At 45.7% G+C, this 144179-nt stretch overlaps 1 protein-coding gene across 1 annotated transcript; it reads right to left on the bottom strand.

Annotated features, from left to right (window-relative positions):
• Positions 1 to 29871: 29871 nt before the first annotated feature.
• Positions 29872 to 93517, bottom strand: EHF (ETS homologous factor). The gene is made up of 9 exons (XM_073658129.1): positions 93324 to 93517; positions 48831 to 48930; positions 46602 to 46838; positions 43489 to 43548; positions 42978 to 43037; positions 42344 to 42412; positions 41544 to 41609; positions 37266 to 37461; positions 29872 to 34113 (listed from the first exon to the last, which is right to left on the bottom strand). Exons 2-9 carry the CDS (start codon positions 48925 to 48927, stop codon positions 34014 to 34016), a joined length of 885 nt encoding a protein of 294 aa, XP_073514230.1. The 5' UTR covers positions 48928 to 48930; positions 93324 to 93517; the 3' UTR covers positions 29872 to 34013.
• Positions 93518 to 144179: the final 50662 nt, after the last annotated feature.

The following is a 144179-nucleotide window of genomic DNA, read 5'->3' as shown; positions in this document are numbered from 1 at the left end:
AGTAGGCCTAGCATTGGGAGAGACGATGTTGCCATCTTATTAATGCAGTGCGCTAAGCTGGTGTTTTTTGTTATGAAGCGTATATTTTTGTAAGCCAGGAGCGCGCCCCATATTTCTATTGCTACCACTATTGGGAAGAAAAATTATTTTCAGGGCTAGATGCAGCGAAAAATTATTATTAATTGAAAAGCTGGTGGAGCTTGGTATAGATGGCCTAATACAATGAGACCCACACACTGCTAGAAGGCCAAATATTTTTTCAGAGTTAGATGCAGAAAAAAATTATATTCAGTTTGCAACCTGATGGAGGTCAGTATAGATGGACTAATAGAACAAGTCCCACACACTGCTAGAAGGCCAAATATTTTTTCAGAGGTAGATGCAGACAAAAAATTATTTTGAATTTGCAACCTGATGGAGGTCAGTATAGATGACTAATGGAACAAGTCCCACACACTGCTAGAAGGCCAAATATTTTTTCAGTGCTAGATGCAGAAAAAAATTATATTCAGTTTGCAACCTGATGGAGGTCAGTATAGATGGACTAATAGAACAAGTCCCACACACAGCTAGAAGCCCAAATATTTTTTCAGAGGTAGATGCAGAAAAAAATTATATTCAGTTTGCAACCTGATGGAGGTCTGTATAGATGGATTAATAGAACAAGTCCCACACACAGCTAGAAGCCCAAATATTTTTTCAGAGGTAGATGCAGAAAAAAATATATTCAGTTTGCAACCTGATGGAGGTCTGTATAGATGGATTAATAGAACAAGTCCCACACACAGCTAGAAGCCCAATATTTTTTCAGAGGTAGATGCAGAAAAAAATATATTCAGTTTGCAACCTGATGGAGGTCTGTATAGATGGATTAATAGAACAAGTCCCACACACAGCTAGAAGCCCAATATTTTTTCAGAAGTAGATGCAGAAAAAAATATATTCAGTTTGCAACCTGATGGAGGTCTGTATAGATGGATTAATAGAACAAGTCCCACACACAGCTAGAAGCCCAATATTTTTTTCAGAGCTAGATGCAGAAAAAAATTATATTCAATTTGCAACCTGATGGAGGTCAGTATAGATGGACTAATACAACAAGTCCCACACACAGCTAGAAGCCCAATATTTTTTCAGAGGTAGATGCAGAAAAAAATATATTCAGTTTGCAACCTGATGGAGGTCAGTATAGATAGACTAATAGAATGATGCTATGCCCAAAAGATTTTACTTCACTAGGTGCAGTAAAAAAATTGGTATTCTATACACAGGTGGTATATCTTGCAACATAGATAGGCTACTCCACTGACTAACACACTCTGCAATAGGCCAAAAAGGATTAGCTTTGCTAGATTCAGCCAAATGCTGTGAAAAAAACTTGCACAGCACTGGCACAGACCTGCCTGGCAAAAACTGATAGGAACTGATGTAACCTAGTCCTGAAAAGGACTCCAATTACAATTAGTCTTTACTCCCACAATCTATCTATTTAAGAGCACAGACCTGCCTGATAAAAGTCGTAGGAAATGCTGTAACCTAGTCCTTAAAAGGATTGCAATCACAACTATTCCCTACTCCCAAGCTATCTGTAGATTTGTGCGAAAATTGGCTTGAAATTAACAAGGTATAGCGCACACAGCAACAGCGGTGCCGTCTAACACGCAGCTGCAGCAGTGAGAAAATGGTGGCGACGGGGAAAATGGCTTGGTCTTATAGGGCAAGGACATGTGACATACACTGCCAATGACACATGCCCTTGCTTGTGTGAAAAAAAGCACTTCGCTCCGTGTGTGCGCTGCTGATAGGCTGACAGATTGCACCTCCCCACTGCAAATGCGGGAAAGAGAAAAAAAAATGGAGATCTTCATTGTTCCTGCAGAGATCCATCCCCTGCCCCTCCCCCCACCCCGCTGTACACTCAAACTGCGTATTAACATTAATTTTCATCATTACTGAGAAAAAATCCAGTTATGATTTTGGTGCACGAACAGTTATCGAACATAACCTCGAACAGCCGAATTTTTCTCAAATTGTTCGTGTTCGCCGAACGGCTCGAACACCGCCCAAAACAGCTCGAATTTGAGATTGGCGAACAGTTCGAGTAGAACAACGCTCATCTCTAGTCCTAAGGAGGACCCACCACGTGTCATAAATTTGTAATTATTTTATCCGGTGTAAATGCCGCTGTTCTCCTGAATCCGGCGAGGTTTTTCTTTTCTTCCTGCGCCTCTCCGTTCCTGAGATATGCCCTCTTATTTCCTGTATATAAATCTAGTTTTGTTAGCCAAGTGGGCATGGTCACAATGATAACCACGCCCACTTAGTAACAAGACCAGATTTATAAACAGGGAAGAAGGGGCCATATCTCAGGAACGGAGAGGCGCAGGAACAAAAGAAAAACATCTCCGGATTCAGGAGAACAGCGGCATTTGCACTAAGCAATAAATTACTTATTTATGCCAGGTCATCTTTAAAGGGATTGTCCAGGACTAAGATGTTAATGATCATCCAATCAGTGTGCTTCGGTGTGAACCCCGACCAATTAGCTAATACTTTAGAAGTGTATGGAGTCGGAACGTTACAGCGCAAATTACGAAGTAGTGGCCATTCTCGGTACTGCAGCTCAGTTCTTGCTAATGTGAATATGATCTTAGCTACAATACCAAGAACGGTATATAGTACGTAGTGTACGGAGCTGTGCTGTTTCATCTGTGGCTCATGGTATTACCAGATGGCAATGCGTTCATTTAAACCAGCGCCACCCGGTGTCTGAACCCCAGATCATCGCCAATATCGATAGCTCGCAGTCGCACTGTTTGTATTTGATTTTGTCCCTGTATACTTCCACTGATACCTACTCATTGTTTAGCACTATAGGTAGGCACTGTGGCATTATAGGCATCGACTGCCAGAATTAATAAAATACACACCCCGTGGTTACAGTCCAATGCTTCTTAAGGCGACAGGGGTAGAGAGCAGCCAAATTTTGTTCTTGTCCTTGGGATATACAGTTATATGAAAAAGTTTGGGCACCCCTATTAATCTTAAGCTTAATGTTTTATAAAAATTGGTGTTTTTGCAACAGCTATTTCAGTTTGATATATGTAATAACTGTTGGACACAGTAATGTTTCTGCCTTGAAATGAGGTTTATTGTACTAACAGAAAATGTGCAATCTGCATTCAAACAAAATTTGACAGGTGCATAAGTATGGGCACCCTTATCATTTTCTTATTTTAAATACTCCTACCTACTTTTTACTGACTTACTAAAGCACTTTTTTTGGTTTTGTAACCTCATTGAGCTTTGAACTTCATAGCCAGGTGTATGCAATCATGAGAAAAGCTACTTAAAGTGGCCACTTGCAAGTTGTTCTCCTGTTTGAATCTCCTCTGAAGAGTGGCATCATGGGCTCCTCAAAACAACTGTCAAATGATCTGAAAACAAAGATTATTCAACATAGTTGTTCAGGGGAAGGATACAAAAAGCTGTCTCAGAGATTTAACCTGTCAGTTTCCACTGTGAGGAACATAGTAAGGAAATGGAAGAACACAGGGACAGTTCTTGTTAAGGCCAGAAGTGGCAGGCCAAGAAAAACATCAGAAAGGCAGAGAAGAAGAATGGTGAGATCAGTCAAGGACAATCCTCAGACCACCTCCAGAGAGCTGCAGCATCAACTTGCTGCAGATGGTGTCACTGTGCATCAGTCAACTATACAACGCACTTTGCACAAGGAGAAGCTGTATGGGAGAGTGATGCGAAAGAAGCCGTTTCTGCAAGCACGCCACAAACAGAGTCAGCTGAGGTATGCAAAAGCAGATTTGGAGAAACCAATTTCTTTTTGGAAGAAGGTCCTGTGGACTGATGAAACCAAGATTGAGTTGTTTGGTCATACAAAAAGGCGTTATGCATGGTGGCAAAAAAACACAGCATTCCAAGAAAACACTTGCTACCCACAGTAAAATTTGGTGGAGGTTCCATCATGCTTTGGGGCTGTGTGGCCAATGCCGACACCGGGAATCTTGTTAAAATTGAGGGACGCATGGATTCCACTCAGTATCAGCAGATTCTTGACAATAATGTTCAAGAATCAGTGACAAAGTTGAAGTTACGCAGGGGATGGGTCTTCCAGCAAGACAATGATCCAAAACACCGCTCCAAATCTACTCAGGCATTCATGCAGAGGAACAATTACAATGTTCTGGAATGGCCATCCCAGTCCCCAGACCTGGATATCATTGAACATCTGTGGGATCATTTGAAGAGGGCTGTCCATGCTCGGGGACCATCAAACTTAACTGAACTGGAATTGTTTTGTAAAGATGAATGGTCAAAAATACCTTCATCCAGGATCCAGGAAATCATTAAAAGCTACAGGAAGCGACTAGAGGCTGTTATTTTTGCAAAAGGAGGATCTACTAAATATTAATGTCACTTTTCTGGTGAGGTGCCCATACTTATGCACCTGTCAAATTTTGTTTGAATGCAGATTGCACATTTTCTGTTAGTACAATAAACCTCATTTCAAGGCAGACACATTACTATGTCCAACAGTTATTACATATATCAAACTGAAATAGCTGTTGCAAAAACACCAATTTTTATAAAACATTAAGCTTAAGATTAATAGGGGTGCCCAAACTTTTTCATATAACTGTAAGTCATATCCTAATGCATTTTGCAGGTGCACGGAAAAAAAAAGTGTCCGTCAATTGATTAATGAGACTTCAATGCTGGGATGATGATGAATTTAAAGGCATACACACGCATTTGGAGTCGATCAATGTGACGTTTCACAATATCCTCTGTGTGATACGACGTATAAGACGTCTCGCCTTCCCCTTTCGCTCTGTGTTTATAGAATATTATCATTTCGGAGCGCGGTCATTACATTTCTAATTAGTAGAGAATTTAGCTAATCCTCAGTAGTTCAAACAAAGCAGCACGGAGAGAAAATGGAGGTGGCGATAGCGATTTTGCAGAACCCTGAGCACTTCGGCAAACACACAGGGACATTACATGTGAATTACCTGTGAAATAAACAATTAGTCATAGAGAGAATAGAGGAACTTGCGGCCTCATGGGAAGAGCTGGTTATTTCAGAAGATCACTGTCCCAATTATTATAAAGTCCACTTGCTTTTCCCCCCGATACCAAGGTCCAAAATCCCCTCATCAGCATGGATCTAAAGTGCATCCGTCATTTCAGATGACTTCTCCAGCATTAGCATATGTGTGTACATGAGGAATAACATAATTTCTGACCATTATATAACTTGTATCCTGTATTTATCTCCAGTTTTCCCCTTGACAGGCTCTATGTATAATTTTCAGTTGTCTCTGAGCTGGTGAGTGTAGACGAGCTGCTAGGATGTCTCCCATATACAACACACACAGACATGAGCGATTACTGCTCTCCTGTCTCTATTTAGTACATGATCAGAAGTAGCGGCAGCCTAAAGGGCATTATACAGTAGTAGTGAGCAGTGTAGCTGTGAATACAGCTCTGGGGGATAAACACTTACTTGAAAACAGCAACATGGAGAATATTTTATTATACAATAGTTCTAAGCAGTCTAGCTGCAAGTCCAGCCCTGGGGTAAGATAAAAAATACTTACTAGAAGAACAGCAGCAAAGTGGAGGATATTGTTCCGCAGTACTGAGCAGTGTAGCTGTGAATCCAACTTTGGTGAGATAAAATACTTATTAGAAAAGCAGCAGTGGCATGGATGACATTACACAACACGGATAAGTATAGCTATGAAACCAGTTCTGGGGTGAGATAAAACATTTATTATAAAAAACAGCAGTAGTATGGAGGACATTATTCAGCACTATTGAGCAGTGTAGTCGTGAATCCATCACTGGGGTGAGATAAAACTCTTACTAGAAAAACAGCATTATGGAGGACGTTATAAAGCAATACTGAGTAGAGTAGCTGTGAATCCAGCTTTGGGGTAAGATAAATAATACTTTCTAGAGAAGCAGCAGCAGTCATGATATTATTTATTAGTGCTGATGAGTGTAGTTGTGAATCCAGTACTAGCATAAGAGGAAACGCTTGATTAAAAAAATCACACAGCAGCAGTATGTAGGACATTATATAGCTGTACTGAGTAGAGTAGCTGTGAATCCAGCTCTGGGGTGAGGTAATGAGATAAAACACTCACTAAAATAAGCGACATATATACAAGCTTCCTACACAAATAACATTGCGACCTGACAGGTCCCAGATGCTTTTTCATGTATGTTACTCCAATCAATTAATTAGACGCCAACTGGAACACTACAGATTTTCTTGACGAAGGCATTGTAGCTGAAACGTCGGATTTATTATCTGTATGTCATATGTTGGATTGAACTTTATCCATGATGAAAGATAAAAAATTATTTTTGGATTCATAAACACGTGAAATAGATCCCTCTGTGTGTAATGACTCTATATAATATAGGAGTTTCACTTTTTGTATTGAAGAACTGAAATAAATTAACTTTTTGATGATATTCTAATTTTGTGAGAAGCACCTGTATCTGCTATAGTGGGAATTCCCTGGGAAATGCGATTTCACATATAGTATTTATAAGTGATCAACAGAATATTGGTAAGGGTATCTCCAAGAGAGAATTTCCCTCTAAAAAGCAGGTACTAATGTGTCAAACATTGCCTCTGTTTCCTGTATGTTAACATTTAAAGGGATTGGCCGGGTTTCACAATCCTATAAATCAGTCGATCGCCGAGGTCTCCAGTGATCAGCAACAAGTATTTAATCTTCCTGCAGCGCCACCACAGGAGAAATGAAGCATTACATGGTGCCAAATCAAATCAATGGGCTCTCTGGACTTTCCGGGTCTTTTAGAGAGAGAGACCCTTTTGATAGATCTTCCCTGTTCTTGAAAATGATTGGAAGTCCGAAAAGAGGGATTTTCCTCTACACTGTGTTCCAAATTATTATACAAATAATATTTTCTCAGATTTTCCCAAATTACCTATATGAATTGCAGTCATTGTAATTTTCCAGTCAAATAACTATTAGAGTACAATTGAAAGGTTTTTGTACAAACTGCCTATGATAACAGTATATTTAAAAAAAAAAATAAAACACTCAAACTGCACTCAAAATTCATGTTCTAAATTATTATGCACAGCAGAGTTTTCAACCTTTTCATTTTAATAAAGAACAAAAAAATGGTCATTTTTGAAATTATAAGCATTAGCAGGTTATTACAAACTGAAATCAAACAGTTTTCAACTCAAAACTTTATTGTAGGTGATGTTACATTTGCACATAGGACCCCTTGTTCGAAAGGAGCTTCTGAACTCTCTCGTCCATTGAATTTGTCAGGTTTTGGATGGTTTCTGCTTTCATTGTTTTGCATGAGGACAGAATACCCTCCCAGAGCTGTTGCTTAGATGTGAACTGCCTCCCGCCATCATAGACACTCCTTTTGATGATGCTCCAGAGGTTCTCAATGGGGTTGAGGTCAGGGGAGCATGGCTGCCACACCATAAGTTTGTCCCCTTTTATGCCCATAGCAGGCATTGATGCAGATGTGTTATGTGCAGCATGAGACGGGGCATTATCATGCATGAAATGATCTCGATGGTCCAGGTGGATGGAGTGGAGGATGGCTGGTTGATGGACACCCCATGCAAACACGGCTACGGCGCTAACAAGGAGGAGGTGGAGTAATGTTTTGGTCTGGAATCATGGGGAGAGAGATTGTCGGCCCTTTTAGGATCCCTGAAGGGGTAAAGATGAACTCCATAATGTATGTTGAGTTTCTCAAACAGCACTTCCTTCCATGGTTCAAGAAGAAGAACCGTGCATTCCGCAGCAAGATCATTTTCATGCATGATAATGCCCCGTCTCATGCTGCACATAACACATCTGCATCTCTGGCTGCTATGGGCATAAAAGGGGACAAACTTATGGTGTGGCAGCCATGCTCCCCTGACCTCAACCCCATTGAGAACCTCTGGAGCATCATCAAAAGGAGTGTCTATGATGGCGGGAGGCAGTTCACATCTAAGCAACAGCTCTGGGAGGGTATTCTGTCCTCATGCAAAACAATTGAAGCAGAAACCATCCAAAACCTGACAAATTCAATGGACGAGAGAGTTCAGAAGCTCCTTTCGAACAAGGGGTCCTATGTGCAAATGTAACATCACCTAGAATAAAGTTTTGAGTTGAAAACTGTTTGATTTCAGTTTGTAATAACCTGCTAATGCTTATAATTTCAAAAATGACCATTTTTTTGTTCTTTATTAAAATGAAAAGGTTGAAAACTCTGCTGTGCATAATAATTTGGAACATGCATTTTGAGTGAGTTTTTTATTTTTTTTAAAAATATACTGTTATCATAGGCAGTTTGTACAAAAACCTTTCAATTGTACTCTAATAGTTATTTGACTGGAAAATTACAATGACTGCAATTCATTCAGGTAATTTGGGAAAATCTGAGAAAATATTATTTGTATAATAATTTGGAACACAGTGTATTACCGCAGACAGTTGTATTAATCTCTTACCACCTCGTGATGTATTATTATTACAGAACCAGCAGTTCAAGCCAATGATGGTTTTTCCACCATCTGTAATTCATCTTCCCATTTTTCAGCACATTATGTGGTAAAGTGAATGGTGTCATTGAAAACTAGAACTTGTCCTGCAACTACCAAGCCTTCATACGTAGACAGAAAAATAAAAAAGCTATGGCTTTTAAAAGGATGGGGGGAAAAAAAGCCCCCCAAAAAGTAAAACGGCAGTGTCATTAAGGGGTTAATATTGTATTTATTAAATGTATAAAATGTGTTTTCCAACCTGACACCCCCAATAAAGTGTAGAAAATGCACTCAATAAAGACTGGCGTAGTAGAGGGGGCAACCCCGAACTCAAATACAAAGAAGGTACCGCCTAATTTCACCATACACCACATAGTAAATCAGTACCTTTATACATTACTGCAAATGTGACCACGTTTTGGGCATAAATCCAGAAAATCATTCAGTCCCACTCAATTTGCCTTACATAATGATTTTTTTTTTTGCCAGCGATCAGACAAGCAAAATAATCAACTAGTACTGGCCTTAAAGGACTTGTCACTTGTCATAAAGATAAGATTTCTTTTTAACCTGGTGTAAATGCCGCTGTTCTACTGAATCCGGTGTTGCTTTTCTTTTGTTCCTGCGTCTCTCCGTTCCTGAGATATGGCCTCCTCTTTCCTGTATATAAATCTAGTCTATTTAGCCAACAAGGCATAGCACTCAACTCTTCTCTGTGGGTGTCTTCTGGAAGACCACGCCCCTTTAGCTAAGAAGGCTAGATTAATGTACAGGGAAGAAAGGGCCATATCTCAGGAACAGAGAGGCGCAGAAACAAAAGAAACGCAACGCCGGATTCAGGAGAACAGCGGCGTTTACAGTAGGTAAAAAAAATCCATATTTATGAAAAGTGACAGGTCCTCTAAGTTGCTCATAGGCATGCCTCAATAAAGGGATAATTGACTACTAGATATCGTTGGCTCTGATCTACTGGAAGATCCAAAAAATCCATGATCAAGACATGATCAACCATTCTTAACGGCATAATTGAAGGATCCCTTAGTGGGGGGGTGGGGGGAGCTGGGAAGATCAATCTGTTATATTGTCCTTATCCCCAGGTGGTGGCTTCTGCTGTCACTGAGGCTATTTTGGCATACGCACATAGCTGTCATGGCCTTATTGTCATTTTCAGTTGTGAGGTTGTGCAACCTGTGGTTTGGACCGGAGCCATGGAAAGCTCACTTCATATAGCCAAGGGACAGCGTGTACTGTACACAGCCGAGGATAAGTAAACAGGAGGAGTCACGGGAAGCGTCTGCTTTACGTTGGCTTCTTATAGATGTTCTCATACTTTGGCTCTCGTGGGTAATGTCACTCAGCTTTTCTACAGCTCTGACTGCAAAATCAGGACTCTAGAAACATCTTCTGCTTCTATATTGGTGCACAACTAGGTAGATTTGCTGTTAAGGAGACATGAAAATGCATAGGTCTGCATAAGAGCTGTATGCACAAAACGATAGGAGACTTGATCCAGGCATTTTACCAAGTTACTTCAATATTTATTGTAAATGCACTGGAGCAAATTGTTTGCAAAAGTATATATATATAAAGTATACATGCTATAGATCAGAGGTCCCCAACCTTTTTTGCACCAAGGACCGGCTTTAAGCAAGACCAGTTTTCCATGGCCCGGTGGGGGTGGGGGCGGGGCTTTGGTCATATGGGGGTGGGGTTATGGAGGGGTGGAGCTGTATGGGGAGGATGCTGGCGGGACCTCGGTGTACAGCGCTGCTAAGTAGCAGCATTGTACATTGAGCGTCAGTGTATACAGCGCTGCTGCTTAGCAGCGCTACACACTGAACACCGGTACCGGGAGCCGCGTCACTGAAGCCAGTCTGCTGCCCCAGCACGCCCCACATAACATGTTCTGCCGGGGGCGTGTCAGTGAGGAGAGCCTGCCGCCCCACCCCGTCAGGAACACACCATGCTGTGCAGGAGGGCCGCGTCACTAAGACCCGCCCCGTGACGTACAACAGGTACCATGCTGTGCTGTGGAGGGCTGCATCACTAAGACCCGCCCGACGCCCCACCCCGTCCTGCATAATGTTGTCTGCCGGGAGCTGCGAGCTGTCACGGCTATGGCAGAAAACATTATAAATCCACACAGAGCGAGCTCTGACCAGGCGCAGGGCCGCGGAGCTAGCTGTCAGCGGCGCCGCGGACCGGCTGAAAAACCCCAACGGCCCGGTCCTGGTCCGCGGACCGGCGGTTGGGGACCTCTGCTATAGATGAGCGAATCAATTTGAGGCGCTTGAAATTTGCCTTTGAATTTTTTTCCCCAAAAAAATTTATTTGCTAAAACCTAAAAAAAAATTTGTGATTCACTGTGGACAAATCCAGATAGTTTTGCTACATTATAGAGGGCTGGGAAGGGATTTAAACAAATCTTATAGCCATCTCTCTTTGGGCCTCCTCACACCCTCCCATCACTGGTCCTATAATTGGCTCTTCTTATAGTCTTTTCAGACCTCTGCCCATTTTCGGCTGGGTCTTTTGTTGACTAAGCCCCATGACGTGACATGGTCAGTGACTTGTATCGCACTCTATGTGACGTCCTAGGGTCTAGTTGTGGCGCCCCTGAGGGTTCAGTCGCCACAGAGGAACTGCATCTCACCCAGAGGTGTGGTATCTCACTCTCAGGTAAGGATGGAGTACTGCCCGGGACCCAAACACCTGCATCCAACACTACACTACTCCAGACCAGCAGGAGGGGCAAGATGCACTGCTGCGTTGCTGAGCCCTGTCCATGGCTGGAGTGGGGGGAACCAAGAGAGAGGGAACCATGTAGTGGGTGTGGGTGGAGGAAACAGTTCAGGGGAGCACTTGAGAAGAAGGATATAAAAAGGGGAAGCCATCTTGGGTGTGTGTTCAGTTCAATTCAGTCAGAGGAGGAGAGTGAAAGGAGCAGGAGCCCTGCAGGAGCTTTGCTCAGGAAGAAGAGAGACTGAAGGGAAGAGAGGAGCAGGGAGAAAGGCTCCAGAAGGAAAGCGTGTATCCTAGGGGTACGGGAAGTGCTGGAGGCCACCAGTATGCCCGAATCTACCAGGAGTGGAAGGATCAGGCCCCTAACTAGTGAGAATTGCTATATTCAACTAGAAACCGGAGGCTTCTACATTTCCAGGGTGTAGTTGCCACAGCCGCAATTAATCGCCAAAAAAAGTAGCCACACAAGATCCTGGGAACTCCAGGTTGCCCGCCAAGATCTGCGGTTACCGGCTTGGGACACTGTTTGCGAGGCGCAGGGCAGGAGGGTGAGAGCCAGCTCAGGAAGACGACCAGAAGGGACACACAGAAAGGGGTCCCGCTAAGAGCTCTTCAATTACCTGAGGGTTTGCTGAGCCCCCTCCCTCAGTAGACACCGAACGAAGTGGGTGGTTATGAACTGCAGTTGTTACCAGGAGCAACGTGAAAATCGTGAGTAAAACCCTGAAGACTGCACCCCACTGTCTCTTTGAATCATTGCTGCGCCATCATCCCCATTCTTGCCCATTCCTCCTAATAAACACAACTACGGTTATTCACTAGAAAACAGAAATAACTTAAAGGTAATTAACCTTAGTTTACATTCTTTTTCTCAGATGGAGATTTCCTTGCTAAATAAAGGCTTGATGTTTGTTTTGTCCTACTGCCCAGTTCGATAGATTTACGGCTATCAAAGACCTCCATTTTTTTCCAAGGAAGTTATTATTTAAGCGATACTTTCATGATGAGACTACTCTCCGTTTATTTTCTACAGAGACGGAACAGGAGGCGTTAGTCCATCTGGAAGAACTGGCGGAGGAACACAACAACCCAATAGGGGGTAAGATCCCTCCCTCCATTAAATCACGATCCCAGAAATTTCCGCCCCTATCTACCTGCCCCACAATTGACATTTTTGTCAAAATGGTGAGTAAGGACTTTGAAAAAATTCCCCAATATCCAACTTTGGATAATTTCACCAGGGAGGAGAGACAATGTCTCCAGCGATTACGGAAGTTGTCAGATGTGGTTTTTAAGCCTGCCGATAAGGGTGACTGAATTATGTTCCATTTTAAAAACAGCCAGGGACAATGACGTCATTTCTAAAGAACTACGTTCAGCACTACAGGTCAGTGAACCCTCCATTCCCACCCTATATCTGCTGCCAAAGGTACACAAGAATTGGCAAGTACCACCAGGTAGACCGATTATATCGGGGAGAGGAAACTATTTAGAAAATGTCAATCGGTTCATCGACTCGGAATTACAACTCCTTGTGGAATTACTGCCATCCTTTATGAAAGATACATCTGAATTTTTTTTAAAAATTGATGGTCTCCACATTGACACTGACACTCTTTTAGTCACGTGTGATGTGGAGTCCCTATACACCAATATTCGGCATTCAGATGGTGTACGGGCATCCCAATTTTTCTTACATTCTTCATCTATAACATCCAGTAGGGGCAGTTTTATTATCCAACTGCTACAATTCACATTATCTCATGATTTATTTTTGTTTAAGGGGTCCTTCTACCTACAGCTCCAGGGCACTGCCATGGGCGCATCCTTTCTCCGCCGGCGTATGTCAACTTGTTCCTGGGGCTGTGGGAGATGGACCTCTTCCTGTCTGATCTTTATCCATCGATGGACCGCGTCCTATTTTGGACGCGGTACATCGATGACATATTTTTGATCTGGCAGGGGTCTACTGATGAATTACATCAATTCATACGTAATTTAAATCAGAATCAGTCTAACATTCATCTTACTTATCAGTTTGATGTGAATTCTATTGATTTTCTGGATGTCAATATTTATAGAGACGCCCAAAATTGTCTACAAACTTCTCTCTATCGCAAAGATACAGCAGTTAATTCCTTGTTGTTGGCTTCATCATCACATCCTCCCACAATGATTCGGTCTATACCTGTGGGTCAATTCCTCCGTTTGTGGAGAATCTGCTCTACTGATGCGGATTTTATACAACAAGCTGAAATTTTGAAGATGAGGTTTTTGGAAAGAGGATATAGCCATCGATCTTTAAAAAGGGCCTTTAATAGAGACAAAAATACTTCGAGGCACATGGCACTTTATTCAACAAGGACACCAACAATGAATAAAATTGTGAGATTTATTACACAACACCATGGCTAAATTAATCTGATGCGCCATTTGTTGGATAAATCTTGGCACATTCTACAATCTGACCTGGTGCTTTCAAATTATTTGAGCCCAAAACCAAACATCACGTTCCGTCGGTCACGTAATTTACGTGACGACTTAGTGAGAAGCCACTATACGAATGAATCAACATCCTTTTTGTCTAAATTGAGGTTGTCTAAAGGCTGTAGACCGTGTGGTAAATGTGTGACCTGCCCCAATGTGGGTCGGTCTCACACATTTCAGAGTTCAGACGGACAAAATGTATTTAATATCCAACATCATATCACATGCACCACAACGGCAGTGGTTTATTATGCCACTTGTCCATGTTCATTGATTTATGTCGGGCTAACGACCCGTCAAGTGAAAGTTTGGATATGTGAGCATGTGTTGGGCATTACGGCAGCGAAGGAAATCAATGATCTATCTCTTTTGAAAACACTACCTAGGCATTTCAAATTGTTGCATCGGTGTGATGCTTCCCTACTAAAAGTAATTGGCATTGATATGATTCCACCGAACATCAGGGGTGGTAAGATTAGTAAATCCTTAGCCCAATTAGAAACAAGATGGATTTGGACACTTAAGACTTTTTGTCCTTTAGGGCTTAATGAAAATTTTAGTTATGTCCCGTTCCTGTGAACCAATCCAGTCCTTGAACTTGCAATTGTTTTTAGGTGTGTGTGTTTTTAACCACTTTTTATCATTCATTTATTTTTTAGTATCTCTGATGTGGCTTTTTTGATGAATTTTCCCGGATCCTGGGTCCCATCGTCTTCACATACATTCAAGTCGTAGAAAGGAGGATATTGACTTTCCTCTGGTTCTCGTTTTCCTGCCTTTTCTTTTCCCCTTCCCCCTTTTTTCTCCCTTCCTCCATTTCTGGCATATTTTAGAATCTGGTTGTACCACAATGACATTATGTACATATGATGTGATCATTATTGAATGGTAATCGAATTGATTTATACCGTCAGTCTGATAGGAGACACATAATGTTCTTTTATGAGGTTCTTGACATTTCTTCCTTCTTAATCCCCTTTTCCATTTTCCTCCCTTTTTCCTTCTTTCAAATTTACATTCTTTCAAATTTATTAGATGTGAATTGCATTTTCCAAGTGAATTGAGTGAATCTTCCCTAATCAAACTTCAGGAGATTGGCTCAGCCCTATACACACCCGTTGCCTGCATACTTGCTCTAACATTTTTACTAATAGGACTTCCTTTCTGTTAGAGTTTAGTATTTTTTCTAGATTTAGCCGGGGCTCGTAGAATGTTAAATACTAGGCTCCCAACAGTAGTGCCTCCTGTCCCTCGCCCTCCGCCCCATATACCCTCCACATGGGTAAGGTGGCACAAGTCACATCTACTTATAGACAATAACAACATTTAATTAGAGAATTGATTTAGGAACTCAGAGATATTCCTCGAATGTGTTCTATCGGCCACGCATTGCCGCGTGGGTCTGATTATATTAGTGCCATCTGTCACTGTTTGATATGGACTTAGCGTTTCAATATGAGAGCTCAATAACAGCCCTTTGTCTTACAAGGTGCCGGACTCTGTGACAATCCACAGAATACATTTATTTAGTGGATCGATACAACACCGGACTTTATCGTACCTGAGCCTTTCTTTTATTATTTTAATATCTAACTATGCTTTTTTAATTGTTACGACCTGTCAGCTAATTAGTTTTTTTATGAATTTTCCTCTGGTTACAGTCAGTAGGATTGGCTCCGGTCCAGATCACCTTCAATGGAGACGTTATACACGATGTTACCTTTGTGCTAACACTGGAACAGAAGTGATCTAACAATACAGTCATTTTGGCCCTAAAATATTTATATTTAAGCTATTTTTGTAGAATTGTCCTTTCATTTTGACTGCAGAAAAGATAACATGATGGTTTTAGAACTGTCTGGAATTTTGAATACAAAAAATGGTTGGTTATGGTCACGATTTTGCCTTGATTGAGAAGACTCTAAAAAAAAAAAATTTGGTCATTTTTTTGGTAGAATTTTTCTGATTCTTGGACTAGGTTTTTGGCAGTGTTAACATGATTGAATCAGGATAATACTGCCAAACACTTGGAAATAGCCATATCTGATGACAAGAATCAAGATACTACCAAAAAAAATCAACATTGACCATGTTTGGTTACAAGAACTGGGACAATGACCTTTTAAATAACCAACTTAAACCATTCTTATGCTATGAGGAGACCGGTGATCATAACCATCGATTGTGTCAGAAATTAGGTCATTCACACCTGTTCCGGGTTCAGGCTCTGCTCCCTTCACCCAGGTCCGCTAAACTCTCTTGTGCTCCTCATTGAGCTTTGCAAGTTGCCCAGAGTGCTCCCATGTGATCATCTGCCTGGGCCTATATAATGCTCCCCAAGACACACACCTGTGTCTTGGTGTTACGACTCTTAGTTTATCTGGGTTCCACAATCTGTCTCTAGTCTTCCAGGACCTTTGCTACCTATTCCAGGTCTTCCAGGACTTCAGCTACCTGTTCCCAGTCTTCCAGGACCTCTGCTACATGTTCCCCGTCTTCTACCTGTTCCCGATCTCCCGTCCGCCTGCGGCTTCCAAGATATCTTCTGTTCACTTGTGGCTTCCAGGACCTCTGCTACCTGTTCCCGATCTCCTGTCTACCTGTGGCTTCCAGGAAGTCTCCCGTCCGCCTGCGGCTTCTAAGATATCTTCTGTCCACTTGTGGCTTCCAGGACCTCTGCTACCTGTTCCCGATCTCCTGTCTGCCTGTGGCTTCCAGGAAGTCTCCCGTCCGCCTGCGGCTTCCAAGATATCTTCTGTCCACTTGTGGCTTCCAGGACCTCTGCTACCTGTTCCCGATCTCCTGTCTGCCTGTGGCTTCCAGGAAGTCTCCCGTCCGCCTGCGGCTTCCAAGATATCTTCCGTCCACTTGTGGCTTCCAGGACCTCTGCTACCTGTTCCCGATCTCCTGTCTACCCGTGGCTTCCAGGAAGTCTCCTGTCCGCCTGCGGCTTCCAAGATATCTTCTGTCCACTTGTGGCTTCCAGGACCTCTGCTACCTGTTCCTGATCTCCTGTCTGCCTGTGGCTTCCAGGAAGTCTCCCGTCTGCCTGCGGCTTCCAAGATATCTTCTGTCCACTTGTGGCTTCCAGGACCTCTGCTACATGTTCCCGATCTCCTGTCTGCCTGTGGCTTCCAGGAAGTCTCCTGTCCGCCTGCGGCTTCCAAGATATCTTCTGTCCACTTGTGGCTTCCAGGACCTCTGCTACCTGTTCCCGATCTCCTGTCTACCTGTGGCTTCCAGGATGTCTCCCGTCCACCTGCAGTTTCCAGGGCCTCTGCTACCTGTTCCTGGTTTTGCAGGAGCTATGCTACCTGTTCTCAGTCTCCTGTCCACCTGCAGTTTCCAGGACCTCTGCTACCTGTTCCCTGTCTTCCAGAACCTTTGCTACCTGTTCTCGATCTTCCATGACCTCTGCTACCTGTTCCTTGTCTTCCAGGATCTCTACTACCTGTTCTCTGTCTTTCAGGATCTCTGCTACCTGTTCCTGGTCATCCAGGACCTCTGCTATGTTTTCCCCATCTTCCAGCATCTCTGCTACCTGCTCCTGGTCTCCTATTCACCTTTGGCATCCGAGATGTCTTCTTTCCACCTATGGCTTCCAGGAACTCTGCTTCCTGTTCCCCATCTCCTGTCTGCCTGCGGCTACCAGGATTTCTCCCGTCCACCTGTGGCTTCCTGTTCCTGATCTTTCCAAGACCTTTGATACCTGTTCTCAGTCTCCTGTCTACCTGCGGCTTCCAGGACCTATGCTACCTGTTCCCTGTTTCCCAGGACCTCTGCTACCTGTTCCCGGTCTTCTAGGACCTCTGCTACCTGTTTCTGGTATTCCAGGACCTCAGTTACATGTTCCCGGTCTTCCAGGACCTCTGCTACCTGTTCCTGGTCTTCCAGGACTTCTGTTACCTGTTCCTAGTCTCCAGGACCTGTGCTACCTCTTACCAGTCTCCTGTCCGTCTGCGGCTTCTAGGACATCTCCTAGCTGCCTGCGGCTTGCCAGGACCTCTGCTACCTGTTCCCAGTCTGCAAGACCTCTGCTACCTGTTTCCCGTCTGCTTCAGCTGCCTGCTGCGCCAACACGTGTGGCCAATGTGCCCATCCGGACTTTGAGGATCCACCTCACCTAGTGAGCCTAACATTAGGATAATTATAAAACATGACCATAACGAATTCTAGAGCCAAAAGTTGACATAAACAATATTTGCTAACAAGAATCAGGCTAATAGTACCAAAAACTTGATAATAACCCTGTATTGTATCTGGTGACAAGAATCACATCGTTTTTTACCACCATATAGGAAAGAAGATGATTGCCAAGTTTTGGTTAATATTATCCAGATTCTTGGCTCTAGAATTGGTAGGATTTTTGGTAACATTGTACTGAGTCCGAACCCCATAACCAGTTATGGTCATCACCACGTAACAGAACTGTCCTGATTCTTAAAAAAAATGAAAATGTATTCATGCTTTGTCCACAAAAGTGTTGTCTGGGTTGTTGGCTTGGATTATAGTCAAGGCTTAGTGCGATGTATGTTGTTGGTGGATCCGGCCAAAGTTTCCACAGTTTGATTGAAGCATTTTGGATTAGGGGCAGATAGGAGGCGAAGAGCCGCCCTCTGTCTAACCTCTTAGATACAAAAGTTTCTGTTGCCCACTACATCTATGGGGGTTAAGCTACCAAAATCGTGATTATCTCTGCCCCTGGCAGTTGCATTTGGGAGTCAACTATATATCAAAGATCCCCCGTGTGTGCAGGGGGCTCATCTCAGCCCACTCAATACAACTCCTTCCAAACAGCAGAAAAAAGGTTAAAGAGCTTCTCAGTTTTGGACAATATTTAATTGTTAGAAAGATCACTGGACAATTGTGAAAATCAAAAAGTTTCCCTCTGTTAGCGATAAACTGCATACTGTCTGGAAACCTGACGGTAAAGTGTTCAATTTCCCTGCAGCGCCTCCAGAGGAGAAATGAAGCATTACACAGTATCCATTCAATCAATTTGCTCTCTATGCCTTGAAGAACCAATGTCCCAAAGAAAGAGAAACGCTCTCAATGTAGCCAAGAAATGAGAATCCTGAACTGAGGACCCTCACATATTGAGCCAGAGCCCCCTAATAGGGTATATTAAATGGGTTTTCTAAACCCAGATAACCCCCTTTAAGGAGCTTTACATGTTAGTTCAATGCAGAGCAGTCTGTAATGTTTTTGCTAACCGTCAACAATTTTTTACATATTTTTTTATTTACTTATTTTAAGTTTGCCATTTTGGGGCGCTGGTTTCTTTTTATTCTCCTCCTCTGGGGGGCGCCCTTTCTATATGTTTTTAGTCAATTTTATCATAGTCAGTGACCTTGAGAAGCACTTACTGAATTTTATTTCTTGAAACTAATTTTACTTTGGCCAATGGCGAGTGTTTGCACAGTCATGCACATGACTCAGTAAAGTTTCACCATGTCATCGAGCGCTCAGCTTCAGCTTTTGGGGATGTTTGTCAGCAACCACAATATTAATTCATTTATTTTATAGCAATTTAAAGGGGTTGCCTGGAGTCAAGTAAAAGGGTTTCTGTTTTTTTTTTGCTGTTTTTTTTTTTGCAGAAACAGCGCCTCTTTCGTTCATTGGCTGTGACCGGTACTGCAGCCCAATTTTAGAAAGGGGCAAAGCTGCAATATCAGACTCAGCCCATGGTCTTATTTATTGTGAATTGTATCAGATCAGTCAGTATTGGACTTTCCTGGAGGATACCCCCTTAAAATGAGTTGGTGCCAGTGGATTCAGATGGAAATGAGAAAAGAAGTAGTCCATAAAGTGTCTGTCCAGACTTTGGAAAACATGTCTACTTTCTTCCAGAAACGGCACCACCTTGACCATGGGTTATGTCTGGAATTACAGCTCATCTCTGTTAATTAAAATTGGTCTGAATTGCAGTACCACAAACACCCACTGGATATGGGTGGCGCTGTTTTTGTCTTTCTAATCTTACAGGACAACTTTAAAGGCAAAGTTATTTATAACTAAAGGTTGATTGTTGTCTTTTTCCAAAATACAAGAATGTCTTGAGGGAACTTCACCACCAATGGGGCCAAAATAATCTTCCAAAGGGTGATTGCTATGAAAAATAATAAGTAGTCAATGTCATCGCCGCAACCTCTTACCATAATAATATCATTCACAGCTTTATAATAGAAACCACCGTGGTGATCTCATGAAAGAAAAAAAACTGATGTGCCAACATGATGGGCACTCTTACCCACCCAGCCGGTTTGGTAAGTCATGCATAACTCTCAGGATTACAACATGCTCATCCAGGTTTCATGGGTTTAGAGAATACAATGGGTAAGTGTGAAAAGATTAACCATCCCATAAATGTGTCAAAAAAAAGTAGCTGAATAGTCATCCGATCACAAATATGTGAATGAGAACGTTCTCCGAGTCCCGGGAACTTCAATGCCATTATCCATCAGCTCTAGTCCTCTGGATGAACCTTCTGTCTTTCCAAAATATCTCACCAAAATATGGAATTTTGGACTGTTGATTGTCAACTGACAATCAAGTGATTAGGGTTTCTCCAGAACATTTTTCTCCAAAAGGGACCTCCATACTTCCATGCGAGGTATTCATGATCTCTATGTTTCTATCCATCCATCTTGACATTAGTTGTCCTCCTATTCACCTTCTCCACGATCATTCTGAGCATAAATGACCCTTCTATTGAATGAAGTCTTCTGTGTTGGGTCTTTCGGGCTTCAAGTGGAAGGTTCATTAACTCAATGATCTACAAGAGAAGAATACGGGATAGTCAATGGTGGCCTAGTGGGTTCTTTGGGTCCATCAACATTGTTGCCAAGAATCCTGATTTAGCCAGGATTGTCCAGAAAATTTGGAAACCATCCTGGCATTTACAAGAAGTCCATGGCCAAAAATATGGAATTTTGGACAGTTGTGATAATTGATGGCTCTTTGCAAAGTTAAGGGTATGCATTCCATAAGGTCCACTGATAACCATGTGATTAGGGCTTCTCCAGAACATCCTTCTCCAGAAGGGGCCTCCAGGCTTCCATATGAGGTTTTCATGATCTCTATTTTCTATCCATCCATCTTGACATTAGTTGTCCTCCTCTTCACCTTCACCACGATCCTTCTGAGCATAAATGACCCTTCTACTGAATGAAGTCTTCTGTGTTGGGTCTTTCAGTCTTCAAGTAGAAGTTTCATTTACTCAATGATCTACATGAGAAGAATACGGGTTAGTCAATGGTGGCCTAGTGGGTTCTTTGGGTCCATCGACATAGTTACCAAGAGTCATGATTTTGCCAGGGCTGTCCAGAATTTTTGGAAACCAGCCCGGCATTTTCAAGGAGTTCAGAGCCAAAAGATTGTGGGGTTTACTTAAATTTCACCAAAACAAGAGCATTTTGTTGTCCGGTCTGGGGCACAACTTGGTGCAGCGCTCAAAGAGTAACCGTCATTTTAATTTTTATTTCATAGATCAATCATACACATGAAAATAAGAAACTTTGTAATATATATTGTCAGAAAAATCCGCTTCTTTCTCCTACATGACTGATTCTTCACTCTCAATTTATGGGTGAAATTTGTATTCAGCAAAAATAGATTTCCACATTACCGAGATAGGAGATGACAATTTTACATTTTATAGAGGGAGGAGCTAGATATTCCACTGCTAGTTCATAGAACTTTATGAGCACCAACTGACATCTGGAGGAGCTAGATATTCCGCTGCTAGTTCCATAGAACTTTATGAGCACCAACTGTCATCTGGAGTAGCTAGATATTCCGCTGCTAGTTCCATAGAACTTTATGAGCACCAACTGTCATCTGGAGGAGCTAGATATTCCGCTGCTAGTTCCACAGAACTTTATGAGCACCAACTGTCATCTGGAGGAGCTAGATATTCCGCTGCTAGTTCCATAGAACTTTATGAGCACCAACTGACATCTCCTGTCTGAGTAATGAGAAAAAGTCTGAATTCACTGGAGAAGACGGTTGGTGCTCATAAAGTTCTATTGAGAACGGTAACTGCCGTTTCAGGAGAACTTGCCGCAGAATGTCAGTGTCGGCCTCTAGCTCCTAACATCTCCGTAGAATTTTAAAAGCACCAACTGTCATCCTGATCTCATTAATGTGAAAACCTGACTTCACTCGATGCAGATTTTACAGAATCCATCAATTGAAATTGAAAGATCAGTCCAGGAGGAGAAAGAAGTGGATTTCTCTGATAAGATATGTCACAGATTTTCTTATTCCCAATTGTACTACTGATTTATGAAAAAAAATTGGGTTATTCTTTAAATAGAGGAAATGATTGTGAGATCTAACTCTCTATCCATCCAGACCTTGGAAGCGTCTTCTTTTAACTTCATTGCAAACTTTGCTTTAAGAGTTGGGGTCCGCCCCTGAGGATTCTCTGGTACAACAGGGATCCGGTTCTCCCTCCCTAAAAAAGTAGCTGATGCATTTTAGACCCATTTTACCCCATGAGGCGACCTGGAACTTTTTAAGAGCCTGTTAATAGAAGGGCCATGTTGTCCCTTTTCTCTTTATCATCGCAGTTGGTTATTTGTGAAGGTTCCACCACTGACAATGTCGGCATCAGTCACAAAGTTGAAGGGAAATGGGACTAAGAATCTTTCTCTTCTGCAATGGGATGTGAAAGGCACAAATAATCTCTGGTCCATTTTGCCTAAACTTGAGTCTTTTATCAAGAGTTTTTGGGCATAGAGTCACTGATAACAAAAAAAACCCCACAAAGGTTAAATGTGAAGGGTCTAAGCCCTAATACAAAATCCGTAACGGCCCTACTTATAATTCTAATGGGGACCAGGGGCATTTGGACTCCTCGGGGGCAGGGCCTGGGTGCGGCTGCAGCCCCTATAGCGATATCTCTGAATTTCCACCTCTCCGGCCTCAATCCTATATACAGAGTATTGCAGACACCGCCTGCGCCCTCAGACACCTTCTTCTTTTTGGAAAGAGATGACAACATGAATTTCTCATTAAATATTTGCTCCGTTCCCTCTGTGTTTGTCAGCCTTGAGTCTCAGGTTGGCATTTTACAAAGTCAACAGATTTTGAAAGAAACCGGAGCAGATGGCACGCCATATCCTGGGGCTTTTCTGCGTCAAAGAAAAGACATTCTGGATTATTCAGTTTAAAAAGTTTGACAAAATAAGGATAAAATTATTTACTAAGACTGCCCTTAAAGGGAAACTGCACACAACAAGGACATTTGGTCCGTCATATGTTACAGTATGGCTTCTATATAGTAGCAGCCTGTGGCTGTTGGGAAGGATTTCACGGACGTGATTTTCCTGATCGCTCCGGTCAGGGGCCCCACCGGCCGCTCCACGCACCAGACCACGAAGTACGGATGCATGAATCCGACCAAACCAGCAAATGTCTGTGTCAGATTCCATATCTTCAGTGTCATTTGGCCGGTGCACTTACTTAAAGAGGACTTGTCACAAGTACAAAAGTCTCTGGATTTTGCTCTTATTTTATTCCCGCTGTTTCTTTGAATTTTTCCTTTATTTTGTTTGTTTTTCTTCATCTTCCATTCGGTTCCAGAGATAGAGACCTTTTTACTCATTGACAATTTTGATGATTCCGAGGAGGGGGCGGTGCTCTCAGGATCCTCGTGGGCATGTCTTCATACTGCACGGGTGGGTCAGAGGTGACAGACAGTCGCCCTGCAGTTGGTTGCAGGAGATCTCTTCGTTTGGCATTACGGACACCTTCTTAGATCTGTCTCACTCTAGGACCCAGCGGCTACCTCCCTCCTGCTAATTGACACCCAGGCCTGGGTGTTTAAATACTTTCTGTTTGCTACAGGGAGGTGCCGGTGATATTCACATCTTTCCTTGTGACGGCTTGGAGCTATTCCAGTCAGCTTACTTCCTCTCAGGTGCTAGGAGGTCGTGTGGTGTAATCTCTCTGAAGTCGGCGCAAGTTAAGTTACTTTCCCTCATGTTTGTCACCTTTGTTGTGTTTAGTTGTTAGTGGGGACTGACTAGTGCTCATCCCCCCTTCCCTAGCCAGGGCCAAGCTCTAGGGAAAAACAGAGTTTAGGTTCCTGTGTGGCGATTGGTGAGGAACAAATATAGGGAACGTTAGGGGAGACAGGGTGATATCAGATCAGCCTAGGAGCTCTCCACTTCCCCCTTTCCCTAGAGTCTGGGCTCCTTTCCCTCTTCCCTTCGTGTTGCACTTAGTCTTTCCTACACCTTGCATGACACCTGTGTGCCAGGCCTCCTTGCTTAAAAAAAAAGATAAAAATTAACGCTAAATAAAAAGTCTAATATCTCTGGAACCATTTGTTGGATTTTTGCCCAGTTGTGACATTGTGATGGGTGCTCTTTAAAGGGAATCTCTCATGATTTATTTTAGCTTCTAAAGTTAGATATTAGCCAGATATTGGTGCAGATTTACCAAATTTGCCTAAAAAAAATGGTCTCAGTGGGGATTGTGCGCTTTACAGCAGCTGCAATGATTAGGAGTCAATTGATAGAAGAATATAGATTATTTCAGCCTACCAGGGAGTGACAGGGGAGCTGTATACAGAGCCTTCTGTGTGTAGTATTACTATCCCGACTTCTCTAGACCACCAGCAGAGCTATCATTAGCTCCCCCACTTTAATACTGATGAGATGACTCCGCTCATCATGTCCTGGGCTATACAGCAAAGCTGACAATTGAACTGCAGGAAATGAAAAAGTCAGCCTATTGTAACTGTGTAACTTTAGGGAGTAGTGTAAAAATGGATACAGAAAAGCATAAAATAAAATAATACCACTCATTTTCTTTACAATATATTCTTAGAATAACCATCCCCACGTTTTTTCGCGTGGCGGTGGTAGTTCGAAATGATGCATCATGGGAACTAATGCAAATAAAGAACCATTTACCCAAAACCTACTGTACAGTTTTTGAGCCATATCATCATTTTCATCCTTCACGGGGGGCCATCATTGTATCTTAGGGTCTTGGGTGGTGACTTTGCTAATAGCGCCACCAGCAGGTCAGGTCAGAAAAAGGACAATGATGTCTTATAGGGTAAGGAATGAGCATTTATCAGGGCTGTTTATGACGGGTTTTGTGCATCTCTGTGTAACCTCATCCGTCGTAGCCTTGAAACCTGATACAAATATTATCTCTTTGTGAGATTTTCATTTGTTGGCGGTTTCTTCTCCGCGATACGGAGGATGAGATCAGAGTCGGCCCGGATGTTTGTATCAGATAATTATCTGATCAGTGTAATAAAGAAAGTAAATTGCATGAAAACCATTGAGTGGACTTTACCCATCACACTCTCTGTGAGTAGTCTTAAAGGGAAAGCATCATTGGGGTATTTTTCACATAGCAGATGGAACCTAGAGGGCTCTATTGCACCCAAATTGCCTTTAAGGTGTTGGAAAAACTCTCCCATTGGCTCTTCAGAACAAGCTCACTGACAGATTCTCAGTTAACTCATTCTGTAACCAGCAATAAACAAGCGCAACACCAAGGCAATAGAAGGTGCCAAGTTATTAATTAAATACTATTACAAAAATGATTTTTAGCCAAAAATACAAGTATATAAGTAAGAAAAAAAATAGGTGGACAATATCTTTTTTTTTCTCAGTGGAGTTGAACATTTTTAAAAACAATATTGGGGGGTATAAATGTCGCTGTTCTCCTTAATCCGACATTGTTTTTCTTTTCTTCCTTCGCCTCTCCGCTCCTGAGATATGGCCTCCTCTTCCTTGTGTATAAATCCAGTCTTATTAGCCAAGTAGGTGTGGTCTTCAAAAAAAAATACGCCCACACAGATGAGTGGAGAATCACACCCACTTGGCCAAGAAGACTAGATTTTCATAAAGAAAAATCAGGGTTATATCTCAGGAACGGAGAGGCGTAGAAACGAAATAAAAATAACGCCGGATTCAGGAGAACAGCGGCATTCACACCAGGTAAAGAAAATGTATTTATGGAAAGTGACCTTTTTAATAGCATTGTTTTTAGGTTATTTTATGTAATGTTATTTGGTCACCGTATGTTAGTAGTATTAGTTGGGCACTGTATGACGGTATTTTTTATTAAATCATTTTTATTATGACAAATTGTATGGTGCTACTATAAGACACTATATAGTACTGTATATTATTTTTGCAGTCTATGGTGGTGGCAGCATTGTACAGAACTGTAATTCAGGGAACTATATGGCAGTATTATTTGTCCAACATGTGGCATTGTTATGTAGGTACCATACCATATAGTGCTTATAATTAGGCACTGTGTGATATGGTTATTTGTATACTGTGCCAAAAAAACACCATATGAGGGGAACCTGTGCTAAGAGAAAGGAGCGGACGGGGCACGCTCCGACAGAAGACCGCAGATACAAGCACAGCAACAAGGGCTTTAGGACCCTGGTCGTACAGGTGTCCGTCCATAGGAAAGCAACAAGACTCATAATGTGCAAAGTTCATAAGCCAAGGTGGTGAAAGCTAAAATGATGACATTTTTCAGATGAGAATTCCTCGTTTACACTTCTCTCTGAATATATCCGGAGATTTTCATCCGTCACAGTCAGATTGGCCTGGAATTGGCTGATACCTTGTGTCTATGTCTTAATCTAACAAGAAGTAACATAAATCCTAAACAGATACATTCATCCCCTCAAGAATGGAATTATTGATGCACAGTTACAAGGAGTTTGTAGTGATGTAATAACAGGTAGAAGAAAATGTCAGGGTAATTAAAGAGTGAACGTCATTATTTTCCATAAATCAATAGTGCACATGAAAAAAAAGTAACTGTAAAATATCTTATTAGAGAAATCCTTCTTTTTCCTCTCATTCACAAAATTCTCAATTCAGGGGTAAAATCTTCAGGCTTCAGTGAATACAGACTTTCCCATTACTGAGATAGGAGATGGCAGTTGGGGCTCATAAGATTCTATGCAGAGGGAGGAGGGAGAAAATAGAGACATTCTGCTGCAAAGTTCTCCTGAAATGACAGGTAGCATTCTCTATAGAACATTATGAGCACTAACTGTCATCTCCTATCTCAGTAGTGGGGAAATCTGTCTCTATGAATAAAGATTTTATAGTCTTCTTTACCCATGAATTCAGAGAGAAATATCAGCAGATTTCTATGATATGATATCATATTTACATATATAATATATACATATATATAATAAAAAATAAATAAAAAGTAAAATAAAAATGAAAAAAATATATACATATATATATCTGTATATTTTTTTACTTTTTATTTTACTTTTTATTTTTTATTATATATATATATATATATATATATTATAGTTACATAGGTTGAATAAAGACCTAGGTCCATCAAGTTCAACCTGCCTCCACCAATTGTAATGTAAGGCTATGTTTATTTATATTATAGTTATGTTTATTTATTTATTTACCTTTTTTATTTATTTATTTTTTTGCAGGGAAGAACACAGTGGGACATTTTGATGATGTGCAAAATAGAGTTACATTTTATAATTTAGAGCAAAACAATAGTTGCAATGGTGGACATGTGTTTTAAAGTGAGTAAAATACCACCCTATAGGGCAAATGCCACCCTATTTGGGGCAAACGCTCATTTGGCCGAAATCTATTTATCCCACGTGTCACACATTCATGTTTTTTGGACCACGATGCACAATCTGGCCGTGATTTTTTTGACCTGATCTTGACAGCTTCGGTCAGTAGCCCCCCGGCCGCTCCTTCCAATGGACCACAAAACCCAAATGCATGAATCAATCTGAAAATCAACTCTTGTCACAATTAAAAACAATGGAAAAGAAGCAGAAGATTCCGATGAACAATGTAATTCCAGACTTCTTCTTCCAGATCCCGAATTTATCTTGTGACCTGATACTGATTAGCAAGTGACCGTCTATCTGGGGGCTTTAATGACCCCCCGTGAGATGCGGATGAATGTGAACAATGTTTGCCACGGATGAGTAATATATTCCAGGCGTATGTGCGGTGTTACTACATTTCACGTGCCCTCACCACTTTTTCTATGGCTCACGTGTGTCACAATACTTGTCAAGTGACTGATTTTCAGTTCTACCCAGATGAGGCAATATGGAAACTACTTCCTCATGACGAGCCTGAGATTTTTATTTTTGTTTTCAAAATTACACCTCAATGAATTGCATAGTAATTGTGATGACTTGTGGGTGTCAAAGAGTCAAAAGGTGGCGAATATCCACAAGTGTCACCGAACCTGGGTGAGACGACTGCACAAAACCTATGAGTAGTTCTCTAATGTTCTTCCTTCTTATTACTCCAGCGTGTCTGGATGTTGGCAGAGTCCTTCAAAATGGCAAAAGGGGCTTGAAAGGTGACAACAACCGATTTCCTAAGCCAGGAATTTGTTCAAGGCAGTTGTCACCTCTCTTCTTCCAATCCTTATGAACCCCAGCGAAGGAACAATGACTTGAATATGGGAGTAATGAAGGACAGAAGCTTTCTTGGTGCCGAAACATAGGAATCTTATGGGCATTTCCCACTCTTGGTCCCTGAATATCCAACTATGTTGTTGTTGGATGGACTTTTTTTTATGGGGACCCTCTCCCTCGCAGACAGGTGACGTTCTCTCATAAATAAGCGCTTTTTTGGTTCTCTGGAATAGCAGAAGGTTGGACTCAATGTCCAATTGGTTATACAAAGGGATTCAGCAGAGCATTTTTTGGTGCAGTCGTGCCCCATTTTTTTGCCTTCTCTGTCAACCCCTCTTTCTGGCCCTGGGAATAATATAGACTCGGCCATCAGACATGGAAAATGAAGGAGAAGAGGGAGCGATGGGATATAATAATATAAAGGAGAGTGACTGGATGACCAAAAGACTATGTAACTCCACAACGTCCCTAGTTATGATTGGAAGATCAGCTCTGGAGATCAAACTGCTGCTCTTGCCATTGATATACTGGGCACAGTGATCAGGAGAGTTTGTAACCATTGGCCAGATTATTGGAAGAACAAGATAGTTGGGGGGCGAGGGGAGACGTAGACCGCAATGCTCTCAATTGGGACTTAGGGAAACCGATCCCAAAATGGGAGATCAGACAATTTGTATAGCGCGAAAACCCTTTAAAGAGGCGGTCCAAAGTCCAAAGTTTTCATCCTAAATCCCAATCTATTTAATGCCATGAAAGAAACTATTTTCTAATAACCTTGAATTAAAAATTCCTTATCCTTCCCTAACTACAATATCTAACTACTTTTCTTACTTCTTTTACTACTTCCTTTTTTGGATAATGCTTCGTTTGAGGATCCCAGTGCAAGTTGGGATGCGCAAACGAAGTGCCACCAGGGGGCAGAGGCTGTGGTCACTGCCAAAGCCCCTGCACCCTCCCTGAAATGAAGAGTCATCAACAGTGCTCATTTCATGGGCTGGGCTAGTCCCTGGGCCATGTGCACTGTGCACAGTGACAGTGCACTCTCTCGCCAGATCAGCAGTAGTGAGCCAGCAACAGAGTACGTTGTCAGAATACCCTTAGTGCAGAGACCAGTGACATCACTTGTGGGGGCGGTGCTGATCTCTGCATGCCGAGTATTCTGACAACGCACTCTGTTGCTGGCTCATTACTGCTGATCTGGTGATAGAGCGCACTGTCACTGTGCAGTTTGCGCAAGGACTAGCCCAACCCCTGAAAGGAGCATTACTGATGACTCTTAGTTTCATAAAGGGGGCAAGGGCTGCGGCAGTGACCGCAGCCTCTGCCTCCTGATGATGCGACGTTTGAGTATCACAGTATGCACTGGGATTCTCAAATGGAGCGTCATCAAAAAAGGAAGTAGTAAAAAAATTTAAAAAAGCAGTTAGTGTAGTCAGGGAAGAATAGGGCATTTTTAATTCAAGTATATTAGAAAATAGCTTAGATTATGGCATAAAATAGATAGGGATTGGGGATGAAAATTACTTTGGACTTCGGACCACCCCATTAAAGTCTCTATATGATTCACAGACATTCTGTGATGATATATATGACGTAAATGTTGTACACCTATCCCAAACTTATAACACTCCATACAGACAAATAACAGAGATTAATCTAAAAGTTCATTTTATTAATAAACAATACAGTACAAACTAGACATTTCTCCATAATCATGAGCTACATCAGAAAAAAGTGTGAAATTCAATTTTGACTTTTTTTTTTAATGTTGACAGAGTTCTTCTTGTCTTGTTAGAGGTGTGATGGCGTCATCTCATACTAGTCTACCTCTACTACCAAAAGACTGAAATTTATAGAAAAAGCCCTTGGAGAACGGAGACACTTCCAGGTTGGTCTCGTCCCCAGTGAAATGGGTAGAGGACGCCCCGCAATGTTTGCAAATGAAAATTGGAAAATGTACCCAATTTCTAAAAATATGATGAGAACATCAGGACCTTCTACCCAAGATTGATAAGGCTGTGATGGTGTCAGGAAGAAGCTGAAAGGTGCCTCATTTTTATCTTTGCTATGGTGGTCGCGAGAGATGAGCAAATCGATTTGATGCAAATAAAATTTGCGTTGAATTTTCAGGTATTTGATGAACCCGGAAAGTTCAAACAATTTGCAATTCACGGACTAAAATCAGCCAGAGACGGCTGACATGACGTCGGCAGGTTTCCTCATAATCATAGCCTGTATAAAAGCCGAGGCAGGGAATGCAGCAGCCGTATTGTGATGAATCTGGATAGTGAGACGACGTCACAGTTCTGCCATAGAAATAAGGATAGAAAGCCATAAAATACTGAAGAAACTGTACAGATAGTGTGAGACAGCACAACAGTAAAGAAGATTTCCAGGACATTTGAGTCTTTTCGTTTCACAGCGTAATTTCTTAGGAAAATTCCACAAAAGGTTCACTCATTTCTAGCGCTCCCTGTTCTCTATGAATCTTGCATATTTAGTGTCACAGACTCTGTGTTCTCTCTGAAGACCCTTCCATACTCAACTCTTCTGTCTCGAGAAAAAAGTTCTGAAGGACAGGAAATAGCGATAAGTCAGCCGAGCATCAGCTGTAAGGAAAATGTATCTCAGCAGAACATCAGATAATAAGTGCGTGCTCTTCATAGTTATGGCTTAGTCTGAAATAATTTATAGATATTTTTGGTAAAGAATGAGCTTCTATTTCGGTAGTGCCTGCACTCCAAAAAAACTCAGTGTGAACATAGCCTTGGGAACCAGTCAGATCTTTGTGAGGACCGCCTTTGGAAGAGCTCCTCCACCTATGGCCAGCTTGGCCAGGTATCATGTTACTACTAGCATTCACCCTGTGTCACATTACTTTGTCCTTAGCTTAGGGCCAAATTTTCACTTAAATGAGGATAACATAGCGGCAATGCTCAATCTCTATATTTTAATGCTCCATTAATCAGGTTTTTGTAAAATTTCATTTCGATGGAAACTCAATTTAAGGAAACTATAGAATAGAAACACGTCTGCTTTCCTCCAGACACAGCACCACCTCTGTCCATGAGCTCCATCTGGTATTGCAGTTCAGCTCTGTAACAATTTGTAGACAGGTATGGCGCTGTTTTTAGGAAAAAGCAGCCATGTTTTCCAAATTTCGGACTACCCCTTTAACAACTCTTCATTTAAAGGTGTATTACTATCATCAATGCAATAAGTCCCACCACCACAAATGCCCCAGGAAAAGGGGATTGATCACTGTAGATTTTAGATTATGCTACTATAAGCCACCCATGTAGCCCAATCTGCACCCCAGCAGCCAAGTCTGAATATACCCCACAGCCTTAACCCATACGAGAGGAATATGCTTTGATTATTACGACTGTATGCAGGAGAGGATACAGTTAGGTCCATATATATTTGGACAGAGACAACATTTTTCTAATTTTGGTTCTAGACATTACCACAATGAATTTTAAACAAAACAATTCAGATGCAGTTGAAGTTCAGACTTTCAGCTTTCATTTGAGGGTATCCACATTAAAATTGGATGAAGGGTTTAGGAGTTTCAGCTCCTTAACATGTGCCACCCTGTTTTAAAGGGACCAAAAGTAATTGGACAATTGACTCCAAGGCTATTTCATGGACAGGTGTGGGCAATCCCTTCGTTATGTCATTCTCAATTAAGCAGATAAAAGGCCTGGAGTTGATTTGAGGTGTGGTGCTTGCATTTGGAAGGTTTTGCTGTGAAGTAAACATGCGGTCAAAGGAGCTCTCCATGCAAGTGAAACAAGCCACCCTTAAGCTGCAAAAACAGAAAAAACCCATCCGAGAAATTGCTACAATATTAGGAGTGGCAAAATCTACAGTTTGGTACATCCTGAGAAAGAAAGAAAGCACTGGTGAACTCATCAATGCAAAAAGAGCTGGGCGCCCACGGAAGACAACAGTGGTGGATGATCGCAGAATAATCTCCATGGTGAAGAAAATCCCTTCACAACAGCCAACCAAGTGAACCACACTCTCCAGGAGGTAGGCGTATCAATATCCAAATCTACCATAAAGAGAAGACTGCATGAAAGTAAATACAGAGGGTTCACTGTACGGTGCAAGCCACTCATAAGCATCAAGAATAAAAAGGCTAGACTGGACTTTGCTAAAAAACATCTAAAAAAGCCAGCACAGTTCTGGAAGAACATTCTTTGGACAGATGAAACCAAGATCAACCTCTACCAGAATGATGGAAAGAGAAAAGTATGGCGAAGGCGTGGTACAGCTCTTGATCCAAAGCATACCACATCATCTGTAAAACACGGTGGAGGCAGTGTGATGGCTTGGGCATGCATGGCTGCCAGTGGCACTGGGTCACTAGTGTTTATTGATAATGTGACACAGGACAGAAGCAGCCGAATGAATTCTGATGTATTCAGAGCCATACTGTGTGCTCAGATCCAGCCAAATGCAGCCAAACTGATTGGTCGTCGTTTCATACTACAGATGGACAATGACCAAAAACATAAAGCCAAAGCAACCCAGGAGTTTATTAAAGCAAAGAAGTGGAATATTCTTGAATGGCCAAGTCAGTCACCTGATCTCAACCCAATTGAGCATGCATTTCACTTGTTAAAGACTAAACTTCAGACAGAAAGGCCCACAAACAAACAGCAACTGAAAACCACCGCAGTGAAGGCCTGGCAGAGCATCAAAAAGGAGGAAACACAGCGTCTGGTGATGTCCATGAGTTCAAGACTTCAGGCAGTCATTAACAACAAAGGGTTTTCAACCAAGTACTAGAAATGAACATTTTATTTACAATTATTTAATCTGTCCAATTACTTTTGGTCCCTTTAAAAACAGGGTGGCACATGTTGTCTCTGTCCAAATATATATGGACCTAACTGTAGATAAGGTAGAAATAATCTATTATGTTCTCCCATTTCTATTGACCACCAATAGTGGAGGAAGAAAACCCCAGAATTCTTCCCACCGATATTAGACATAAAGCTTGTAATGCCCAAAAGTAGCAGCTTCCACCTCCATCCAGTAACAGGTAAAATAAGAAGATTCACAGTCAGATAATTATACAGTTATTGAGACATCATTATAAGGACGCAGATACGTTTTTGGTATATGTTACCATCCATATATTTTTTTGGGAAAAAAAGTAAGATAAAAAGTGACAAAAATCAAAAAAGATTTGCGCTGTTCTGGTCCGGCGTCTAGTCTCCATTTCTGCAGCTGGTGTCCTGGGCGACTCTTGCATTCACTACATCGCTAAGATGTCACGACTTGTAGCGGGGGCTTAGTAATCGCAAGGATCCCGGCTGCAGAAGCGAAAACTGCCCTGACCCATGACAGCAAGCAGAGCTCTTGGAAACAAAGTATAATAGATCAGTATACAATCAATACGTTTTTCTTTTTTTTTTTGAATACCCCTTAAAGATGCAGCTGCCTTTAATTACATTGCAAAATCTGCCCCCAGTAAAAAAAAAAAGAACTTTACACAAAGTATATACAAGACCAAAACAATTACAAGAACATAATCCGGCGTCCCCGATCTCACGTTATTACATCCAATTAACCCTATAAATCCCCCGAGAGCTCAGAATACAATGCAGCCGAATCCCAGAAAAGCTGCGAATCACAGAAAACTGTGTACAAGGCCGTCCTCCCGAGTGTAGAGAAAAGGCACTAGAGGCGCAGAGTCCGTCCTCCTCTTCTTCTCCTTCTGCTGCCCCCATATAAATAAATTAGTCAGTGTTTGCAGTCAGTGGTGGGCTTCAGTGGGCTTCAGCTGTCGTTCTCCTTCCATCCCCGAGCATTCTTCCCAAACTTATAAACCAGACGCCTCCCGTCCACGCGCTCCAGGATCTCTCGCTTGTAGTAGTATCTGGTGTAAAAAAAAAAGCCAAAATGTATTAGTTTATCCCAAATATCTCATGCCGTAAAACCTTGCTGCGTCTTAAAGGGGGATTCTACCCATTGTTACACCGGGTGCGTTACCTGTGTGCTCTCTATGGGCCCTATGGATGAACGAGCATTTATGGCTTCTCACCACACAGAATTTTTATATTAATTATATAGCGGTATTATTTATGCATCGTATAGTGCTGCTATTACGTTACTGTAATAGGGCTGTTCCTTGTGCGGTAGTATTATTTCAGTACAATATGGTGGCATTATTTGAACATTGTATGTTTGCATTATCTGGTCACTCCAGGTTTGGATTATTTGAGCACTGTATATTGGAACTATTTCAGCTCTTCGTGGTGGTATTATTAAGTCACAGTATGGTGGTATTATTTGGTCCCTTAATGTAAATATTATTTGATCACTATATGCTGGTATTATTTGGTCAAGGTACTTTGACATTATTTGAGTACTGTATGTCGGTATTATTTGAGCACCGCATGGTGGTATTATTTGGTCTCTGTATGCAAGTTTTTTCGAGCAATAAATGTAGGTATTATTTAACACTGCATAGTAATTTTATTTAGGCTCAGTATGTAAGTGTTATTTTAGCAGCCCATGGTTTTATTATTGGTCATTTTATGGTGGTATTATTTGAGCACTGTATGGTGATATTATTTGGTCTCTGTATGCAAGTTTTATTCAAGCAATATATATAGCTATTATTTAAGCACTGCATGGTGATATTATTTAGTCTCTGTATGTAAGTATTATTTGAGTAGACTATGGTTGTATTTTTGGTCACTTTATGGTGACATTATTTCAGCTCTGCATGTAGGTATTATTTGAGCACCGCAGGTTGATATTATTTGGTCTCTGTATGCAAGTTTTATTCAAGCAATATAGGTAAGTATTATTTAAGCACTGAATGGTGATATTATGTGGTCTCTGTATGCAATTATTTGAGCAGTCTATGATTGCAAAATTGGTCACTTTATGGTGGTGTTATTTGAGCACTGTATGTAGGTATTATTTGAGCACTCTATTGTGATATTGGTCTTTGAATGTTGATATGATTTCATCACCATATGCTGGTATTATATATTCAGTATATTTTGTGGTTATTTGAGCACTCTATGGTGATATTATTTGGTCACTGTATGTTGCTGTTATCTGAGCATTTTATGGTGGTATTATTGGCTACTTTATGTTGGCATTATTTGATATTATTTCAGAATTGCATGGTGGCATTTATTTCACACTATGTGGCACTGCGACACTCTTTGATGTATTATTTGTACGGTATATAGTTATTTGAGCATTGTACTGTATGACATTGATATATAAGTACAATATGGTGTCCTATTTGTACACTGATGCTACAACTTGTATAGGTGGGGTCTAAAGTTAATCAAATGTATGTTCTCACAATAGCAAACAGTGTGGGATCAACTAGGCCTTTCTCCAAGGACCCCGTGGCAGCTGCCTGGTCTGCCTCTGTGTGCCCATGATTACTGGGGCTACTTAGAAGTGGAGACACAGGACTTCTTTAAAAGAGATGGAATTTTTTAGATATATTAGCAATTTTGAAAATGAAACACAGTTGTCCTCTATGTTTCTTTTTCAGAATTGTGTTTTCTTCAGGTGGAGTAGACTTCATTGCGGCACAGCAAATTCCTCCTGATACAATGTAAAAACTATGCAGATGAACGAGATTGTAGAGGCTAAAGGAGGAATAACATGAAATAAATGTTGCAATAAAGGCTACTGCATCTGCGTGTGTCATCGGATCAGATATAGTCACCTACTACGATGCCAAGAGGAGATCATTGCAAGGATCGTTCATCTTTCTTATGTAATAGTGACTCAGAATACAACAAATATCCACCTGCTTCTCATGACAACACTTCCTGTCTCCAAATCACCGTCCACATCAATGTTCACATATACACAAAGATAACCACAACTATTCAAACCAGAGGCAGAATTGATGTCAATGTTAATTAATTTAAATTTAATCCATGTAATGTCCCTATGACCAGACTAAAAAAAACAGATAAGAAGTGTTGTCATAGGGAAAATTATTTTTTTTTCCAACTGAATCATGTGTTTCTGGCCCTTTAAATACCTGCCTAACTTTTTTTTCATTTTTTGTAGACTAGGTGGTCATACGATCTACGCCTTAAAGGCACAGTAGCAGTGTGAATTCCCATTACTTTGGCCACGTGTACATATTTGCCAACATCTCTGGGGATGTTTAAGCCCCACCTCCAACCACACCCACCAGGGAAAAACCAACCAGTGTTGGAAATGCTTCTAATCCCCCAGGAACGCCCACTACACATAAACCACACCCTTTTGTCCCAGCAAATCCAGGACAGATGGCATTTATGCATGAAGATAATGTGGTCTTAAAGGGGTTGTCTGGTGACAACTTAAAGATCTGTGGGGGCCCCGAATCCTGGGATACGTGATAACTTCTTTTCCACCGGAGAACCCCTTTAAAGGAAAACTTCCACTTGTAGCCGTCTATTTGGCGAAGAACTTCCTTTGAGGGGCATCACTAGGCTCAGTGTGACATCACTAATCCCATATTATTTTGGAACCTCCAAGATTTATAAAGTTTACAAAAGTGATTTTTTTTTTGTTAAATGTCTTAGTCCCACCCATAATGGGTGGGATTCAACAGTCATGTGACTACACACATCTGCCAATTGGAAAGGATATTAGAAAAAGAGGAGGAGCCTGCACAAAGAAATAATGATCCTGGGTTGTTACAATTTAGACACCATAGTGTAATGATGGCTTCTGGCAGGTAGAGGGGGACACATACAGACCAAACGATAAGAGATTTTCATTAATTTCAGAGTGCCTTTTTTGCATATATTACTCCAGGGCCGGCCCTAGAGGAGCATCTAGTTTATTGATTGGCCAGTGTTCATTAGGCAATGTTATTTATCACTGTATTCTTTTAGCACTCTATAGTAAACCATAAGGGTAAAGGTTAGATTTAGGTGGTGTCAAGGTAGCAGTCGCATGTGGCCCCTGGTGTCAGATGGGGCCCTAAGGTCTTTCTACCACATTGTAAAAGTTAGTTGAGTCCTGATAAAGTAATAAAGGTCCTTCTGTCACCTCATAGCGCGGCTCAGCTTCTCGTAGGTCATGCTGCTGTTGTTCTTCTTCTTTCCCCATAGCTGTGCCACCGCCTCGGACTTGAGGAATCGGAACACCCCCTCGGAGCGGTCTTCCCATCTTATTAAGCCCGGGTTCTTCTCGGGTGTGAGCAGAATATCTCGAATAAACTCCCACAGATGCGTCCCGCGTGGGTCTGAAGAGAAGAAATCATGGTCAATTACGACAAACTACGCTCCTTCCAGGAGTCGTTCCATTATATTTTATATTCTAATTCAGCCCCCTCTTCTATTTAGGTGGCAGAGAAGGGGGCTGGCTTAGCCATTGAAAAATAAGCCAGCCCCCATAATACACAGCTCTGGTCACATGCTGACCGAAAAAAATACTGTCCAGTATTGAGCACAACAGAGACCCGAAACTGGAGGCTACCAGCAGATCGTGCCATAAAGTCGTTCATAGACAGAGCCGGTAAGATTAATTTAACTGGATCAGGGAACATGGAGCGAAGAGAAAATATCCATATCCAGGAGTTCTCTACCGGCATCACCACAGCCAAATAATTTCCTCTTAATATCGCTGCTGCTCCGCAACCCCAACCTAACCAGTTCCGGAGCCAAAAGAAACTAAATCCCTGGCACCACGGGCCACTTCTATTAATAAAGCCATGCCCCGCAAGCACCATTCCGAGTCAATCTTTAAGGACAACCCCTATAAAAATGCATCTGAGAAGGAGATGGTTACCGATCCCGCTCCCAACATGCAGCCACTCAGAATTTGTTGGACGGCAGTGTCGATTCGACCCCCCCGATGACAGGGTGATTTTCCGTTTTTGCGTTTTCATGCGTTCATTGTTCGCCTATTTCGAGAGCAGTAATATTTATATTTTTCTGTTCACATCTCCTTATGAGGGGCTTGTTGTTTGCGGGACGAGTTGTAGCTTTGAATGACACCATTCATTTTACCATATAAGCTTACTGAAAAAAAAAAGTAGGGTGAAACGTTGCCATTGTTTTTTAGGAATGTGTCACGGGTGTGTCAGGTTTGACAGACAGTCATTCTGGATCCGGCTGTAGAAGGTCACTGCGCTTGGCCTTGCAGACACCTTCTTGATCCTTTCATCATCCCTCCCTCTCTAGGACCCAGTGGTGATCTCCACCTTCTGCTGCTAATTGACACACCCTTGCTGAATCTTTACATACACTCAGTTTCTCCATTTTGTTGCTGGTGATAGAGTTAATTCCTCTGTTCAGATCTGGAATTCTAGCAGTCAGCTAGATTCTCCTTGGAGTTCCTTTGTGGATTTTAGTCATTATCGCTCTGGTATCTTTTCAAAGCTAAGTGTATCCCCTTGTATGTTTCACTTGTTTTGTATTTAGTTGCAGCGGGGCTGACTAATGCTCACCCCTCCCCCTCCCTACCTAGGGCCTAGCTCTAGGGTCAGCGAGGGCTAAGGTATCCTGCTCAGTGATAGATGAGAAACCTATTTAGGGATGATAGGGGAGTCAGGGTGTTGTTAGATCTGCTTAGGGGTCTCCACTCCCCTTTCCCTAGTTGCTGGGCTTCCCCCCTTTTCCCATTGTCGTACGCTGGTTTCTTCCCATACCTAGCATGACAGAATGTTTTTTTTACGGTATTCATTGTGCAGTAGCAATGACCTGGCGACATGTATTTGCATTAAAATTTTGGTGTGCTACAATGTTTTGATCGTGCTTTATGGCTTTTTTTTTTTGCGGAGGGCATGATGTTTGAAAAACTGTAGTTCTAGCATTTAAATTAGTTTTCTGGAGTTTACCATACGGGTTGTATAATTTTATTGCAGCACATAAGGAAAATGATGGTTGATGGTGATGGTTGCGCTGTGCAGGAGAGCCTAGATAGCAGCAATGGCCACTTTCAGGAGGGAACCCATCGGCACCCCGTGATCAAGTGGTGGAGGGTATGAAACCATCACCAGCATGGCGAATCCTAAATGCTGTAGCTGTCAGAGTAGTCAGGTACAGCAGCATTTCAGGGCTCAGCAGCGTTTAAGGGCTCAAACAGCAGCAGTGGTCGGAACGGGCTCAGGTCCCTGCTTTGGCTGTATAATACAAATGAAACCCGCCTGGGAATCAGTTTTATCATAGTAGTTCATGGGCTTGCTGTTTTCCTTTTAGCAGGAATAGCACCATTCCTGTCCACTGGATAGGTGTAAAGCTCGAATTAGGTGCAATACCAAACATGACAGGAGGTGGTGTTGTCCTATTTTTCCTAGCCTCTTACAATTGTCATAACTTTATGGCTCTTGTTTAAAAAAATAAAATAAAACAAACATTGTATAAAATACAGTACAGACCAAAAGTTTGGACACTCCTTCTCATTTAAAGATTTTTCTGTATATTCATGACTACGAAAATTGTACATTCACACTGAAGGCATCAAAACTATGAATTAACACACGTGGAATTATATACTTAACAAAAAATTGTGAAACAACTGAAAATATGTCTTATATTCTAGGTTCTTCAAAGTAGCCACCTTTTGCTTTGATGACTGCTTTGCACACTCTTGGCATTCTCTTGATGAGCTTCAAGAGGTAGTCACCGGAAATGGTCTTCCAACAATCTTGATGGAGTTCCCAGAGATGCTTAGCACTTGTTGGCCCTTTTGCCTTCACTCTGCGGTCCAGCTCACCCCAAACCATCTCGATTGGGTTCAGGTTTGGTGACTGTGGAGGCCAGGTCATCTGGCTTAGCACCCAATCACTCTCCTTCTTGGTCAAATAGCCCTTACACAGCCTGGAGGTGTGTTTGGGGTCATTGTCCTGTTGAAAAATAAATGATGGTCCAACTATACGCAAACCGGATGGAATAGCATGCCGCTGCAAGATGCTGTGGTAGCCATGCTGGTTCAGTATGCGTTCAATTTTGAATAAATCCCCAACAGTGTCACCACCAAAGCACCCCCACACCATCACACCTCCTCCTCCATGCTTCACGGTGGGAACCAGGCATGTAGAGTTCATCCGTTCACCTTTTCTGCGTTGCACAAAGACACGGTGGTTGGAACCAAAGATCTCAAATTTGGCCTCATCAGACCAAAGCACAGATTTCCACTGGTCTAATGTCCATTCCTTGTGTTCTTTAGCCCAAACTAGTCTCTTCTGCTTGTTGCCTGTTCTTAGCTGTGGTTTCCTAGCAGCTATTTTACCATGAAGGCCTGCTGCACAAAGTCTCCTCTTAACAGTTGTTGTAGAGATGTGTCTGCTGCTAGAACTCTGTGTGGCATTAACCTGGTCTCTAATCTGAGCTGCTGTTAACTTGCGATTTCAGAGGCTGGTGACTTGGATAAACTTATCCTCAGAAGCAGAGGTGACTCTTGGTCTTCCTTTCCTGGGGTGGTCCTCATGTGAGCCAGTTTCTTTGTAGCGCTTGATGGTTTTTGCAACTGCACTTGGGGACACTTTCAAAGTTTGCCCAATTTTTTGGACTGACTGACCTTCATTTCTTAAAGTAATGATGGTCACTCGTTTTTCTTTACTTAGCTGCTTTTTTCTTGCGATAATACAAATTCTAACAGTCTATTCAATAGGACTATCAGCTGTGTATCCACCTGACTTCTGCACAACACAACTGATTGTCCCAACCCGATTTATAAGGCAAGAAATCCCACTTATTAAACCTGACAGGGCACACCTGTGAAGTGAAAACCATTTCCGGTGACTACCTCTTGAAGCTCATCAAGAGAATGCCAAGAGTGTGCAAAGCAGTCATCAAAGCAAAAGGTGGCTACTTTGAAGAACCTAGAATATAAGACATACTTTCAGTTGTTTCACACTTTTTTGTTAAGTATATAATTCCACATGTGTTAATTCATAGTTTTGATGCCTTCAGTGTGAATGTACAATTTTCAAAGTCATGAAAATACAGAAAAATCTTTAAATGAGAAGGTGTGTCCAAACTTTTGGTCTGTACTGTATAAACACCCAATGAGTCACAGCTCTGCCAGGAAATTCCCGGGAACCGTATTAGTGTTTCCTTCCTAAGAAGAGTCGTTGCGTTATACAATGTGTGCTATGTAACCGCTAATGTGGTCCAACCTGTTAAAATTCGTTGGAATTCACCTGTTTACTGAAGACTCTGAGTTATCTCTCTACCTTACTGCAAATGGAAAAAAAATCTAGAAAAAAAAATGCCGTGCAAAGTTGCGATCTCTTGAGCTGGGTGCAAGGTTCGGTTTTTCCTGCCCCCCCCCCCCCGTGACTCCTGATAACCTACTGATTGGCAGATTAACAATACTTACTGTGTTTCTTCACGCTGGCTCTCTGAGGATGGTCCTGAGACTTCTTCACGTCAGATTCTGCATAGGCTGCGCAAACAAAAAACAGTATTGTTGTGCTCTGGGGTCGGTTTGTGCCAGAAATGGTGTAATACCGACTGTTGAAATTTTCATATACGAGACAAAGGGTCATTTCATGCGTGTGCCAATACAGTGCACCAAAACCTGTGCTGTTCTCATGCACCTTGTAGGGGCAGTATTGTTTTGGGTGTCAACTGCTACTTTAAAATAATAAGACTATGATGGGAAAGTTGTGATGTCCCTTAAAGGGAATGTCTGCTACTTACAGAACACTATAAAAATGGGCTCATTACAGTTCTAAAATAAAAAATACACACACTCACATACCAGACCCCCACCAATAATCCGTACGGCTGCCGGTGCTCTCCACTGGTCTCCTGGCTTCCTCTTCTGGTGGGAGGAGTCAGGTGATCACTGCAGCCAATCAGCAGCTACTGATTAGCTGCAGTGGTCACACTCTGTCTGAGCTGGAAGAAAGAGCTTGGGGGCGCCGGAAGCTGTACGGAATCTTTGTTCTGCGAAGTAGAGGGGATTCCAATCAGAGACACCCCCCCCCTTCATTGTAAAGTCCGGACATGGAATATAGACAGGGGTGTAAGAATGGCAAAAAGTTGAAGGGAAAATAACAAAAAGATGGATGGATATGCTAGAAAGTCTCAAGAAGGAGACAGGACAATGTGGAGAAACATTACTTATGGTGCGATAAGTCAACGACGCCATATGATAATGTGGCAGACAGCTACCTGTATTGTAGTGATTGGCTGCAGCTGTGGACAGCTGACTCCGGCTGAAGGCTTTACCATCATACAAGTCTAAAAGACATAATCAAGAACAATCATGGCTTCACAATGGCACAGATATTACATAACAATGTAAATCTAATGTGTATTGGTGCCGCCAACTCTACTCCAACAGAATATTTGGGGGAGATAAGGATCTGGCGTGTTTGATTTCGGACTAGCAATCGTTTTGTTCTCAGCTAGAAAAGTCGCCGCCGGAGGAGTCTGGCAGTGGCTCTCTCATAGAGAACACAGGAACTCAGCTGAGTATGGAAAAGTCGGGGGACACAGTTCGGCCAAGAGTTTTCTATTGGTTATGGGGCCCCTGACTAGAGGCCATCATTACATATTGATGGGGATCCGACTCCCGGTACAACCACTGATCAGCTGATTGAGAGGATTGTTGAGATCTGTTGAGTGTCACGTTACTTTTCACAGTGCCGTACACCTTTTAGTGGCCGTGCGTGGTACTGCAATCCCTTCAATCAGCTGATCAATTAGGGTTCTGAGTCTAATTCCCACCCGATCTGATATTGATGGCCTATCCTCAATCTCAGAGGTCTCCTTTAAGGCTGAAAATGCAGCAATACAAACTTACCATCATAGCTGCTTTCATATAAAAATGTATCTTCTTTCCAGGGCGTGATCGGACCAGGATCTAGGGTAGAAAACATTTACTTTATTGACAGTCAATCAATCATTGTAGCATTTATTCTAAGAAGTAAATCATTTTTTTTTACATTTGCGGTACAAAAAAATCCATAGTCACGTTGGGTAATGGATCAACCTGGAGGAATCTCACTGAGGGATCAGGTTACATTGTAATTCTAAGTGTAGCAAGGACATACATCTGGCATGATGCAATACCACATTTGTCCTTTAGTGGCCACTGCAGGGGAAATGCATGGCTAGCGGCAGCCTCCCTTGATCACAGCAGGCGATCACGTGGGATTTCAGAGGCCAGATCCACTGAGAGCAGCCGATTAATAAGTCTCCATGAATGATCGACTTTTCTATGACAATTTTTAAAAATCATTACTTATATTTCTGACTTCACTTCCTCAGAAGGACATGAAAATTTACGTTAATATGAAAAATATTAATTATACCTGTTTGCTCTGTTTTAATAACGACATTGAGCGACTGTAGAACTTGGCTTCCATATTGACCTGTAGGAAAGAGATAACAGCCACATTGACATCAATGACAGATCCATGTAATAAATGGATTTAATAATAATAATAATTGTTATTTTTATAGCGCCAACATATTCCGCAGCACTTTACAATAATAGGATTTAATTTAATATAATTTGTGCATTATTCCTGTATTTTTATTTCGAGATCTCTGCTTGCTGTCAGTGAATAAAAACATTTTTTGTTAACATGTCTTAGTGCTATTATTGGGGGATCACATGTTGCCCGAACCCTCAGTGATCAACTATGATCTGTACATGGTAGTGAGTGCTCAATTCTCCTGCAGCGCCACCACAGGTGAAATGAACTATTACATCATTCACAAAGAATGGAATAGGCTGCCTGTATAATGCATGTATGTGCTGGGTCTGCTATTTGTAGTCCGCTTTGGCTGATAGTTGAGGGTCCTGCATGGGGGATCCCCTCTAATAACTCCGAATAGTGAAATTAAATTGGGTTTTCGAACCCAGAATTTCCCTGGTTATCCCTACAAAGGACTGGATAACCCCTTCTCAATTCCCCTGATAGCCTAAAAGCCATATACTGATATAAATCACCTGTCATGGGGGAACTCTGGGACGTGTTCGGCTTCTCCTGTCATTTTGCATAAGAGTATTTGTTATATCACATATCGCAAAGGAGGAAGTTTTACAAAACAGAGTAGGAGTAATGCCAAGATATAAGACCGAGCAAAGTGGAGGAATAAGGAAATGCAAAATATCCAGACATTAACCCCTTATGGACCAAGCCTATAAAGGCACCAAGGACCGCGTTAAATTTTCAGTTTTTGCATCTCTGCATTAGGAGACACCACTTTTTTTTAAAATAACTTTGATGATTTGTTTCTGTTTTTCTTTTTTTTTTTTCGATTTTACCATTTTGAGATATGATTTTTTAACAACTTTTAAAATTATTATTATTATTTTTTTTTTAGAAAATAAAGAGCAATCCTACTGTTTTTTTTTGCATTTTATTCTTGTACGAATTATATGAATAATCTGTTATCTTTATTCTATGAGTTGGTCCAATTCTAGGCAATATAATACACGATATTGGCAAAATTCATATCGAAATATAGTTTTTATGTCACTGCGTTCCATGAACAACTTTTTTTTATATTTCCAATAACGTAGCTGTATGTGGGTCTGATTTCTGAGAGTCTATTCATTTTTTTTAATAGACCTATTCTGCGGTATACCTAAATTATTAATTAACTTTATAATTCTTTTTTTGGGAGGGTGGAGAGAAACAAACAAAAAAAAACTGTTCTGTAAATAATTGTTATGCTGTTCTTCATGGGGTTTAAATAAAGTGTTAACTTTTTTTACAATTGTGGTGATGATCCAATATATGTTTGTTTCTGGAAAATGTAAAAAAGTGGGTTTTTTTTTGTTTTTTTTAATAGTTTTAAGATGACATATGAACAAATAAAAATATCAAATGCTTGTGACAGGTTACAAAATATTGCAATACCCAAAGAAAATTGCACAAATTACAGGAGCTGGAAGCTTTGCTGTCTAACCATGTCACATTAAATAGAGGAGGATATACAGTATGAGGATTAGGAAAGAGTCGGACGGTCGTATAACTCTGAGGATCGCAACGCAATGCTCGGACTGACCGGCGGCTCTCCCAACCAGAGCATGACAGCTTCATGTATTTCTATGAAGATGTCACCATCGGGTCGAGAGAGCTGATGGCCAGCCCGAGCATTACTTTGCGATCCTCATCTGATTTATACGGTCATGTGTCTGTCAATCATCAAATATGTATCCCATTGTCACCTGTCATGAAACCTATATGATATTCTAATTTTTGTTTAGGGCATTTTTAGGCCCTTAGCTGTCAGGGAAACCCATCTGTCTAACCACCTAGATGGCACAGTCACATTTACTCGCACCATCTAAGAGTTTAATTGTCCAGGATCAGAGTTTTCTCTACTGTTGGAAGATATAGCTTATTTATTAGTTGGTGATCCCAAATTTGAGGGTAGAAGAAAGAGGACTTTTTGTTTTCGCCGGACGTAGTGAGTGATGTAGCGACGGGCTGCTCACATGAACCCATTACACCCATTACATACAGGTGAGCAACTACTATATATGATGGCTAAGGACACTGCCCCAGTACCCCCTGATCAAACTATGTGCGAAACGCGCATCGGGGTTCGAATGATTGGTGCATTGATGATGGTGAGTGTTGTGGGTACTGGTGCTATTGCGCTTTATTAGATGCTTTGTCTGTGAGGGATCTCCTTGGGATTATTTATTGTGTATTTATTTATTATCCTATTTTGCTCGGAGGAGTCATTGTATGAATTAAGTTTCTTATAATGTTGATCATAGTCTATTGAATCATGTTTTTGGTCCCCTGATTATATTTATGTGCAGGCATTGTAAACCCCCTTCCTTTCTGATTAAGTTATTATATTTGTCATTAATTATACTTTTATCCCGGTGTGATATATCATAGACATAGATCATGCTGCATTTTCCCTTTTTCCAGTTTTATGGGGCGTTTTTACTTCTTCTTTTTTTCTTCTAATTTTTGTGTATTTGATTAATTGTATATTTATGTATATGTTTTTTTCAGTAGTTATTTGTTAATTATTAGAAGATTCTTTTGGCAATTTATTTATAGGTCCCTACAATAGGGACTGAAGCACTATACTGATGCACCCCAGGGCCTGCTTGATACACTTAATTGCCAAGCACCTTATTTGGGGGCAAATATTGCTCTCCAATGACTGGTTCAAGTTTTGGAGCACTAAACCATTCTGGATCGTAATAATGGGTCCAAGCTGTGCCAAATGGTCACATTTTAACGCACTTGGACCAAGAAAACTTGTGCTACTGGAAACTGGGCAACAAAACACTATACATTAGGGGACTGGCGTACCATTGTGGGAACTGGGTCAATAGACCAAAAACACCAGGAGGTGCTAATCACTGGGAAATAAACTAGTAGAAGTCATGCTGATTTTGGGGCAGTGGCCGATGTGAGCTGCTGTCCCCAGTATGGAGTCTCACCGTGCCACTTGAGATTTTGGACATTGCTGTACAAGATGTGTCCGACGGCACCTGCAGCTTGTGTGAAGTCCTGCAGGGTCATACTGCACAGACGTTCCCCGGTGATGTCGAACTCCTGGAATGGGATGCAACTGGCGTCCAACTGGTTGGTCTCCACGAACTGTTGCAGCCACTCCCAGACCTGAAATTTAGTCCAGTACTGCGGGTGTATGTCGTGCCACTGCGCCGAGAAGAATCCTGCAGAAAGACAAGACACAGGAGATGTCACGCACCGCACAAGTGCACAAACTCTTGGCAAAGATTGGAAATTTTATAGAAGCAGCTGGCACTGTAAAAATGAGAAACATTTCACTTTGTTTGTGAAAGGAGTAAAAGTTTATTAATTGCTTCCTGCTGGATAGATATTGTCTGCTTTCCTCATCAGAAGTTTTTTCCATAGCTAATTAGAATAGAATTACTCGGTACTAGGTGTGCATTATTAACACTTAAAAGGGATGTCCCTATTAGACCATATGGACTTCATAGGTCCCCCACTGGGGACCCTCTATATTACCTGCTATTCTGGAGGACTCAGTGTGACCATATATTACATTTTTTAGCATTCATGTTAATTGACCCTTCATTTGTCCTGCAGGAAAAGTTGGATTTATTTAATGGCTCGATTGTATCTTATAACATCCAGTTTTGGGCACAGGTAGAAGACCGTATAAATCGGAACGAGATCGAAATGCAGTGCACGGACTGGCTGGCGGCTCTCCTGACTGGAGTGTGACAGCTTCATGTACTTCTATGCAGCAGTCTTGCTTTAGCGGGAGAGCAGCCAGCCAATCCAATCTTGTTCCGATTTATACAGTCGTCTGACTGAGCCATTATAGAGTAACCGTGGTTTTAATTTTTATTTCATAAATCAATAATACACATGAAAATAAGTAACTTTTGTAATATATCTTACATAGAAATCTGCTTCTTTCTCCTCCTGGACTGATCATTAATTCATTGGTAAAATCTGTATTGAATGAAGACTGATTTCCCCATTATAGAGTATGGAGATGATAGTTGGTGCTTTTAAAATTCTAGGAGATAGGGGCCGACACAGATATTTCACTGCAAGTTCTCCTGCAACAAAAGTTCCTGTTCTCTATAGAACTTAATAAGAGATTGCAGTTGGTGCTCATAAAGGGGAAATTTCTCAGAATACAGATTTTAACCATGAGTTGAGAATAAAATGATCTATCCAGGAAGAAAAAGAAGCAGATTTCTGTGATAAAATATATTACAAAGTTTCTTGTATTATTTTATTTTTTATTTATTTAAACAAAAAAAAGTTATAAAATGATGGTTACTCTTTAACTAGCACTGGCAGTGGAGTGATAACAGGTCAAATCTTTGTAAGATGTTTTCAATTCATTTTTGTAAGATAGAAATCTGTTGATGCTTGGAAACTGTCAGTAAGCAGGCTGGCTGCTGTTGATGGATCTTAGTATGAATTTGCAGCATTTTAAGTTTTTGCTTGTGATGATATCCAAGGCAGGGGCATCTATAGAATCAGTCCCATGTAGCAAATTCTTCAAAATTTTGCACAAAAGCAAAAAGCTCTTTATTTTTGTCTTTTACCTTATTTGTTGTTTTTTAGAGCAAAAAAAAAAAAAGTCACAGGTGCTGCTAAAATGTTGCCCAAATGTGCACGAAAATTTCAAGCTTACATAAAATCAGTTGTGGGGAAAATAGTAAATTTGTGCCAAAAGTATTATTAACAAGTTGCAATTGATGAATTAGCCAAAAACATTTGGAAACCACAAATAATGGCCACGATGGAGAACATAAGAAGAAACAGGTGAACACTTTAAATATAATTTTAAAAAAGGCGCTAATTAAAATAAAAATTTGGTGGAAATCAAAAACAGCCATAAAAAAATAAATAAAGCTATAAAAAATGTTTAAAAAAAAACAGAAAAACAGCCACAAGCCTGGGGGAGTCTTAGGCCAAGGCCCCACTATCAGTATTTGGTCAGTATTTTTTCTCAGGAGTGGGAGCCAAAACCAGGAGTGGGTGATAAATGCAGAATTGGTGACTTGTTTCTATTATACCTTTCCTCTGATTGTTCCTCACCTGGTTTTGGCTCCCACTCCGGAGAAAAAACACTGACCGAATACTGACCAAATACTGATAGTGGGGCCGTGGCCTTAGTTCCTAAAAAGCTACAGAGTCTTAGAATAACCTTATCTTACCATCACATGTGGGGTAGGGAGCAGTCCAGGAAGGCTGATGGGAGTGTGAGTTGGTAATTGGATTAATATTCATGATATTGCTTCCTTGTAAAATCATGATCTACGAATAAAGTAGAACAAACATTAGATAATTATGGAAATATTTTCTAAAAATCACCTAAATGTACATCCTTGAATATTTTTGATGCTTGAGGTCACCACTGCAATACCAGACACAACCTATATACAAGAGTGGCGCTGTTTCAGAAAAAGAAAAATACATAAATATATATTTATTTTTTTTAGCTCAAACTTTCTAATTATAGACTCTAATAAATGAGTAAAACCCTTTCACTTTCACTAGCAGAGTTCATGGTTCACGATACGCCTAAAGCTGGTATTGTACAAACAGCATTGATAGTAAGTCACGTGCACCGGGGATCAGTTTACAGCTTGTAGATAAGCGACAATTCTGACTTGTGGGGTAGAAAATAACACATAACATTCCTGTAAGGTAACGGCTAGCCTGGGGGATAAGCGGAAAAAAAGTGACACATATTACTGGCAGACGCCTGCTGCAGGGCATGCTGAGAGTTGTAGTGTTTAGAGCCCACTATGATCAAATAGTGGGAATGTCTGTGCAGCTGCCTGATACTTTCATTGGGCATTCACATGCAATCAGTGGTGATAATCTGTACCGTACGCTTCCTAAGAAGTTTAGCGCAACTTTGGGTTGTTTGTGCACTAAAAACGATGTCAGCTGGGAGCTATCAGAGGTTTCTGCCATCAATTATAGGCAGAAATTATAATAAATCAGTTGGGTCATGGTTGACCCCGCTAAGTCCCACCTGTCTTTAAGAAAAGCAAAAGTGGCATAAAATTTCAAAAAGTCACAGTTTTTAGTGAAAAAAAACTATAGGCCAAAATTTGACACTTATTTTAGTGTAGTTTTCATTCATTTCCAACCAATCGAATGAAGTAAAAGTAGTGTAGTTAAAGATGGTGCTGGAGGTTCAGTTGCACCCAGGCCTTGGTGCATGAGGGGGTCCAAATGTCTGATAGCTGACACTTAACCCCTTCACGCTCCATGATGCATATAACAGTCGTGCAGCAGGCGCTCCAAACAGTGCAAGTTCCGGCTGTGTTATACAGCCAGCATCTGCCTCTAACAGCAATGATCACAGCTTGCTTCCATCATGGCTGTTAGTTAAATGCAGCCGTCAATCATATTTAAGGGATTAGTCTGCTGAAGTACCACGTCGTTTCCTTGTTAATACTCCTTTGAAGCCCAGCCACAGGTTACGCTCCATAGAAACCCATGATATGTCCTATACACTGAAATACTATGGTATTGCAGCATATAAAAAAAAGTCTGAAAAAAAACTGAATCACTCCTCCTTTTGCCAGCTAAAAGCTAAGAAAAAAAATATGTATATAGTAAAATTAAAAGTCTTAAATAAAACGGAATCACTCCACTTTTTGTCAGTAAAAAAAGAAAAAAATATATACATATCTATATCTATATCTATATATATATATATATATATATATATATATATATATATATATAAAGTCTTAAAAAAACGGAATCACTCGACTTTTAGTTTAAAACTAAGAATAAAATATAAAATAATATTTATATATATATATATATATATATACCATATATGTGTGTGTATGTGTATATATATATATATATATATATATATATGACACAGAAAAAAAATGGTATATATATTTATATATATATATAAATATATATATATATATATATATATACAAATATACGGTATATATATCAAAAGCCTTAAAAAAAACGGAATCACTCCACTTTTAGTTTAAAGCTAAGAAAAAATATAAATGAATATACATATATATATATATATATATATATATATATATATATATATATATATATATGACACAGAAAAAAAAATTGGTATCACCACGTTCATTCAATTCTGATTTTTTTTATTATAAAATATAATGTAAAAAAATCTAAAACCTAAAATTGTAACTTTCCGGTAGACACTCCCCCCCTCAAAAAAATATGCAACAAAAAGGTATAAAAACAATGCAGGTACTACCGATTTCCATGCAAAATAAGGCCCTCATGCAGCTCCAGCAATCGAAAAATAAAAATGTTATATGTCTGGAAAATGGTGACACAAGCTAATTTTTTTTTGCAAAGTTTCTTTTAAGCCGCTAAAATAATTCCATTTTTTTTATATATTCAGTATCATCATAATTGCACTGACCAGGAGAATCATGTCGCCAGGTCATTTATATCGCATAATGAATGCCATAAATACAAGACTTAAAAACAAAGGAGGATTTTGGTTTTTATTTTTTATTATTTTTTTTTACCATTTTACCACAATGGGAATTTTATTCCCATTTTTCAGTACATTATACGGTGACGTGAAAGGTGTCATTCAAAACTACAACTCATTCCCCCCCCCAAAAAAACAAGCCCTTACACGGCTATACTGGCTGAAAAATAAATAAGTTATGGCTCTTGAACGAAGGTGAGCAAAAAAAATAAACACGGAAAAATGAAGATGTTATGGCGGCTGTCGCACCTGGGGATATTTTTTATAGCATATTCACAGGATATGTCCTCTAGGAGCCATATTATCTGTCACTAATGAAAGGGTGAGCTGTTCTCTCCATTCATTCCTGTGAATGGCGGAAACATTGGGTCAGATTCCTTAAATATGGCTGAAAGATAACTTGTCTTTTTGCCCAGTAGGAACCAATCACAGTGTAGCTTTCATTTTTTAAGAGCAGGATACGAAATGAAAGATGCGCTGTGACTGGTTGCTATAGGCAACAAAGACAGGCTTTCTCTTAGGCAGTTTTTAAGATAGGCCCCAAAGGTCTTCATAGCCCTGTTGCCCTGGAAACTTTATGAAACTTCCTGATTCCACATTTATGGTTGTAAACTGACCCCATGAGCAGGGCCGGCTCCAGGTTTTTCTGGGCCCCGGGCGAAAGAGTCTCAGTGGGCCCCTTTAACACATACCACGATTCATGATGCAGAGATACAGCGGAGAAATATATATATATATATATATATATATATATATATATATAGTACAATGCAAAGATTTCACTTCTTACATTACATGAGTGATATCTATTGTAAATTCCACAATAGCTCAGAAACCGGTGAATCGCTCCACACAGAATACTGGCCCCCATATAAGGCTCCATACGGAATACTGGCCCTCATATAACGCTTCATACAGGATACTGGCCCCCATATAACGCTCCACACAGAATACTGGCCCCCATATAACGCTCCATACAGGATACTGGTCCCCTTATAAAGCTCCATACAGGATACTGGCCCCCATATAACGCTCCATACAGGATACTGGTCCCCTTATAAAACTCCATACAGGATACTGGCCCCCATATAACGCGCCATACAGGATACTGGTCCCCTTATAAAACTCCATACAGGATACTGGCCCCCATATAACGCTCCATACAGGATACTGGTCCCCTTATAAAACTCCATACAGGATACTGGCCCCCATATAACGCTCCATACAGGATACCGGTCCCCTTATAACGCTCCATACAGGATACCGGTCCCCTTATAACTCTCCATACAGGATACTGGCCCCCATATGACGCGCCCCCTGGGCCATGTTGTTAGGGATACCCGGAGCCGGATCAGATGGGGGTTGTAGTCTCCGAGTGGCTGTGACCCGGTCCGTGCCCAGGGTGTCAAGCTCAGTGTGTGGCAGTCTTGATAGATGTTATTGGTGTTCTTTAGTGTCGACTACGCCACCCGTTGATTTGCGGTCAAAAGGCCGCCGCTGCAGCAGGGTCTGCTGAGGCTGTTGGTATGTGTGCAGCTTTGGTAGTATAACCCCCAACGGGAGGGGTATAGCCTCAGGGGGTCAGATGTAGAGGATGGTGGTTGTGAAGGTGCAGGATGAATCAGCAAGAAGACTCAGAGTCGGGCTGTGCAGTTCAGGGGTTTTTACTTACGGGTGTTCTTATGGTCACTCTGGCCTGAAGCGACCACCCGAGCCGTGCTGCGTCCACCAGGTCCTGGACTCGGCTAACCCCCAGGCAGTTCTGGAGCGTGGTCCTGAGCTCCTGTCTGACTTTCCCTCTCTTCTGGCCGTTCTCACCAGGGATCCACCTATGTCCGGCTCCCTCGGGTCTCTTGGTGGGTACACCTCCTCTGGGTTCCCTGACCCTATACTTGGTCTGCCTTCCTGGTGGATTTGGTGAGGGTCGTGGCAGATCCTGCCCACGACCTCCGGTCCCTGGCTAAGGTGTGCTTTTCTCTCTGCCAGCTTGGGATCCGGTACCCTAGGTGCCAACCCTTCACCCTGCTGTTTGTATTCTGGGGTCTTGGGGTTCCTGCTTGTTTTCTCTGGGTCCTTCTGACTCCTCTCTCTCTCTTGGCCTTGGAGCTGGGCCCAGCCGGAACCACAACTCCCTGTCAGCCCTTCTGGCTGAGCTTCTCTGCTCTGCTCCTCTGACTCTACAAAAGACCCTGTCCTAAGATGGTGCCCACCTTATATACTCCCTCTATGTGTGAGCTCAGGTGACCAGCACCCAATGAGCTCCTAGCTTTACCCAGGCTGCTCCCCCTATCTGCCCCTACACTACTGGGATGTTCCACCCCCCTCCCACTCCAGCCAGGAACAGACACTGTCGTACCTGCACATTTCTCTAGTGGGAGTACCATCGGTCTGTTCCCCGGAAATGGGATGTGTATAGTGCATGCAGCTAACTGAGCTCAGTTCCACACTCCATCCTTACCCGGGAGTGGAATATCACACCTCTGGCTGAGGTGCAATACCCCTGTAGCAGCCGAATCCTCAGGGTGCTACACATATAATGCTGCATGCAGGCTGTTACCCCCCACATAATGCCCCATACAGGCTGTCCCCCCCTTATAATGCTCCATGCAGGCTGTTACCCCCCACATAATGCCCCATACAGGCCCCCCCCTTTTAATGCTCCATGCAGGCTGTTACCCCCCACATAATGCCCCATACAGGCTGCCCCCCCTTATAATGCTCCATGCAGGCTGTTCCCCCCCACATAATGCACTATGTAGGCTGCCCCCCCTTTATAATGCCACATGCAGGATGTCGTCGTCCCCTTTATAATGCCCCATGCAGGATGCCCCCCTTCCTTCTCTTTATAATGCCCCATGCAGGCTGTTCCCCCCCCCTTCTCTATATAATGCCCCATGCAGGATGTCCCCCCCTTCTCTTTATAATGCCCCATGCAGGATGCCCCCCCCCTTCTCTTTATAATGCCCCATGCAGGCTGCCCCCACCCCTCTATATAATGCCCCATGCAGGCTGTCCCCCCCCCCTCTATATAATGCCCCATGCAGGCTGCCCCCCCCCTCTATATAATGCCCCATGCAGGATGCCCCCCCCTCTATATAATGCCCCATGCAGGATGCCCCCCCCTCTATATAATGCCCCATGCAGGATGTCCACCCCCCCCTCTTTATAATGCCCCATGAGTATTAAAAAAAAAAATCAAATACTCACCTCCCTTCTCCTCACCTGCTACCTGCTACCTGCTGCCCGCTGCCCTGCTGCCCGCTGCTCGGCAGGGAGCGCAGAGCAGGAAGACAGCGGATCTGCGGAGGCACGGGGAGAGGTAAGTATCGGGCTGCCGGGGCCCTGAGCAAGCGGCGGAGAAGGGCGGGCGCTGACACCGCTCTCCTCCGCCCATAGCCCAGCGGGGTGCGCGACCGCCAGTGGGCCCCTCTGCCTGCTCAGGGCCCCGGCATTTGCCCGGGTGCGCCGGGTGCTGACGCCGGCCCTGCCCATGAGCATTCATACCAATCCTATCCTGAGTCTACCCGACGCTTAAGAAGAGTCACATATTTCACTCCAAGCTGCCAAGCAACGTGTTTCATGAGCTTCATACAATAGATGCCGGCCCGGCCCCCAGTCACATAATGTTTGACATGGGGCCTAGTAATGACCCCATAGCACAACACACTCTAGTCTGTCACATCAATAAGCCTCTTGTTTCTCTGCTAACAACCAATCCAGGACAATAATAAAGATCGTTTATCCACCTGAACCCAAACAATGGCGGGTTTGTTGTCATAGGGAACCTGTTTATGATGATGATGATGATGATGGATACTGAATACCCAGAGTTTATGAGCTTAGGAAAAGGATTGAAATACACAAAAGGCACGATAATAATAAGCTGAAAATAATATAAAAAACAGATATATGTAAAAGTGAAACTTCTGGGCCCTAATGCAAAAACCTATAACCTGGGGCTCCCCAACCATGTGCTGTTTATAATAGCCATATTGCGCCACCTGTGATTCTCAGGATCAGTGGGGGTCCCACTAGGATGGTGTATCCATAATATACACCATTATTAGCACCGATGAGCGCCACTTACACTATGTGGGCAGGGCACTTAGTGTTGGCACACACTTCTCTTCGATTGGTATAATTATTTTGGAGGCACTATTATTTTTGGAGGTCAATATGGGATGGCGGCACTATTAAAGTTGCCATTATTATGGTTGGGGACACTGAATACTGAAGGGGGCACTACCTGTTCACAATTATTTAGAGGTGGAACTACGTGTAACACTGTTATTTCTGGGTTAATATGTAGGCATTATTTTATTTTATTTTTTTTTAATGGCCTCCGGCTCGATCTCGGGCCATGGCGACTTGATGGGTGAACAATCTGTAGGAAGATGGATCTTGTGCAAGCCTAGATAGGTCCACCAGAGTCTTCTCCACCGTTATCTTGATAGCATAAAGCCATCGGGTTGCTGGTCTTCCTCTTCGCCTTCTTTTATTACCACAATATGTAGATGCTTAGCATAATTATTTGCCTGCTAATAACAACTGTAAGGGGCAGTTGACAGCACAGCAGACACATTAGGGCTAACAGTAGGATGACATTTGTAGGGTGCCAGGATGAGGTTTGGATTGAGAATGAGAAGTTGGTAGGACGGTGGAAAAGTGATATCTGGACAGCAAATACTGCGTAGAGTAATAAAAGGAAGATTCAGTCATGATGGTCTGGGCCCAATGGAGAACAAAAGGACAGAGAACATCTACAATTATCCGCAGATGTAATTGTGATTGGATCTGATCGGTACATATTTAATGTCCTTTTTAACTTCATGTCAGGCAAAGAAATACGATTATTAATGCTTTCTGTTTAAACAGGACCTATTACCAGATCTAAAGTGGCTAGTTTTTTTCCTCTTATTTCATTCTTACTGCTATCCTGAGTATTTTGTTTCTTTCATTTTTTTAAGCCTTCCATATTTTCCAGAGATTTTGGAATTTTTAATTAGTGCTACTTTCTATGTTATTTACCAAGGGGGCGTTGCTCACAGAATTCTAATGCAAAGCATCATAAGGACACGCCCCAGAGGATCCTGTGAGTCACCTCCCCCTTGGTAAAGGCCATAATAATCAGTACTAAATAAAAAGTCTGTATTGGATTAAAACAAAAAAATTGAATATTCATTGGAACAGCAGGAATAAAATAAGAGCAAAAACTGGAGAAACTTGCATAGTGTGGACATTGTTTGGTTCTATGTGAACAAAGTACTGTCTTCAATGCATGGTATTCTCCGAGTACTCTAGGGCTTCATGCACATGGGCACAGAATGGGACTATGTGTGAACTATTTAGCACATATGACTAAGTTTTGTATTTGGCACAGCTCAATGCAACCTTATTGACACGCTCAGCTCTGCTACATCTGCACACTAGGTAGGGATTACATGGTTGCTCATATGTAACGATGAAGCAATGCAGGATGCACGCTATGGGTGACCTGCAGGTGTATCTAGGTATGTTGCACGCACTTATTGTGAAGTTTGCCAGTGGGAGGCCGGGCGCTGACAAGATGAACCCCACCGTGAGGCAGACGTTATTTCGTGGTTGGCAAGGTGACTGTTATCTTGTGAATTGCTCTCATGCAGCATTATCCAGCCGTACAGTTTACGTTGGCAGCCTGTTCGGGCGCAGGCACCTGTTCTGCAGCTCTGATACTATCTCATAGGAGCTTTGATTTGCAGCAGAATAAACACACAGTACAAAGAATGGCATCTGCCTAAACAGCCCCGCGCACCTCAGATTATTTCCCAGTAACGTCTACCATTATTAACCCCTTCAACTCCTCAGAACTTTTAATAGCCTTGCTGCAATCTGGACAACATCTGGGGCCCCGTGCTTTCTATGTACACCCCTGTCTGCTGAATACTCATTTCAATACCTAACACAGCCCCCTTCTCTATCCATGCATTGGCCATGACAGAAAAAGGGGATGGCTTAATGGGTTACCTATAATAGGTGCAGTAGTTGCAATCGCACTCAGGCCCTGGAGACTTGGGGGCTCCCAAAAGATCCCTTTGCCCCATAGGAAAAGACTTTTATCATTAAAGATCTGTGTTAGTTGGGGAGCGACCATTGGAGATTCTGCATTGAAGCCCACAAGCGTCAGGTTTACGCCACTGTTAAAAAGAGTAGAGGAAGCACCATAAAAATAATCAAAATTGGGTTCCTCTTCTAGTAAACAAACAGACAACCCTCTGGTTGCCTGGAACCCATGGAGACATTCGAAGAAGCCAAATTGGGACCAGCCGGTCATCTGGCACCATAAAAACCCTCGGGTCTCCTGGCCTTGTACCTCGATGGACTGTCAACTTCCTAAGTCGGGGGCCACTGGTTGAGGTAGTTGGCCCTGGAAGTCCCAAAGTTGAAGCTGTTGATAGCAGATAATTGGTAGATGTCCTATAAATGAATTAAAAATGGAAACTCATTTGAGACCCCAAACAATACCTACTTCGCTAAAGATGTCTGATTTGTTCAAAGTGGAGTCACAGCCGGAGAACGCTGGTGGGATCTGAAAAAACAAGGACGCAGCAGCGACCACCAATCAGGGACGATGAACGCAGAAAAGTCCAATTTATGCACCTCAATGTGTTTCAGTTCTGAATCGCTAGCGAGGTCGTTGACAAGGTGTCAAATACAGCGATGCACACTGCCCAGCGGGAGCGCAACGACCCAGGAATGGTCCAGGAAGCTTTGTAACGATCAGCGATCTCACAGCAGGGGCCTGATCGTTGCTACCTGTCAGACATAACGAGATCGCTAGCGAGATCGCTATTGCGTCACCAAAACGTGACTCATCAGCGATCTCGCTAGCGATCTCGTTATGTGTGACGGGGCCTTTATTCTATAGCTCTGTGTGTTCACAAACAATGAGTATTAGGTCATTATATGTGAAAGACCTGTCAATCTAGGATAATCTCTCCTAAAAGCTGCCCTTTTCTTCTTGAGTTCACACCTTCTTCTGAAACCATCTCCTCTGTGGTGGTCTTAGTGTACAAGGCTAACAATGCTGCTTTTGTTAGAGGAAATAGCTAAGGTATAGGTGTGCTGAGGTTACATTAGAGCCCTAGTGCCTATGGTGGCCAAAAGCCTTGGTTCACCTTTACATTACTACGTTTGGAGCTTCAAGCTAGGGCTCTTGCAAGAAGAGAAGACCAAGATCCAAACTAAGGATTATCAAACTTGTCCCATGATTGTGAAAGGTCTATATGGGGTCCAAGCCATCCAGAGGTATAGGAGTACATAGGTTGCATTAAAGCCCTAGTGCCTACGGTGACCGAAAGCCTTGCTTCACCTTTGCATTACTACGTTTGGAGCTTCAAGCTATGTTTCTTGCAAGAGGAGAAGACCAAGATCCAAACAATGGATCATCAAACTTGTCCCACGATTGTGAAAGGTCTACATGGGGTCCAAGCCATCCAGAGGTATAGGGGTGCAGTGGTTGCATTAAAGCCCTAGTGCCTACGGTGGCCGAAAGCCTTGGTTCACCTTTACATTATTACGTTTGGAGCTTCAAGCTAGGTCTCTTGCAAGAGGAGAAGACCAAGATCCAAACTATGGATCATCAAGCTTGTCCCATGATTGTGAAAGGTCTATATGGGGTCCAAGCCATCCAGAGGTATAGGAGTACAGAGGTTGCATTAAAGCCCTAGTGCCTACGGTGGCCGAAAACCTTGCTTCACCTTTGCATTACGATGTTTGGAGCTTTAAGCTATGTTTCTTGCAAGAGGAGAAGAGCAAGATCCAAACTACAGATCATCAAACTTGTCTCATGATAGGGAAGGGACTACACGGGGTCCAAGCCATCCATACCACCTTTACGGCAAGTCCATCATTGTACATTCGTATATGCTATGAGATCCGGAGTAGTTACAAACTTCATATTAACTAACATCTTTGAACTCCATCTATGAGACAATAAGAGACTGAAGAAGTATTTGGCTTGTGCCCAAAAAATCTTTAAAAAATAAAGTGTGTACAATGGGAGGACACCCCCGTAAAGCACAATGCAAACAGCTAATCCCATGATAAACATATGGCTCAACAGCGGCAATGGCATGTAAATTGCCGTGTCAAGTGCACATCTCTTTCTCAGGTAAGATTTCTGAGGAAGATAAGATCTTTTTGCAGAAAAAAAAGGTCAACAGAGTTAACTTTACATTCCACATATGCAAGAAAATGAATATGCTTCCTTGGAAATATCTTTACAGGTTGCAAGAAATTCAAGAAGACGGTTTGGCTTCCGTCCATGAGTGCAGCTGCATTCAGTGAGAAACTTCTTGATTTTCTTGAATGGGGGTGGATATTGCAGAAGACACAGAAGTGGTACGGTCTACTATGCTTACATAGTTTCCAATAATCCCAATTTTTTGGAACCAATCACGGAAAATTAAGGGCTGGTTCAAGTGGGGTCCCGCTTGGTTCGGGCATTCGGAAGTGATATTGGGTTCATGATTGAAATATGTTTGTAAGTATGTGTTTAGGGTCAAAATGGCCCAGCAAAAAAACAGAGCTTTCCACTAGGAGGTCCTCGTTCTTCTAGAAAAGGACCGCAAAGGTCCAACTGAAGACCTTCAAGTCAATCATTTGCCTCTAGGGTCTATTTTTGATGGTCTATGAATCACAAATATCCTATTAGACCTTAAATAGGATATATGTGACGTGTTAACAGCAGATTACGATGCAATAAACCTCGTTGTGCACCTGTTCTGCAGAGTTTAAAGGTGTTCTTACAAACTAAAGCAAAGTCGAGATTACGCACCATTTCTGTCACTTCTAAAAGTGTTGGCCACTAATGGACAATTGCTTATTACTGGGCCCACGAAGGTGAAATAACTAGAAAAAAAATCAGTATTCCTCTCCTGGACAAGCGCCACTATTCCGTGCTTAGTAATGCATCAGCTATCAGTCTCTTGGCATCAACATCTGGTGGAGACATCATCTGAGAACTGTAGCATCTCATCCGAACTAAGGAGGAAGAATTAATATTTCTTCTGCTCGGCTCAGACAAAAGGGGAATGTTGCAGTAGATCAGAGGCCACTGATTGTCTGCAGTGTTCACACACAGCCCCCCGGTGGATGTTGAAGTCAGCAGACTGGTGGAGACACAGCACTGAGTACGGAGTAGTGGCGCCGAACATGGTAGGTAAGTATTGTTCTTTTTTATTTTTATTAATTTTTTATTTGTTTGTTTTTTTTCACCTCCCAATAGTGAACAATCCCTTTAAGCAGGCCATACATTTTACATTGATGTGAGCCAAATTCACCAATTTTGTCTAGACTGCCCTCCTGACTCTTCTCTGATGATAGACATTTGTGAGAAAAGGCTTAGGCAATGATATTTCAACATGTCCAATCTTTTCTGTTCTCAGGAGTGATAAGCCGCTACTGAGCAAATGGCATCATTGTTATTGAGAACACGTGCACACTCAGCTGTATTGAGCATGCATGTGCCTCGGGAGGGTAGCTTTAATTTAATGTGTATGGCTAGTATGTGTGTGGATATCAACAAAACACGTCCTGGAGGTGTAGCTTGAAGAGCCTGGGCCCCAATATAAAATCTGGAACAGCGTTCCCTACTTACCATGTGTTTTATATATGTATATCTATATATATATATATATATATATATATATATATATATATATATATATATATATTGTAAGGCGGCGGTGTTCACACCATGCAGTAACTGAGGCAGTGACCCAAACAAGTCCAACATAAACGGCTTTTATTCAGCAACTCACGGGTAAACAGAAAGTCCTCCGGTTCGCAGCCGGGTTAACATGAGTCCATAAACACCGGTTGCCGGGGACAACGGCTGCGCCGGGCCGCTCAGAGCCTGACAGGTGCAGAGCCTGTCAGGTGCAGAGCCTTCCTAGGCAGTGGTTCAGCCACACATAGTCCTGCTGAGCTAACCTAGCAGGTTACAACATAGAACAACACTAATAGTTAGTGCAGGAGTTTTAAAGGACCTGTGGCAAGAGCCACTGGAAAACCCGGGTTGGAGGGAGGAGGCCGCCCCACTGCCTCCTGTGACCTCCTCCAAGAAATGAAGGCCCTGCCGGGTTTTACTTAATCTGCCTTAGCCAGGTAGTCTGACCAGGTCATTGCTCACCTTCATTCCTGCATTGCAGCCGCAGCTGTGTGTGCGACTGCAATGCACTCCAATGGATTTAATAGGTCTCTGTACACATTCGGGGGATATATAACGTCCCTCGTATACGATTCCGGTCACTGCCTCACATATCCCCCCCTCTGTTCAAACTTGTGGGGTTGAACATTTGCCACCATACAGGGTGCCCGTGACAGGGCATCCGCGTTTGCTTGCAACTTCCCAGGGCGATGTTCTACAGAGAAACTGAAATTTTGCAGAGACAGGAACCACCTGGTGACTCGCGCATTCCTCTCCTTGGCATTCCTCATCCATACCAAGGGTGAGTGGTCCGTCACCAAGCGGAACTGACGCCCGAGTAAATAATAACGTAGTGATTCCAAGGCCCACTTAATAGCCAAACACTCCTTCTCTACCATGCTATAGTTTTTCTCTGCCGGGACAAGTTTTCTACTCAAGTAGGTGACCGGGTGCTCTTCACCATTCACTTTTTGTGACAATACCGCCCCTAGGCCTACCTCCGAGGCATCTGTCTGTACAATGAAGGTTTCATTGAAGTTGGGGCTGATGAGGACCGGCTGTCCACACAGGGCCAACTTCATGGACTGAAAAGCTTCTTCTGCCTGAGGGTTCCACCGAACCATTACCGATTTTTTTCCCTTCAAGAGATCGGTCAGGGCCGCCGTTCGCCCAGCAAAATTAGGTATAAACCGGCGGTAATACCCAAGGATGCCAAGGAACGCCCTCACCTGTTTTGTACTTGACGGTTTAGGCCAGTTTTTTATAGCCTCAACTTTATTGATTTGGGGCTTGATAGCTCCTCGGCCTATCACATACCCCAAATATCGGGCTTCCTCTAGCCCTATCGCACATTTTTTTGGGTTTGTCGTTAACCCTGCAGCTCTGAGAGAATCCAGCACCGCTTGTACCTGTGATAGGTGCGTATGCCAGTCGGTGCTAAAGATGATAATATCATCTAGATACGCGGACGCATACTCCTGATGAGGCTTGAGCACTATGTCCATCAACCTCTGGAATGTAGCCTGGGCCCCATGTAACCCAAAAGGTAAGACCACATAGTGGTATAGACCCTCTGGAGTTACGAAGGCGGTCTTTTCCTTCGCTGAATCTGTGAGAGGTACCTGCCAGTAACCCTTGGTAAGATCGAGCGTGGTAAAGTACTGGGCCTGCCCCAGTCTCTCAATCAGCTCGTCCACCCTGGGCATTGGATAAAGGTCAAACTTTGACACTTCATTCAATTTCCGGAAATCGTTACAGAAGCGTAACGATCCGTCTGGTTTTGGGATCAGTACGATGGGGCTAGCCCACTCACTCCGTGATTCCTCTATGACGCCTAACTGAAGCATTTGTTTTATCTCAGCCGTGATGGCTTGCCTCCGGGCCTCGGGTACCCGGTACGGTCTTATTCGTACCCTTACCCCAGGTTCGGTGACAATGTCATGTTTGATAACCGTAGTCCTACCTGGTAGCTCTGAGAACACGTCGGTATTGTGTTGCACCAGCGAGCGAGCCTCCCGTCGCTGCTGTTTAGTGAGGGCATCACTTATCCTGACCTCCCCCTCGGACGCTTCCCTGGCTGAAGGTAGAGAACTCTCTGGCGATATGCCCGGGGTGACGTCTGTAACTAAACACTCTCTGTCTTTCCAAGGTTTTAGCAGGTTTACATGGTAAAGCTGCTCAGGTTTCCTCCTTCCGGGCTGATACACCCGGTAATTTACCTCCCCCACTTTTTCTCGAATCTCATATGGCCCTTGACACTTGGCCATGAGTTTACTCACGGTTGTGGGTACCAGAACTAACACCCGATCGCCCTTGTTAAAAGACCTGACTCTGGCTCTTTTATTATATGTGCGCCTCTGGGCTGCCTGGGCATCTAACAGATGTTCTTTCACGATGGGCATGACCGCCGTGATCCGGTCCTGCATACTAGCCACGTGTTCAATTATGCTCCTATGTGGAGTCGGCTCTTGTTCCCATGTCTCTTTGGCTACGTCCAACAGACCCCTAGGGTGTCTGCCGTTCAATAACTCAAAGGGAGAGAACCCTGTGGAAGCCTGGGGTACCTCACGGACGGCGAACATCAGATAGGGTAGCAACATGTCCCAATCCCTCCCGTCCTTAGAAACCACCTTTTTTAACATGGATTTGAGGGTTTTATTGAACCGTTCTACTAGCCCGTCGGTTTGAGGGTGGTACACCGAGGTGCGCAATTGTTTAATTTTTAGTAATTTGCACAGTTCCCTTGTCACTTTGGACATAAAGGGGGTCCCTTGATCCGTCAGGATCTCCTTAGGTAGTCCAAGGCGACAGAACATAGCAAACAGCTCCCGTGCAATCAGTTTTGCTGATGTGTGGCGTAGTGGTATAGCCTCCGGATACCGGGTGGCATAGTCGACGACCACCAGTATGTTGGTGGCCACGGGCGGATTTCACAATGGGCCCTACCAAATCCATTGCAATCCGTTCAAAAGGTACCTCTATCACTGGCAGGGGTACCAATGGACTACGGAAACTTGCAGTGGGTGAGGTCAACTGACATTCGGGGCAGGATTCGCAGTACCTTTTGACCTCCGCGTAAACCCCAGTCAAAAGAACCGCTGCAAGATACGTTCTAGAGTCCTTTTTACCCCTAAGTGTCCACCCAGCAGGTGTGAGTGTGCCATCTCGAGAATCGCCCGACGGTACGACTGAGGTGCCACTAACTGATCCACAACCTCGTCCCTGATCTTATCTATCCTATAGAGCAACTCACTGTTGATTACCATGCGTGGAAATACAGTATCGGCACCGGGCTGTTGAGCTACGCCATTTACCTCTAACACACTTTCCCGCGCCTGGGCCAGGGTGGGATCCTGTAGCTGAGCTGTCCCAAACGTGGCCCGGTACACTTCCAGCTCGGGGATCGATGAGATCTCCTCGACCTCTCCTGCCAGCACCTCTAAGGGAAACCTATCGGGGGTCACACTCTGTCCCTAGGTTGGACACCCCTACGGCAGGTTCCCGTGACTCCGGTTTGTCGAGTACAACGCCTGTAATACATTTTACCGGGGGAGAGTGGATTTTGTTTTTCCACAGAGTCCAGAACAGGGGCAAGTCTCTTCCCAACACAGTCCCATAGGGAAGAGTTTTTACCACCCCTACCACATGTTTTATTTCTCCACACGGCGTGGACAGGACTACCTCCTCAGTTGGGTACTCTCGGAGGTCCCCATGGATACACACAACCCCAACGGGCCGTTCACCGGGGTTGTCTCCTGCCACCAATGACCCATGTACCAAAGTCACAAGGCTCCCTGAGTCCAGGAGGGCCTCCGTGGGGTACCCATTAACCAGTACCTGGCATAATTGGAGTTCACTGTCCCGGGAGTCGGCGCTCGCCGAGCAGACGGTCTGGGCATACATTGAGACCCGGCGGCTATATCCACAGTCCATGGGTTCCGTAGTCAGGGGGCAATTAGCAATCACATGTCCCGGCCCCTGACACCGCCAGCACCTAAGGGTGGTGGTACTGTTAGGTCTTATGACAGTTTGGGAGGGAACCGGTCTCCTGCCGCTCTCACTGCGGGGCTCCCCTTCAGCACGGATACGGTGCTGATTGTCCCCAGCAGAGTGACGCGACCCCTTTCCCGATTCCTGGGTTGGCAGGGATCGACGTGACAGCCGAGAGGGGGCGGAGTCTCGAATGAAGTCCTGAGTGGCTGAGTAGCGCTCGACCAAACTGACCACCTGGTCGAGGGTGCCGGGGTCCCCTTGCCCCACCCAACGTTGGATAGTGCCTGGCAGAGTCCTCACCAGCCGGTCAACCACCACTCTCTCCACTATCTAGGCTGGGGACAAAGTCTCAGGTTGGAGCCACCGTTTTACCAGCTGCAGGAGGTCATAAGCCTGAGACCGGGCAGGTCGGGTCTCCACATAGGCCCACGAAAACACACGCTGAGCCCTCACGTATGTATTGACCCCCAGCCGGGCAAGGATCTCACCTTTGAGCCTCTGGTAGTCCCGGGCGTCCTCCCGACTGAGGTCGAAACAGGCCTTCTGGGCATCGCCAACCAAAAACGGCGCCACCACTTCCGCCCACTGGTCAGCTGGCAGGTTTTCCTGCTCCGCTGTGCGTTCGTAGATGGTAAGGAAGGCTTCCACGTCGTCCTCCGGTCCCATCTTCCTCAATGCTGAGCGAACCTTGTCCCGGGCCTCTCGACGTTCCGGTGCTGGTGCCGTCGGCGTCTCCCGCAGAGCTGTGAGCTGCTGCATGATCAGCTCATTGGTTTGCTGTTGCTGCCGCTGCGTATGGACCAATTGCCTTAATAGCTCCTCCATTTTATCCACAGGTTTAGGCTGAAAGGCGGCCGGCCGGATTGTGGCCATGCAGCTGCCGGTGGGGGTATGCCTCAGTCACAATGCCCGCATTCTCCACCAAGCTGTAAGGCGGCGGTGTTCACACCATGCAGTAACTGAGGCAGTGACCCAAACAAGTCCAACATAAACGGCTTTTATTCAGCAACTCACAGGTAAACAGAAAGTCCTCCGGTTCGCAGCCGGGTTAACATGAGTCCATAAACACCGGTTGCCGGGGACAACGGCCGCGCCGGGCCGCTCAGAGCCTGACAGGTGCAGAGCCTGAAAGGTGCAGAGCCTGTCAGGTGCAGAGCCTTCCTAGGCAGTGGTTCAGCCACACATAGTCCTGCTGAGCTAACCTGCTGTGCTCCTAACAGGTTACAACATAGAACAACACTAATAGTTAGTGCAGGAGTTTTAAAGGACCTGTGGCAAGAGCCACTGGAAAACCCGGGTTGGAAGGAGGAGGGCGCCCCACTGCCTCCTGTGACCTCCTCCAAGAAATGAAGGCCCTACCGGGTTTTACTTAATCTGCCTTAGCCAGGTAGTCTGACCAGGTCATTGCTCACCTTCATTCCTGCATTGCAGCCGCAGCTGTGTGTGCGACTGCAATGCACTCCAATGGATTTAATAGGTCTCTGTACACATTCTGGGGGATATATAACGTCCCTCGTATACGATTCCGGTCACTGCCTCACAATATATATATATATGTTACACGCACGCCGCTGGGTTCAGATAGGGCGGGACAGGTTTCATGAATTCTTTGGAATCCTGGGGGAACCATTACTCAGGGCGACCATAGACTACAGCTTCTCTCAGGCTGTGTTAACCCCTCTAGTTGCTGGATGTTTCTGAAGCACAACACTTCCTGTCTCCTGTGCTTGTGTTATTTGTAACAGTTGCTGGATGCTTTTGAAGCAACAGCACTACTTCTGCATGTCACATATATATTTATGTATATATATAAATATATATATATTACAGTCATGGCTGAAAGTGATGGCACCCTTGAAATTGTTCCAGAAAATGAAGCATTTCTCCCAGAAAATTATTGCAGTTACACATTTTGTGTAATTATATATAAAACTGCTACTCTGCACCCGTGTATATATATACAGTACAGACCAAAAGTTTGGACCCACCTTCTCATTTAAAGATTTTTCTGTATTTTCATGACTATGAAAATTGTACATTCATACTGAAGGCATCAAAACTATGAATTAACACATGTGGAATTATAGACTTAACAAAAAAGTGTGAAACAACTGAAAATATGTCTTATAGTCTAGGTTCTTCAAAGTAGCCACCTTTTGCTTCTATGACTGCTTTGCACACTCTTGCATTCTCTTGATGAGCTTCAAGAGGTAGTCACCGGAAATGGTTTTCACTTCACAGGTGTGCCCTGTCAGGTTTAATAAGTTGGATTTCTTGCCTTATAAATGGGGTTGGGACCATCAGTTGTGTTGTGCAGAAGTCTGGTGGATACACAGCTGATAGTCCTACTGAATAGACTGTTAGAATTTGTATTTTGGCAAGAAAAAAGCAGCTAAGTAAAGAAAAACAAGTGGCCATCATTACTTTAAGAAATGAAGGTCAGTCAGTCCGAAAAATTGGGAAAACTTTGAAAGTGTCCCCAAGTGCAGTTGCAAAAACCATCAAGCGCTACAAAGAAGCTGGCTCACATGAGGACCGCCCCAGGAAAGGAAGACCAAGAGTCACCTCTGCTTCTGAGGATAAGTTTATCTGAGTCACCAGCCTCAGATATCGCAGTTTAACAGCAGCTCAGATTAGAGACCAGGTCAATGCCACACAGAGTTCTAGCAGCAGACACATCTCTTCAACAACTGTTAAGAGGAGACTTTGTTCAGCAGGCCTTCATGATAAAATAGCTGCTAGGATACCACTGCTAAGGACAGGCAACAAGCAGAAGAGACTTGTTTGGGCTAAAGAACACAAGAAATGGACATTAGACCAGTGGAAATCTGTGCTTTGATCTGATGAGTCCAAATTTGAGATCTTTGGTTCCAACCACCGTGTCTTTGTGCGACTCAGAAAAGGTGAACGGATGGACTCTACATGCCTGGTTCCCACCGTGAAGCATGGAGGAGGAGGTGTGATGGTGTGGGGGTGCTTTGCTTGTGACACTGTTGGGGATTTATTCAAAATTGAAGGCCTACTGAACCAGCATGGCTACCACAGCATCTTGCAGCGGCATGCTATTCCATCCGGTTTGCGTTTAGTTGGACCATCATTTATTTTTCAACAGGACAATGACCCCAAACACACCTCCAGGCTGTGTAAGGGCTATTTGACCAAGAAGGAGACTGATGGGGTGCTACGCCAGATGACCTGACCTCCACAGTCACGAGACCTGAACCCAATCGAGATGGTTTGGGGTGAGCCGGACCGCAGAGTGAAGGCAAAAGGTCCAACAAGTGCTAAGCATCTCTGGGAACTCCTTCAAGATTGTTGGAAGACCATTTCCGGTGACTACCTCTTGAAGCTCATCAAGAGAATGCCAAGAGTGTGCAAAGCAGTCATCAAAGCAAAAGGTGGCTACTTTGGAGAACCTAGAATATAAGACATATTTTCAGTTGTTTCACACTTTTTTGTTAAGTATATAATTCCACATGTGTTAATTCATAGGTTTGATGCCTTCAGTGTGAATGTACAATTTTCATAGTCATGAAAATACAAAAAAATCTTTAAATGAAAAGTGTGTCCAAACTTTTGGTCTGTACTGTATATATATATATATATATATATATATTACAGTCATGGCTGAAAGTGATGGCACCCTTGAAATTGTGCCAGAAAATGAAGCATTTCTCCCAGAAAATTATTGCAATTACACATTTTGTGTAATTATATATAAAACTGCTACTCTGCACCCGTGTATATATATATATATATATATATATATATATATATATACATATATATATGTACATTATCCTCCACTCCTGTATCATTGTATAACTAATATAGGTAGATTTGCTATTTTGGACTCTAGCAAAGCTTCTTGACAACACTTATAGGAACTATATTGATTGACAACCGTCTTTCAAAATAGAAAGAATATAGCTTAATGAATGTACACATTAAACCATTCTCTAAAATCCCCTGACCTAGGCCACATTATAAGTTTTGCATAATAGCACAATAACCGCCATTGTGATGGTAGAATCACTGTCCGCAGGCACCGTTATTGGTTACTACACGTCCCATGATGGGGGAAGATCACACATCCATCATGTTATAGATCTCTGAATTGTTTGCAAAGATACAGAAAAAGTCACAGGAGAGGCGACATACCGCGCTCTGTGCAGCAGCTTGCATGTCACATGCCGTATTCAAGCTTCAGCCCCTTGCACTGGTTCACAAAAGTCAGGTATCATAATTGAAGGTGACAATTCATCTGTTTTTTATCGGAAATTCCCAACGAATTTAGGTTTCGTCAGCAGCGGGAAGTGAGTGTAAAAACACCATAAAGTTCAAACAAAACCCTAGAAATATGCTAACAGTGGTAATATACAGTAACTTTTATTGTTATAATCTGTTCCAAAGGTATCGGAGAAGCCAACTGTACTGTATACTACCACGTCATATAATAGACGGTGCTATAAAAACGTCGCGGAGCACATTTGCATACTATATTTAGATGTTTTACTACAACGTAACATTGTTTCTTTTTTTTATCTTTTTGCTTTTATTTCTTTTTTTTTTAATCTTTTTTTGTTTTAGCTCTTTATTTTAGTAGCTGAAGAATTTAATAGAAGTTTTACAGACTCGTAATCAACTTTCTTTGGTTGAAGAACTATTTCAGGAATTTGCCACTCTGTAGATTTACAGAGGAACTTTCAGCTTTGTGAGCTTCAATAAATGCATGTTACCTCTATTATTCTTCTTGGAAATATTACTGGTGGATCAGGGTCCTGCTAATTTTTTTGCTCTACCCTACCAGCTTTAGAAGGGTCTTCCAGAACTAGGCTTATCACACAAAGTGCCCCTGCTAGGAATAACTGTTTAGTTTCCCTACAGCACCTCCACAGGGAAAATGAGGTATTACATGGTGACCGGTGAAATCAATGGGTTGAAACTCAGACTCAATGTCTTAAACATTACAATAGGGACACAATTTCAATAGTTAAACCCTATTATGATTCTTCTTCTCAGACAAAAAGTTGGGTAACTTTTCTGAAGGTAACTTAGGTTTCCAAAGTATTCGAAAGAGTGACGTCCGCTACCCAACTTCCTGTCTGGCTGCGGCTGAAACAAGAGAATTTCGCCATTCTCCGTCTCAGATTCCCTGTCTTCCCTCAAAGGTCTCGTCACTCAGATCCCAACAGTTATTTCCACATAGCACAGATCACAACTCATTGCTTCCTCTAGGAATCCCCCTCCGCGTGGTGCAAGAGATGCGTCTGACTCTCTAGAAATCACCCTCCCGAAAAAGCAGCATGGGGGTCAATGACCAACGTGTTCCTGCACTCTCTTATCTGCAGAGGGGCACACACCGTCATCCTGGTCTCCTTAGTTCATGTAAAGCTGCAAAAACTAAATACTTATACAGGTAGAGCAATAAAAGAGAAAAAAGTCTAAGGGGTAACAAGTATGGAATTTTTTAATTAAAAAACTTTTTTTTTAACTTTATCAGATGATGAGTTCGGTTACTTAACACATTCTGAGATTGGATTTTAGGGAAATTCTGGAAAGTGATATATGTGACAAAGCAAATTTTTTTTTTACTTTATGTATTGCCCAAATATAGGCCTCTTAAAGGGAACCTGACACGTGAAAAAACGCTATTAACCTGCAGATATTGGGTTAATCTGCAGGTTAATAGCATTCTGAACCTGCCTGATGCTGGTACTTAGACCCCCGCTGCCAGGAGGAAATGAACTTTATTCTACAGGTAGCATTTGGGTTACAGTCATGGGGCGGCACCGGGGTGTGTTCAATCACTGCTAAGTGTATAGAGAGCGGCAAATGTAATCACGTTCCCGATACTGACTGACAGCCAGCCCTAATGCTGAGCTGCTGTCAGTCAGTGCCGAAGGCGCGGTTACACCTGCTGCTCACTATAAACAGAGTGGTGACTGAACCCGCCATCCCCTTGACTGCAACCCGAACGCTACCATGGGAATAAAGTTAATTTCCTCCCGGCAGCGGAGCTCTAAGTGCCGGTATCGGGCAGGTTCACAACTCTATTGACCTGCAGATTAACCTCATATTTCCAGGTTAATAGCGTTTTTTCAAGTGACAGGTTCCCTTTAAGTAGCAAGTAGTGCAAAGGCACACCGAAATATATACAGACCCCAGATCAGACACCCTAAAAATATGCTGACTCCGGACTAGATCTCCCAATCAAATACAGAGCGCAGACCCCCTAAAATAAAACAGACACCATGAATAAATACAGACTCACTAAATATATGCAGACTCTAGATCAGACCCTCTAAACAAATACAGACCCCCTAAAAATAATATACATACCCTATAAACAGACTCCCTAAATAAATAAAGGCCCCCTAAACTTATATAGTTCTTAAAGGAATTGTATTCTCTTCTTAATTAAGAAGATTGCAAAGTGTTTGTAACAGTAAGGAACTTTGCAAATTTACCTCGTATTGAAAATCCTCTCTGCTCAGTTAATCTGCCTCAATGCCCCCGTTATCCTCCGATGCTGCAGAGGCAAATCTTTCCTTGTTTGGAGCATTGCAGAACGTATAGTTCGGACCAGCGCCGCAGGCATACCGCCAACCCGAACTGTTAATCATCACGAGCGCACCGCTACTCAACCCATCTACAATCAGGAAACCGTGAGGCTGGGGAGCAGTGCGCTCCCGAAGACAAGAACTTCAAAACAACCCTTTAAACCCCCTAAATAAATCTAAACATCAGTCCAGACCCCCTCTAAACTGACACTGACCTCATAGGGGCCGAATCCTTCGACTTTGTGCACAGGATCGATTCACATACTTTGGGATACATTGCATCGCATGCTGAATACTGAAGTCTTGCGGCACCTGCACAGCCATTGTTTATCCAGGCCATTGTTATAGGGTTCACTCTGCCTCCTCCTACCCTAATCCAACTCTCACCATTCTACTTAATAGTGAATTTCATAACCTGAGGATTAATCAGTAACGCCGAGCAAATACTCAACTCTTTAAAAAGAACATTCACACCTAAAGATGAGGTCAGAGATTTGGGAATAGTCTGTGAGTCCTGCTACTGTACACAATGGAGGCGAAACTCTATAAACTCTAATGACCTATAAAATACATCATAAAACCAGTGGAAAACCCACACAACGGCTGCTGCCCGGGTAATCCCATAAGGAACATAAGACATTGATTCAGCTGATCCTTGTATGAATAATTGTTTATGAATCTAAGTATGAAGGTTTACATAGGGAGATAATAGGGTAATATAGGGTGATAATGAGGTCACATAGGGTTATAATGAGGTTATATAGGGTGATAATGAGGTTATATAGGGTGATAATGAGGTTATATTGGGTGATAATGAAATTGTATAGGGTGATAATGAAGTTATATAGGGTGATAATGAGGTTATATAGAGTGATAATGAGGTTATATAGAGTGATAATGAGGTTATATAGGGTGATAATGAGATAATATAGGGTGATAATGAGGTCATATAGGGTGATAATGAGATAATATAGGGTGATAATGAGGTTATATAGGGTGATAATGAGGTCATATAGGGTGATAATGAGGTCATATGGGGTGATAATGAGGTCATATAGGGTGATAATGAGGTCATTTAGGGTGATAATGAGCTTATATAGGGTGATAATGAGGTTATATAGGGTAATAATGGGGTTATATAGGGTCATAATAGGGTGATATAAGGTGAAAATTGGGTCATATAGGGTGATAATAGATTTAAATAAAATCATACTAAGATTATAAAGGGTGATATTGAAATGATATAGGGCGATAATAGGGTTATGTAGGGTAAATATGGTCATAAATTTAGGTCAGTATATCCTACAGAACCATAGTAGAAAGAAGTTATATATAAAGTTACATTACATTACTGATCCTGAGTTACATCCTGTATTATACTGCAGAGCTGCACTCACTATTCTGCTGGTGCAGTCACTGTGTACATACATTACATTACTGATCCTGAGTTACATCCTGTAGATCTTTTATTATAAAAATGAAAAACATAACAATAATAATAACAGAAACATAACAAAATTAATAACCAGAAAATAAACAATGTAATGAACTGGTCCAGCCGCTCCCTCTCTCCTCACACACATATTATACATATATACACAATAATAATTACCTACACCACACCATGACATCTGGTCCGGTTACCAAACAAAAAATAACAATATAATAAACAATAACCGACAAATTATATACATACTAATATATACATTCTTTTTTTTTTTTTTTTTTAAATAAATAAAATAAATGCTAACTATACAAATATATACAAGACAAAACAAAACCCCCCACACTCGAGCCCACCAGTCCCTCCCCGGCACTGACCTGAGAGCTGGTCCTGCGTCTCATGCCTCAGTCCATGTCCAACGTCCATAGGCCAGATCAGGCAGTGCCAGTTTTCCACCCAAATAACCAGTGTCCCACAAGATGAACCCACCTCCCCCCTTTTCCCTCCACCCAACCTAACACCTACACCCAAACCCATATATACAATATATAGAGAAACAAACAATACAATAACCACAACTGACAAAGCCCAAGTTCGGTGCCTGCAGCCCTACATCACTGTCTACTGATCAATAAAACAAAAATCTATGGTGTCAGCAGCAGCCCACCACCAGGAGAGGAGACGACCAGACTAGGGCACACTAAAAGAAAAGCCCCTCCAGAGGAGAGTGGCCCTCCGTGTACCCAGTCTCTCATACTCCAGAGAACGCACCTTCACCAGGTCACCGAGTATGGTCCTAAACACATCGTCCACTGGGAGGATTTTCCGCTGCGTCGATACTAAGCACCGTGCGTTCCACGTGTGATACCTAACCACTGCGCTAACTAGAAATAAGGTGCAGCGGTCCCGACCACCCAGGTCCCCGAATGCTCCATAGGCCCATTCCGCATAAGAGAGACCGGCCAGCCGGGGCCAGCCAATGGAGGCGCCCACCCTGTTGTACACCTCTGTGTTAAAGGGACAACAAAGCAGGAAGTGGTCCATGCTTTCAAGCATGGTACCACAATGCTCCCGAGGACAGTTCCTGTCCTCAGAGCTCCTACACTTCAGATTGTCCCTCACACACAGTTTCCCATGGAAGCAGCGCCAAGCCAAGTCCCAAACCTTCGAGGGGATCCTGATAGAATTCAAAAGATGCAGACCCACCCCAAGATCCCGACTTGGGCAATCCCTAAGCGCCAGAGGCCTCTGAAAATGGGTCAACAGAACCCTTTTGTCAAGGAGCTTCCTTGGCAGAGTCCTGACCTCCCACATTCCCAGACCCCACCGGCGAATTACCTTCAGAACCACGGTAGCGTAAGCCGGGAGATGTCCATGCGGTGTGCGGAGATCCTTCACTTGCCCTCCTGTCTCCCATTCCTGGAAGAAAGGCTGAAACCATCCCTTACAGGAGAATACCCACGGAGGAGCCCTCTCTTTCCAGAGGTTTGCAATATTGATCTTAATGAAGGTATTCACAAGGAATACCACAGGGTTGACCATACCCAACCCTCCTAGTCTCCTCGTACGGTAAGTAACCTCCCTCTTGACCAGGTTCAGTCTATTCCCCCATAACAGTTGAAAGAACAAACTGTAGACCCGAGTCCAGAGAGGCTCTGGCAAGATGCACACACTGCCCAGATAGATCAGCAAAGGGAGCAGGTAAGTTTTGATCAGGTTTACCCTTTCCCTTAGGGTCAAAGACCAACCCTTTCATTGGTTCACCTTCTGAGTGGCGATCTCTAGCCTGCTGTCCCAATTTTGTTTGGGGTAATCCCCCTGGCCAAATTCGATGCCAAGAACTTTTGCAGAGACTTTGGGTTCTGGAAGGGTGTCCGGGAGATCAAAACCAGGATCTCCTCCTCCCAGCCAGAGACTCTCACACTTATCCCGGTTGATCTTAGACCCGGATGCCTCCGAGTAGCGATTTACCTCTGACATCAGCCATTCTGCCTCCCCATCAGAGGAAACAAAAACGGTGACGTCATCGGCATACGCCACCACTCTCAGAGTGGCTTCCGGTGCTGCCCGGTCCATCCCGATCCCAGCTAACGGTCCACGCTCCACCCTCCTAAGAAGTGGGTCAATCGAAAACGCGTACAGTAGCAGGCTCAAGGGACAACCCTGGCGAACCCCACACCCAACCTCAAAAGAGCTGCCAATCCAACCGTTCACAAGCGGGAAACTCTCTGCCCCAGCGTACAAGGTCTTAAGCCAATCAACGAACCCCCCCGGCAGGCCATACCTCAGAAGGACAGACCAGAGGTACTCATGATTAACCCGATCAAACGCTTTTGCCTGGTCCAATGACAGCATGTACCCCTTCCAGTGGCCAGCCCTACCCTGCTCCACCGCCTCTCGGACACAGAGTACAGCACTAATTGTACTGCGGCCCGGAACAGAGCAATGCTGGGCCCCCGAAAGGAGCTGGGGTGCAAATTTCACCAGCCGATTAAACAGCACCTTTGCCAAAACCTTCCTGTCTGCATTGAGAAGCGCTATGGGACGCCAATTCTCAATGCAAGATGGGTCCTTACCCTTTGACAAGATGATCAGGGCAGACCTCCTCATTGACTTTGGCAGAGTGCCCGAGGAAAGACACTCATTGAATACCTCAGTCAAGAGGGGAACCAAAGCGTTCTTAAAGGTCTTATAGAATTCAGATGTTAAGCCATCCGGACCGGGAGATTTCTTCAGGGCAAGCCCTTCAATCGCCAACTTAACTTCCTCTTCCCTGATCATCTCTGTCAAAACGCCAAGAGAGGGGTCTACCCCTGGTTCGGGGACGGCTTCAGCCAGAAAAGCCGACATCTCATCCCAATCCAGATCCCTCTTCCCCAAGAGGTGCGAGTAGAAGGATCTGACGACCTCCAGGATCCCCGATCTGGATCTTTTCAGGGACCCCGCAGTGTCAACCAGTCCTGTAACAACTTTACTATTCACTGACATCTTGCAGTTTCTGTAAGGGTCGGGCGAGCGGTACTTCCCGTAATCCCTCTCAAAAACCAAAGATGCGTGTCTATCATACTGACACCTCATTAGCAAAGATTTCACTCTGGAGATCTCCTCGCGGCTACCTCCAGTTGAGACAAGAGCTCGAGTTTCCTCCTCAGGCCCTGATACAGGCGATACGTGTCCAGGCTCCTGAGGCTCGAGAGCTGGCGGAAGAATCTCGCCACCCTTTTCTTGAACATCTCCCACCACTCTGACTTACTGCTACAAAGATCCAGTAAGGGTACCTGGCTCTGAAGAAAATCCTCAAAGGACTGTCTTATCTCCGCTTCTTCCAAGAGAGACGAATTGAGCCTCCAAAAGCCTCTTCACATCCGGGGGGTCTCTGTAACATTCAGGGAAAACAAAATCATACAGTGATTGGAGAACTCCACCTCAACAACAGATACTGCTGAAGAGACGGCTTCCTCCTTTAAATAAAACCTGTCTATCCTGGACCTACAGTTACCTCTATGATAGGTGAACCCCTCGTGGCCTGGGGTGTGCCGGATGTGGACATCCACCAGGCGAGCCTCACTAGCTATACTATTAAGGGCGACGCTATCATAAGTCAGCTTGTCTCTGGAACCTCCTCTATCCCGGGGCCTCGTGACAGTGTTGAAGTCCCCTCCAAAGACGACCTGCCGACTCGTAAAAAGGTAGGGCTTGATCCTCGTAAAGAGACACTTCCGGTCCCACTTAGATTGGGGACCATAAATGTTAATGAGCCGAAGCTCCTGTCCCTTCATGAGGACATCTAATATCAGGCACCTCCCCATTTCTAACTCAATAACCCGTCGGCATTCTACTGGTGCGGTAAAAAGGACCGCCACTCCGCTATACGGCTCGGCCGCAAGAGACCAATAGGAGGGCCCGAGTCTCCACTCCCTCTTAGCTATAAACACCTCTGCCATATTTGGCAGCCTGGTCTCTTGCAAAAAGAAAATGTCAGCTTCAACCTGGCTGAGAAAATCAAAGGCCGCAAATCTAGCCATATTTGACTTAATGCTGGCGACATTAATGGAAGCCAGCGTCAACGGAGTGGGTACCGCCATCATTGGTGATTGAGTTAGATGGCTTTCTTCTTCCCACTCCCCTTACCCTCTGCCTCAGAGGAGGAATCCTTCCCCCTCTTTAATGACACAGAGGTGTCCATTCCCACATTTTTCCTTCTTTTCTCGTCCTCGTCTCCGGACTCTGGGCCAGTCCCTCCCCCCAAGGACCCTGCATCCCCAGGAGAAGGAGACTCGGCGCCCCCTGTAAGCTCCGCTGAAGCCGGAACCTCACCCTCGGCCTCTTCCTCAGAGGAAGAGATGTTATCAAGGGCTTGGAACCGGTTAGAAAGACCAACCAGAGGGGAGTCAGTTTTACCTTCCTTAGGTACCTTGGTCAGAGCGGGAGAAGATGTTTTATCTCCCTTCTTTTTCTTCTTTTTGGTGCCGAGCTTACGCTTGTTCTCTAGCCACCGCTTATTATCCTCATCCATACTTTCATAATGGGAGGATTCTGAGGCAGAGGCGGTTTCCTCCCTGTGGATCCTCCTGACCTCCTCATCCAACTCATCATCCCTCGGGGCCTCAGCAGCAAGACTGGCATCCAGGACAGGGGCTGCCCCGGTAGTCTGGGGCTCGCCCCGCTCCCTCTCCTGTCTGCGCTTGTCTAGACGCCTCAGCTGGGCAGGCGTCTTTTTATTGCTTTTCTTCCCTGGCCCCTCAGCTCCCCCACCCCTGCTAGTCCCCTCCCCAGCAGAATCGGCCTCACGGCTTACTTCCACCGGGGTCTCGACTGCATTAGCGAAGGAGCGAGGACAACGGCTGAATGGGTGGCCTAACTCACCACACAGGTGGCACCTAATCTCCACACAAGAGGCGGCAAGATGGCCGACACCCCCACACAACGCACATTTCTGCACGGTGCAGTTTGCACTGAAGTGTGTGGGGTCGCCGCACCTGTGACAGAGCTTCGGTTGCCCCTGGTAGAAGACCAGGATACGATCCCTACCCAGGAAGGCAGACGATAGAATGTGGGCAACCGTACCACCTGAACGCTTAAGTTTTACCATAAACGTCCAGGCCCCTGACCAGATACCAAACTCGTCGCGGTTTTTCTTTGGCATCTCCACCACCTCTCCATACCGACCAAGCCACGTCATGATGTCATAGCAAGAAAGCGACTCGTTACGAGTCATCACGGTCACTTTCTTGATCTGGTTTTGGCGAGACACTGCCTGAACGGCAAAGTCTCGCCTGCCGGGCTAATTTTTTGCCAGCTCATAACTCGCCCAGAAGAGCTCAAGCCCCTCCGGCCGAACAAAGCTGATATCAAACTCAGGCGTGGAATAGGGATGTATCAAGGCGTAGATGTCAATCGCCTTGAAGCCCATCCTCAGCAGGAGCTCCACAACTTTAGACCTTGGAGGACATGCATCACTGCCCCTCCACCGAAGACGGACCACATTCCTACGCACACTGCCTGGCCCGGCTGTTGGGAGGGACCACACTGTATCCCCCCCTTTTTGCTCTCGGAAGGCCCCGAGGCCATGCCTCTCTATCCAGAAGGATAGATCAGCCTCTCGACCCTCTACCATTAGTGATCTCTCCCCCTTCTTTAGAGCCTCCAGAAGGCGCCGTTGCAACATGCCGTCCCCAAAGCCCGGAGACAAGGAGGATGCCCTATTTGCCCCGGAGGTGACACTGGCATAACTCTGGACAGGTGTTGCCACCCCCGGGGGGGCAACCGGACCAGTGACCACATCAGCCCGAACAGCAACACCATTACCCACCTCCATCTCACCCTCCACCAAACCAGCAACCACACCACTAGACAATGAATTAGCCTCATTCACCCCCACCATCACATTCATTCCTGCTGGACCAGTAACAATGGCGGATGACATTTTGACCTCTGCATCAGGCACAAGGGGCTCAGTCACCTCCATAGAACTGGAGGCGATCTCAGCCCTGGTCTTATGTGTGCCCTCCACATCATTGGTCGGTAATTTCCGCTGTTTGGCATTCGGAATAATGTGCCGCTGATCTTTAGATGCTGTTAGGCGCCGCTGATCTTTAGCATCAGGATCTTCCGGACCAGCGACGCCAACACAAAATAGCACTTTCGTGGGAGGACCGGAACGCTCAGCCCCGACAGCCCCCTCACACTGCCGTCGCTTCTCAAATAAGTGATCAGCGGCAACAGCATTCAGAGGCGCCGAGGCTACCGGAGCTGCCCCCGACACCGGGCTGCTCCCCCCTCCCACTGAGGAGCGCACCACAGCATCGTGGCCTGATGGAACGCCCGCCGCCGGGCCGCCCTCACTGTCCAGCCTCTCGGCTGATGCACCTCCTGCTACGTCCCCACTACTACAAGCAGAGACGGAGCTCTGCGCCTCACTACCGCGCTCTGTAATCTCCCCGCGCCTTTGCACCGGATACACAGCAGAACCCGGGCTGGGCTGGGCAATGGGGCTTATACAGCGAGCTGAGCCTGCCGCCGACTCAGGGGGTACAGGGAGGGGGGCATATACGTATCTTACCGCCTCCTGCAGCTTTGGCTTGGTCTTCTTTGCCTTTTTGTGGCTCCCAGGTGCCTCTTCTGGTAGATCGTCACCAAGATGGAAGTTTTGGAGGCACACTGGGGACTCCAGGAGCTTAATCTCCGCCATTAGCGCCCCTCCCTGGCCGCTGCTGTCACTGTCCTCCCCAGAGCCGGCAGAACTGCGACCGGATGTCACTGTCGCCTGTCCTGCAGGGAGCTCGCTGCACGTGGCCTGCGGGTGACTTTGCAGGCTGCCAGGTGGGGCTTCCTGCTGGTCATCATCACTCTCATCATCCACCTGGCTCTCAGGCTGCAGCCCCATCTGCCTTTGCTCTCTGGTATCAGCCATTTCTCTAAAGCGGTCTTCATTTATTAGTTTTTCTTTGAAATGACCACTCTGCTCCCTGATGTCAGCTTTCCTCAGTTCCAGCAGGTGAATCTCGCTGGTGAGTCGCTTTACCTCGGCCTGGAGTTTAGCCTTGCTCTGTTTGGAGGCCCCCGCAGCTTTGGCGCTTGTGCAGCGCAGCTCCTCCCGGAGCCTCCTGATGAGCTTACTGGCATCTTCATACTCACGGAGGCGGATCATGACCCGGGAGGCATAGGTGGACACAGACTCCCGGGGTCCCTGCAGCACCCAACCCCCCTCAGGGAGGTCGGCCTCACCTCCGTGAGCACTCCGCTTTCCTCCGGAAGGAGCACCATCTTGCATGCCGCTGTCAGGCTTTACCTCCATGCTGGAAGCCTTGCGGCTTCTAGGGGTCTCCACAATCCCGGGAGGAGTAGGAGCCACATTGCTGCGACTCCTGGTGCAGCGTCTCACCCCCGAATCCTCTGATGTGCAGGCCGGTTGCTGGTTTCTTCTGCCCCCCGCCGGGATGGTTCGGGAAGCAAAAGCCTGGGACTTGTCTCCTTCACTCATCCCAGAAACCAGCTCTCCCTCCGGGAAAGAGAGAGAGCAGGTCCCCAGGTGGAGAGGTGTTGGTTCTCAGAGATCAGGAGCTCACAGCAGGATCTGCAGCCACCAGACCCGTAATCACCACACTGACTAGCAGCTGATCAGAGCTGCACCCAGTATGCTGCTGGTGGAGTCACTGTGTACATACATTACATTACTGATCCTGAGTTACATCCTGTATTATACTGCAGAGCTGCACTCACTATTCTGCTGGTGCAGTCACTGTGTACATACATTACATTACTGATCCTGAGTTACATCCTGTATTCTACTCCAGAGCTACACTCACTATTCTGCTGGTGCAGTCACTGTGTACATACATTACATTACTGATCCTGAGTTACATCCTGTATTATACTGCAGAGCTGCACTCACTATTCTGCTGGTGCAGTCACTGTGTACATACATTACATTACTGATCCTGAGTTACATCCTGTATTCTACTCCAGAGCTGCACTCACTATTCTGCTGGTGCAGTCACTGTGTACATACATTATATTACTGATCCTGAGTTACATCCTGTATTCTACTCCAGAGCTGCACTCACTATTCTGCTGGTACAGTCACTCTGTACATACATTACCGATCCTAAGTTACCTTCTGTATTATACTCCAGAGCTGCACTCACTATTCTGCTGGTGCATTCACTGTGTACATAAATTATATTACATATCCTGTACAGATCCTGAGTTACATCCTGTATTATACTCCAGAGCTGCGCTCACTATTCTGCTGGTGGAGTCACTGTGTACATACATTACATTACTGATCCTGTACTGATCCTGAGTTACATCCTGTATTATACTCCAGAGCTGCACTCACTATTCTGCTGGTGCAGTCACTGTGTACATACATTACATTACTTATCCTGTACTGATCCTGAGTTACATCCTGTATTATAAACCAGAGCTGCACTCACTATTCTGCTGGTGCAGTCACTGTGTACATACATTACATTACTGAACCTGTACTGATCCTGAGTTACATCCTGTATTATACTCCAGAGCTGCACTCACTATTCTGCTGGTGGAGTCACTGTGTACATACATTACATTACTGATCCTGAGTTACATCCTGTATTATACCCCAGAGCTGCACTCACTATTCAGCTGGTGCAGTCACTGTGCACATACATTACATTACTTATCCTTTACTGATCCTGAGTTACCTCCTGAATTATACTCCAGCGCTGCATTCACTATTCTGCTGGTGGAGTCACTGTGTACATACATTACATTACTGATCCTGCACTGATCCTGAGTTACATCCTGTATTATACCCCAGAGCTGCACTCACTATTCTGCTGGTGGAGTCACTGTGTACATACATTACATTACTGATCCTGAGTTACATCCTGTATTATACTCCAGAGCTGCACTCACTATTCTGCTGGTGCAGTCACTGTGCACATACATTACATTACTTATCCTTTACTGATCCTGAGTTACCTCCTGAATTATACTCCAGAGCTGCATTCACTATTCTGCTGGTGCAGTCACTGTGTACATACATTACATTACTGATCCTGTACTGATCCTGAGTTACATCCTGTATTATACCCCAGAGCTGCACTCACTATTCTGCTGGTGGAGTCACTGTGTACATACATTACATTACTGATCCTGAGTTACCTCCTGTATTATACTCAGGAGCTGCACTCACTCACTATTCTGCTGGTTTGTATAGAAAATAGTCACTAGCTTGGATGAGCTCCTATAATGCAGGAGACAGTTACCGTATTTTTTGGACTATAAGACACACTTTTTTCCTCCAAAATTTTGGAGGAAAGTGTGTGGGGGGGTGTCTTATAGTCCAGATGTACGGTCCTGCTGCGGATGGTGGTGGGGGGAATGGCAGCGGCGGAGGAGAGAGCACAGGAGGCTGTACCCGCCTGCTGCAGCTAACACTGTGCCCGCTGTTAAAGAAAATGAATATTCACTGTTCCCTACGCCCATGGGAGTGAAGATCAGTGAATATTCATTCTTTTTAATAGCGGGCACACGTGATCATCGAGCAGCTGCAGGAGCTGGTGGCTACGGCTATCACTGTGCGTGCTAATAAGGAGAATGAATATTCACTGCGCCACACGCCCATAGTTCGGGCGTGGAGAACAGTGGATATTCCAGCAGCTGATCTCAGCGTGTGAGGGCGCATGGCAGTGATGTCATGTGCTGCTCATGCGCTGAGATCGGCAGCTGGCATCAGAACAGAACGCAGCGCTGGAGCAGAGGGAAGATGAGTAGAATTCTTTATTTTTTAGATATGCAGCATGATGGGGATGGAGGTGCCATGCATACCAGAATGGGGATGGGGGTGCCATGCATACCAAGATGAGGGTGCCATGTATACAAGGATGGGGGTGCCATGCATGCCAGGATGGGGATGGGGTTACCATGCATACCAGGATGGGGGTGCCATGTATACCAGGATGGGGGTGCCATGCTTACCAGGATGGGGATGGGGGTGCTATGCATACCAGGATGGGGATGAGGAGGCCATGCATACCAGGATGGGGATGAGGGGGCCATGCATACCAGTATGGGGGTGCCATGTATACCAGGATGGGGGTGCCATGCATACCAGGATGGGGATGGGGGTGCCATGCATACCAGGATGGGGATGCCATGCATACCAGGATGGGGATGGGGGTGCCATGCATTCCAGGATGGGGGTGCCATGCATACCAGGATGGGGATGAGGGGGCCATGCCTACCAGGATGGGGATCATAGAATCATAGAATCATAGAATCATAGAATGGTAGAGTTGGAAGGGACCTCCTGGGTCATCTGGTCCAACCCCCTGCTCAAAGCAGGATTCACTAAATCATCTCAGACAGATGTCTGTCCAGCCTCTGTTTGAAGACGTCCATTGAAGGGGAACTCACCACCTCTCGTGGCAGCCTGTTCCACTCATTAATCACCCTAACTGTCAAAAAGTTTTTTCTAATATCTAATCTGTGTCTCCTCCCATTTAGTTTCATCCCATTGCTTCTAGTCTTTCCTTGTGCAAATGAGAATAAAGATGATCCTTCTACAATGTGACAGCCCTTGACATATTTGTAGACAGCTATTAAGTCTCCTCTCAGTCTTCTTTTTTGCAAGCTAAACATTCCCAAATCCTGCAACCGTTCCTCATAGGACATGGTTTGCAGACCAGTCACCATTCTGGTCGCTCTTCTCTGAACTTGCTCCAGTTTGTCTATGTCTTTTTTAAAATTTGGTGCCCAAAACTGTACACAGTATTCCAGATGAGGGGGCCATGCATACCAAGATGGGGATAGAGGTGCCATGCATACTGAAATGTGGGACCATGTATACCAAAATGAGGGGCCATGTATAATAGGAATGGGGGGCCATATATACCAGGATGGGGATGGGGGCCACGTATAACAGGGAGGGGGCCATATATACTAAGATGGGGGATATTAGTACAGAATTGGGGACATTACCCCTATAACAGTGTCAGCAGCAGACCCCCTCCCCCATAACAGGGCATCATGACCACATTTTTTGTTTCAATTTTTTTTCTATTTTCCTCCTCTAAGACCTAGGTGCGTCTTATGGTCCGAAAAATTCGGTAGTTTTGCTAGGGATTCTATCAATTGTAATGGAAATAATACCACAGCTGAAACCTTGACATAAACTTAACAGACCCCAATTATAAGGCATTAGTTTCCATCCAGCACCATTGGGGTCCATACACACAGAAGCCAAGGTGCTGATCCGCTCACGTGGCTCCTTACATTAGTGTTCATTCCTGGTAGGAGCGGACTGTAGTCTAGACTCAATGATACAAATGTTGACTGAGGAGTAAATGTAACGTGATCCAAAAGTGGCTGATCTTATGTCCCGTAAGTATATACATCCATTTCCCTAGAAATGTGTCAGTGATATCTGGTCCAAGGGTATTAGAGGTTTGAGGTCTGAGGTTCCTGCCAAAGGATAAGGACTAGGCTCAAGAGGAAGGATAAAGAACCAAGACTGTTGCCAGCACAAACAAAGTTCAGTGTGTGCGGACCAGCTCATGTAATGTCCAGAGACGACAATGAAAGACATGTAGTATCCTGAACGCCCACGCATCATCTAGGTTCCCCATATCGAAGAAAGATTTGTCATCAGAAAAAAACAACTATTGTTCCAATCAAGTTTTATATTTAACATATTTGAAAGAATTGTTGGTGATTTTTTTTTCTCTATAATAAACAAAAATCCTGAAATCTTACAGTTTTCACTCTGAGCCTCATAGCAGGCTGATACTTTCCATTCTATGGTGATCACTTCTCAGCAGTGATCTCATTATCTTCAGGTCAGTATTATAATGACTGATAACATACGGGGCGGACAAATCATTGGTGCAGCCCAAGAAGTAAAGAGCCCAATATAACCTGAAAAGCAGTCAGCAGCTTCTGTGATAGACAGAACTATTGTACTGCAAAGGGCCCATATACTGATCATGCACAGGGGCCCTTTAATGTCTGTATTTACCACTGTCTCCATATACAGTAGATAACATAGAATACACCATACACAGTAGGTAATGTCACAGCTCACCTCCTCCTCCTCCTGTACAGTGACTTATAATACCTATATTTATATCTGATCAAACTAGATCCACCATTCACCGCGGATGATGTCACAAGTCATCACCTTCTCCTGTATAATGACTGATAACACCTCTATATACAGTAGATAACACAGGATCCACCATTCACAATAGGAGATGTCACAGCTCACCTTCTCCTGTACAATGACTGATAACACCTCTATATACAGTAGATAACACAGGATCCACCATTCACAATAGGTGATATCACAGCTCACCTTCTCCTGTACAATGACTGATAACACCTCTATATACAGTAGATAACACAGGATCCACCATTCACAATAGGTGATGTCACAGCTCACCTCCTCCTCCTGTACAATGACTGATAACACCTCTATATACAGTAGATAACAGAGAATCCACCATTCACAATAGGTGATGTCACAGCTCACCTTCTCCTGTACAATGACTGATAACACCTCTATATACAGTAGATAACACAGGATCCACCATTCACAATAGGTGATGTCACAGCTCACCTCCTCCTCCTGTACAATGACTGATAACACCTCTATATACAGTAGATAACAGAGAATCCACCATTCACAATAGGTGATGTCACAGCTCACCTCCTCCTCCTGTACAATGACTGATAACACCTCTATATACAGCAGATAACACAGGATCCACCATTCACAATAGGTGATATCACAGCTCACCTTCTCCTGTACAATGACTGATAACACCTCTATATACAGTAGATAACACAGGATCCACCATTCACAATAGGTGATGTCACAGCTCACCTCCTCCTCCTGTACAATGACTGATAACACCTCTATATACAGTAGATAACAGAGAATCCACCATTCACAATAGGTGATGTCACAGCTCACCTTCTCCTGTACAATGACTGATAACACCTCTATATACAGTAGATAACACAGGATCCACCATTCACAATAGGTGATGTCACAGCTCACCTCTTCCTCCTGTACAATGACTGATAACACCTCTATATACAGTAGATAACACAGGATCCACCATTCACAATAGGTGATGTTGCAGCTCACTTCCTCCTCCTGTACAATGACTGATAACACCTCTATATACAGCAGCTAACACAGGATCCATCATTCACAATAGGTGGCGTCACAGCTCACCTCTTCCTGTACAATGACTGATAACACCTCTATATACAGTAGATAACACAGGATCCACCATTCACAATAGGTGATGTCATAGCTCACCTCCTCCTCCTGTACAATGACTGATAACACCTCTATATACAGTAGTTAACACAGGATCCACCATTCACAATAGGTGATGTCACAGCTCACCCCCTCCTTCTGTACAATGACTGATAACACTTCTATATTCAGTAGATGACACCGGATCCACCATTCGCAATAAGTGATGTCACAGCTCACCTCCCCCTCCTCCTGTACAATGACTGATAACACCTATATATACGGTAGATAACACAGGATCCACCATTCACATTATTTGATATCACAGCTCACCTCCTCCCCTGGTACTGCAGCTCAACTCCTTTCACTTCAGAGGGGTTAAGCTGCAATACCAGATACAACCTATGGACAGGTGAGGCGCTGTTTCTAGAAGTAAATAGCCATATTTTTCTAATCTTTATAAACCCCCTTTACTCCATTAGTGTACCACAGTGAAGTTACTAAAAAGTAATTAAAGGAAAGTCAGAAAGAAGGAGAGCCGCCGCCTCTAACGACTTGATCCAACAGTCAACAGACATGGCAGAGTGAGGCATCGCATCCAGTGAAATTAACCTTTTATTAACCCAAGCGACATTTCAGCTCCATTTCGCTTTTCTCAAGCTTTTCCCTGGATGTGCAGCCTCAATCTTCATATTTGTTGATATAAATACTAAAAAGTGATGGCGCACCCGTCTGATCTGAGAGCACCTTTAAGTCTGGCTGTAGCTTTATTTAATCAAATATCACTGTTTACATAGCTGTTATACTCGGTTGCTAATCTGAACATATTTGCTTTTTGTTGTCTGAGTCCAAGTTACTTATCATTTATCGGAGTCTGTTAAAGCGTACCTGTCCTTTCAGGCAACTGATCAGAATAAGCTGTCCTGTTTGTACATGAGGAATAACACTATTTCAGACCATTTTTCTCCAGTTTTTCCCTCTGCGGTTGCTATCTCTAATTTTCACTTGTCTCTGAACAAGTGGGTAGAGACCAGCAGCTGTGATGTCTCCCATACACAGCACACACAGACATGGGGGTTCCTGCTTTCCTGTGTCTTTGTAGCACATGGTAAGAAGCAGCAGCAGCAAGGAGGACATTATACAGCAGTATGAGCAGTGTAGCTGTGAATCCAGTTGCTGGGTGAGATAAAACACTACAAAGCAGAAGCATGGAAGACATTATGCAACTGTATTGAACTTTGTAGCTGTCAACCAAACGATGGGGTGATATAAATCCCTTTGTAGAAAGCAGCAGCATGGAGGACATTATACAACAGTTCTGAGCTGTGTTGCTGTGAATCAAGCTATGGGGTGAGAGAAAGCAGTTAGCAGAAAGTAGCAGAATCTAAGACACTACGCAGCATTACTGAACTGTGTAGCCGTGAATCCAAGCTATGTGGTGTGATAAAACACTTCATAGAAAGCAGCAGCATGGAGGACATTATAAGACCAGTACTTAGCACTGTAGCTATGAATACAAAGCAGAAAGCAGCAGAATTGGGAACAGTATAAGACCAGGACTTAGCAATGTAGCTGTGAATACAAAGTAGAAAGCTGAAGCATTGGGGACATTATAAGACAAAGACTTAGCAATGTAGCTGTAAATACAAAGTAGAAAGCAGCAGCATGGGGGACATTATAAGAACAGCACTTAGCAATGTAGCTGTGAATACAGAGTAGAAAGCAGCAGCATGGGGGACATTATAAGACGAGTACTTAGCAATGTAGCTGTGAATACAGAGTAGAAAGCCGCATGGGGGACATTATGAGACCACTCAGACCAGTACTTTGCAATGTAGCTGTGTAGAAAGCAGCAGCATGGGGGACATGATAAGACCAGTACTTTGCAATGTAGCTATGAATACAGAGTAGAAAGCAGCAGCATGGGGGACATTATAAGACGAGTACTTAGCAATGTAGCTGTAAATAAAGAGTAGAAAGCCGCATGGGGGACATTATGAGACCACTCAGACCAGTACTTTGCAATGTAGCTGTGTAGAAAGCAGCAGCATGGGGGACATTATAAGACCAGTACTTTGCAATGTAGCTGTGAATACAGAGTAGAAAGCAGCAGCATGGGGGACATTATAAGACCAGTACTTTGCAATGTAGCTGTGAGTACAGAGTAGAAAGCAGCAGCATGGGGGACATTATAAGACCAGTACTTAGCAATGTAGCTGTGAATACAGAGTAGAAAGCAGCAGCATGGAGGACATTATAAGACCAGTACTTAGCAATGTAGCTGTGAATACAAAGCAGAAAGCAGCAGAATTGGGAACAGTATAAGACCAGGACTTAGCAATGTAGCTGTGAATACAAAGTAGAAAGCTGAAGCATTTGGGACATTATAAGACAAAGACTTAGCAATGTAGCTGTAAATACAAAGTAGAAAGCAGCAGCATGGGGGACATTATAAGAACAGCACTTAGCAATGTAGCTGTGAATACAGAGTAGAAAGCAGCAGCATGGGGGACATTATAAGACGAGTACTTAGCAATGTAGCTGTGAATACAGAGTAGAAAGCCGCATGGGGGACATTATGAGACCACTCAGACCAGTACTTTGCAATGTAGCTGTGTAGAAAGCAGCAGCATGGGGGACATGATAAGACCAGTACTTTGCAATGTAGCTGTGAATACAGAGTAGAAAGCAGCAGCATGGGAGACATTATAAGATGAGTACTTAGCAATGTAGCTGTAAATAAAGAGTAGAAAGCCGCATGGGGGACATTATGAGACCACTCAGACCAGTACTTTGCAATGTAGCTGTGTAGAAAGCAGCAGCATGGGGGACATTATAAGACCAGTACTTTGCAATGTAGCTGTGAATACAGAGTAGAAAGCAGCAGCATGGGGGACATTATAAGACCAGTACTTTGCAATGTAGCTGTGAGTACAGAGTAGAAAGCAGCAGCATGGGGGACATTATAAGACCAGTACTTTGCAATGTAGCTGTGAGTACAGAGTAGAAAGCAGCAGCATGGGGGACATTATAAGACGAGTACTTAGCAATGTAGCTGTGAATACAGAGTAGAAAGCTGAAGCATTGGGGACATTATAAGACAAGGACTTAGCAATGTAGCTGTGAATACAAAGTAGAAAGCAGCAGCATAGAGGACATTATAAGATGAGTACTTAGCAATGTAGCTGTGAATACAGAGTAGAAAGCAGCAGCATAGAGGACATTATAAGATGAGTACTTAGCAATGTAGCTGTGAATACAAAGTAGAAAGCAGCAGCTTGGGGAACATTATAAGACCAGTACTTAGCAATGTAGCTGTGAATCCAGCTCTGAGGTGAAATACATTTTCTAGAAACTGCAGCTCAATCTGCCTTTTAATATCTGTTCTCTCACTGGGATGAGTGCTCCCCACTTCTCTTCCTCCTCCCATTTACAAAGACTTCAATAGACAGCTGTATTCTGGTCTCTCAATGAGCTAGCAATTTCTCACTGTAAATGATGACTTCAAGGGGAAAGGGAGAGAGGAAGAAATGGCTCATAAGTGGAGAAAGAAATGTCAATGGAGCTCGGTTCCATTTATCTTACACAAGCCAAGGACATGAGGCACAATATTGGAGGATCCATTTTTTTTCTGTCTCTGTATGGTAACTAAAAATTAAGGAAGTTATCCAGGATTAGAAAAAAACCTGGCTGCTCCCTTTTTCCAAAAAAAGTGCACCATTCACTTCAATGGAGAAGTAATGTGCACCGAGCATATTGCACCTGGATGATAGTGGTATCACAAAGGAAGGAAGGCTCCCTTTTTCCCTCCCATGACACAATCCCTGGGGGCTTGCAGTTTTAAGAAAACGATCTTAAAAGACCCCAGGGTGTCCTGTGTGGATTCCTATAGCAAATACCTACTGAAGCTTTGGCCATTCTTTGCATTTTACGTACAAACACAGACTATATTTCATTGAAACATACAGTATAGCTATTCCAATTTATTATATTAAAAGATAATTTTAACCTATTTAAAAAAATCAGATTAAAAAAACAATTAATAAAAGTAAAAAAAATATCAATATTAGAACAACCTAAACAATAAGTTTACAATTAAGTTTTTGGGCGTCTTGAAAATGATGTAAAAGACAAAAAACATTTTGGAAATGTAATGTTCAGCATTTTCCTGTAATAAAATAAAAAAATATTATAAGCTAATTTCTTTTTATTTATTTATTTATTTTTTTAATTTATAATTTGCTCTTAATTACAAAACATTAAGAGCAATTTATAAATCCCACAATAAACCATTAGCTCCAAAAAAAAAAAAGGAAAGAAAAAGACAAAAGAATAAAGCGCCATGGAATTTACTCTAAAAAAATTCTCACTAGTGGATGGTTTTCCCTTTAGTACATAATAAATAACTATTCCAAAAGCAAATTCACTGACTTCTCTGTACCAAAATATAATTAAAAAAAAACATTTAATTGACCAGTCGCCAAGTGTAGAGCAAGAGTAAAAAGTATCCAGCATCCGAAAAACTTTGAAAACTTTGAAAACTTCATACTTGATGTGGACATCATGGAGGGACTCATCACTGACGCGTTTCAAGCCATTAAAGGGCTTTTAATCATAGCAATAATACTAAAATACAATGCCAAACAGTTACATCCTTAAAGGGTTAAATTGTGCATTGAACATTTTAATGAACATGGATCCAAGCTTATGATATATGTTTGGAAAAGGCAAAAAAAATGAATTTATCATGTTAATGTCAACTATTACGCTCATGGATCTGTCTAGAAAGATGTATACAGTTGCTTCCTAGTTTTTTTGCACTTGAAAAAAAGTAGAAGTTCTGCTAACTCTCTATGTTGTTGTTGTTTTTACATCTTATATTAAAATAAGAATTAAAAAGTATAAAATAATAAAGTAAAAATAATAAAATGCATTTAATATAAATATAATAACATAATAATAATAACAATAATAATAATTGAAGATGATACATTATAACAATATGAAAATTTCTATGCTAATAATTAATAATAATAAATTATTATACTAAATATCTAATAATATATAATAATGAAATTTTTTATAACAAATATATAATAATACTATGAAACAATTATTATTATTAGTAGTAGTATTAATATTATTGTTATAACTATTATTATTATTATTATTATATAATACTCCTATTATCACCAATTATGAAGATAATATAAAATCATAATATGGAATGTTCTTTTTTTTTTCTTCATTTTTTGTTGTTTTTCTCAATTACGTGAAATTTTTTAAAAATGGCTAATATAAAGGGCCACAGGCTTTTTGCACCATATTACTATATCATCTCGGTGGCAATTAGTGCATGTTTTTCGCATTGGCTGGCATTTTACAGTTTCTGGAGGGGGTTAGGTGTTGGGATTTGCAGGAACTGTACATTAAATGTATAAAGTGCTTAAGACAAGATGACACTTTTTGGGCAGGGTGAGGAGTGCTGGAAATGTAAGGCAACAAGTTTAGGGAAGTTTTTACTTTTCATGTTCATTCACTCACTCATTTTGCTGAGGGCGGGTGGTCCTCCACACAGGGCGCGTGCTTCTGGTGCCCCCTAATTGGACGCAGTTCTGCGTTTTGTTACAATGTCAATTCAATAATAAGTATTAGTATTGCGCCAGATGAGGAGGAAGAGCCCAACTAGCCACTCTGCCTTGGCCGGGGCAATTAGATACATGGCTATGAGGATGGTGGAGCTGATGTGGAACCACAAGTCCCAGCATTTATTCCAGGTTTCCTAAAACTGTTATATCTGTAATATGATAGCAATTGTTAGATAGGAAGGATGTATCAGAACTGAAATAGAGCTGAAAAGACGGATAGACAGAGAGACTGATATATAGATAGATAGATAATAGATAATAGATAGATGATAGATAGATGATAGATAGATAATAGATAGATAGATGATAGATAGATGATAGATAATAGATAAATAGATAGATAATAGATAGATAATAAATAGATAGATAGATAATAGATAGATAATAGATAGATAGATAGATAGATGATAGATAGATGATAGATAATAGATAGATAATAGATAGATGATAGAAAGATAATAGATAGATGATAGATAAATGATAGATAATAGATAGATAGATAATAGATAGATAATAAATAGATAGATGATAGATAGATGATAGATAATAGATAGATAGATGATAGATAAATAATAAATATATAGATGATAGATAGATAGATAATAGATGGTAGATAGATGATAGATATATAGATAATAGATAAATGATAGATAATAGATAGATAGATGATAGATAATAGATAGATATTTAGACAATAGATAGATGATAGATAACAGATTGCTAATAAATAGATAGATAATAGATAGATGATAGATAGATGATAGATAGATAATAGATAGATGATAGATAGATAATAGATAGATAATAGATAGATAATAGATAGATAGATGATAGATAGATAATAGATAACAGATTGCTAATAAATAGATAGATAATAGATAGATGATAGATAGATAATAGATAGATAGATAATAGATAGATGATAGATAGATAATAGATAGATAATAGATAACAGATTGCTAATAAATAGATAGACAATAGATAGATGATAGATAACAGATTGCTAATAAATAGATAGATAATAGATAGATGATAGATAGATAGATAATAGATAGATAGATAATAGATAAATGATAAATAGATAATAGATAGATAATAGATAGATAATAGATTCACATGTAAAGCGCCATGGAATAAATGGCGCTATACAAATAAATAATAATAATAATATAGATCAGTACTGAGTTTGTCATTTGTCACAATTCTTTATAATATCATGGTGCATTACCTCTGGCTTTATATAGGACTGCAAATAAACTATATATCCTATTAACCCAGAAAGTGATTGCAAAGAACCCAACAACCGATTAAATTAAAATGTTGAATGTAGTTGTATCGATTTTCTCCTTTGGCACAGAATGATCACAATCTGTGGATTCACAAACTCAGCTCTGCTACTTTTGTGTTTGTCTATATACATACGTAGCAGCGCTACGTTTGGCATCACGATATCACGATACGCTATCTGCGGTTTGCAGATAAACCTACATTATCATGACCCTGCCGACACGATAACACGGACAGCTCTGCTACATCTCTGTACTATTGGTGGTTAGTTACGCTTGTAGGGTGGCAGAGGGGAGCACTTACCTGCCCGCAGGTGTGTACTGAGTGTCATCCACAGATAGCCCAGGCACTGCACACCTGTCACAGGCAGAAGATAAGCGGCACTGAAATAGCAGCACACACACGCACAACCGTACACTAACACACACACACAGTTTGCATTGTTAAATATTTGTGCCAGACACTGCAGCGAGGACCTATCAGCCAATCAGGGTTTTTCCCAGTGTCACTTCCTTTTATATATCGCTTGGTCACAGCAGAATAAAATACTATCACAACCTCTTGGCACCTGAAAGTGACACAAAACAGGTTCAACTGGTGTCTGGGGGTAAAGTAACTGTGCAAGAAAAGGGGGGGAGGCAGCGTGGGTAGAGGAGAGGGGGGGGGGGCAAAACTTTCTGCTAAACTTTTGACTAACTTTCTTATGAAAGATCCTTTTATATATGAGATGAAGAACTTCAATTGATGTCGCACGACTATTTTAGAGCTGAGATTTGGCTGTAAAAAAAAATTAAAGAGAAGTGGCAGACAGTTCGCAGGCAACTGAACTGCTTCCCCTGCTTGCCGTGGTCCTATATAATTATAGAGTACAGTAAAGTTCAGCTCCCTCTAGTGGTGGCTGCCGTTGGTCACAAATTTATAATTTCAGAAAAAACGTAGCTCTCATATATAATTACATATATAATAGTGTTAGCTCCCCCTAGTGGTGGCTGAAAGCAGACAGAATTTTATCATTTGTCAGATCAGAATTCAACTCCCCATACTGATATTATAAAAATAGCACTGAATTGTGGACCTGACGTAATAACAGAATAGTGACAATTAACTTTAATAAAAGTTTGTTGCATTAGATCACACATGTCAAACTCTGACCCTCAGGATGATTATATTTGGCCCACGATGCCGACACCGACCTACTCTCCCTTCTACCCCATTATTCTGTATGGAGGACTATGTGGGGCCCATTATACTGTATGGAGGACTATGTGGGGTCCATAATACTGTATGGAGGACTATGTGGGGCCCATTATTCTGTATGGAGAACTATGTGGGGCCATTATACTGTATGGAGCACTATGTGGGGCCATTATTCTGTATGGAGGGCTATGTGGGGCCACTATACTATATGGAGGACTATGTGGGGCCATTATACTGTATGGAGGACTATGTGGGGCCATTATTCTGTATGGAGGACTATGTGGGGCCATTATACTGTATGGAACATCATGTGGGGCCATTATACTGTATGGAGGACTATGTGGGGCCCATTATTCTGTATGGAGGACTATGTGGGGGCCATTATACTGTATGGAGGACTACGTGGGGTCCATTATACTTTATGGAGGACTATGTAGGGCCCATTATTCTGTATGGAGGACTATGTAGAGCCCATTATTCTGTATGGAGAACTATGTGGGGCCCATTATACTGTATGGAGCATTATGTGGGGCCATTATTCTGTATGGAGGACTATGTGGGGCCATTATTCTGTATGGGTGACTATGTGGGGCCCATTATTCTGTATGGAGGACTATGTGATTGTAACATACCTGGCGGCGTCTTTGCATAGTGGTCCATCTCCCACTGTGCAAGAGCGCGCACTTGATCTCCAATCCAGAATGTCTCTCTGGCTTCCCTCCATGCTGTCTGTTTGCTTCTCTTTCTGCTGCTTAAGGGCGGCGCCCGATCACTTCCTGCTTTTTGTACCTGCTGCAGGCACACCCCTTGTGCGTCCTCAGCCTATTGCTGTCTGTCACCTGGTATTTAACCCAGCTGCTCCAATTAACCCATGCCTGAGCATTGTGTTTCATTCAGTGTGCTCTTTCACTCTGAATGTGCCAGGTCCCCTTCTGTGTTTGCTTGCCTGCCCTTCCTGGAGGCTGTATTTCCAGGCCTGTCTGAACACGCTCCTTGCCTGTTCGTTCCGCCTTCTAGGGGCCGCATACCTAGACCCGCTCCTGTATCTTGTCTGTCCTGTCTGAACACGCTCCTAGCCTGTTCCTCCCGCCTTCTAGGGGCTGCATACCTAGACCCACTCCTGTATCTTGCTGCTGTGTCTGTTCTTATCTGTATACTCTCCTAGCCTGTTTTCCTGTGTTTCTCTATGTCCGCACCTTTCCTTTTTCTGCAGAGTCTGAACTCGTACCTAACTCCTGCTCGTTGTCACTGTACTTCCGTTTGTGAGTTTGTGGTCCACTCGCTACTTCACTGCAAGTACCCTGTGGGTATCTGGTTCTGCCTTTCCCTTCCTGTCTGTTCCGTGTGTACAGAGCCCTGTCCCCCCTGCTCTGCCTTGCTCACCGCTCCGGCGGTTCTAGCCTGCTCTGCCTTTGCTCACCGCTCCGGCGGTTCTAGCCTGCTCTGCCTTTGCTCACCGCTCCGGCGGTTCTAGCCTGTTCTGCCTTTCCCTTCCTGTCTGTTCCGTGTGTACAGAGCCCTGTCCCCCCTGCTCTGCCTTGCTCACCGCTCCGGCGGTTCTAGCCTGCTCTGCCTTTGCTCACCGCTCCGGCGGTTCTAGCCTGCTCTGCCTTTGCTCACCGCTCCGGCGGTTCTAGCCTGGTCTGCCTTTGCTCACTGCTCCGGCGGTTCTAGCCTGCTCTGCCTTTGCTCACCGCTCCGACTGTTCTAGCCTGCTCTGCCTTTGCTCACCGCTCCGGCGGTTCTAGCCTGCTCTGCCTTTGCTCACCGCTCCGGCGGTTCTAGCCTGCTCTGCCTTTGCTCACCGCTCCGGCGGTTCTAGCCTGCTCTGACCCTTTGCTCACTGCTCCGGCAGTCTCGCTCCACTCTGACCCTTTGCTCACCTCTCCGGCAGCCTCGTCCTGCTCTACTCTTGCTCACCACTCCAGGCGGCCTCGTCCTGCTCTACTCTTGCTCACCGCTCCAGACGGCCTCGTACTGCTCTACTCTTGCTCACCGCTCCAGGCGGCCTCGTCCTGCTCTACTCTTGCTCACCGCTCCAGTCGGCCTCGTCCTGCTGTACTCTTGCCCACCGCTCCAGGCGGCCTCGTCCTGCTCTACTCTTGCCCACCGCTCCAGGCGGCCTCGTCCTGCTCTACTCTCGCTCACCGCTCCAGGCGGCCTCGTCCTGCTCTACTCTCGCTCACCGCTCTAGGTGGTCTCGTCTTGCCCTGCTCTCGCTCACCACTCTGGGCGGCCTTACTCTGCTGTGTTTGTCCGCCACATCTGTGGTTCTGTTCCTGAGTCCCAGTGTGTACTGGGTCCTATCCCGCCTGTGTTCCTACCTGCTAGTGCCTCCCTGTCTGCACTCTAGCCGTGCTTGCCTGTACCCCCCTGCCTGCATACCCGCCTGCCTGCATACCAGTCGTGCCTGCCTATACCCACCAGTCTGTGTGCCAGCCTAACCTGTCTGTTCCTGTATTCCCCTGTGTGGGTCAACAGCCGTGTCCGGGGTCTGTCCTGGAGTAGCACCTGGTCCCTCTGCTCGGTTCCTCCTTGGTGCACTGGCGTCGTATGCCGTCGTGCGATCCTGGTCGGATCGGGTGAATACCTAGTTACGCCCCTCCAGGCATTCACTCTCCGGCACGGTCCAGTGGAATCACACGCACACGCCGCTCAGCCCGGGCGTGTGCATTACAGTGATGCCCGCTATACTGTATGGAGGACTATGTGGGGCCCATTATACTGTATGGAGCACTGTGTTAGGCCCATTATACTATATGGAGGACTATGTGGGGCCCATTATTCTGTATGGAGGACTATGTTAGGCCCATTATACTGTATGGAGGACTATGTGGGGTCATAATTCTGTATGGAGGACTATGTGGGGGCCATTATACTGTATGGAGCACTATGTTGGACGATTATACTGTATGGAGGGCTGTTAATACATATCACGGTTGGCCCATGACTTTGACTTTGTCCAAGTTTTTTATTTTGGCCCTCTCTGTATCTGAGTTTGACATCCCTGCATTAGATGGACCAGTTTTGAATTTTGCTATAGGGCAGTGTCATGTAGCACGGGGCTCTGATGTGGACCTTTGTGGCTGCAAGTGGATCAGCACATTCTCAACTGAGGTGTAGTACCCACAGGAGCCACTATTTGGCAGCCAGACGTGGCAATGATCAATAAGGTTCAGATGTGGAATCTGATGGCCAAGGCTGGAGAGCAGTCAGGAGCTGACTAGGAGCTGGGAGTAGAACAACAAGTCACAGCAGATAAATCCACAGAAGCAGTAAAGCAGGATCAGGCACAGGGAATCAATGTAGAAATATATCAAGGCTGGAGGCACAGAGTAGACTTCATACTTCATGAACCAGCTGGATTTTATAACAGATATTTAATGACCTCATCAGAAAAAGTACAGAACCTGAAAGAATTAATTCTAGCTTTGCTGAAGCAGCAAGAAGTGGTCCTATGCAACGGGAACAAGAACAATACTATGTAGGACTCGCTTCCTGCAAGATGGACACCATGCGCCAGTAGCAAAAACACAGAACAACCGCGGAAAGATCTCAGGACTGGCCCCAATGAGAGGAGCGAGCCAAAGCACGATTGTGGCAAAACATGACAGGTCGTATGAATCATGAGCATGAAGTTTTGTATCATAGCACATCATCAATTTACTAGTTTTTCAATGTTTTTTTTTTATTTTATTTTTTTTAAACTGACATATTCCACCAAAAACGTTACAATAAGTCACTACTTGGGATACAATATCAGCGAAGCAGAGGTTTACATAGAAGAGAATGTAAATGGGCCACCCATGATGGTGCAAGTACACAGCGACCTAGTGCTTGTTTCCTCTTCCTTCTCTTCCATAACTATTAGGTCTCTTCCTTAACTATTGGGCCATTCTCTTTAGAGGAAGCTCCCGAATATGTTTCTGCCACCTGGTAGCAATAGGTAGAGAATAGTGTTGAGCGAGTATGTTCTATTAACCCTTTCGCCGAGTATGCTCGGGCCGAGCTCCAAGTATTTATAGCTGCTCGGTGATGCGTTTGAATCGCTTCCGTGTGCATGATTTGCAACTATTTGACAGCTTTATTACATGGGAGGAATGTGTAAGAAATAGACATTCATCACATGTAATAAAACTGTCAAACAGTTGCAAATCATGCACACGGGAGCGATTCAACCATATCACCGAGCAGCTATAAATACTCGGAGCTCGGCCTGAGCATACTCGGACAGAACATACTCGCTCAACACTAGTAGAGAACCAACCGTGGTACATGTCTTAGAGCGAGTGTGTACGTGCAACAGAGAAATAAGGCCAACACCGAACACACTGACACCGACAAGGCCATCACTGGCTGCCAGGAGGAGCTTTCTCGTGTCTATGGAAGTCCAAGGAGGGCCCAGTGGTGTCATGGGGGCAGCGCTGTGGTCCTGAGAGCATAGAAGGGGAAAGTAATAGGGGGCGCGCAGTGCCGTTGGTGGCACACTGGCATTAGACTTGGTTCAGCTCTGGGCGGTTAGTAAATAGAAGGTACAATGTTGTATTAGGATTTGGGTTGGAAATGATAAAGCTCTATTGGGCCTAGGACCAATGTCTTCTCTTCAGTCTGGATTGTGCATGACCTGCATGGACATTCGGCACCGAGAGTCTGTCAAGCAAAGTATAGAGACTGGTCCTGAAACACCTATAAAGCCAACTCTGGACAAGTGATACGGTATAACAGATGCTTGACCAGACGGGCTAAGAAGAGACTTCCATGGAGGTAAGTCCCCCAGCACTCAGCCAAGACCACCCCATGTCAGTAAAATCTTATCTGACAGGTGTCATCTGTTTGTGCACACTCTGGCCAGGTTGGCAGTAGGAAGGTCCAGCAGAGCTCCCGCGGCTTCTCTCTTCTGTGGGTCTGGATCTGTTTTCTGTTGCAATAAAGCGTCAAAAAGAATCCTTCCCCTTTAAGTTTTCCCGTGCCGCGCGTTACGTTGACATCTCGTGAAACAACTGCAGTGTTTTGTCAGCAGTGAACATTTAGGTCATCCGGAGGGATGTGCCCCGACAAAGAGGAGTGCTCTGAGAAAACCTGAGACAAATATGTACACAATATCTGGTGTCCACTGAGACGTGCAGTATCGAAGCTAGATCAGAGATAGGAGCTGCACCCCCACATCACCTGCAAGCAATGCTGCCACTGCCAGGATCCCATGTCACTCCATGTCATAACCTGGCACTGCAGATGTGTACCGAGGAGCCCGGCCCCGGTGCAAACACATCATTTTTCATCAAAATTCTCTACATTTACTGGAAGCAAAAATCAAACGGCATCATGTCTCTGCAGACATCAATGGACATGCCAAATGGAAAACCAGCACCTTGTTAGGTGCTGATGAGGTTGTTCGGGCAATGGAGGAAATTAATTCTTCCACGTCTTCTACTTGTGCACTGTCATTGACTCCCAGCATTGTCTTACTAGGCTTATGACTATACTGGGCATTAAAGGGGTAACTGGAAGCTCCTGGGTCCCAATGCAGAATCTGGCATCTATGCCAGAAAGGTATTTGGGCCTCCGCAACTGGTCATTGTGGAGGCCCAGGTGCGACTGCTGCCTCTGCACCCCCTGTTGAGCATGGTCCCTAGACAAGAGCAGATCTATAGAATCTTTGATTGTTCATGCCACCACACTCTACATCCAAGAGCCTTGTTCATCTTCGTCCATGTTTCACCATCGTTGGTTGTTCTTGCAGTTGGTTGCTACAGGATGGTTGAGTGGATGTTGGAAGCCTTGTGCAGGTACATAATGGGAGGGGTTAAATTAGGTTAGCCTAAGTAGTTGGAAGGGCTTGTAAGAGATATTTAGATGGTGGTGTGTGGCATTATATATTATAGCCCACATTAGAGGTGGTGGTGCTCTTTCCAATCAGGCATAAAATAAGAACATTTAATAATATTTGCCAATCTTACACTTGTGAAACTTTACACAACCTGCTGGCAAACTCCTCAGCAGCTCCTCCAGCACAGACTGCGTGTCCCTCTTGTACTCTCTCTTTCGCTCTCAGTGCTTGGATCAGCCTGTCATTCTGGTCTCCTCTCTTGACAGCTATATCTTTCAAGGGCTCTTGTTGGACAATCTTGCACCAGTCTACTCACTGTCTCTATAGTGCCAAATACAAGCATCAGTGCTCAGACTCCTCCAGTGTGATAATCATCAGTCAGGAATAAGCTGTTTGTTCTCCTCTGCTGTGTCTGCTATTTGCCCTTATGTCAGATGTACTCTGTATTCACAGGAATAAGCTTCAAAACTCACCAACGTGAAGCCAATCCTCATCGTTTTGTAACAGTGGAGATACTCTCATGCATTTCGGCTGGTTTTCCTCACCTAGAACAGACTATGATACATTAGTACAAGCTGGAACTTCCTGCGTTACTCTTCTGTGGCTCTTACTATAGCCTTGGGGTAATGTATCATTTATATAGTGAGTGCTACTCACCCCCACTTCTATCTAGCTATAATGCAGACAAGCACTGCTAGACTGCACAGCTCTTCTTCTTCCACCAAGCTCTCTGTCTGCATGTGTCCGACCTCCAATGGTGGAAATACAGGACCCTATAATAATAATAATAAAAATAATCTTTTTATTTATATAGCGCCAACATATTCCGCAGCGCTTTACAACAATGAACTCATTTTACCAGGGGCTTGGACACACATTGCAACCTAACTCTAGTGCATAATTAACTTTTAGAAGGGCACATATGAGAAAACCCTAACTGTTACTGATCAGCACTTCAGACCTTCACACCGCTCAGTGGTATCCTGTCAGCACTATTGTTCCGGGTCATTCACTCACATCACTCTCGGGGCATTTCTGGATATTTTGCACATCAGTCATCATTTCTGTTGTCAGTCGTAATTTTTTCAGATAAAAATGGGACAGTCCCAGAATATTTTGCACCCAATTGTTTGCACACAGCTCCTGACAAAATGTTTCATATACAATATACACAGTTCAACATTAACGAAAGGGGATATCGGCCGTAGACAGGCCAAGTTGAGGTGTGTCTATAGGTATCCCACACTCAAGACCCCCAACCCATCTGTTGTTTTTCAATGTAAATGTTACAGACTGAGGAAGAATAACAAGAGACAATAATATCAATCTAGGTCAATGAGAACAAACATAAGAGTGTGACTCACGCAAATGTCGGGAGTACATGTAAATTATCAGCGTAATACCTGGAGATGTGTCCTTCTTACCTTTTCCTTATGAGTTTAGATCTCCCCATATTGCCCACCTTTGCAGAAATTTTTTTCTTGCTTAAATGTATACATTTTTGATTAAGAATAATTTTTGTAATTGGGTTTCGTTAAAAGCCTTCTTGTAACATTTGCCTTTTATAGAAACTGTGTTGCACTGCCTATTGCTGCCTGGGGAATGGGTTAACTGAGAATCCATCAGCGAGCTCGCTCTGCTAGTCCATTGGGAAAGTTTCTAACTTTATCTGCCTTTTTCTGAGCTCCTCTCAGCTGATTTATGTGAAACTATTTCAAAAATTATTTTTAGTTAACGGAGTTCTCCCATTTCCGACAGCTATGGTGTAGACGCAGGATGTGCCATAAATTTTGGATCGATGCAGAATCTTCAGGACGAGGCCACTTGCGCTGCAATTTTTGGAATTCCCATAGAAGTCAATGAAGGGAGCAGAGCATGCACGGCCACCTCTTAATTTCCGGTGGCACAAGACAGGACCCTGTTAATGAGATGAGGGGTACTGCGTCTGCGACCTGGACCTGGCATGTGAATATGCCATGAATATCCGCAATAGGAAGACCCCTTTAAAGGGGGATCCTCCTTTTATAACTCATTTTCAATGGCCAAAGCAAAAAGCGGATACAAAGAAAGTTTCTTCCTCTGGAGAACCCGCTACATGCATTCCTGACAAAGAATGCCCATTGATTTCAATGGGCACCACTTAGCTTTCCCTGTGGAAAGTGAACATTTGCTGCAGGGTTCCCTCACATATTACAGCTGATCAGTGGAGGTCAGAGCCTTAACTTTTAGGATGAAGCTGCACGGCACAGAAATATTTATGCAACTTGCTGTTATACGACTATTTTAAAGTGATAATTGTGCTGTAAAAAAAGGGCATATTGCAAAAAAGTGGCGTGCAAGTCGCAGCTGGATGAGATTTCTGTTTAAGTCTATGGCAAGTAAGTCACGTGTGAACAGCGACAAAATATCCGGCACATTTGGAAATGGGTTGCAGTAATGGTAGGTCGCAGGTGGCAATGTGACACCATAGGAAATCATTGGTGGCGATGTCACGATGCAGCACATGCCGCCTGAGGCTAAGTGACCCATCTACCGAAAAGAGTTTATCCATAATGCACCTTGTAATAACCGTGGTGCGAATCATCCGAGAACCTCCATTAATTAGACTGGTGTAATACCTAATTTTAGGAGAAAAGGCCAAATGTTGTGTGAAATAAGTAAAACAAAGTATTAAAGTTATGTTTGTTTACAATGGTGAATGTTGGGAATTGTTGCACAGTTTTCCTTGGAATATTTTTTAGAAAATTGTACAGGAGAGATTTTATTAAAAACATCCTGTTCTATTATTTACTTCCTTTTCTTATTTAACTCCTGGCAAATAAACCCGACAACATGAAACTTCCACACTAACGACAACGACACATGAGCAGAAAATGTGGAGCGAAATGCAGAAGTGTTAGCAGATTATAGAAACTGCTGAATTAAAGATCCACCGTCAGGAAAAAGAGCCGGGCTGCGAGATTACAGACAGGTATACAGTATATTACCCTGAAACGCTGCGGTGTTTTATAGAAACCGTATATACAATAGATGCCGGGGACTATGTGTCTTGCTTGACTAGTCCGATGAGGTGTATAACTTCTGGCCCCTTGCCCCTTGTGTATAACCTCCAGCCCCCAGCCCCTGGTGTATAACCTCCAGCCTCCTGCCCCTGGTGTATAACCTCCAGTCCCCAGCCCCTGGTGTATAACCTCCGGCCCCCCGCCCCTGGTGTATAACCTCCAGCCCCCACCCCCTGGTGTATAACCTCCAGCCCCCTGCCCCTGGTGTATAACCTCCAGTCCCCAGCCCCTGGTGTATAACCTCCGGCCCCCCGCCCCTGGTGTATAACCTCCAGTCCCCCGCCCCTTGTGTATAGCCCCCAGCCCCTGGTGTATAACCTCCAGCCCCTGGTGTATAACCTCCAGCCCCCAGCCCCTGGTGTATAACCTCCAGCCCCCTGCCCCTGGTGTATAACCTCCAGCCCCCTGCCCCTGGTGTATAACCTCCAGCCCCCAGCGCCTGGTGTATAACCTCCAGTCCCCAGCCCCTTGTGTATAACCTCCAGCCCCCTGCCCCTGGTGTATAACCTCCAGTCCCCAGCCCCTGGTGTATAACCTCCGGCCCCCCGCCCCTGGTGTATAACCTCCAGTCCCCCGCCCCTTGTGTATAGCCCCCAGTCCCTGGTGTATAACCTCCAGCCCCTGGTGTATAACCTCCAACCCCCTGCCCCTGGTGTATAACCTCCAGCCCCCAGCCCCTGGTGTATAACCTCCAGCCCCCTGCCCCTGGTGTATAACCTCCAGTCCCCAGCCCCTTGTGTATAGCCCCCAGCCCCTGGTGTATAACCTCCAGCCCCCCGCCCCTGGTGTATAACCTCCAGTCCCCAGCCCCTTGTGTATAGCCCCCAGCCCCTGGTGTATAACCTCCAGCTCCCCGCCCCTGGTGTATAACCTCCAGTCCCCAGCCCCTTGTGTATAGCCCCCAGCCCCTGGTGTATAACCTCCAGCCCCCAGCCCCTTGTGTATAACCTCCAGTCCCCAGCCCCTGATGTATAACCTCCAGCCCCTGGTGTATAACCTCCGGCCCCCCGCCCCTGGTGTATAACCTCCAGTCCCCAGCCCCTTGTGTATAGCCCCCAGCCCCTGGTGTATAACCTCCAGCCCCTGGTGTATAACCTCCAGCCCCCAGCCTCTGGTGTATAACCTCCAGCCCCCAGCCCCTGGTGTATAACCTCCAGCCCCCAGCCCCTGGTGTATAACCTCCAGCCCCCAGCCCCTGGTATATAACCTCCAGCCCCCAGCCCATGGTGTATAACCTCCAGTCCCCAGCCCCTTGTGTATAGCCTCCAGCCCCCAGCCCCTGGTGTATAACCTCCAGCCCCCAGCCCCTGGTGTATAACCTCCAACCCCCTGCCCCTGGTGTATAACCTCCAGTCCCCAGCCCCTGGTGTATAACCTCCAGCCCCCCGCCCCTTGTGTATAACCTCCAGTCCCCAGCCCCTTGTGTATAGCCCCCAGCCCCTGGTGTATAACCTCCAGCCCCTGGTGTATAACCTCCAGTCCCCAGCCCCTTGTGTATAGCCCCCAGCCCCTGGTGTATAACCTCCAGCCCCCCGCCCCTGGTGTATAACCTCCAGTCCCCAGCCCCTTGTGTATAGCCCCCAGCCCCTGGTGTATAACCTCCAGCCCCCAGCCCCTTGTGTATAACCTCCAGTCCCCAGCCCCTGGTGTATAACCTCCGGCCCCCCACCCCTGGTGTATAACCTCCAGTCCCCAGCCCCTTGTGTATAGCCCCCAGCCCCTGGTGTATAACCTCCAGCCCCTGGTGTATAACCTCCAGCCCCCAGCCCCTGGTGTATAACCTCCAGCCCCCAGCCCCTGGTGTATAACCTCCAGCCCCCAGCCCCTGGTGTATAGCCTCCAGCCCCCAGCCCCTGGTGTATAACCTCCAGCCCCCAGCCCCTGGTGTATAACCTCCAGCCCCCAGCCCCTGGTGTATAGCCTCCAGCCCCCAGCCCCTGGTATATAACCTCCAGCCCCCAGCCCCTGGTGTATAACCTCCAGCCCCCAGCCCCTGGTGTATAACCTCCAGTCCCCAGCCCCTGGTATATAACCTCCAGCCCCCAGCCCATGGTGTATAACCTCCAGTCCCCAGCCCCTTGTGTATAACCTCCAGTCCCCAGCCCCTTGTGTATAGCCTCCAGCCTCCAGCCCCTGGTGTATAACCTACGCCCCCCCTGACTTGCCGAGCTCACTGATACCAGCGAGGTCCTGTAATAGGAGCCATCGGGGAAACAAGTCCATTCCTGAGTGATATTACTGAGAAGTGGAAGGAAACGCAGCAACTCAGCCACAAAGTGGAGACCCCGTAATGTTACAGAGCGGGGGGCCGAGTGCTGAGGAGCAGAGAGCAGAAAAGTCCCCACCGCTCTGCTGACCCCATAACTACAGAGTCCAGAGCTCCTCTGGTATCAGCACAAACACTGCGCCCCCTGCCGGGAGCTTCATGGCCGAGCCGCTGCATGCAGCCGTACATCACCAAGCACAATGCCGAGCGTCGGATGGAGTGGTGTAAAGCCGCCACCACTGGACTCTGGAGGAGACGTGTTCTGTGCAGTGACGGATCGCACTTCTATATCTGCATCTGATGGAGGGGTCTGAACAGAGGACTCATACGGGTATCATGGCGCTGTATCGGTTGTATGGAGCGGTAATACGCCACGTGCAGAAGTCTGTGCACCTATAGTATCTCCTGTATTAATGCAATAGAAGAAATGTTACGCATGTGGTGTTGTCTAATATATTACAATTATCTAGTCTCCCCTAAGAGCATTGATTGTACTGGACACTGTTTCGGTTTACCATTATAAGTCAAGTATTATTCTCCATCATAAAGACAATACAGAAGGGGCATCTAAAGTGGTCACTGTCCTCCTCCTATATGTGCGCTGTAGCCCCCCAGCTATAACTGTACCTCCTCACTGTTAATTAGACCACCCTGGAGCTGCTGCCCTCTTCTCGCTTCTTCTACACTTTGCTACATTGTTTTTCTTTTTGATACTTAATTGCAAAGTGAAACATCGCCACCCAGTGTAGAATAAGAAAAGCTACAACAAACGTAAACCACGGGTGCTGCGGCTAAATCCAACAGCAAAGCATTGGGTTGCACTTTTTACCAAATTATGACTTTGAATATGCGGGTACAAGGGTTGTAGGGCCATATAAAAAATTATCAGAATGATGTTAAATAATAAAATGAGTAATAATCGCCTTACCGAGCCCCTACAGTTCTCGTTCCAGAGGTTTCCTTGTCTCCCTTTGGTTTATGCACCATGAGATACAAGAATATGTGAGAGGGATGGAGCCAGGAGGACCAGAGGGCAGGGGGCATTGTGTCCTGGAGGTGAGCGGGGAGAGGGGTAGACGTTACAATGAAGTGCCCTAGGGTGGCAAAGGAAATGAAAGGCCTGTGGGAAGGACGCGGCAACCCTCTGCTCATTTGAGAACTTGGTGGAATTGACAACACATTGGCCTCAGCCCGTGGCCAGAATAAAAACCAGCAAGGCTAAAAGTGTGGTGTTTCAAGGAGGAAGGACACTATTGTCAAGTAAGGAGCAGAACTTAATGATATCCGAGACTGAGTACTACTATACTATTACTGAATGAAAACCACGCTACAAAGACCAGTATTACCACCTTATAGTAACCATATAGTGGTTGGTACCGCTTCTGCAGATCATCTTAGGCATTATAGTACAGAAAAAGGGAACCTATCCAGTGATGGTAGGAAACCGAAGAACCGGGGAAAACCAATGTGAACACACCGAGAAAGTATGAAATCCATGTAGATGTGGCCCCGGACAGATTACAATTTAAAACCTGAACCGTAGACCCCAATGCTGCTAGGGTATAGGGCTGTCCACTGAGCCATAGTGCTACCCGTAAGACCATGATGGATGGTGATCGTGGTGATGAGGATTCTTGAAGATGGTGATGGATTGATCTACATAGCTGAATATTAGGGTGAGGAGAAAGAAAGATGTTGATGACAAGGAGGACGAACAGGATTAAGATTAACAGGGCACCTCTGATGTTGGGCCGACACCTCTGATGTTGGGACGTCTCCTCTGATGATGGGCAGACACCTCTGATGTTGGGCCGACAACTCTGATGTTGGGATGTCTCCTCTGATGATGGGCAGACACCTCTGATGTTGGCCAGACATCTCTGATGTTGGGATGTCTCCTCTGATGATGGGCAGACACCTCTGATGTTGGGCCGACACCTCTGATGTTGCTCAGACACCTCTGATGTTGGACAGGCACTTTTGATGTTGGGCCGACACCTCTGATGTTGCACAGGCACCTCAGATATTGGGCAGGCCCCTCTGATGTTGGGATGTCTACTCTAATGATAGGCAGACACCTCTGATGTTGGGCGGACACCTCTGATGTTGCTCAGACACCTCTGATGTTGGGCAGACACCTTTGATGTTGGACAGACACCTCTGATGTTGAACAGACACCTCTGATGTTGGACAGACACCTGTGATGATGGGAAGGCATCTATGATGTTGCGCAAGTATTTCTGGTGTTGGAAAGACATCTCTGATGTTGGACAGACACTTCTGATGTAGGGTAGACACCGCTGATGCTGGATAGATATCTCTGATGTTGGACAGGCATCTCTGATGTTGGGCAGGCACCTCTGATGTTGCACAGACACCTCTGATGTTGGGCAGACACCTCTGATGTTGCACAGACACCCCTGATGTTGGGCAGACACCTCTGATGTTGGGCTGACACCTCTGATGTTGAACAGTCACTTCTGATGTTGGACAGACACCTCTGATGTTGAACAGTCACTTCTGATGTTGCACAGACACCTCTGATGTTGCACAGACACCTCTGATGTTGGACAGACAACTCTGATGTTGCACAGACACCTCTGATGTTGGGCAGACACCTCTGATGTTGCACAGACACCTCTGATGTTGGGCAGACACCTCTGATGTTGGACAAACACCTCTGATGTTGGGCAGACACCTCTGATGTTGGGCCGAAACCTCTGATGTTCCACAGACACCTCTGATGTTGGGCAGACACCTCTGATGTTTGACAAACACCTCTGATGTTGGGCAGACACCTCTGATGTTGGGCCGAAACCTCTGATGTTGGCCAGACATCTCTGATGTTGGACCGACACCTCTGATGTTGGGACGTCTCCTCTGATGATGGGCAGACACCTCTGATGTTGGGCCGACACCTCTGATGTTGCTCAGACACCTCTGATGTTGGACAGGCACTTTTGATGTTGGGCCAACACCTCTGATGTTTCTCAGACACCTCTGATGTTGGACAGGCACTTTTGATGTTGGGCAGACACCTCTGATGTTGCACAGGCACCTCAGATATTGGGCAGGCCCCTCTGATGTTGGGATGTCTACTCTGATGATAGGCAGACACCTCTGATGTTGGGCGGACACCTCTGATGTTGCTCAGACACCTCTGATGTTGGGCAGACACCTTTGATGTTGGACAGACACCTCTGATGTTGAACAGACACCTCTGATGTTGGACAGACACCTGTGATGATGGGAAGGCATCTATGATGTTGCGCAAGTATTTCTGATGTTGGAAAGACATCTCTGATGTTGGACAGACACCTCTGATGTTGGGCAGGCACCTCTGATGTTGGGCAGACACCTCTGATGTTGAGCAGACACCTCTGATGTTGGGCAGGCACCTCTGATGTTGGGCAGGCACTTCTGATGTTGGAAAGCTGACTCGCCCCCTGGGCCGTGGGGTACTCGGAACCGGGCTTCTGTACGATGCTGGGGGTAGTAGTGGCAACCCAATCCCGTGGCTCAGGGTGGTCAGACCAAATTGTGGCAGTCTATCAATCAGTGCTTTAAATGTCCGACTACGCCACCCGTGGATTGCGGTCAGGGAGGCAGACCGCTGAGGCTGGTGTTGGTGTGCAGCACAGGGGTAGGATAACTCCCCACGGGAAGAGTGTAGCCTCAGGGCAGTGTAGGTGGATGCTGGGGGTGATAGTGCAGGCTGCAATAGTAAGAGTTCAGAGTCTGTTTCAAACAGTCCAGGGTCTTTATTGTAGGAATTATTAATGACCCAACAGTAGTACCGGTTAGGAATGGGCCTGGGTGTCTGAGAGCATTCGTGCGAGCCCCACTGGTCAGGGTGAGTGTGTAGGCCTACCGTTCTCTATATGCTCTTTCTGACTATCCCCCTCTTTGTGGTGTAATAGCCCATGTCCCTGAGCTGGCCGTGTACTTCTCGCCTGTATGGCTTGCGACTCGGGCCTTGGGTACCTTTTGCTTTCTCCTCGCTGTACTGGTCCCTCTGTGTGGTGGAGCCTCCAGGCTTCTTAGGCCAAGGGACCTGAAATCCCTCGCGAGTTGGTTCTCTGCTGCTGGGCTTATAACCCTGACGGCCTCGGACCCCAATGTCCAGATAGATTGGTTCTCTGCCAGGACCGGCTCTCGTCGCCTCTGTCCCTGGCTTGCAGTTTCTCCTCTGCCTCACGGACTCCTCAGCTGCTGCTGACCTGTCCCTCTTCTCTGAGAACCCTTCTGGTCACTTCAGAAGTGGGTTCTGGTCTCTCTAACCCTGCCCCAGTTCCAGCTTTTATAGGGCAGCCAGCTCCCCCTACTGGCCTGGGACAGGAGGTGCTGCATGCTAATGGTCCCTAACCAGGGAACCTCCCTCCTGCTCTCAGACACAGATTATTGTTTGTGGCATCCAGGCCTGGGGTGACACATTCCCCCCTAGTAAAATTTAGTACTCCGGACTAAACAGGAAACACAAATACAGGGTATAAATGATAACATAACTTATATACAAGTACATTTTGTCCTTAAGGTCACGGCGCTTCCGTGACCGGGTGTCCATATCACCCAACTAGGTGAAGTCTTGAACAGTGCGGGGACCTGTCTCCATAAACCCCAAGTTCCTGGCCTTGGGCGTGGTGACAAGGCTGAGCTACCTACTTTGGACCACAAGAGGGCCACGCCGGACAGGTTTTTCTTCTGTGGCCATCTTCGCAAGTGGGCACCAAGTGCAACTATCTACAAGACAGTTCCGGCCATTCAGTGTCCATGACCTGTCAGTCCATTGTACTAGGAAAAACTGGAAAAACAGTATTAATGACCAGGTAACAAACATAAAACATTAAATATATACTTTGCATTTAGATCCTCCAGCGAGCTGGTATTTGACCCCTAGTGCTCCGGGTTGACCTGCGTAACTCACTGTCTGGTGGTGGTCCAACCTGGCTTTCCCCACTAGCATTTAGGGTACAGCTACTAGCTAGGTTTACAGGCAGTGCAGGTGTGGCACCCCAGGGGTCTGGTTGCCACAGTAATAGAGATATTATGTCTGAGAGCAAGTGGGAGGTTTCTCTGGTCAGGAGCCCTAAGCATGCAACACGGCCCACCCAGACCTGGGAGGGGAGGAATCTGCCCTTATAAACTGGGTCTGGGGCGGGATTAGAGAGTGAAGTCCCAGACAGAGACACAGTCAGGTCTGGAGGACAGCAGACACAGGGAAAGTGACAACAGGAGCTCTGTAGGAGCAGGAGCGAGTGCCAGAGGCTGGAAGCTAGAAAGCTCGCCTTGGCTGAAGACACTAAACCCGGACACGGAGTCCGAGGCTGTGGGGACATCCAGGTCCAGCAGCAGAATCCAACCGGCAGGGGATTCCATGTCCTCTGGCCTTAGAAACCCGAAGGCACGGTCACAAGCAAGGGACCAGCACCGCCATCGTGAAGCGGAGGCTAACGGAAGGCCCCAAGTCACCGGCCATACGGGTGAGCACCACACGGTATACTCAGGGACGTGGGCTACTTCTACCAGCATAGAGCAAGATAGCCAGGAAAGAGTGCAGATAGTCGGGGAGGCCTACAACTCCACCTGGCCAGGGGAGATCCTGCTTGCTCACAGACTGACCAGACCCCTACTGCTAACCAGTACTCCCGGGAGGGTCTGTGTTATACCATCAGTAAAGACCATGAACTGCACCACACGTCTCTGTGTTTCATCGCCGCACCAGCACCATTACTCCTGGGATGCTCACACCATCACTCCCATCATGCACTCTAGCTGCCCTGAGGCAATAATTCTCCCGTGGGGAGTTATCCCATACTCGGCTGCGCAAACAACATCAGCCTCAGCGGTCTGCAGCGCAGCGGCGGTCCCCACTGACCGCAATCCACGGGTGGCGTAGTCGGACAATTACAATACCAATAGACTGCCACTGGTTTGACCGCCCTGGGCACGGACCGGGTCACCGCCACGGAGAACTACAACCCCCAGCGATCCGGCTCCGGGTATCCCCCTGCACAGCACAGGTCCAGGGGGCGCGTCAACTTTGGCGTAGTCGGCAGGATTTCGTGCCCGCAATCACCGGGTACTGCATGCCTGAAAAAGACTTTTATACTTACCTGTGGTGAAGTTTCCCGCCGTCCGGAGTAGTTTCCCGCCATCGGACGCCATCTTGGACCGTTTCCCACCGTCTTCTGCCGTCTTCCCGCCATCCGCAGCTGCTTCCCGCCTTCAGATGCCATCTTCGGGACGCCGCATGGGAAGAAGAGGGGCGTGGACGCCGAAAGCGCGCGAGATCCGAAGCTCCGCCCCACGCACTGACGCTGCGCAAGGTCCTGGAAGGGAGGAAGAGCGACGCTGACGTCATCGGAGCGCGACGCCAGGTCCTCTACCCCGACGATTGACTGCGGAGCCGCGGCCTACGGAAGAAGAGCATCGCAAGGTAGGCCACGGTCCACTAGGGGGGAAGGAGGATGTCGGACACCGAGGGGAGCTCCACCGCCACAGCCACCGCCAGCGCAACCGCTGCAGCGGTCATGCCATTCACCATGCCCTATATCCCGGGGGCAACCTGGCTACCCCAGTACTCAGGGGAGTCACATACTCTAAGTGACTTTAGGGAAAAACTTGATAGCCTCTTCCAGGTATACCACCTCACAGAAGAGCAAAAAGTGAGCATTCTGGTGGCCCAGTTAATCGGGGCAGCCCAAAGGGAGGTAAAGTCCTGGTCACCTGGGAAGAAGAGGACTGTCAGAGAAATACTAGCCCGGCTGAAAGACACATTTGATACCCGCACCTCAGCCGAAAAAAAGCTCAGGTTTTATGGGTGCAAACAACGGGCACATGAAAGTATAAGAGACTATGCTCTAAACCTACAAGAGGCCCTGAGAGCCATTAAGCAGGCAGACCCTGACAGCGTGGGAAATGAAGACAAGCTGTTGACCGAACAATTTATTGAGGGTCTACTGTGCAATGCCCACCGAACCCAGTTGCGGGCAATGGCCTTACAGGACCCTGACCTGGACTTTGCACAGTTCAAAGACAGAGCCATCTGGGGGCTCCGAGAACCGGTACCAGGTGGCGCTGTGACCCACAGGCGCCCTGCTATCACTTATCACCAGGACGCGGCGCCCTTGTCTGCAGGGCCTGTGGGAGCTGATGCGCAGGCTTTGAACAATGACCCGGCAACAGACCTGCACCATCAGGTCCAAGAGATGACTAAGAGCGTTGCCGCGCTAACCAGAACTGTGCAGTCTTTACAGGTCTCTTCTCCAGGAAAGATCCAGCTGGCATCCGGACCGGAGGACGTCCCGTGGCGCCGACTGAGGAGGACCCCACCGGCCAGAGGAAGACCCAGCGACAGATACAACGAGGACGGACGACCCATCTGCCGCCGCTGCAATCAACCCGGACATATGGCAAGGTACTGTCATTTAAACGGGCACAACCTGGGGTAGAGGGCCAACCCCCAGGCATAAGATCATCAGGCCCATCGAACTGGCGTGGCAAATACGTAGGGGGACGTCCGGTCTTGCCTGTGCTACTGGATGGCATTCCTATGAGTGCCCTACTAGACACCGGGTCACAGGTCACCACCATCCCGTACGTGCTCTTCAAGCGGTACTGGAATGACTCGGACATAACCCGCTACCCAGATGACGACCTGAGCATTATAGCCAGCAATGGTCAGCCCGTGCCCCAGATAGGATTTAAAGAGGTGACCATCAAGGTCGGTAAAGTTGAACTGCCGGCACAAGGACTTATCATTGTGGACATTGACCGTCGCGAGAGTCACCCAAAAATAACCCTAGGTACTAATGTAATCGAAAACTGTCTTGCAGAGGTGATTCTTATTTTGCAACAGGTTGCCAAGAACGCCAGTTCCAGCCAGCAGCGTGTCCTCCAAAAAGAGATCCGGGCACTGATGAAACGGCAACAAGTGGAACTATCTGGTGGTGAGATAGGTAGCGTGAGAATGTGTGACCCGTTCCCTATTGCCATGCCCCCAAAAAGTGAGATGATGATTTGGTGCCGGGCAGCTATTGGTCTGAGAGGTAGAGACTACCAAGCAATGGTAGAACCCGTCTACTCAGACAGTAGGCCCACCATTTTGACAGCACGGGGGGTGGTCGATGTACGTCATGGGAGGGTGCCCGTCCGCATCATAAATATCGGGGAGAGAGAAGTATACCTGCCCTGGTATGCCACGCTAGCCAAATTGTTCACCATCAACCAGAACTCTGTACAGGCCGTGGAACCCTTGCCTCCATCTCAACCAGAGGAAGGTAACGGCTCTAAGAAACCAATGGAGGACTGGTGTCAGCAACTGCATTTGGGTACTGACTCCACTCCCTCACACCAAAAACAGGGAGTCTATCGGGTGGTTCAGGAGTACGAGAGGGTGTTTAGCAAACACCCGTTAGACTTTGGGCGAGTAAAGGTGGTAGAACATCACATCCCAACGGGAGACCATCCTCCCATAAAGGAGAGATACCGACCCGTACCCCCTGCACACTATCAACACGCCAAGGGGATGCTAAAAGACATGAAGGAGGCTGGGGTAATTGGGGACAGCTGTAGCCCCTGGGCAGCTCCACTAGTCTTAGTGAAAAAGAAAGACAACACCATGAGGATGTGTGTAGACTACAGGAAGGTCAACCGTATCACACACAAAGATGCGTATCCGTTACCAAGGATAGAAGAGTCCTTAGCTGCATTAAAATCTGCTAACTTCTTCTCTACTTTGGATCTCACTAGCGGGTACTGGCAGGTTCCTGTAGCTGAGGCGGACCGGGAGAAGACCGCATTCACCACCCCGATGGGACTCAGCGAATTTAACTGTATGCCGTTCGGGCTCTGCAGCGCACCAGGAACCTTCCAACGGTTGATGGAATGCTGTCTGGGACACCGGAACTTCGAGACGGTCCTATTATACCTGGACGACGTCATCGTCTATTCCAAGACCTATGAGGACCATCTGGAACACCTGGCAGAAGTGTTTGAAGCCCTGGCAAGCTATGGCCTAAAGGTAAAACCCTCAAAGTGTCATCTACTGAAGCCAAAGGTACAGTACCTGGGACACATGGTGAGTGCCGACGGAGTAGCCCCCGACCCTGACAAGATCACCGTGATTAAGGACTGGCCAAGACCATCCAGCATAAAGGAAGTGCGGCAGTTCCTCTGGTTGGTAGGCTACTACCGAAGATTCATTCCCGGTTTTACCAAGAAGGCAGCTCCTATGCAGGACCTCCTGATAGGCCAGTCCAGGAAGGCCAAAAACCAGAAGCCACCCTTCAAATGGGAAAAGCTGGAAGAGGAGTCCTTCCGCCAGCTGAAGATGGCCCTCACAGGGGATGAAATCCTGGCGTACCCTGATTACAGCCAGCCCTTTATCCTCCACACGGACGCAAGCAACACCGGGCTAGGAGCCGTACTGTCCCAGATCCAGCAGGAGAGAGAACAGGTAATTGCTTACGCCAGCTGAAAACTGCGACCCACGGAAAGAAACACTGAGAATTACAGCTCGTTCAAGCTAGAGTTCCTGGCAGTGGTGTGGGCAGTAACCGAACGTTTCAAGCATTACCTTGCCTCTTCCAGGTTCACCGTGTACACGGACAACAACCCGTTGACACACCTGGACACTGCAAGACTGGGTGCCCTGGAGCAGAGATGGATGGCCCGCCTGTCCAATTTTGAGTTCACAATCAAATACCGGGCAGGATGCTCCAATACCAACGCGGACGCCCTGTCCAGGATGCCAAACCTACCGGATGAAGGGGAGGATCCAGAAGAATTGGAAGAGATCGAACTCCCTGCGTTTCACCGTCATGGGATTACCCAGTATTCTCACCGTGTGAGGGGCCAGCGAACCGCTACGTTCAACCCCTTACCCCACTACAACTGGGCGGAGACGCAAGACAGTGACCCCGCAGTCCGTCTGGTGAAGGAAATGCTGACCCAGGCTGACGCTCGCCTGGACCCAGACGCTCCGGAAGAGACCAAGCAACTGTGGACGGAGAAGAGCAGACTGTTCCTCTACAAGGAGAAGTTATGCCGCAGAATGGTCAATTCCCGGACACATGAACTGATCTGGCAGGTTGTGGTACCGAGACGGGACGCAGCTATGGTGCTGGAGGCCTACCACAATGGGGCAGGGCACTTCGGATGGAAGAAGCTGGAGTTCCTGCTGCGTGAACGGTTCTACTGGATAGGCATGAGAGGAGCCATTGAGAGGTGGTGTAGAGACTGTGGCCCGTGCAATCTAAGGAGAAGGGACCGTGCCAGCCAGAGGACTCCCCTGCAGCCCATCATCACCAGGCAGCCGCTGGAACTGGTCGCTCTGGACGATGTTAAACTGGCTCCAAGCAGAAGCGGGTATGTCTACGCCCTAACCATCGTGGATCACTACTCCCGGTTTCTGGTGGTGGTCCCTGTCAAAGACCTGATGGCTCAGACAGCAGCCAGAGCCTTCCAGCTGCACTTCTGCCGCCCACACGGGTACCCGGACCAAGTGCTGACGGACCAAGGACCAGCCTCCGAAGCGGAGGTCTTCCAGGAGTTCTGCAACCTGTATGGCTGCAAGAAGATAAGAACGACGCCCGATCACCCCCAAACCAATGGACTCTGCGAGAAGATGAACCAGGTGGTGATGGATCTGCTAAAAACATTGCCCCTGGAAGAACGCAGTCTGTGGCCTGAGAAACTGCCCGATCTGGTGGACCTGTACAACCACATCCCGGTAGGTTCCACCAACTGTACCCCGGCTTACCTAATGCGAGCAAGACCTGGTAAGCTGCCTATTCACCTGGATATGGGAGTCCTGACACCCGAGGACACCTTGCCAGAAGCAGATTGGGATACAGAACGGCAGCAACAGTACCGGAAAGTACAGGAGAGCGTCTAGCGAAGTCTCTGTCAATCAAGAGAAAGGCAGGAGAGGACTTATAACCAACATGCTCCCGATGTTCCCCTGGTACCTGGAGAGCAGGTCTTGAAAAGAAAAAGGCGGCTCCATAAGTTGGACTACCAGTGGGAAAAGGACCCGTACACCGTACTGCCCTCAAGCCACAATAATCCAAAGGTGTACGTCATCAGCAAGGATGGAGGAGAGACCACAGCCACTGTCTCCAGAGACCACCTGAAAAAGTGCCCCGAGAAGTTGCAAAGCACGGATGAAGATCAGGAAGACCCTCAACCCGTAGAGGAAAAGGATGAAATGATCAGCACCGTACTCGGAGACTTTCCCCGGTCCTGGGCACAAGTAAACAACGTTATCGTGGTGCCTGTCCTCACCTTTCTCCAGCCAGCCCCTCAAGTGCCTACAGAAGACCAGGTAGAGCTGGAAGAGCAGCCGGCCCAAGAGGCAGAAGAGTCCACACCAGCAGCACAGGAGAATCAACCCTCTGCTAGTAGTGAGCCTGCCGTGCCCCTAGTGAGCCAAAGAGTGCGCAGACAGCTGCCCAGCTTACCCATAAAACCTCCTACACCCTGTAGTGCAGGACCAGTTAGTGAGCTCCGTAGGTCCACTAGAGTCACTAGAGGTCAGATGCCCGCTCGCTGGAAAATCTAAACTAATGCACTGTGAATTTATCTGTTTAACTGTTTTTGGTTTATGATTGTTGCCTGTTATTAATTATGTTTCTCAGTTACCCTGCAGATTTCTATGGACTAACAGGTTATGGACACTGGATAACCGGAACAATTCTTGTAGATAGTTGCACCTTGGTGCCTCTTGCGAAGACGGCCGCGGAAGAGAAAACCTGTCTGGCGTGGCCTCCTTGAGGCCCAAAGTAGCTAGCTCCAGCCTTGCAGCCACGCCCAGGGCCAACGCAAGGGGTTTGCTTTGGACAGGTCCCCTACTTCGCTTAAAGCTTCACCTTGGGGGATATGGACACCCGGTTGCGGACACGCCGTGACCTTTAAAGAACTAAAGCTTCCTGTAAATATGTTATTGTGTTATTGTTATACCCTGTATTTATGTTTCTTTAAAAAAAAAAAAAATGTGTTTAGTCCCGGAGTACTAAAATTTACTAGAGGGGAATGTGGCACCCCAGGGGTCTGGTTGCCACAGTAATAGAGATATTATGTCTGAGAGCAAGTGGGAGGTTTCTCTGGTCAGGAGCCCTAAGCATGCAACACGGCCCACCCAGACCTGGGAGGGGAGGAATCTGCCCTTATAAACTGGGTCTGGGGCGGGATTAGAGAGTGAAGTCCCAGACAGAGACACAGTCAGGTCTGGAGGACAGCAGACACAGGTAAAGTGACAACAGGAGCTCTGTAGGAGCAGGAGCGAGTGCCAGAGGCTGGAAGCTAGAAAGCTCACCTTGGCTGAAGACACTAAACCCGGACGCGGAGTCCGAGGCTGTGGGGACATCCAGGTCCAGCAGCAGAATCCAACCGGCAGGGGATTCCATGTCCTCTGGCCTTAGAAACCCGAAGGCACGGTCACAAGCAAGGGACCAGCACCGCCATCGTGAAGCGGAGGCTAACGGAAGGCTCCAAGTCACCGGCCATACGGGTGAGCACCACACGGTATACTCAGGGACATGGGCTACTTCTACCTGCATAGAGCAAGGTAGCCAGGAAAGAGTGCAGATAGTCGGGGAGGCCTACAACTCCACCTGGCCAGGGGAGATCCTGCTTGCTCACAGACTGACCAGACCCCTACTGCTAACCTGTACTCCCGGGAGGGTCTGTGTTATACCATCAATAAAGACCCTGAACTGCACCACACGTCTCTGTGTTTCATCGCCGCACCAGCACCATTACTCCTGGGACGCTCACACCATCACTCCCATCATTCACTCTAGCTGCCCTGAGGCAATACTTCTCCCGTGGGGAGTTATCCCATACTCGGCTGCGCAAACAACATCAGCCTCAGCGGTCTGCAGCGCAGCGGCGGTCCCCACTGACCGCAATTCACGGGTGGCGTAGTCGGTCAATTACAATACCAATAGACTGCCACTGGTTTGACCTCCCTGGGCACGGACCGGGTCACCGCCACGGAGAACTACAACACCCAGCGATCCGGCTCCACGTATCCCCCTGCACAGCACAGGCCCAGGGGGCGCGTCACAGGCAGCTGTCTGTGGGTCCTTTGGTTTACCGCAGGCATGGCAGGCTCACTGTCAGCAGAGGGTTGACTCTCCTGGGCTGCTGGCATGGGTTCTTCTGCCTCCGGGGCTGCTTGTTCCTCTTGTTCTTCCTGCTCTCCTGTAGGCTCCTGCTGGGTTGGTTGAAGGAAGTGTAGGACGGGTACCACTATTGCGTCGTTTATCCGAGTCCAAGACCTGGGGAACTCTCCGAGAATGGTGCTGACCATTTCTTCCTTGTCCACTGCGGGCTCAAGGTCATCTTGATCTTCACTTGGACTCTGCAGTTGCTCGGTGCACCGTTTTAGGTGGTCTCTGGAGACGGTGCTAGTGGTTTCTCCTCCATCCTTGGTAATTACACATACCTTCCGGTTGTTGTGGTCGGACTGCAGTACTGTGTACGGGTCGCTCTCCCACGGGTCATCTAGCTTGTGAAGCCTTCTCTTCCGCTTCAGGACCTGTTCACCAGGTTCCAGAGGACCGGCAGGGGCGTGTTGGTTGAAGAGCCTCTCTTGCTTTTCTCTCGCTTGAGCCAGACTCCTCTCCACACTCTCCTGCACCTTCTTGTACTGTAGCCGCCGTTCCGTATCCCAGGACTCCCATCTCCAGGTCTACCGCCAGCTTACCTGGTCTTGCTCGCATCAGGTAAGCTGAGGTGCAGTTGGTAGCATTCACCGGGATATGGTTGTATAAGTCTATCAGGTCTGACAGCTTCTCCGGCCACAGGCTGCGTTCTTCCATGGGCAACGTCTTGAGGAGATCAATGACGATATTATTCATTTTCTCACACAGCCCGTTGGTTTGCGGGTGGTAAGGCGTTGTCCGAATCTTATTACAGCCGTAGAGGTTGCAGAACTCCTGGAAGACTTCAGCCTCAAACGCTGGACCTTGATCTGTCAAGACCTGTTCCGGATACCCGTGTGGACGGCAGAAGTGTTGTTGGAAGGCTCTGGCCGTTGTTTGGGCTGTCAAGTCTTTAACAGGAACCACCACCAGGAACCAGGAGTAATGGTCCACAATCGTGAGGGCATAGATGTAGCCGGACCGGCTTGGAGCCAACTTCACATGGTCTAGCGCTACCAGCTCCAGAGGCTGCCTGGTAATGATGGGCCTCAATGGAGTCTTCTGGCTGGCACGGTCCTTCCTTCTGAGGTTACATGGGCCGCAATCTCTGCACCATCTTTCTATGGCTCCTCTCATTCCTATCCAGAAGAACCGCTCCCGTAGCAGGAAATCCAGTTTCTTCCACCCAAAGTGTCCTGTTCCATCATGGTAGGCCTCCAGGACCATAGCCGCATCTCGCCTGGGAACTACTACTTGCCAGGTTAACTCGTGTGTCTGGTGGTTGACAAGCCTTCTGCACAGTTTACCTTCATAGAGAAATAGTCTGCTCTTCTCCTTCCACAGCTGCTTAGCTTCCTCAGGGGCATCCGGATCGGGATAGGCATCTGCCTGAGTCAGCATTTCCTTCACCAAGCGAACTGCAGGGTCACTATCCTGTGTTTCAGCCCAGCCGTGGTGAGGTAAGGGATTGAACATGACGGTTGTCGAGTCTTTGTCTCTTACACGGTGGGAGTACTGAGTGGCCCCATACCGGTGGAATGCAGAGAGCTCTATTTCCTCCAGCTCGTCTGGATCTTCTCCCTCATCGGGAAAGTGGGGCATTCTCGATAGGGCATCTGCATTGGCATTGGCTCGGCCTGCCCGGTACTTGATGGTGAAGTCATAGTTTGCTAGCCGGGCCATCCACCGCTGCTCTAGGGCACCAAGTCTCTCATTGTCCAGATGCGTCAACGGATTGTTGTCCGTGTACACAGTGAACTTCGCAGAGGCCAGGTAATGCTTGAAACATTCCGTTACGGCCCACACCACTGGCAAGAACTCCAGCTTAAAGGAGCTGTAATTCTCCGGGTTTCTCTCGGTGGGCCTCAGCTTCCGGCTGGCGTATGCGATCACCCTTTCGCTGCCCTGTTGGTTCTGTGACAGTACGGCTCCCAGCCCCACATTACTGGCGTCTGTGTGGAGAATAAAAGGCTGGCCATAATCGGGGTATGCCAGGATCTCATCCCCCGTGAGGGTCATCTTCAGCTGGCGGAAGGACTCCTCTTCCGGCTTGCCCCACTTGAAGGGTGGCTTTTGGCTTCTGGTCTTAGATTGTCCTATAAGGAGGTCCTGCATAGGGGCTGCCATCTTGGTGAACCCGGGGATGAACCTTCGGTAGTAGCCTACCAACCCGAGGAACTTCCTCACTTCTTTTATGTTAGATTGGCTTGGCCAGTTCTTTATTGCCGTGATTTTGTCAGGGTCAGGGGCTACTCCTTCTGCACTCACCACGTGTCCCAGGTACTGTACCTTCGGCTTTAACAGATGGCACTTGGAGGGTTTCACTTTCATGCCAAAGCCTTCCAGGGCCTCGAACACCTCGGCCAGGTGCTTTAGATAGTCCTCGTAAGTCTTCGAATAGACAATAACATCGTCCAGGTACAGTAGGACTGTTTCAAAATTCCTATGTCCTAGGCAGCATTCCATCAGCCTCTGGAAGGTCCCGGGTGCGTTGCAGAGCCCGAAGGGCATACAGTTGAATTCACTGAGTCCCATCGGGGTGGTGAAGGTGGTCTTCTCCTTGTCAGCCTCTGCCACAGGAACCTGCCAGTACCCGCTAGTAAGATCCAAAGTAGAGAAGAAGTTAGCTGATTTTAGTGCGGCTAAAGACTCCTCTATCCTAGGTAACGGGTACGCGTCTTTATGGGTGATACGATTGACCTTTCTATAGTCCACGCACATTCTCATGGTACCGTCTTTCTTTTTTACCAAAACTAAGGGAGCTGCCCAGGGGCTACAGCTATCTCTAATGACCCCAGCTTCTTTCATTTCTCTCAGCATGCCCTTTGCATTCTGATAATGTGCAGGGGGTACAGGTCTGTGTCTCTCTTTTATTGGTGGGTGGCTCCCCATGGGGATGTGGTGTTCCACTCCCTTTACTCGGCCGAAGTCTAGCGGGTGCTTACTAAAGATTCTCTCGTACTCCTGAATAGTGTTGAGCCACCCCCGTAGTGTTCGGGTTCGGTTCGGTTCGTCGAACACCGGGATGTTCGAGGAACTGTTCGTCGAACTGTTCGTCGAACACCTTAGAACACCGTCGAACACCGTTAAAACCAATGGCAGGCAAACAAAAACACATAGAAACACATAGAAAACACCTTCAAAGGTGTCCAAAAGCTGACAAACTGCTCAGAAGACGCTTTCTTTAAAAAAGCCGGCCGGCAATTCAGCAGCGGCATACACCGGTACCCGACAATTTAGACAAGAAGGAATAGAGCCTCACACATAGATTAGATAGATAGAAACATGTCAGTCACATATATATGAAGTACAGTGACAGTGTTGCTTACTGTACTTGTCATTTAGTGTAAAGGATTTATTAAAAAATATAATAGTGTTTTCATGCACTGTCTCTTTAAAAAAGCCGGCCGGCAATTCATCATCTGTACCCGACAATTTATAACAGACAGAATAGAGCTTCACACATAGATTAGATAGATAGAAACATGTCAGTCACATATATATGAAGTACAGTGACAATGTTGCTTACTGTACTTGTCATTTAGTGTAAAGGATTTATTAAAAAATATAATAGTGTTTTCATGCACTGTCTTTTTAAAAAAGCCGGCCGGCAATTCAGCATCTGTACCCGACAATTTATAACAGACAGAATAGAGCTTCACACATAGATTAGATAGATAGAAACATGTCAGTCACATATATATGAAGTACAGTGACAGTGTTGCTTACTGTACTTGTCATTTAGTGTAAAGGATTTATTAAAAAAAATAATAGTGTTTTCATGCACCGTCTCTTTAAAAAAGCCGGCGGGCAATTCAGCATCGGTACCCGACAATTTATAACAGACAGAATAGAGCTTCACACATAGATTAGATAGATAGAAACATGTCAGTCACATATATATGAAGTACAGTGACAGTGTTGCTTACTGTACTTGTCATTTAGTGTAAAGGATTTATTAAAAAATATAATAGTGTTTTCATGCACTGTCTCTTTAAAAAAGCCGGCCGGCAATTCAGCATCTGTACCCGACAATTTATAACAGACAGAATAGAGCTTCACACATAGATTAGATAGATAGAAACATGTCAGTCACATATATATGAAGTACAGTGATAGTGTTGGTTACTGTACTTGTCATTTAGTATTAAAATAAAGGATTTATTATTAAAAAAAAATTGGCGTGGGGTTCCCCTTAATTTTAGTCTCTACCGGAGGTTAAGCAGACAGCTGGGGCAGATGTTTGAAGCCTGGGAAGGGGGTAATACCCACGGAGCTTCCCAGGCTACTAATATGAGCCCCCAGCTGAATACATAGCCTTTACTAGCTATTAAAATGGGGGACCCCCCAAAAAAATGACGTGGGGTCCCCCCTAATTTAATAGCTAGCAAAGGCTAGGCAGACAGCTGGGGGCTGATATTAATAGCCCAGGAAGGGAGCCATGAATATTGGCCCCCTCCCAGGCTAGAAACACCAGCCGTCAGCCGCCCCAGAAATGGCGCATTTATAGGATGCGCCAATTCTGGCACTTAGCCTCGCTCTTCCACGCTGCCCTGTAGCGGTGGCAGGGGGTAATAGGGCTGGGGTTGATGTCAGCTTATAATGCCACCTGACATCAAGCCCAGGTTAGTAATGGAGAGGCGTCTATAAGACACCCCCATTACTAACCCCATAGTCAAAGTTAAAAGAAAACACAAACACCCAGAATAAAGTCCTTTAATTGAAATAAAGACACAATCCTTTATTGTTCTAAATTAAACCATACTTACCATCACGCCCATTCCAGCTGAAGCCAACGATCTCCTGCAATAAAAGAAAAATAATAAAGCAACATCATCCTTACCTTTCCATGGTTCCCATGACAGCTTCAGCTCTGCTACATCGAGATGACAGGCTGGACCGCAGCAGAACGCTGCCATCCAGCCTGTCATCCCGCAGACACTGAGAAGAGCAGGCTTGCTTGCGCTCTGCAGTGTCTGGCTGTGACGGCATAAAGATGAGACGAGTTCATGTCCAATGAACTCGGCGCACCTCATGCACGTCACTGACAGCGTGGGAAAATTCTCACGCTGAAGCGCTGAGTGCAGGAGAATTCTCCCACGCTGTCAGTGACATGCATAAGGTGAGCTCATGTCCAATGAACTCAGCTCACCTCCTGCACGTCACTGACAGCGTGGGAGAATTCTCCTGCACTCAGCGCTTCAGCGTGAGAATTCTCCCACGCTGAAGCGCTGAGTGCAGGAGAATTTTCCCACGCTGTCAGTGACGTGCATGAGGTGAGCCGAGTTCATTGGACATTAACTCGGCTCATCTGGATGCCCTCACAGAGAGACACTGTGGAGCGCAAGCAAGCCTGCGCTTCTCAGTGTCTGCGGGATGACAGGCTGGATGGCAGCGTTCTGCTGCGGTCCAGCCTGTCATCTCGATGCAGCAGAGCTGAAGCTGTCATGGGAACCATGGAAAGGTAAGGATGATGTTGCTTTATTATTTTTCTTTTATTTCAGGAGATCGTTGGCTTCAGCTGGAATGGGCGTGACGGTAAGTATGGTTTAATTTAGAACAATAAAGAATTGTGTGTTTATTTCAATTAAAGGACTTTTTTCTGGGTGTTGTGTTTTTTTTAAATACTTTACTAGAAATTCATGGTGGTCATGTCTAATATTGGCGTGACCCCATGAATTTTGGGCTTAGGGCCAGCTGATAATGCCAAGCTGGCCCTAACCCCTTTATTACCCAGTGAGCCACCGCATCAGGGCCCTGGATGAGTTGGGTACAGCGCCAGAAGATGGCGCTTCTATGAACGCGCCATTTTCCGGGGTGGCTGCGGACTGCAATTTGCAGCGGGGGTGGACCAGAAAGCTTGGGCCTCCCTGCGCTGCGGATTCCAGCCCCCAGCTGCATAGTTGTACCTGGCTGGACACAAAAACAGGGTGAAGCCCCACGTCAATTTTCTTTAAATTATTTCATGAAATAATTAAGAAAAAAAGGGCTTCCCTATATTGTTGTGTCCGGCCAGGTACAAATAGGCAGCTGGTGGTTGGGGGCAGCCCGTTCCTGCCTGCTGCACCTGACTGGACACAAATATAGTGCGAAGCCCCACGTCAATTTTTTTTTAATTATTTCATGAATTTCCTGAAATAATTAAAAAAATTGAAGTGGGGCTTCGCACTATATTTGTGTCCAGCCAGGTACAGCAGGCAGGAACGGGCTGCCCCCAACCACCAGCTGACTATTTGTACCTGGCCGGACACAACAATATAGGGAAGCCCTTTTTTTCTTAATTATTTCATGAAATAATTTAAAGAAAATTGACGTGGGGCTTCACCCTATTTTTGTGTCCAGCCAGGTACAACTAGGCAGCTGGGGGCTGGAATCTGCAGCGCAGGGAGGCCCAAGCTTTCTGGCCCCCCCCCCGCTGCAAATTGCAGTCCGCAGCCACCCCGGAAAATGGCGCGTTCATAGAAGCGCCATCTTCTGGCGCTGTACCCAACTCATCCAGGGCCCTGGTGCGGTGGCTCACTGGGTAATAAAGGGGTTAGGGCCAGCTTGGTATTATCAGCTGGCCCCAAGCCCAAAATTCATGGAGTCACGCCAGTATTAGACATGACCGCCATGAATTTCTAGTAAAGTATTTAAAAAAAACACAACACCCAGAATAAAGTCCTTTAATTGAAATAAACACACAATTCTTTATTGTTCTAAATTAAACTATACTTACCATCACGCCCATTCCAGCTGAAGCCAACGATCTCCTGCAATAAAAGAAAAATAATAAACCAACCTCATCCTTACCTTTCCATGGTTCCCACGACAGCTTCAGCTCTGCTACATCGAGATGACAGGCTGGACCGCAGCAGAACGCTGCCATCCAGCCTGTCATGCCGCAGACACTGAGAAGAGCAGGCAAGCTTGCGCTCCTCAGTGTCTCGCTGTGACGGCATCCAGATGAGCCGAGGTCATGTCCAATGAACTCGGCTCACCTCATGCACGTCACTTACAGCGTGGGAGAATTCTCACGCTGAAGCGCTGAGTGCAGGAGAATTTTCCCACGCTGTCAGTGACGTGCATGAGGTGAGCTCATGTCCAATGAACTCAGCTCACCTCATGCACCTCACTGACAGCGTGGGAAAATTCTCCTGCACTCAGCGCTTCAGCGTGAGAATTCTCCCACGCTGTAAGTGACGTGCATGAGGTGAGCCGAGTTCATTGGACATGACCTCGGCTCATCTTTATGCCGTCACAGAGAGACAATGTGGAGCGCAAGCAAGCCTGCTCTTCTCAGTGTCTGCGGGATGATAGGCTGGATGGCAGCGTTCTGCTGCGGTCCAGCCTGTTATCTCGATGTAGCAGAGCTGAAGCTGTCGTGGGAACCATGGAAAGGTAAGGATGAGGTTGCTTTATTATTTTATTTTTATTACAGGAGATCGTTGGCTTCAGCTGGAATGGGCGTGACGGTAAGTATGGTTTAATTTAGAACAATAAAGAATTGTGTCTTTATTTCAATTAAAGGACTTTATTCTGGGTGTTTGTGTTTTTTTTAACTTTGACTATGGGGTTAGTAATGGGGGTGTCTTATAGACGCCTCTCCATTACTAACCTGGGCTTGATGTCAGCTGGCATTATAAGCTGACATCAACCCCAGCCCTATTACCCCCTGCCACCGCACCAGGGCAGCGTGGAAGAGCGAGGCTAAGTGCCAGAATTGGCGCATCCTATGAATGCGCCATTTCTGGGGCGGCTGACGGCTGGTGTTTCTAGCCTGGGAGGGGGCCAATATTCATGGCTCCCTTCCTGGGCTATTAATATCAGCCCCCAGCTGTCTGCCTAGCCTTTGCTAGCTATTAAATTAGGGGTGACCCCACGTCATTTTTTTGGGGGGGTCCCCCATTTTAATAGCTAGTAAAGGCTATGTATTCAGCTGGGGGCTGATATTCGTAGCCTGGGAAGCTCTGTGGGTATTACCCCCTTCCCAGGCTTCAAACATCTGCCCCAGCTGTCTGCTTAACCTCTGCTAGAGCCTAAAATTAAGGGGAACCCCACGCCAATTTTTTTAATAATAAATCCTTTATTTTAATACTAAATGACAAGTACAGTAACCAACACTATCACTGTACTTCATATATATGTGACTGACATGTTTCTATCTATCTAATCTATGTGTGAAGCTCTATTCTGTCTGTTATAAATTGTCGGGTACAGATGCTGAATTGCCGGCCGGCTTTCTTAAAGAGACGGTGCATGAAACCACTATTATTTTTTTTAATAAATCCTTTACACTAAATGACAAGTACAGTAAGCAACACTGTCACTGTACTTCATATATATGTGACTGACATGTTTCTATCTATCTAATTTATATGTGATTCTCTATTCCTTCTATTCTAAATTGTTGGGTACAGATGCTGAATTGCCGGCCGGCTTTTTTATAGAGACGGTGCATGAAAACACTATTATTTTTTTTGATAAATCCTTTACACTAAATGACAAGTACAGTAATCAACACTGTCACTGTACTTCATATATATGTGACTGACATGTTTCTATCTATCTAATCTATGTGTGAAGCTCTATTCTGTCTGTTATAAATTGTCAGGTACAGATGCTGAATTGCCGGCCGGCTTTTTTAAAGAGACGGTGCATGAAAACACTATTATTTTTTTTGATAAATCCTTTACGCTAAATGACAAGTACAGTAAGCAGCACTTTCACTGTACTTCGTATATATGTGGCTGACATGTTTCTATCTATCTAATCTATGTGTGAAGCTCTATTCTTTCGGTTCTAAATTGTCGGGTACCTGTGTACGCCGCTGCTGAATTGCCGGCTTTTCGTGTTTCACTGTGAGCACTGTGGGCAACCACTGTAATGCCACAACCACCATGGCTATGGCATTACAGTGAGTGGCAGATAATCCCTGCATGATTGGTGCTCTAAATAGCACCAGACATGCAGGACACGCTTTTGGTGCACGAACAGTTATCGAACATAACCTCGAACAGCCGAATTTTTTGCAAATCGTTCGGGTTCGTCGAACAACTCGAACACCGCCCAAAACAACTCGAATTTGAGATTGGCGAACAGTTCTAGTCGAACACCGCTCATCTCTACTCCTGAACCACCCGGTAGACTCCTTGTTTTTGGTGCAGGGGAGTGGAGTCAGTACCCACATGGAGTTTCTGGCACCAGTCCTCCTTGTGTTTCTGGGAGCCATTATCCTCCACCGGGGGAGATGGAGGCAATGGCTCCACAACCCTGAGAGCATTGTGCTCGACAGCAAACAATTTGGCTAATGTAGCGTACCGGGGCAAATGTACTTCCCTTTCCCCAATGTTTAAGACCCGGACGGGCACCCTTCCATGGCGGACATCAACCACCCCCCGGGCTGTCAAAATGGTGGGCCTGCTGTCTGGGTACACGGGTTCTACCATGGCTTGGTAGTCTCTCCCTCTTAACCCGATTGCAGTCCGACACCAGATCATCATTTCACTTTTGGGAGGCATGGCAATGGGGAACGGGTCGCTCATCCTCACGCTACCGATCTCACCACCAGACAGTTCTACCTGTTGCCGTCTCATCAGGGCTCTTATCTCTTTCTGGAGGACCCTCTGTTGGCTGAAGCTAGCATTCATCACCACCTGCTGCAAAATTACAATTACTTCTGAAAGACAATTTTCAATCACGTTAGTACCCAAGGTTATTTTAGGGTGACTTTCTCGATGGTCAATGTCCACAATAATCACTCCCTGTGCCGGCAGTTCAACCTTACCAATCTTGATGGTCATCTCTCTGAACCTCACCTGCGGCACGGGTTGACCATTGCTGGTGATGATGCTCAAGTCATTGTCTGGATAACGGGTTATATCAGTGTCACTCCAGTACTGCTTGAAAAGTACATAGGGGATGGTAGTCACTTGGGACCCGGTGTCCAGCAGTGCACTCATGGGGATACCGTCCAGCACTACGGGTAAAACCGGGCGTCCCCCTACGTACTTATCACGCCAATTAGATGGGCCTGGTGACCTTATGCCTGGGGGTTGGCCCTCTGCCCCAGGTCGGACCCGTTTAAAGTACAGTACCTGGCTATGTGTCCCGGCTGGCTGCAACGGCGGCAAATCGGCTGTCCATCCTCAGTGTAACGGTCGGCGGGCCTCCCTCTGAACGACGGGATCTTCCTCCGTCGACGCCACGGGATATCCTCCGGACTGGAAGCCAGCTTCATTGGTCCTGACGGGTCCATCTGTAACGACTGTACGGTCCTGGTCAATGCAGCAACACTCTTTGTTAGTTCTTGGACCTGATAGTGCAGGTTTGCAGGCGGGGATGGGTTTAGGGCCTGCGCATCAACCCCCACAAGGTCTACAGGGTAGGGCGCTGCCTCCTGGTGGTAAGTGATGGCAGGGCGCCGGGAAGCTACAGTGCCACCTGGTGCGGGTTCTCGGAGCACCTGGATGGCCCTATCTTTAAACTGTGCAAAAGTCAAATCGGGGTTCTGTAGGGCCATGAGGCTCAGCTGGGTTCTGTGGGCGCTGGACAGCAGACCTTCTATGAACTGTTCGGTCAATAGTTTATCTGTATCCTGCACGCTGCCAGGGTCAGCTTGTTTGATTGCTCTCAGGGCTTCTTGCAAGTTTAAGGCATAGTCTCTGATACTATCTTGGGCTCCCTGCTTACATCCATAGAACCGCATTTTGATTTCTGCTGATACGGGTATCAAAGGTGTCCCGTAGACGGGTCAGAACCCCCCTTACAGTCCTTTTCTCCTCCGCTGTCCAAGACTTTACCTCCCGCTGAGCTGCACCAGTTAACTGCCCTATCAGTATGCTTACTTTCTGTTCTTCTGTCAGGGGATAAACTTTGAACAAGCTATACAGCCTTTCTTTAAAATCGCCCAAGGTATGCGACTCGCTGGCATACTGTGGCAGCCAGGCCGCTCCGGGGATATAGGGCATGGAAAACGGCATCACAGCTGCAGCGGCTACGCTGGTGGTAGAGGGTCCCTCCGCGTCCGACACCTTCCTCCTCTCTAGTTAACCGTGGCCTACCTTCCGGCGATCCTCTTCTGTAGGCCGCGTCTCCGCTCGCGATGCTCTGGGTGAGGACCTTGCGTCGCGGGGTGATGACGTCGGCGTCCGCTGGATCTCCTTCCAGGACCTTGCGCAGCGTCTCAGTGTAGGGCGAGGCTTCAGGTCTCGCGCGTTTTTGACGTCCACGCCCCTCTTCTTCCTGCGCGGCGTCCCGAAGATGGCGCCCAATGGCGGGAAACGGCTCCGGATGGCGGGAAATGGCCCTGAATGGCGGGAAACTTCACTCAGGTATGTATAAAGTCTTTTTCAGGCACGCAATACCCGTTTGTGGCGGGTTGGTCACAATCCTGCCGACTACGCCAAAGCTAACTCGCCCCCTGGGCCGTGGGGTACCCAGAACCGGGCTTCTGTATGATGCTGGGGGTAGTAGTGGCAACCCGATCCCGTGGCTCAGGGTGGTCAGACCAAATTGTGGCAGTCTATCAATCAGTGCTTTAAATGTCCGACTACGCCACCCGTGGATTGCGGTCAGGGATAACCGCCGCTGCGAGGCTGACCGCTGAGGCTGGTGTTGGTGTGCAGCGCAGGGGTAGGATAACTCCCCACGGGAAGAGTGTAGCCTCAGGGCAGTGTAGGTGTATGCTGGGGGTGATAGTGCAGGCCGCAATAGTAAGAGTTCAGAGTCCGCTTCAAACAGTCCAGGGTCTTTATTGTAGGAATTATTAATGACCCAACAGTAGTACCGGTTAGGAATGGGCCTGGGTGTCTGAGAGCATTCGGGCGAGCCCCACTGGTCAGGGTGAGTGTGTAGGCCTACCGTTCTCTCTATGCTCTTTCTGACTATCCCACTCTTCGTGGTATAATAGCCCACGTCCCTGAGCTGGCCGTGTACTTCTCGCCTGTATGGCTTGCGACTCGGGCCTTGGGTACCTTTTGCTTTCTCCTCGCTGTACTGGTCCCTCTGTGTGGCGGAGCCTTCAGGCTTCTTAGGCCAAGGGACCTGAAATCCCTCGCGGGTTGGTTCTCTGCTGCTGGGCTTATAACCCTGACGGCCTCGGACTCCAATGTCCGGATAGATTGGTTCTCTGCCAGGACCGGCTCTCGTCGCCTCTGTCCCTGGCTTGCAGTTTCTCCTCTGCCTCACGGACTCCTCAGCTGCTGCTGACCTGTCCCTCTTCTCTGAGAACCCTTCTGGTCACTTCAGAAGTGGGTTCTGGTCTCTCTAACCCTGCCCCAGTTCCAGCTTTTATAGGGCAGCCAGCTCCCCCTACTGGCCTGGGACAGGAGGTGCTGCATGGTAATGGTCCCTAACCAGGGAACCTCCCTCCTGCTCTCAGACACAGATTATTGTTTGTGGCATCCAGGCCTGGGGTGACATACAGACACCACTGATGTTGTATAGACACCTCTGATGTTGGGCAGACACCTCTGATGTTGGGCAGACACCTCTGATGTTGTATAGACACCTCTGATGTTGGCCAGGCGCCTCTGATGTTGGACAGACACCTCTGATGTTGGGCAGACACCTCTGATGCTGGACAGACACCTCTGATGTTGGGCAGACACCTCTGATGTTGTGCAGGCACCTCTGATGTTGGGCAGGCACCTCTGATGTTGGACAGACACCTCTGATGTTGCACAGACACCTCTGATGTTGGGCAGACACCTCTGATGTGGGGCGGGCACTTCTGATGTTGGGCAGACACCTCTGATGTTGGACAGACACCTCTGATGTTGGACAGACACCTCTGATGTTGGGCAGACACCTCTGATGTTGGGCAGGCACCTCTGATGTTGGGCAGACACCTCTGATGTTGGACAGACACCTCTGATGTTGGACAGACACCTCTGATGTTGGGCAGGCACCTCTGATGTTGGGCAGGCACCTCTGATGTTGGGCAGGGACCTCTGATGTTGGACAGACACCTCTGATGTTGGGCAGACACCTCTGATGTTGGGCAGGCACCTCTGATGTTTGGCAGACACCTCTGATGTTGGGCAGGCACCTCTGATGTTGGGCAGACACCTCTGATGTTGGGCAGGCACCTCTGATGTTGGGCAGACACCTCTGATGTTGGACAGACACCTCTGATGTTGGGCAGACACCTCTGATGTTGCACAGACACCTCTGATGTTGGACAGACACCTCTGATGTTGGTCAGGCACCTCTTATGTTGGTCAGGCACCTCTGATGTTGGGCAGGCACCTCTGATGTTGGACAGACACCTCTGATGTTGGGCAGACACCTCTGATGTTGGGCAGACACCTCTGATGTTGTATAGACACCTCTGATGTTGGCCAGGCGCCTCTGATGTTGGACAGACACCTCTGATGTTGGGCAGACACCTCTGATGCTGGACAGACACCTCTGATGTTGGGCAGACACCTCTGATGTTGCGCAGGCACCTCTGATGTTGGGCAGGCACCTCTGATGTTGGACAGACACCTCTGATGTTGCACAGACACCTCTGATGTTGGGCAGACACCTCTGATGTGGGGCGGGCACTTCTGATGTTGGGCAGACACCTCTGATGTTGGACAGACACCTCTGATGTTGGACAGACACCTCTGATGTTGGGCAGACACCTCTGATGTTGGGCAGGCACCTCTGATGTTGGGCAGACACCTCTGATGTTGGACAGACACCTCTGATGTTGGACAGACACCTCTGATGTTGGGCAGGCACCTCTGATGTTGGGCAGGCACCTCTGATGTTGGGCAGGGACCTCTGATGTTGGACAGACACCTCTGATGTTGGGCAGACACCTCTGATGTTGGGCAGGCACCTCTGATGTTGGGCAGACACCTCTGATGTTGGGCAGGCACCTCTGATGTTGGGCAGACACCTCTGATGTTAGGCAGGCACCTCTGATGTTGGGCAGACACCTCTGATGTTGGACAGACACCTCTGATGTTGGGCAGACACCTCTGATGTTGCACAGACACCTCTGATGTTGGACAGACACCTCTGATGTTGGTCAGGCACCTCTTATGTTGGTCAGGCACCTCTGATGTTTGGCAGGCACCTCTGATGTTGGACAGACACCTCTGATGTTGGGCAGACACCTCTGATGTTGTACAGACACCTCTGATGTTGGGCAGGCACCTCTGATGTTGGTCAGGCACCTCTGATGTTGGGCAGGCACCTCTGATGTTGGGCCGACACCTCTGATGTTGGGCCGACACCTCTGATGTTGGGCCGACACCTCTGATGTTGGGCAGGCACCTCTGATGTTGGGCAGACACCTCTGATGTTGGGCAGACACCTCTGATGTTGGACAGACACCTCTGATGTTGGGCAGGCACCGCTGATGTTGGGCAGACACCTCTGATGTTGGGCAGACACCTCTGATATTGGGCCGACATCTGTGAGGTCCAGCAGAAGTTGGCATTTATGTCATGTTCCATTAACTACACTGATGTGTGACTTTACTGCATAACTGGTTTGTAGATGAACAGCAGTTTTGGTTATTGTCAATCAATCTGAAAACTGCATGGTTTGGCTGCAGCGTGTGAACTTGCCCTTAACAGCTTTGAAATACAATGTGTAACAAACACATGTTCCTGGCACCGTGCTGAGATACTTGCTCATGCAGAGACAGGTCACAGCCAGAAGCTGAAAGGTGATTCTCTGCATGTACTTTATATAATAGTTTGCCTAGTAAATGACCCAGTTTATTACAAGGACACATAGACTGTCTGGGTTCCCGTACTCTGCCTGATCTTTGGCTGGAGGGGGGTCACTATATTTATGACACTGCTTAATGGGGAATATTTTTTCTTATAGGCACTTATTAGGACACAATAGGTATCAATTACATAGGACATTTCTTTTGGGGGGGGGTGCATTTGTGTATCACTTTGCATTATGAGCTGCTTTGGGGGCACTATCTTTATCTTTATTTATTGTGGGATTCTTTTAGGGGGTATTATTACTTTGATTACATTGGGGGTCTGTGCCTGTGACATTATTGTGAGGCTCTTTTTATATTTCACTGCTCACTTCATTCACTTTATTTGGTGGGCATTCTATTTTGGGTATTAAACATATGGCACTATTTATTTATGGGGGCAGAGTGTTATGGTTCTACTGTTGGGGGCTTTTGTATATGTGCCATATATCTGGAGGTCATTGTGTGTGTGGCACAGGAGGTACAATATTGTTACATTTTGATGGCATCAGTAGGATTAAATGGAGGTGGTGTACATACACAGCGATGCCGGGCAGTCAATGATGCCTGTGCAGAGACCGGCCATAGTAGGTGAAGTCTTCAGGGTGATCTGGGTAGGAAGGAGAACAAAATAGAAAATGAATGACTCATATTAGAAAAGACGTCACTGGCAGCATGATGACACCATGCAGATTGCTATTAGAAACTGGTATCTGACCGTTATATGGTCACTATATGGCGGAATTGTAGCAAAACCGACCTCTGGAAAGTGATTTTTATTCAGTCACAAGGAGTATTTTTCAGTCACTTTATGGTGGTATTTTTGGTAATTGTATAACAGTGTAATTCGAACTATTACGAAAAGCAAATCTGTATCTAATATCCTGTTGTATATTTGTATTCGTCAGTATTTTTTTCTACATGCAGTTGCAAATCTGGTGTAAGTGTGTTACACATACGCCGCCTAAGTTCTGATAGGGGCAAGACTAGTTACATGAATTCGTTGGAATCCTGGGGGAACCGTTACTCAGGGCGACCATAGGCTGCAGCTTCTCTCAGGCACAGGATAGATTCAATTGCTGACCAGACACATCTGACAAGAGTCCTCAGAAACGGTAGAACAGTAACATTTAATGAGGTATGGCCAGTGCAATTTAAGTGTCTCTTTGAGCAACAGGCTCCAGAAATAACAGTACAATGTCCGCAGAACAGTAGTACTCAGTCTATCCAGTAGCACAGTACAGCACAGTTTTAGTGCATACACAACAAAAACCCTGCGAGTGGCGGTTGTCTATCGCTTTCCGGGCTCCTCCTGTCTGTTTCTGGATCACTTTGCTACTTGGCTTCCAAACTTTCTATCCTGTAACATCCTCACCCTCATCATGGGGGACTTTAACATCCCAATTGGCGATCCTCTTTCCCCATCTGCCGCTCATCTTTTATCACTAACTTCCTCCTTCGGCCTTTCACAGCTTACTAACTCTCCTACACAAGATGGAAATACTCTGGGCCTGATCTTCGCCCGACTCTGTTCAATACATGACTTTACTAACTCTCCTCTTCCTCTCTCTGACCACAACCTTCTTTCTTTCTCTGTCAAGAACTGTCTCCCTGCTCAACACACCCCCACTTTCCACACCTATAGAAATATACGTGCCATTAACACCCAGAAATTTATGAAAACGTTGCAATCATCATTGGCCCCAATCTCCTCCCTCTCATGTCCCGACTCTGCACTGAAGCTTTATAACGAAATATTGCTATGCACCCTGGATGAAGCGGCACCTCCTATACAAAGAACAACTCGGTATAGACGGCGCCAACCCAGGCGCACGCTGCAAATACGTCTTCTCCAGCGGTGCTCCAGGTGTGCCGAACGGCTGTGGAGAAAATCTAATCTGCCCGAAGATTTCCTCCAGTATAAATTTATGCTTAAAATCTATAACTCTGCCCTTCACCTCTCCAAACAAACCTACTTTAACAACCTCATCATTTCACTGTCCAATAATCCTAAACACCTCTTTGACACTTTTCACTCTTTCCTTAATCAAACAGCTCAGGCCCCGACCACCGACCTCAGCGCTGATGATCTAGCTAATTATTTCAAAGAAAAAATTGACCATATCCGACAGGAAATTTTCTCCCAATCCCCAAATGTTATGCATGCTGCTCCCTCCCAAAGTGCATCTTGCTCACTTTCTGACTTCGAACCAGTCACGGAAGAAGAAGTGACCAGGCTCCTTGCATCCTCTCACCCTACCATCTGCACCAGTGACCCTATTCCCTCGCATCTCCTTAAGTCCCTTTCTCCAGCTGTCACCACTCACCTAGCTAAAATATTCAACCTCTCCCTCTCATCTGGTATCTTTCCCTCCTCTTTTAAACAAGCTAGCATACATCCATTACTTAAAAAACCATCCCTCGACCAGAACTGTGCTGCTAACCACAGACCTGTTTCCAATCTTCCCTTCATCTCTAAACTCCTGGGACGCCTGGTCCACTCCCGTCTAATCCGTAATCTCTCAGATAATTCTCTTCTTGACCCTTTACAGTCTGGTTTCCACTCTTCACATTCTACTGAAACTGCTCTCACCAAAGTCTCTAATGATCTACTAACAGCTAAATCTAATGGTCACTACTCCCTGCTGATTCACCTGGATCTCTGCAGCATTCAACACTGTGGATCACCAGCTCCTCCTCACTATGCTCCGCACTATTGGCCTCAAGGACACCGCTCTCTCCTGGTTCTCCTTCTACCTCTCTGACCTCTCCTTCTCTGTGTCTTTCGCTGGCTCCTCTTCCTCTCTCCTTCCCCTTATTGTTGGGGTCCTTCAAGGATCAGTCCTAGGCCCCCTTCTTTTCTCCTTATACACCGCTCCTATTGGACAAACAATCAGTAGATTCGGTTTTCAGTACCATCTCTATGCTGATGACACCCAATTATACACCTCTGCTCTGGACATCACCCCTGCATTATTACAAAATACCAGTGATTGTCTTTCCGCTGTCTCTAACATTATGTCCTCCCTCCCATCTAAAATTGAATCTGTCAAAAACTGAACTACTCGTCTTTCCTCCCTCCACTAACCTACCTGTGCCCGATATTGCCATTCCTGTTTGTGGCTCCACCATTACTCCCCAGCAACAAGCCCGCTGTCTTGGGGTCATAATCGATTCAGATCTTTCCTTCACTCCTCACATCAAATCACTCGCTCGTTCATGTCATCTACACCTCAAAAACATCTCAAGAATCAGGACTTTTCTTACCTTTGACTCGGCAAAAACTCTTACTGTCGCTCTTATTTATTCTCGTCTGGACTATTGCAACTCTTTACTAATTGGGCTCCCTCTTTCTAAATTTTCTCCTCTGCAATCCATCCTAAATGCAGCAGCCATAATCTTATTCCTCTCCAACCGATACACCGATGCCTCTTTCCTGTGCCAGTCATTGCACTGGTTGCCCATCCAATACAGAGTTCAATAAAAACTTATCACTCTTACCCACAAAGCTCTCCACGATTCAGCACCGCCATACATCTCCTCCCTCATCTCAGTCTACCACTGCCCTCCGTTCTGCTACTGACTTAAAACTAAAATCCTCCTTAATACGAACTTCCCACTCCCGACTCCAAGATTTCTCGCGTTGTGCGCCAATTCTTTGGAATGCACTACCCAGGACAATTAGATTAATTCCCGATACCCACAGCTTTAAGTGCGCTGAAAAAAACGAATTTCTTTAGACTGGCCTATCGCCTTAACACACTTATCTAACTGTCCCAGTTTGGCCCATATCAAAATTTTCTCAAAATCATGTTCATACCATACATGCACTGATTAGCCTCTGTCTGTACTGTACACATACTGGCTGGTGACCAGTTCCTGTAGTGCTATGTACTTACCCTATTTAGCATATTATGGCTGTATTATACTATATTTGTACATTTTACCTTTTCTGTCTCCCCCAATTTCCTCATAGACTGTAAGCTTGCGAGCAGGGCCCTCACTCCTTTTAATATCTATGTTATGCTTATTTTGTAATGTATTTTTGTCTGTTCAATTTACCCCCCTAAAATTGTAAAGTGCTGCGGAATATGTTGGCGCTATAAAATAAAAAAATATTATTATATATTATTAACCACAGGCTTTTCCTTCACAAGGACTCAATAGTACACAGCATTCTTTATCCTGCATGGAGACGGAGGGTGGGGGAGGGTCTGATGAGGGAGATGATCCCTATGACAGGATTCCTTCCAGTCCTTATCTTTCTGCCTGCTAATACTCCACACTGTTAGCTTAGGAAGTCTATCTAACCTGTGTTTAGCTTCTCTCCTGACCTGAATTCTGTTCTCTTGCCTTTGTAAGATACAGATCACACACCACCTTTCTCTTTGGCTCTAGCCAGACAGTAAACAACTTCCCCACAATCCCCCTGGGGCTCTGTTAAAGCACTCCCTGTCTCCTGTGACTGTGTTAACCCCTCTAGTTGCTGGATGCTTCTGGAGCACACCACTTCATGTCTTCTGTTCTTGTGCTACTTCTAAGAGTTGGTAGATGCTTTTGAAGCAACAGCACTACTTCTGCATGTCACACTCTCCCCTCCTTTTTGAATGTCATCCTAGACATTCGTCTTAATTGGTCAATCTGACCAATTCTGAGACAGTGGTGAAAGTTGAATAACTTCATATACAGATTGGCATTGTCAAATTGATATAACGTTCATAAACATTGATAACAACCTATTCTTATGACCTTTTACTTGTAGTATGCCTGTAAGAAATAAACAATTAACACCATTAAAACAATCAGCGTCTCTTCAGCTGAAGCTTTTCGTATGTCTTCAACCAGCTTTCTCTCAGTAGGCTTTAACAGTTTTTTGTTTCTACAAAGTCTTTGAAGGAAAATCAAAGCATGAAAACAAGTCTTTCCACCAGGCAACATCTTCCATACTGCCTCTCAGTGGTGAATACCACTCTAGTGGGCTTACCTGATCCGTAGGCAGAGATACCTGTTTCCAGTCGACAGTCCTTGGCACATGACTCGGTTCACCAAGTGTCTCATACGTCAGCATCACGGGCCTCCTCACTGCTCGAGACGACATCCTCATGGTGGGTTGTTACTCAGATACCACGGGTTCTTCGGTCACAGGAGTTTCTTTCGCCACACTCATTTCCTGTGCTTCCTCAGATGCTCTTGGAGCTGCCTCTGTAAGTTTCTGTACTTCTCCTGAATTGCCTGTTTCAGCACGGTCTGGTAATTCCGTTCCTCCTGAGTGTCGATCGGTCTCTTCAGGGGCCGGTGATCGATCATCAGATCTGAATTGGACTTCATCTGTACTCCTTTATACAAACCCTGGAGCCTCAGGGCTTACTTCACTCTCCTGAGGATGGTAGATCCCTCTCCTTGCCGGTCCGAGAAATACAACGGTGTGTTCTTCTCCATCGGAACTTTCAAGGTCACCTCCGGAGCTTCAGTCTGTGATGGTCCCTTAGTCAATCTCGGGCGATGACTGTCTACTTCTGGAAAGTCTTGTTGTGGTGGGAGATAATCACAGGGAAGTAGTAAATTCCGATGGACTATTCTGTTTTTCTTGTCTACCGTTTCCAATCGGATTTCATACACTGTCCTGTCATCAGCTTTCCTCCTTACGACCACATATGCTTTGTCTTTCCAGTGCAACCGAAGTTTTCCTGGACCACCTTTCTCACGTACGTTCTTGATTAGCACCCGGCTTCCCAGTGCCAATTCTGCTCCATAACATTTTCGATCATAGTACTCCTTACTCTTGCTCTGTCCTTGCGTAACCACTTTGGACGTTATGTTGTTTGCCTCTGCCATCCGTTCCTTCCATTTCCAAATGTACTCCAGATACGTTCTGTAAGTCTCTGAGTATCGAACATGATGTCGATTGGCAGTCTTGGCAATCGTCCATACAATAGGAAGAAGGATGAGTAACCTGTTGCATCGCTCTTTGTACAGTTATAGGCATGTACCACTTTTGACAGAGAACTCTTCCAGTCTTTCTTCTCATCAGCTGTTAAACTGCACAACATCAACAATAATGTCTGGTTAAAACGTTCCACTTGTCCATTACCCTCTGGGTGATAGGGCGTTGTGTGGGATCTCTGAATTCTATAGTACTTTCCTAGCTTGGTAAAGAGCTGGTTCTCAAATTCTCTTCCTTGGTCGTGGTGTAACCTCGTAGGGAACCCAAACCTCAAAGCAAAATCATTGAAGATCTTCTCTGCCGTTGTTCGACCCGATTTATTGGTGGTGGCATAAGCTTGAGCAAATCGAGTAAAATGGTCCATCACCACCAAGATGTATACATAACCACCCTTGCACGTCTCGAGAAGTAGAAAGTCTATTTTGACCATCTCGAATGGATACGTAGTTTGGATGTTGCTCATAGGTGCCCGGGTTGATGTGTTTTGATGTTTATCTTTTAGACACCCACACTCCCTGGTCACGTACCTCTCAATTTCTCTCTGCATGTACGGCCAGAAAAAACATTCACGGATCAAGTTTGTTGTCCTTTCCACTCCCAGGTGCAGCATCGGCGTCTCTGCCTCTTGCCAGGCAGAGACGCCATCCCCCTTACCACCGCGGTCCTGGTCCGGTGTCTTCTGGCCTTCCCACTGCTGCTGCTGGTGTTCGCAGCTTCCCAGGCACTGTGCTTAGGGCGCACGCGCGCGCACTCCCTCTCTCTTAAAGGGGCCGCGCGCGCCGTCCTAAAGAGTCCCCGGCCAATGGCTGGAGGACTTCCCGTATATAAGACACCTCCTCCAAAATGGAGGTGCCTGTGCAAGGTTGTTGCTCTGTCTGCTTACTGTTGCTTCAGCCCTCAGGTCCCTTGCAAGTCAGTCCTGTCCGCCAGTCTGCCTATCAGTCCAGCCCGCCAGTCTGACTACAATCTAGCCTGACAGTCTGTCTACTATCCAGTCCTCCAGTCTGTCTATGGGCTCAGCCCGCCTGCTTACCTGGAAGCATCTGCCAGTTACCTGCCATGCCCGCCTGCTTACCTGGAAGCACCTGCCAGTTACCTGTTGTGTCTCCCAGTTTGCTTACCCGGAGCACCCGTCTGGCTATCTGCCGAACCAGCCTGCTTATCTACCCGGACCACCCGTCTGCCTTCCAACCGTGCTCATCCGCTGTACCGGTCAGTTCCTGCCATGTGACCCGTGGGAGTCACCTGCTCTCATACAAGGTCGGTCCAAGAGTGGCACCTGGTCCCTCTGCTCGGTCCCTCCCTGGTTCACGGAGTCAATTGAGCCGCCGTGCGACCTTGGTCAGGCCAAGTAGGTACTTAGTCACGCCCATCTGGTAACTCCTTGCACCGCAGCACAGAGGTTCCACCACCTGGATCCGTAACAGTTTGCACAGGCCATGGAACCCGGTGGCCCCAAGGCTCCTTCGCTCTCTGACCTGCACGAGGAGGTCTCACGTCAGAGATCCCAACAGGAGACTATCCTGTCCTATCTTCGGACTGTCAACTCCCGCCTGGACACGCTGTCCACCCCATCTGTGTCCGTCTCCAGGCGAGCAGCACCTGCTCTAGCGGCACCTCAACCCACTGGCACTATGGCACCCGGCTCTGGACCCCGGCTCCCTGTGCCCCCACGTTTAGGTGGTGACCCCGTCTTATGTCGGGGCTTCCTGAACCAGTGCACGCTGCACTTTGAACTCCTGGCACATCAGTTCCCCTTTGATCGTGCCAAGGTGGCGTTCATCATGCCTCACCTCACCGGGGAGGCCTTGGCTTGGCTTAACCCTCTGTGGGAAGGAGGGGACCCCCTGGTGTCCGATCTTCTGGCCTTCCTCGCTGCCTTCTGGAAGGTCTTCGATGAGCCCGGACGAAAATCATCTACTGCCTCCTCACTTCTCCGCCTCTGCCAAGGGAGTCTCACCGTGGGCCAGTATGCCATACATTTCCGAACCCTCGCATCTGAGCTTGCCTGGAACAACGAGGCCCTGGTGTTCACCTTATGGGAGGGTCTTTCCGGACGGATCAAGGACGAGCTAGCCGGTCGTGACATTCCTACCACCCTGGAAGACCTGGTGTCATTAGCTACCCGGATTGACATCCGTTTTTCAGAACGTGCTAAGGAGACTACCCGGAAGAGAAGATTTCCGCGTCTCGCTCCCGTATTACAAAGTCCAGCCTCGCCACCTGCAGCACCTTGAGCACGTTCCCTAGAGCCGATGCAAATTGACCAAACCAAGATGGTCAAGTCTCGCCTGGAGATGCACCGAGCTGAGGGGAGTTGCTTCTACTGTGGCAGTAAAGAGCATCTGATCCGTTCCTGCCCGGTGAAGTCGGGAAACTCCAGTGTCTAGGACCACTAGGAGAGGTCGTCCTAGGCAAGAGTAAATCCTCTCCGTCCTTGACTCTATCTGTTTCTATTTCCAGTGGCGAGACCCGTTTCTTTGAGACTGCCCATCTGGATTCCGGAGCCGCTGGGAACCTCATTTCACAGACTGTAGTGGAGCGGTATCAGATCCCTACCATACATCTGGCTGAACCTTAGGCGGTCGCCTCTGTGGACAGGAGGCTTCTTCCGGAGAACATCCTGCTCGTCACAGAGCCTGTAACCCTTCAGGTGGGAATGCTTTACTCGGAGAAGATCTCCTTTCATGTGCTGTCCGGTCTCTCTCACTCCTTCCTGCTTCGTCTACCCTGGTTACAGAGACATGAACCCGTCCTGAATTGGAGATCCGGTGAAGTGCTTCGTTGTGGTCAGGAATGCCATGAGTCCTGTCTGGTTCCGGTCCGTCCAGCTCGACCCCATGGGCCTATCTACCCCTTGTCGATGGCCGAGACTCGGGCCATGTCAGAGTACATAGAAGAAAATCTTGCTAGGGGATTCATCCATAAATCTACCTCCCCGGCTGGAGCAGGATTCTTCTTTGTGAAGAAGAAAGATGGCTCACTACGTCCCTGTATCGATTACAGGGGCCTTAACCAGATTACCATAAAAAATAAGTACCCCCTGCCGCTCATCTCTGAGCTGTTCGATCGCCTTAAAGGCGCGAAGAACTTCATCAAGCTCGATCTTCATGGGGCGTACAATTTGTTCCAGATCCGTCAGGGAGACAAGTGGAAGATGGCATTCCACACCCGGGACGGTCACTATGAATACAGTGTGATGCCCTTTGGTCTCTGTAATGCTCCATCCGTCTTCCAGTAGCTGGTTAACGACATCTTCCATGATCTCCTGTATTCTTGCGTGGTGGTGTACCTGGACGACATCTTGGTCTTTTCTCTGGATCTGCCCTCACACCGGAGGGATGTTCGTCAGGTTCTGCTTAGGCTCCGGCAGAATCGCCTATACGCAAAATTTGAGAAATGCCTCTTCGAGCAGACTTCTCCTCCATTCTGAAGCACGAGTCACCGGCCCGGACTCTGCCTATCAACACCACCAGCCAGAATCATCTCACGTGCCTCCCCCCAGGACTCTTGGACATCGCCGTGGAAAACCACCTCTATAGCCAAGCCTTGATGGCACATCTACTGAAGCAGCTGCATCATATTCACGCTGAATTAAGGTACTGCCAGCACTATAAACGCTACACACAAATAGTATACTACTGGAGGTAAGACTCTTTGCACAGGCTGTACCAATACTGATGACCGCATATTCTATCTAAACCAGGGGCGGACCTACCGCCGTGCAGCCTGTTCATTGAACGGGGGCCCCGAGGGAGAGGGGGCCCCTCCAGCAGGGCCGCCATCAGGGCATGACTGCCCTGACTCCAGTATGGGGCCTGGCCGGTCGGGGCCCCCTCGGAGCCCCGTTGGGGCCCCCCTCTTGTGCATCTCCTCATAGGGCCCCTGGCCCCATGCTGAGCGCTAAGCGCCGGGACATCTCAGCGCTGCTTTCCTCTGTGGCAGCGCCTTCATGATTCCACTGACTTCCGGTCATGTGACGGCGCCGTCACATGGCCGGAAGTCAGGAGAACCTGGTGGCAGCGACGTGGACGAGCGCCAGGATTCTGCAGGGATCGCATGGGGGTAAGCATTTCAAGTTTTATTTTTTTTTAAATACAATTAATTAACTAGGAGTGGGGGGAATCAGAGATGCACGGGGGGATGAGAGATGCACGGGGGGGGGATGAGATGCACATGGGGGGGTGAGAGATGCACATGGGGGGTGAGAGATGCACATGGGGGGATGAGAGATTCTGATGGGGGGATGAGAGATTCTGATGGGGGGATGAGAGCTGCACATGGGGGGATGAGAGATTCACATGGGGGGATGAGAGCTGCACATGGGGGGATGAGAGATTCACATGGGGGGGATGAGAGCTGCACACGGGGGGATGAGAGATGCACATGCATTTGTTGCCCTATGAAGGGCAGGGGGGGGCCAAAAAAATTTCTTGCACAGGGGCCCACTACAGTCTGTGTCCGCCCCTGATCTAAACCACGGCATCTTATATTTTAAATTTCCCCTATGTGCCTCTTTCTTTCCCGCAGCAGCTGCAACAATATACGCTGCTACAAGGGTCTGCCAGTAACAATTCATGCTCACACTATCTATCCTGCTCTGACCATCCTGGAAACAGGGCCATACTATATTGACTGAACATTTTTTAAAAAACATCTACAAGGATCCATGCGGATCACCTCAGTATAAACTGCTGCCTACGAAGGAGGAAGCCTAACCATTGTGATACCTTACCAGATTACTATACGCTATTGCATATACAATCAGGTATTAATATCACTATATCAATAGTCACTTTGCTACAGACACATCGCTGTACCCTATTTCATAACGGCTGTACCCTTCATATTCCAGTTTTCAGCACTTTTGCACTTTAATTGCACGGCTTTGCAACAAACAAGCACCACTACGGGGATCTTCATCCTAATACTACCCCATATGGGTAAGTAACCACGTGCTTTTACTTAGGCCTCTTATCAGGACAAACCACTTTCCGTATATCTAAAAAACATATTCCCT

Source organism: Phyllobates terribilis, unplaced genomic scaffold, assembly GCF_046119375.1.
Source record: "Phyllobates terribilis strain yellow unplaced genomic scaffold, ASM4611937v1 Scaffold_13__5_contigs__length_258822181, whole genome shotgun sequence".
In the NCBI taxonomy this organism is placed as follows: Eukaryota; Metazoa; Chordata; class Amphibia; order Anura; family Dendrobatidae; genus Phyllobates; species Phyllobates terribilis.
The sequence above is the reverse complement of the archived record's forward strand: the minus strand, read 5'-3'. Positions and strand labels throughout refer to the sequence as shown.

What these genes read in the sequence shown, in the direction of transcription:
- EHF (XM_073658129.1), bottom strand. Translation starts at nt 48,927, where the DNA reads ATGATTTTACAAGGAAGCAATATCATGAATATTAATCCAATTACCAAC. An exon ending in CCAAAATCTCAAGTGGCACG is followed by an intron (nt 43,549 to 46,601) that starts GTGAGACTCCAT and finishes TCTTTCCTACAG; the next exon opens with GTCAATATGGAAGCCAAGTT. An exon ending in AGCCAATCACTACAATACAG is followed by an intron (nt 41,610 to 42,343) that starts GTAGCTGTCTGC and finishes TTGTTTGCGCAG; the next exon opens with CCTATGCAGAATCTGACGTG.